General features: G+C 42.4%; 3 protein-coding genes across 14 annotated transcripts; all 3 read right to left on the bottom strand.

Moving 5' to 3' along the window:
• Positions 1-23991: 23991 nt before the first annotated feature.
• Positions 23992-52226, bottom strand: ZFAND4 (zinc finger AN1-type containing 4). 8 transcript variants are annotated; one of them, XM_066620507.1, is made up of 11 exons: positions 52194-52226; positions 50982-51121; positions 49692-50006; positions 41824-41899; positions 41663-41730; positions 36173-36359; positions 33488-33635; positions 31865-33016; positions 29977-30028; positions 28949-29062; positions 23992-25987 (listed from the first exon to the last, which is right to left on the bottom strand). In XM_066620507.1, the coding sequence occupies exons 3-11, from the start codon at positions 49873-49875 to the stop codon at positions 25734-25736; spliced, it is 2235 nt and encodes a 744-aa protein (XP_066476604.1). In that variant the 5' UTR covers positions 49876-50006; positions 50982-51121; positions 52194-52226; the 3' UTR covers positions 23992-25733. The 8 variants fall into 8 exon arrangements, with proteins under 8 accessions (XP_066476604.1, XP_066476603.1, XP_066476601.1 ...); XM_066620506.1 differs by having other exon boundaries at positions 52165-52210; XM_066620504.1 differs by having other exon boundaries at positions 51866-52205.
• A 1767-nt stretch (positions 52227-53993) lies between these two features.
• LOC136644534 (WASH complex subunit 2A-like) lies at positions 53994-97657 on the bottom strand. 5 transcript variants are annotated; one of them, XM_066620503.1, is made up of 28 exons: positions 97465-97657; positions 95459-95623; positions 93373-93438; positions 92215-92385; positions 90420-90513; positions 89271-89329; positions 89003-89050; positions 87253-87351; positions 86910-86997; positions 85750-85809; positions 83253-83365; positions 81684-81756; positions 78998-79054; positions 75462-75620; positions 74631-74752; positions 73548-73640; positions 70956-71063; positions 69288-69374; positions 68907-69064; positions 67664-67775; positions 66895-67011; positions 65187-65303; positions 63866-63991; positions 61483-61593; positions 59533-59757; positions 58083-58664; positions 56851-57022; positions 53994-54456 (listed from the first exon to the last, which is right to left on the bottom strand). In XM_066620503.1, the coding sequence occupies exons 1-28, from the start codon at positions 97603-97605 to the stop codon at positions 54317-54319; spliced, it is 3663 nt and encodes a 1220-aa protein (XP_066476600.1). In that variant the 5' UTR covers positions 97606-97657; the 3' UTR covers positions 53994-54316. The 5 variants fall into 5 exon arrangements, with proteins under 5 accessions (XP_066476600.1, XP_066476596.1, XP_066476599.1 ...); XM_066620499.1 differs by lacking the exons at positions 53994-54456; positions 56851-57022; positions 58083-58664 and adding an exon at positions 60499-60612 and having other exon boundaries at positions 59712-59757; positions 70956-71066; XM_066620502.1 differs by lacking the exons at positions 53994-54456; positions 56851-57022; positions 58083-58664 and adding an exon at positions 60499-60612 and having other exon boundaries at positions 59712-59757.
• A 6567-nt stretch (positions 97658-104224) lies between these two features.
• On the bottom strand, positions 104225-138050 carry CFAP99 (cilia and flagella associated protein 99). Its single transcript, XM_066621370.1, has 15 exons — positions 137934-138050; positions 136623-136767; positions 135910-136004; positions 132684-132796; positions 131703-131871; positions 128397-128477; positions 124932-125000; positions 122579-122638; positions 118590-118678; positions 115354-115558; positions 113086-113227; positions 111340-111491; positions 110043-110248; positions 106428-106590; positions 104225-104383 (listed from the first exon to the last, which is right to left on the bottom strand). The coding sequence occupies exons 1-15, from the start codon at positions 138048-138050 to the stop codon at positions 104225-104227; spliced, it is 1965 nt and encodes a 654-aa protein (XP_066477467.1).
• Between the last annotated feature and the right edge of the window lie 3888 nt (positions 138051-141938).

Genomic DNA, 141938 nt, shown 5'->3' with positions numbered 1-141938 from the left:
GTAAAAAGTCTGAGGGCCCCACGTGGAAGGGCTCTCAGAGTTATTTGCCAAATAAGTGATATTGATTTGTCCAGCTTATCAACATTTTCTCTGGTACTGTCGGAGGGAATTTACTTTTGGATTATTGCTGTAGTAAGTAAATATCCTTTTGTACACAGAAACTAATACAAAAGCATCAGGAGTAAAGAAGAAATTAAAACATTCTGCTTCATTTTTCTTCAGGTGCAGTGAAGTGTAAGAAACAGATTTAAGACGCTTGGTTGAGTTTCACTGTATCTAGGTGATTCCGCAGGGCTGAGGTGCAATGATTAGCTTTTTAGACATGAAAACAAATTAATTGTTGTTGTTGCTATGATTTAGCCAAAAGCTTTGCTAAGTATATTTGTGTGGATCTCAGTGATCTCTTATTAATGATGTGATGTGGGCCTTTAAACTAAATACATTATTCCAGTAGCCTAGTAATCTATTCAGGATGGTGTGATCACTGACCAGAGTGTCAGGCTTGTGTGTTCATGTCTTGGGTTCAGATCCTCCGTGGCCTTGGCCAAATGTACAACAACCCTGTCAGATCAAGCAAATAAAGTCACATATGCTTCCTTCCGAACAGGAATGGAGGAGCAATGCAACGACAAATAATGAACAGTATATTTCTATATTCCTCTCTTTTCTGTGCAAATATTATAATTGTGTGTGTTGCTGAGATCGGTTTCAGCTGGTATTATCCTGTAAAGTGTGAGAGGTGTTGGGAGCATAGCTGGACCTTTCTGGCTGGAGAGCAGAAACTCTTGAAATCAGGAATTAATGACTGTATGGATCAGACCTTTCTATGTTGAGCATAGAGTCCTTTGGCTCTACAAACCTTGCCTACATGAGAACATGTTAAGTCATAATAACGACTTTAAAATTCACTGTAAAACATGAGCCTAGCAACAAGACATTACCATCAGCACATGATCCATTTGGAGTCCTTTCAAATGATATTTTCTTCCTGCAAATGGCTGGAAATGATGCTAACCAAACATTTTCAGTTAGCACACTGATGTGATTATGGCTCTGGAAAGGTTATTGTTAAGGATGGCTATTATGCCTGCTTGTGACTATTTCTGTTTGTTATTTTTCAGATTTGATTCCTTTTGGGGGGGTTATTATTCAATTACCCCTGACAAAGAATAGGCATGTTTTTCTCAAAAGCTAAGGCTGTATTTGTAGCTTTGAGTAAGTCCTACAACTAGACAACTTTGGTTTCGTGTCTCAGCATCTGAAATTGCACATAAAACACACTTCAAGTATCAAAAGATACATTTTTTAAAAAACAGGAGGGAGCAATGGTTTAGAGCAGGGGTGCCCAAACCCCGGCCCTGGGGCCACTTGCGGCCCTTGGGGACTCCCAATCCGGCCCACAGGGAGACCCCAGTCTCCAATGAGCCTCTGGCCCTCCGGAGGCTTGCTGGAGTCTGTGCTGGCCCTACACAACTGCTCTCAGCATGAAGGCTACTGTTCAACCACTTGCATGAGCTGAGGGATGAGGGCTCCCTCCACAGCTTGCTGTTTCACATCTCTGATGTCGCAGTGGCAGCGATGGAAAGGCCAACCTTGCTTTGTGCAAGGCCTTGAACTATTGCAAGATCTTCATGCATTCATATAAGTTCCATAGCTAATATATTCATTTATGTAAATTTATTCAAATTTGAAATGTAAATTAACTCTTTTTTCCCTGGCCCACAACACAGTGTCAGAGAGATGATGTGGCCCTCCTTTCAAAAAGTTTGGACACCCCTGGTTTAGAGAAGTGGTTCTCAAACTTTCCTGCCCCGCAACCCACCTTAGCACAGAGCTTGGCAACTTGAATGTTTTGGCAGTGACATGATGACATGATGATGCCATGACATCATCACATCATGCCAAAACTTCCAGGTTGCCAAGCTTTTGCATTTTTTTAACACAAAAATCCTAATGCCGAAGCCTCTGTTTTCAGCTCATTCCAGGTCTTGTCATGTCATGTTCTCTATGACAACAGTGTTTTAAAAAGTGAAAGTTTGGCAACCTAGAAATTTTGGTGGAGTGGCAGGTGGTATTAACGCGATTCACCAAAAGGGAGGAAAGAGTAGCAGAGAATTGTGCAGCAGTGTTTGGACTTGAGGAAATAGATGGATGGGTCAACATCTAGCACAGTGCTTGAATTATGGGAAGGAAACTAGGAGGGCACTTAATTACCTTCCAAAGTCCCCTGACTCCCCCCTCCCATTTTAGCCAAATGATGCCCCCCATGACCTCCTAAAACAGTAGTTAAGTCAAAGGGAGCAGTCACAAAAGGGAAGAAGACCAGGCCCCTTCTAGCTCCTCTGTAGTTGATAGCCACATATTGTCTGAACACTTCACGTTTTCATATGCCAATATCTTTTACCAGGGACAGTCTCAGTTTTTGTAACTGCTTGACAAAACAAGCTCCCTGTCTTGACCTTACTTGTTTTTGAAGGAAGACTGGACGTATTCTTTAAATTGTGCTAGTGAGCACACATACATACTGCAGTTCTTCCAGCTTCCACTCCCACCCTCCAGGCCTCTCAAAATTCACTCTCTGAATGGACTCATGACTCTTGTACACGTATGTGTAAATGTACACATATGCACACTATACAAGCACCACCTGTGTACTGTTGCTGTTCCTCTCTTAGGCCGCAACCCTAAACACACTTTCCTGAGAGTAAGCCCCATTGAATATCATGGGACTTATTTCTGAATAGACAGGCGTAGGACTGGGCTGTTAGTTGCCTGTCCTGACCAGGATAAATGCTACTGAAGGAGTCTGCTGCAGTTCTGTAATACTGTGTATGCATACTATATACAATGCGAGTGCACATGTATAATAATAAATAAACAGGTATACCTTCAATAACAAGGCCTCATTTAGCACTGATTCATTATAGCACCCTTTTCCTGAAAGTTTGACAGCCATAATTGACAGTGAGCAGTGAATTAGTGGGTGTCCGCAGGTATCGTCCTCCCAACTGGCTTGCTCTTTAGCAGTGACCCTACCACCAGAGAGCAGGTCGGCCTGGCAACACAGTGACTGCTAGTGACAGAGACTGACTGTACAGGCACTTCCCTCTGCTCCCCAGCAGCCAATGAGGTACTAGCCCAGCATGAACCCTCACAGCAGGACTATCAGGACTACTGATCAGAGATCAGTAGACAGCAGGACTGTCAGTAGCCAGGCCATTGATCACTGCAAAGAACAGAGTTGAAGAAGCAACACAAAACATGAACACTTCCTCCTCCCTCCCTTCCCCAGCAGCCAATAGAATTGCTCCCAAGCGCCCTAGAGCAGTTTATCTCAGCCAGTGGTATTTGAAGTGGTATCCAGTAGTACTCGTAGAACCCCCAAACACCCACCGACTGGCAGCAAGACCAGCAATGCAACCCAACAAACAGCAATAGGAGGTTTGGCTCAACAGGCAGAGCTCCAGCGTGCACTTTTGGCAAGCTCAAAAAAGCCCTCCCATCTGCCCTAACAGCCCAATCCTGAGCTACTTGGGGGCGCAACAGCTGTGGTGACACAGAAAATGGCTACTGCCACATCCAGCACACCCAAGGTAACCACCGGGGGCATCTCAGACTTTTGTCCCCTTCCCCTGGGTAACGGGAGTAGCCCCGCAATAGAGCTACTCCATTCACCACCGACCAAAAGGTCCCGCCTCCCTCCCTCTCCACTCCCTCCCCCCGGCACAGCTCCCCCCTGCCCTCCCAATCCAGAAGTAATTGGTGATGACATCATCCACAGTTACTTCCAGTGGTTTTTCCAATAGGTGGACCATGGTACAGCATGCACCAACATTGAGAAATGCTGCCCTAGAGAGATCTTGGGAGAACCTCATTGGTTGCCATGTGACTTGCAAGAATTAAGGACTTGAGCTTGACGACTCTAGAATTTCAGACTCAGTTATTTGGCCGCTGCAGATCGCATGGCAGTCAATGTTGGGGCAGATCAGCATTGAGAGTGATCGCCAGGAGGCTGTGCGTTCTCCTGATGTGACGGTAAGTCTACCCTTTGACATCGCTCTGGCGCTAGCTGTAATTCTGCTTCATTGCCTTCAGCTCTGTGGAACAGCAAGGTACTACATGAGGACTGTGAGCCAGGAGAGAACACTTAAGAAAGACTGTGTGTACAGCTCAGTTCATCTTCACATTCCAGAGACTGACCAGGGATTGATAGAATCTTCAGACATGCTGTCAAGAAGGTCTCACAAAGCTGTCAGAAAACCCCTAGTTAAGCAGACTACTGCCCAGCCAGCCTTTTCAGTGCCTGTTGGATTTGTGCAAGGAGCTTAGTACATCCCAGCCATTCCCCCCTCCAAATCTTACTATGTCCACAGAATTATAAAAGAGATAGATAGATAGATAGATAGATAGATAGATAGATAGATAGATAGATAGATAGATAGATAGATAGATAGATAGACAGATAGACAGATAGACAGATAGATAGATAGGCCATTTTAAACCACTGTGCCGTGGCACACTGTTGTGCCGTGAGTGGTCTCCAGGTGTGCTGTGGGAGTTTGGGGGAGGGTCATTTAATAGTAGGGCCATTTGGGGATGTAAGCCCCTGCAAAGCAGTACAGTGTGCCTTGTCAATTGTCAAAAAACTGATGGTGTGCCTTGACAATTTTAGTACCTTGTCAGTGTGCTGCGAGATGAAAAGGGTTGAAAATCACTGAGATAGAAAGATAGCAGCATTCTAGGCTATCCATTACCAGATTGAAGAACAAGGGTTTGTATTAGAGTTAGACTATCTCTACTGATAGGAAGGCTTTGATATCAATCGTTCCCCACCAATAATAGTTGCTTGTTCTTAAATCCAGTAAGTTTCAGTAGGCTTTGGGAGATGAGTCCATTGTCCTGCATTGGACAATGTCCAATGTCCTTTCGCGGTTTTATTCTAGATAATGACACTTTTCCCTACTGATATCCAGCCTATTTTCAGGCTGAATTATTAATCAATTGTTACTTTTAATAATTAACTTGAACGAAGGAATTCAATTTTCACTTCAGTTGTGACAGGCCTATAGGCCATGTTGTGCTACAATTGCTCTTAATATCCATCTTCCCTCACCCATCAACCCCCGACTGTTACCTATCAGCACTATCTCTAGTAATAGCATTGGGGAAAGGACTTTCTGGCATCAGGAAAGAGAGAAGCTTTGACTTGTATCATCAGAGAAACTTATGACCATGTTGGTCATTTGGGGAGCAGTCAAAAGCTATTCTGTTGGAGGCTGTTGGGGAAATGGTGAAGTTGCAGCCCATGAGTCAGCTCAAATTTGCCTGGTTCTATTAAATTGTCATTCAACTTTTTCCCCCTCCATTTTTCTACCGGGGGCAGACAACTATGGTCCAAACTAGTTACAGAAATGGTTAAAGATACAAGTGGGTGAGCTGCTGCTGCTGCTGCTGCTGCTGCTGCTTCTACTATTCTACTATTCTTGTATTCTATTCTACTAGAATATTTTATTAGTAATAAGTGGGAAACCCTCATCAGGAATTCCATAGTCATGATTCAATATCCCAGGAAGATTTGGATAATTGGTCTGCCACTGCCTAGGTCCACCAACACATTCATCTCACACCGTCCCAGATATTGAGTGATGACCATTGTGACTCAGGAGGACTGAGTAGAGAGTGTTTGGAGAGTCATTTAGATTTGGTTCTCCTCATTATGAGACTGAGGCAGTTCAGGATATAATGCTGCCTTTATTAGATCTGTCTAGATCTAGTCTAGTCCAGTTAAATGACCTGCCAAAATTCCTCAGTCTGCTTTGCAGACTGTGAAACAAGGGCCATTTGGCTTGGGGGACATAAAAAAATTGAAAATGAGCAGGGTGTTACCATTAAAGTTGTGACAGCCATGCATTATTTTTCTTCCTTTATACGTTTGTTTGGTTTTTTTAAAAAACACCTCATTTAGCAGTGAATACTGCTGGATTCTGACCACTGTCATTCCCCCCCCCCCAATTCTGGTGGTAGCCAGGAGCTGGAAGGAACATTGAAGATCTAAATATAAAGGGTTATGTCAATGTTTAAAGAAAAAAAATTCTGCTGCAGCTACTGTAATGAAAAACCCTCCTCCCAAATTACTTAGGTGTTTTTACGCCCCACCCCCACACCAAATGACTCTCATTTCCGGAACCCACCAACTTGGAGCTAAATGAGAATTTAGCCCACTAGAGCCCACTAGAATTTAGCCCACTAGAGAATTCTTGGGCTAGCATGAAGTCAACCAGAAGTTGTAAATCTGAATCAAAGACAAGGTGAGGAAAGATTGTATTTTTAAGATCCGCACTGAAGAAGCCCATCGCAAGAAATACTGATAATACACAAGAAATGTTATCAGCTCCTTGACAATTGTCTGTTAACTTCCAAAGCGAGAAAGCTTTTCCTGGGGATTATGTGCACAAAGCACATAAGTGCTTGAGTATTAACACACAATATTTATTGCTAGCTTTCCTAACTGAATTTGAGGTTCTGGCAGTAAGATGGATAATGTGACACAGAAGCAGATGGATGGAGGAAATAGTGGAGAAGCAGACAGCCTTATTGAATAAACCATCCTTTTATCTACAAGGCTGCTCTAGTTAAATCAGATGCATATAATGAGGATGATTAACTTGCCCCAGGAGTTGGAAAACTAGGTAGAAGGAAAAAAAAATTTGCAACTATTGAAGGGAGACCAGGGTGTGGACGAGAAATTTTGTAGTGAGGACAGACAGCAAAGGCTGCAATTTTCTAAAAGAGAGAAGTGACATGATTTAGCAACAGACTGAATATCAGGGGCAAAGGAGAGAACAGTCAAAGAGAAAACCCAACCTGGTGTCCTTGGATTCCTCTCAGCCTTCCCTTTCCGATGGACTAAGGCACGTCCGCCTACTCACGAGTAAATGTGCGATATGGCTCAGTTTCACTTTCCATAGGGCTCCATGCATTTTTGGTTTTCCGGTTTTTTGGCCATAACTTTTCATGGAAAGGAGATATTTCACTCTAGATTTTTGCATTGCATTCTGCTGGAAATTCCACATCCAACGGTATATAGCATGATGGGGTTAGTCATAACCTCCACGATGTTGGGTCATTTGTGGTGTCACTCCCCCCAAGGCTGGTACCCAGGACAGACCACCCCCTTGCCCTCACTATCTACACCACTGAACCCAGGTTTCATGCCTGATCAGCAGAGTGCATGGTGGCATTATATATGGATAAGGGAAGTGTGCAAGGCCTGGGAAGAAAGATGAGGAATTTGGTAGGCTATTTTGTGTCTGAGATAGTGATGAAGAACTCATGTAAAAATATCAGAGAAGCACTTTCAGTTGTTGGGCTGGGTGGAGGGGAAATGTTCTGGGGTAGACAGGTAGAGCTGGGCGTCATCATTATATGTTGTACTGAAACACATGGGATTTGTGTGTTGGAAATAGCAAATAGGCAAGAACCCCAACAAAGGGACATCAACACTGAGATGGAAAGCAGAGACAGAGCCTTCCCCCCTTGGAAATATTGAAAGGATGATTAAACAGGTAAGAGGAGTACAAATTGATGACAAAACCATAGAGATGGAGGGCAAGAACAGATTCATGCAAAAGAAAGCAGAAGAGGGGTCAAGGTAGATGAGACCCCTTGGGAAGGGGTAAAGACCTTGGGAATTGGCAGGAGGAGCTCATTAGCAGTGGCGTCACTAGGGTTTGCGTCACCCAGTGCAGGATGCCAGTGCATCACCCCCATGTAGTGGGCGGGGCAACACCCCAGGTGGTGGGTGTGGTGATGTACCATCACTCCACCCCCACTGGTTTTTTGGGTGTACCTTTTGACAGAACGAAGATAGAACACATTCTGCATGAAATTACGCATTGTTTGATATATAACCTGTTGGTATTATTCCTCCAAACTGTGATTTTAGTTATTTAGGTCACTAGTGGTGTCACACACCCCTCCCAGAGTGTTAACTTACTAATACCTTATTGCAGCAGTTCTCAAACTTTTAGCACTGGGACCCACTTATTAGAATGACAATCTGTCCAAGACCCACCAGAAGTGATGTCATGGTGGAAGTGACATCATCAGCCTAATTAAATAAGTATAAATAATCAAAGTAAAACAAATAATTAAATAAGCAGAAGCCAGCCCTGGTCCACCAAATGAATTTCCTCTGTAGCCTGCCTACAATAACACCCCTCTACAAAATCAGTAAGGTTTTCAGCCCTACCCAGTGCCCAGTTCAAATTGAGAACTTCTGTTTAAACCAGATCACTGTCAGGATCCACCTGGCTTTGTAAGTCTCAAAAAGGTTCACCTTATCAGCTGAAGCCTCTGTTTTGATCCTTTTTAGTGGGGTTGGGGGGGGGCTGCCTTCTGGAGCATTTGTTGAGTCCAGTTCCATCAGATCAGGACCATTCCGGTGGCTTCACATTCCCCTTTGCCTGGCCTGACCACTAGCCAAGGCACATTTGCTTACTTGTGAGTAAACACGCCCGTGAGGCTTACTTTTGCTTTCCATAGGGCTCAAAGGATTCGTCTGCTTGGAGGGAGGGACTTCCTTCTCAGGTGTTTTTGGGGGCTGCATTCATTGGATCAGAACCATTCTGGTGTCATTGGATTCCGCTCAGCCTGCTCTTTCCGATGGACTAAGGCAAGGTTGCCTACTCACGAGTAAACACGCGCTACAGCTCACTTTCACTTTCCATAGGGCTTCATGCATTTTTTGTTCTCTGGTTTTTTGGCCATAACCTTTGATAGAAAGGAGATATTTCACTCTGGTTTTCTGCATTGCATTGTGCTGGAAATTCCACATCCAACGGTATATAACATGATGGTGTTACTCCTAACCACCACCATTTTAGAGTATCACCCCCGCAGTGTGCATCACTTGTGCGCGTCATCCTGTGCGACCCGCACCACCTGCACCCCCTAGCTACACCACTGTCATTAGTGATTTGGGGTGAGAAGAGTTTCAGTGGAGTGCTGCGTGAAAAAGTCAGATTTCAGGGAGATTGTTATGTAAGCAAGTTATGCAGGATCAAAATCTTGCATAACCAATTGGCCCAGTCTTATGGCTGGCCAATCAGCTGGTGGATTGAAATCCTACCATTCGATTGGCCCTCTAGTTTAAAGTTTCAATTGTGGGGAATCTGGACAGAGCTAAGGGGTATAAAGCCAGGGGGGTGTTTGCCTTGTGTTTTCATTGCCAGGTTCTGATGCGAAGATGAAATAAATGAGTTGAGCTGTTATCTCTATGCCTTCTTTTATTCACATGGACCAACTATTTAACAGAGACAAAACCAGCAATGGAGAGAAGGTTGTGCCAGCAAAACTTTCCAGGAGTCTGGAGATCAAAGACAAAAGAACACTGGACAGTAGCTGGAGAAGGAGGAAAGCTCAAATACATTTTTAAATAGGAAAAACAGTAGGCTATCTGACCTCAGGGCCACCCCAAGGCAACCTGACACATTAAACAGCAGGCCAAATGCTGCCCCTCCATCACCCCATGATGGGCCAGCTTCTGCTCTTCCCACCCTCCAGTGTTCTAGCGGATCACTCCAGTCTCCTCTGCATTTCTTCTTCCTCTCTGTTCCCCTGTTCTGTTTCCAATCCAGGGAGAGGAAAGAGCAGTAGAGGCAAGTCGGTAGACAGAGATGGATACCCGCCCCCCCCCCTCCAACAATCTGCTGCCTGAGGTGACAGATTCAGTTAGTTTCGTGGATTGGCTGGCACTGTCTGACTCCAAATGCAGTGGGAAAGGAGCAAGAGGGAACTGAGAGACAGGTCATTTTTATTTTTCAGCCTGATATAATGTCGTTATATCAAGCAAGCCGTTTCAGTAGCCATTTAAAGATCAATATGATTCTTGGAATCTCCAGGCTAGACCTAGAAGATTGGCAACTGTAAATGTTAGGGGAGATGGGAACCCCAGCTGAAGGGCATATGGAAGCCTTAAATGAAGATAATAGGCTACCAAAACAGCTAGGGGGCAAATAAGAAAGCATTGTGGGAGAGAGAAGAGGGCTGGAAGAGGGCAGGAAAGGCAGAAAAGAGAGTTAGTTAAGAGTAGGTTTCAATTTGATCCGTGAAGAAAGAGGCAAAGTTGAGCGGTGGGGAAGGAGAGGGGAAGGGTGAATGAGTGCATCAAAGGTAGCAAAAAGCAGGGATGGGGACTTAAGTCAGGTGACTCAAGTCGCAAAAACACGTGTTTTTTGCTGACTCGTGCAGACTTGAATCACCTGCACTGATGACTTGGGCATTGACTCTGAGGCCAGTGACTTGGCATTTTGTCCCCACGCATGCAGACCCGAGTCTATCTGTGTCTGGTATGCTTTCTTATTTTTTTTGCAATGTGAAAGACCTTGTGGGGCCATCATTCAGACCGAGCGAGCAGCAGGGAAGTTTCAGCCAGGAGGCAGGGAAGGGTTAATGTTTTATTTTTTCATCAAGCAGGAGGAGGCAGGAGCAGGCTCTCTGGTCCATCTCTGAAGAAACTGATGGTCACTGGATGAAGGATGAGCAGTCTGATTTGTTTCTTTAGATGAGATAGGGCAGAAGGAGGAGCCCAAGGGGGTTCTTACCTTAGAATTGGTTGGAGAAGCCCAGGGAGGAGGAGGCAGTTTGTAGCAATCACACTTTCCAACTATATGACTCCAGTGCACTCCATTGTTACTTGGGAGGAGGAAGCCTCATTGAACAACTGGCGGAAAGGATTGGGTTGTACTGGTAAGCTTCCCACCTGCTGTGCATGACTCTCCTACCTCTTGCCATTTCTGTCCCCCATCTCATGCAGCCCATCGCACCCCTTCCCACCTTGTTTACAGATGGGATGGGGACAGCTGGGGAGTAGTTAAAGAGAACTCTGACACACACAAACAAGGTAGCTGCTCTTTTTTTCTGCAGAACTGTGCCCGACACTTGTATCCAAAAGACTCCTGACTCGAGACTTTTTGAGTTGTGAAAACGCTCTGGGCGACTCAGAAAGTCTGCCCATTAGCACTCATTTTTGAGTCGAGTCGCAGGGAGGAGGAGACTTGTGACAACTCCAGTCAAGCTGTGCTGAACTCACTCATCACTGGCAAAAAGACAGTGAGTATTTGTAGAATGTAACAGTTAGTTGGGCCTTAACAAGCTGTATGGGAATAATTAGATTAGAAGGACAAGTAATGGAATTGTGAGATGACAATTATGGTTGTGTCTATCTAGCAATTGTGCTCCATCACCAGTATGCCTATATACAATGGTATATGGGTGTGAATACAATAAACAAACAAAAAGCCTATCCTTCACTAAGCTCTGTAAACTAATATTCAGCTTCTGGGAACTCTTCTACAATCTCCTAGCTTGCTTCCAAGTTCCATATTTATAAACCAGCATTTTACAATTTTCCCACAATCTGTATCCTGCCTGGATGATATTGGTAGTGCAGATTTAATTACAGCTATTAGCATCGAATGTTAGCCATTTATCACCATCTCTGGCTCTAATGAATAGAATGATTTCATTCTTGCCCAGTTAGTTTGCTGCCAAATTAAATCGTAAAAAAGACCATCTTGTATCATTAGTAGCAGTAGTAGTAGTTTATTTAACGGTCTCAGACCAGTATAAAAGTAGCAATACAGCTTTGCAAACATATCATATCATAACAGTCATAACCTATCTCAAGGGTAATTTAAAAAGAAAAAAGATTAGATATTTCATCAGAATAATACTTAAAAATGAGCTAAGACTTGCTATTGATTAGTAAAACCCTATAATGCTAAATTAATAAACTAAAACTATAAACATTATAAGACATTCATCCCACTTATCAAATCTGATAGGTAAAGAATTCTCACATGCCAATAACTCCTGGGCTAAATAAGGGAGGCCTTAACCATCATTCTACAGATATTTATTGCTGCCACAAGGAATTTCGCAACCATGTATGTAGTAGTTTGATTGGTATCTGATAGAAGCAATGAGGTATAGTATTGACTCGTGTGGCCTGGTAATCTGTTCAATAGTGGGGAGATAAGCTCAGCGCGGATGTCTTTATAAAAAGAGCATCTCAATAAGACATGTTCGATAGTCTCTATTTGTTCTGCACATGGACAGAATCGCTCAGAATATAGAATTTTCTTATAGCGGCCCTCCAATACGGCTGAGGGTAACCCCCAACAGCGAGCTAATGTAAAAGCTCGTTTGTATTTTGGTATTTCTAATGATGTAAGATAGGATACTGGAACAGCAAGGTACCTGAGGTTCTCAGAAATATCAAATCCTGTTACCCTAGTCAGGTCACTTTGGCGTTCATTATCTATAACCCTTTGACTAATAATTATTTTAGCCTGCACTATACCCAGGCTAAGTAAGGACATCTGAGAGAGTCCTAAGGAGGTCAGTTTTGACTCAATTAATTGAATCCATCTAGATTGAAAACTATCCTCGAGAATTAGTCAGGCAAGTCCATTGGATATCGAACGAAACCTTAACCAGTATGAAAAGATTGTTATCCATACTCTGGCCTCTATCTTAATTTGTCCTGTCTCAAGTCACAACATAGAGTTTGAGATATCCCCAATGTTGCCCAAAGAAACTTAGATTGAACACATTCTAGGCTTCTAATATTAGGTAGAGGCCCCAGTTGTGCACCATATAATAACTGGGGAAACACTTTAGCTTGAAAAAGCTTGAGGGCTGCAGGAAAATATTGTCCTCCTTTGGTATACATAAATTGTAGAATTGCTGAGGAACTTCTCTGTGCACTTAATGCTACCGGTTCCCCATGAGCTCTCCTCAAGCTATTCGATTGGAATATTACACCCAAATATTTGAAATGAGTTACTTGCTCTATTTTGTGTTTATTAATCCACCAAGAGTGGGTCTTTGGTCTTTTAGAAAAGGCCATAATTTTGTTTTATGGAAATTATCAGAGAGTTCTCTTTACAGTATAAAGCCAAGGCCCTCAGAGCTCGTCTGAGGCCAATTGGGGTTCTAGAAAGTAGTGTAGCATCATCGGCATATAGAAAGGAAGCTATATGCCTCCCTGCCATTTTAGGGGAATGAAAGTCGCTGTTATTTAGATAGCTCACCATAGAGTTGATGTAATAATTAAATAACAGTGGAGTCAAGATACACTCCTGTTTAACTCCCTTCTGAGTAAGTATACTCTTTGTAAGGTGATCCTGCAGACTGCATCTATCCTTTAGGGAAGTGCCTCTGTAAAGAGCCTGAATGAGAAATAGCAGGCACCAATCTATATTGAAATTTCCGAGCTTCTCCCACAATTTCTTTCGTGAAATGGCATCAAAGACAAGGAGCTTGTCTTATGTGTGGTGTATTTCTCGATAAGGTGTTGAAGGATTGAACATTGATCAATGGTAGAACTTCCTTCCCTAAAACCTGCTTGTTGTTCAGCTAATACATTACCTTCCTCAAGCCAATCTTTAAGTTTTCCACAGTGATGTCCTGCATACAGCTTACAGATGATGTTAAGAAGGCTAATGGGCCTATAATTAAAAGGGTCATCTCTTTTGCCTCTTTTAAAAATAGGGATAACAATTGTGCTCTTTTTGTGCTCCAAAAGTGCTCTTTTCTCTGTCGTGGAATAAATTGGTGGTGGATTATAATTACAACTATAACTTTGGTGTGATCCAGAATTATTCTTTGACATAACTGGATATAAATATAAATATAATTCTCATTAGATTTGAAAGAGCTTTGTTTTCTCTGCACCAGAGACGGTGAGACTGTTTTCTTTTGTTTTGTTTTTCTCTCCATTAACCACACTGGACTGTTATCTGCAAGAGGTATGTAAGGAATGCAAATGGCAGAGTAGTAATGACATGGTGGAAGTGAGGAGAATAATATGTTGTGGACATCAAGTGGAGAGAAATTGCAAAATGGACTCTGTTCCAGAAATGTGGATACAGAAAATCTTGATTAATACGGAGAGATTGCTTGTTATGGAGTGGCAACAGCTGAATTGGTCTTCGCAGATTCAAGCCAGTCTGGATACTCTTTGCCAACAGATAGATGTCCATAAGGAACAATTGGAAGATGTGAAGAAACAAGCAGAAGATAAACTAGAGAGTGAAAAATCGGACAAGGAGGAAAATCAACAGGATGATCAACAGGACGAAGAAGAGGTGCTGATGGAGATTAAGAAAGATTAGATGGACAGAGTAACAGGAGTGCACAAATCACAAAATTTGTTGGAACAAGAAAATATATCCCAGTTCACTGGAAGAATGAACACACCCTACATAAGAAAGTGTGGATTTATCATATTCTGTTATAGAGATAAATTATTAAAGATATTACAGGAGAAAAAATGGAAAGTAAGAAAGAAAAAGAACGCTGAGGGGTAATCTGAGGGCTAAAGAAAATTGGAGGATTTATTCAGCTAATAACAATGGTCCAAATTTATTTGAAGAAAAAAAAAAGAATACATATGAAATTGATAAATATGAATTAGAATGTATTAAAAAAATACAGCTGGAAATGTAAACGTGTTTTGTTTACAGAATATAAAACAATATAAATATACAAAATAAACAAAATATAAAACAATAAAGAATTGTTTTTATATGTGGTTATTATGTCAAAGAAAAGAGTATAAGATTGGCGAATTAGATTGGAGTTGAAATAGCTGAGATGATAATTTTGGTAATTAGATTATTTTGTTTTAATATTAATGAGCAATTGAAGTTAGTTTACGCTTGGTAGAAAGTGAGTATTTAGAAAATATAGTATAGGGCATTAGGGAAAATTTATTGTATATTATATAAATAAATGGATAAATCAATAAGAGGTAGAAATAGATGAGTAAGTAGATTAGGCGATATAGTATGATTAATTAGTAATGGTAAATGGTATTTAGCACTCCTAAATGTATGTTATATGTTTGTATGTTTGTGTGCGCTAATAAAAAAAATTTTTTTTTAATGTTGAGCAGGTCTTTTTTGGCACCAGCACGTTCCTGATCAAACCAATGCTTAGAGGAGAGGCATTGGGGGCGGGGATCTAGTAATGCTTCTAGTAAAAAGTTGCTTCAGCTTGCTAACTAAATCTTGGTAAAAGTCTAATCTTGAATCATTGGAATGGCTTAATTCCAGATGTATTACTCCTAAACTCCTAAATTATTTTTCGTATTTGTCACAGTGTAATAAATTAGAGCAACAGTGCCATCAAATTAATATCAAGAAAAAAGAAATCAGTCCACCATAACTTCCCCCATATGGTGATGCAGTAGTGTCAGTGGAGTACTCACTCCATCATACGGGGGAGCTTTGACCTCCAGGAGCTTCCTTGGGGCAAGGGAGGTTTAATCAAGTAGGTCTACACAGACCTGACGGAACTGTCAGAAGAAGCTGACGGAACATACCAAGATCCAGGTCTACAGAGCTTGCATCCTGAGTACACTTCTGTACTGCAGCGAGTCATGGACTCTTCGCTCACAACAGGAGAGGAAACTGAGCGCTTTCCACATGCGCTGCCTCCGACGCATCCTCGGCATCACCTGGCAGGACAAAGTTCCAAACAACACAGTCCTGGAACGTGCTGGAATCCCTAGCATGTATTCACTGCTGAAACAGAGACGCCTGCGTTGGCTTGGTCATGTCGTGAGAATGGATGATGGCCGGATCCCAAAGGATCTCCTCTATGGAGAACTCGTGCAAGGAAAGCGCCCTACAGGTAGACCACAGCTGCGATACAAGGACATCTGCAAGAGGGATCTGAAGGCCTTAGGGATGGACCTCAACAAGTGGGAAACCCTGGCCTCTGAGCGGCCCGCTTGGAGGCAGGCTGTGCAGCATGGCCTTTCCCAGTTTGAAGAGACACTTTGCCAACAGTCTGAGGCTAAGAGGCAAAGAAGGAAGGCCCATAGCCAGGGAGACAGACCAGGGACAGACTGCACTTGCTCCCGGTGTGGAAGGGATTGTCACTCCCGGATTGGCCTTTTCAGCCACACTAGACGCTGTGCAATACCATAGTCTTTCGAGACTGAAGGTTGCCAATACAACAATACAAATACACAGACCTGTGACAGTGATATCTCAGTCTTGATCCATGATCCTCCCTGACTCCATCACCCCCGATTCCATCTACCCCCTGCCTCACTCCCACCCCCTGTGCAATCCTATCTGGGACAGGGGGCATCTGGAGTGCTCTGCTGTGTGGAGTCAGCTGCTCACCACTTCCAACAGTGGCCAGCCTGCACACTCCAGTATGTCGTACTTTGCAACTGCCAAAAAGCACCTAGCACCACCAGAACACTCATTCTGACGGTGCTTGGTGCTCTTAGGATTGGGCCCAAAGCAACATATGAAATAGATATGGAGAGAAAGATTCCAAGAAGTCACCAAAGAGACATTACATAGGAAGTCTATCTTGTGAAAACTGAAGTTTGGCTTTGACAAAACAGTTGTGTGAACAGATTTCTTTGCAATAATTGGAGACTGGTTGGCAACCTTCAGTCTTGAAAGACTATGGTATAAGCCTACAGCACCCAGTATTCCCAAGTGGTCTCCCATCCAAGTACTAACCAGGCCTGACCCTGCTTAGCTTCCAAGATCAGACAACATCAGGCATGTGCAGGGTAACAGTTTGAGACTAGTTTTCAGTGAAAGAAACCGAACTCCTTCATTCCTGAGTTCTGATTTAATTATGTTTTTAAAAGATACTTCAATTAACCCAACTAAGTGAAAAATGGGGACTTTTTGTCTGTCTGAAATTCAGCAGGTCTGTTCCTCTGCAACTATGAAAATACCTGAAAATGTCTCGGTAATTTAATGAAAAACACAAATATGATAGGTGGTAAAAGGTTGAATCCTTCATTGAAATCAATTGGAAATAAAAATGAATGGGACTAATGTAAATGGAAGAAATGTGTTACCAAATGAAGATGATTTTAATGATTCAATAACTAACCAAATGAGATGAATAAGAAAAATGATGGGGGGGAAACAAAAGAAAACCCTGTACACTTAGAGGAGCATCATCTCCTGCATTTTCCCCCAATGCCACTATACAGGAAGAACATGTGGATGACCAGAATGGCTTTTGGAAGAAATGTGAACAAAAATAGTAATATCAAATTAAACATGTGCAAAGTGAAAACAGCCTTTTAAAACTTTTTTGTAGGTTGTTCTTGGGCAAGGATTATCTATTTTTCTCTACTCCCTGCATTGCGAGAGCACACCATACATGAGAATGCCTCTGCTGCTCTAGTTACTCTGCTGGTGAGATAAATCATGAGGTAGGTATATTATTCATCCCTATGGATTGGTGTTTGTCCTGTTCCCCTTAGCATGGCATCTGTTGAATTGGCATCTGTTGAATCAAGTTCTGGAGACTGAATGAAAGTTCTTACCCTTCTTGCTGGATGGTTCGATGAAGCATTGTGCATTGGACCAAGTCGTTGTGAGGACCAGGATCAAGACAAAAAGCACCAGGAGTTTCTGGAAAAAGGAAAAAAAGGAAAGAGAAAAAGGGAATATGTTTCTGGTTGTTATATCAAATTGTTAGCATGGTCATCTGAAAGCATGTGCTGTGCTCCTAAGCACAAGAAAACTCTGATCACATGGGGTGCTAGGTATGCTTAGTGCCTTAAGGAGAAGACTCACATAGAACTTTGGTCTTCCCCAGAAGTACATTGTATTGAAATCTATGTGAGTTAGAATAGATAAGATCAGCTGTTAGTCTCATGGGAATTAATGCATGTCCATGAAATAGCTAGAGAAACCCAACAGACACTCACCATCGCAGAATCCCCTCACACTTTCACAAGCCTCTCAGGTTCACAGACACTGACTGGTGAATTTATACTGTGAGTGCAAACAATAGTTTGCAAGTTCCATGAGAACAGATTCTGCCAATGGGCAGCTTCTCTAATTTGTCCTGGTCACTGCCTAGAAGGTGTGTTATTCAAGACAATTTCTGGAACCAAAGTTATATAACAACAGAACACATGCATTCCTTTGTAAACTGCCAAATACTATACTGCAGATAGCTGCAGGAGTCTTAGAGCCAGGGTATCTGTAGGCAGAATTTGGTTCAAGTGGCCTTTGGTCTGGCAGGTCATCAAAGAGCTAGCCAAATAAGCACTTACTTTAAACACCGGACGCAATGTGCTATTGTTCCTCTGACCTCCTCTAAATAAGCCCTTCGGTGTTTCTTGGAACAGGTCATGTGGAATGAGCACAAATGGCCCCTTAGTTGATGTATATGCAGGAAGCTGTGGGGAAAGCAGGATGCTTCCAGGAATTAATCGGGATTTGCACATCACTCATTCAAAAACACATGAGATTAACAGAAAGTTATTGCTTTTAAGTAAATTTATAAGTGCATTTTGATTACAGTGGCTCTATTTTCAGAAATACTTTAAATGTTTCATCATGATCATTATATATCCTCCGAGTTCACCCAGCTGCTGAGGAAAACAGCCAGGTGGGCAGGGAGAAGCTGAGCACAGCAACCTGTTGCCTGCCCCACTCCCTTACTTTGAACCCGAGTGCCACCTCGTTCCTCCACACTAGCTTGTTTGAAATAGGCAAGAGCCAGTGGAACATGCAGGGAACAAACAAGATTAAATAAACATATGGAGGAAGGAGTTAGATGCTAAAAGTGGCAGGCTCCAGATGGCCCTGCTCCATTGCGCTTTGCCTCACCTCACCCCCTTTGCCACTCGGGCAAAAAACTGGGCATTTGGATGTGTACAATCTATGAGCCCTATTGCACTGTATTGACAGTGACCACCCATTGTACTCCCATGGACTGCTACTCTGTCTCTGGTGGCATCTTCACTCAATTACAGGGAGCAGAGGAAGAAGGGCAGTATGAATAATGTGATAGATAAATAATGTGAGAATTTCATCGTACCATATTTGGAAGCAAGACACAAGTCTCATTTTTCTAACTACTTCTTTAGGGCTAGTTCTCTTAACATTCCTAAAACTTTGGATGCCCAGATTTTTTGTTTGATTGAAACTGCCCAGTCTTAACAATTGCGACCAGAAGCTGAATGAAGATTCAGAAGATCCCTCATACTTTGTAGGAGCTGAATTTTAAAATGACGGACTAGTTGGACTGCTCTTGTGCTACGTATGGAGCTTACCAATAACAATGTCTTCAACTTCTGGCGCAGTAGGTCATGTGTGAGTCACCCTCATGTGCTTAATTTAAACTCAATAAATATAAAGTGAATGGGACTTTTGCTAGCCTTTGTTTAAAGCACACAGAGTTGGAAATGAAATGGGACCCCACCCAGCTCTCACCTTTCCAAGAACAATGACCTCTGTTTGCTATGTGATGGTCTCTGTTTGATGTATTGCATTGCGTTTTTTGCTCACTTCCATGCGTGAGCATATGGTCATTGACTTTCCCACCTGCAAAATGGAATGTAACATAATGGCTTCTGGCTTACATTCTGCTGTGCCCCAGAACCATTTGACTTAGCCTTTGAAGGTTCCTTCTCCGTGGATACAATACAACTCATAAGAACATAAGAACAGCCCCACTGGATCAGGCCATAGGCCCATCTAGTCCAGCTTCCTGTATCTCACAGCGGCCCACCAAATGCCCCAGGGAGCACACCAGATAACAAGAGACCTCATCCTGGTGCCCTCCCTTGCATCTGGCCTTCTGACATAGCCCATTTCTAAAATCAGGAGGTTGCACATACACATCATGGCTTGTAACCCATAATGGATTTTTCCTCCAGAAACTTGTTCAATCCCCTTTTAAAGGCGTCCAGATGCCATCACCACATCCTGTGGCAAGGAGTTCCACAGACCAACCACATGCTGAGTAAAGAAATACTACTTTCTTTTGTCTGTTCTAACTCTCCCAACACTCAATTTTAGTGGATGTCCCCTGGTTCTGGTGTTATGTGAGAGTGTAAAGAGCATCTCTCTATCCATCCCCTGCATAATTTTGTATGTCTCAATCATACAAAACCCCCCTCACCCCCCTCAGGTGCCTCTTTTCTAGGCTGAAGAGGCCCAAACGCTGTAGCCTTTCCTCATAAGGAAGGTGCCCCAGCCCAGTAATCATCTTAGTCGCTTTCTTTTGCACCTTTTCCATTTCCACTATGTCTTTTTTGAGATGCGGCGACTAGAACTGGACACAATACTCCAGGTGTGGCCTTACCATCGATTTGTACAACGGCATTATAATATTAGCCGTTTTGTTCTCAATACCTTTTCTAATGATCCCAAGCATAGAATTGGCCTTCTTCACTGCCGCCGCACACTGGATCGACACTCATCTCATAGGATCACAGAATATAGAGCTGGAGGGAATCTTGTAAGCCATCTAATCTCTCCCTACTTAGAACAGGAAATTTAAAGTGAGCTTCCCCAACAGATGGCTGTCCAGCCTGCAATTGAAGACCTCTAGCAAGGAACAGCCCACTACCCCCCCCCCAAGTAATTAGTTCCATTGTTTAATTGCTCTTGACATTAAGTTGTTTCTCCTAATGTCCAACTGAAATCTACCCTCCTGTAACTGAAGCTCATTAGATCTAATCCTGCCATCTGGGGCACTAGAAAACAAGACTATACCCTCTTCTGTGCAACAACTCTGCAGATGTTTGAAAAGTGCTACCATACCCTTCCAAGTCTTCTCCAGGCTAAACATATCTGTGTCTTGCTTGCCAGAACCCAGATCATCTTCATTCCCTTCAACTGCAGTCCTGAGATCCTCTTCACATGCTTTACTGTTAAGGGATTGCCAACTTTTCTGTTCTTAATGGGTCTTGATACATCAGAAAGTGCATCACAGAAAGGAGTAAAAGGTCCAGCTTTTGAATGTCCATATTGAGTACTACTGCACTTGTCATGAAGTCTGAAAAGGAACAGGAGTCCTGGGTGGTAGACCCACAAAGAAACTGCTGGGTTTCCAAAAGATATACCTGTTGCATAGTCTGCAAGCTACTCAAAGAACATCCTTTGCCACTCTGTGTGGTGCAGGGACACCCGTTTGTCTGAGAAGAGTGAAGTAGCAACTTCAACGAATTGTGCTTGTAACGACCTTAGGGTCTGATATCAAGTTCTTGAGAAAAGTTACTGTCTCCCATGTTCCAGTCTTCACCCCCAGCCCCACTCCACCTATCCCATTTGGAGTCTCCTCTGACAGTACTTCATCTATTGGGACTAACAATGTAACCATTGCAACGTCAGGTAACAATAGTCACCCATCCATTTCATTCCCCTGAAATGCTGGCTGTGGTATTTGTTCATTCTGTTCCATGACCTTGGCAAAGAACAAGGCTTGCAAGGAACAAGAGGTCATACAGCAGAGGAAATGGGAGGAGCATCTTAGATGTTTGGCAGCAAAAAGAGCTGTGCTCCCCCGTTGCCCTAACTGGTGTATAATGAGAGTTCACCAAGCTTTCATAGCCAACAGGGCTCCAAATCAGCACAGTGCAGTTACACTGTGCCTCATAATGAGAGGATTATTATCAGTTTTACTATATATTTACTACAATGTTTATATACCACCTTTCTCAACATACTCAAGGTAATTTATATAGGTAGGCTGAACATAAATTCATTTTTCAAGGAGATTTTTACAAGTATTATTCCATGAGACAATCTCATAGATCCACCAATTCTCCAGATGTTTCCCTTCATAGTGCAGCCATCATCCTGGCTGCCAGCTCTTGCACTTTCCAAGCTCTTGCAGGCCGCTGAAAACCAAGCTTCAGACCAGCTTCTTGAGGATGTTATCTGTTTAGTTTGCTTTTTCCCAGCTGATCCTCCACAGGGACAGCACCCTCGGCCTCCCAACCAAGCAACGGATCCTCCTTAACTTTATCAGACAAGGTAACAATTCAACCTCCAGACCACACCTCCTACCTGTTAATCTTATTAAGAAGGGATTGTTATCAACACTGTACAGTAATTCTCAGTACAGGAATACAGTAATATCTCCAACAATGCAGGGAATTCATTCTTGGAAAGCCAAGCACTGTCTAAAATGGTGCTACAGGAGATAAAGCTGATGCTTGATTGACCAGAATACACTGCCCTCATTAGTCATAACAGCTGTCAATTAGCCAGGACAAAGAGCACTGAAGCAAAACAGGCTAAAGGAAGCAGCATAATTTGAGTAGAATGGTGAGCCTCATATCTTGATATACAAGCTCCTTATTCCCTTGGGTAATTATATATATTTCTGTTGTGCTCCTAGGTTAGGGAAACTCCTATTGTCCTTTTTTAGCTATTGGCAGTGCCAGTCTTTAGCTGCTGGGGGCCCTTGGGCAATGACCTGCAAAGGACCTTCTATGGTGCCACTTCCCCTCCCTGATGCTGTATTGGGTGCTATGACGATTAGTTCAGAAGTTGAGGAGGGCCCTCAAATGAGTGTGGACCCTTGGCCAGTGCTCAACAAGGCTGATCTCTGATATTACCCCAGGTCTTTGGGGGATGGGAGGAGAAGGCAATCACTGGAAATTTTCTATTAACATCAGGGGGAATCTTTACCTATGCCACCTCATTTAACACCTCATGTAACTGTTGCTGGATGCCAGCCATCTACAAGCAGAGGCTTCTAGTTAACTTTCATTCAACCCATACCATGTCCCCAGCTCCAACCAGTTTTCCCCTTGCACAAACGGAGTTCCATCATCTTACAGATAATGCTATTTTGGAGTAATTTTTTTTCTTTGTATGACACCAAAGCAAGGACATTTAAGAGCAACACTTTTCTGGCAAGTGGGAATGTCAGGGATAGGACTGTGTTGTCAAAAGCATGGGCAAATGTCTTTCAATTGGGAAATGCAAAAAAAAGGAATAATTAAAAGGTGAATTCCATAATGTGCCAAGAAAGATATATGGCAAGATAGCAAACAGCAATTTCCAAATCCCAAATGGAAGCTCATTTCCACATTTTAGAACAAGAACACACAGGATTCCTCCCCATTAAATCCCACTAAGTTCAAATGGCTAGAGACTTTCTTTTTAAGAATAGAGGATCAAATCAGATAAGAGGCCAGAGATCCATAACTGATAGTTTTCTCCCTTTAAATTTTAGGAAATAGTGAGGGGGGAGGCAGATCTGGATCTACATCATGGTACTGAAGCATCAATTTCTTCCCCCAGCACCATTTATTCAATTAACACCCCCCCCCCATTTCTCTTATAGAGGAAATTGCAGCTTGAGGTTGAGAGTGAAAAGGTTCAATCTACCCAGAGCACCACAGACCTAATTCAACTTTCCTCACAACCGGCAGCTATTTGCTAAAATTTAGACAGGTTCCATTCATGAATCTCTGAGAGATCATTCTCATTTCTTCTAGTCTAAGAATGCATTTTTTGATGGAAGTAATTGATTCATTGTTTAAATTCACATTTAAAATGTTTTTTTTTTTTTTCAACAGAAATGGAATCACCTTTAATGAAACTACAGTACACACTTCATGGAATTCTGGTAATCTCAGGGTCGGCTCCAAATCTGTGCACATATAGCTGCATGTGCTACTGACAATCCAGACACTTATTTTGAGTGGGGGGGATTAGGCCTGTTTTTAATGGGACTGCATTCACAGCTCCTCCATCGGTATGCATTGGTATGCTGATGGTATGCACTGATTTGCACCAGGCTTCCCCCTCCTGCACTACAGACATGAAAACTGGTGACAACCATCCAAACGTTCTCAGATGTGGAGCAAGCACATGAATGGGGACTCACCCGAAATTGGCTTGCGACCCACCTAGTGGGTCCTGACCCATAGTATGAGAAACACTGATCTAGACAGACTAGGTTGTCAAATGTGGTGTCAAGATGCAGTTGTTCAGCTTGGAGAGTAGAGGAATAGGCTGGGTCTCATGAATAAAAAATTCATTAGTATTACCTTTTGGTGACTGGCACACAGTGACTGCTGAATAAAGTGCAATTAAGCCATTAAACTGTTCGCGTGTACTAAATATTACTTAATGTGCTGCTAGAGATCAGTAACATAGTAAAAATTTATTTCTCTGAATGGGATCATATACTCTTCCAGTCTTTTTCTGATGAAGGGGTTGTATTGTCCTGTCTGCACCCCCCTCACCCAAGTCCTCAGTCTGCCACATAATAACAGATATTGGAACAATGTCTCATGTTAAGGACCAGGAGCCCATAGTGGCCCAATCACTGGATGAGCAATTCACAAGTACAGAGTTCTGAAGTGACAGTAGCAACACCAAGGTCCACCTTCACAAGAAGGCATTACAACTAATTACAGGGCAGGTTCTGCTATTTTTAGAGCCTGCCCTCGAGATAGTATGTTCAAGTAACTGGAAATCTGCACTTCCTTAATATTATTGTACTGATACATTTGCCTGCTCTAATATCATATCCTCCAAAACATTGTTGCTAACACGAGACTATAATTGTATCCCCACGATGAAATGCTTATGTGAATAACATGTGGAAAAGTGATAGTATGGATGTGTGCTTATTATTCCACTATATCCTATTTCATGGGCTTAAACATCATGACTAAGCCTTTGTTACATCAAATCGCAGTCATGTCTCAACTCTGCTAAAAATGGGAAAAAAGAGGAATTGAGTCCTCACCTTAAAGACTCTAAGTATTTTCAGAAAGAAATGCAGCAGCAGATTAGCAGAAGTTAGCAAACATAGAGCACCTATTAACTGTTGGATAATTCTGCAAGTGTTTGTTTTTTTCCAGGATGTTGCAGAGCCATGAGAAACTCAATATTAACATTCGATAACACTGTGCAGTAAGAGTGCACTGAAAGGGGAGTCTGGTCACATTTGCTATTCCCACCTCTGCCTCCTACTGCTGTTCAACAGAAAGTCTGGAAGACAACGAACTGTATAAGCTTTATGTGACTATTACCCGAAGAGAAAGACTTGAGAAGATTCTGAGAACTGCAGCCCATTTGGGATGTTCCCCCAAAGTACTGTCCACTTCAAAAACCTCACAACATCATGGAGGCCTGAGCATAGAACCAGTTGAGCATGGTCTGCAATTTCCCAGCCTTCACTGGTTTTAACTGGACAATAAATTGAAGAATTTCTTTGTGCTGTGACTATTTGGCCAGAGCCTGTAAAAATAGGAGCACTGTCAGTTGCTCTCTTTATAACTACATGAAAATGTAATATTTATTAGATTTTTTTTCTGGTAATAGCACTCAACATTTTTAACAAACCAAATTCTAAATTCTTAGAAAAGCTTGGGGTTACAAAAGGCAAAATAAGCTGTGTCTTCCATTTAATGACAAGAGCAATTCTCTCTTTTGTAAAAATATCTGCCACATAAGAAATAGTGTAACAAACATGATATGTTCTTTCCAGACTGGGTACACAGCATATGGCTCCCATAGAACACATTATAGCAGATATAATGCTCCCTACATTCTGAAAGGTAGGCTTGATGGAAAGGGAAAGTTGTCACTGAAATAACTTAAGATACCACACAGTGGACAAACACAAGGCAGAATACAGGAGACATGACATGACATCCTCGTTACAGAATCCCCTCAAGTTTCATTACAAAATATATATAAAAACTAAGTAAAGTGCATCTTTTAAAGAGTTGTCTAGTGAAGGGGCATTTTCAAATATAAAACACTTAACGCAAGACATAACACTTAAATCAGAATGTACATTTTCAAAAACTACTTTTAAAATTTTTGATTCACTAGAGAATAAAGGTGTTGGCCACAGTATTGCTCACATTATTCATCAATAATATGCAGCCTTGTATGATTTTGTTAGTTGGCAAATCTTTCGATTTGGAGTGCAGCAAAAGAAAAGCAGTCCAAACCACTGCTGCTTCTCTCAGTGTAATAGGATTCCTTGGGTAGACAGGTGTGTATCATACAACCATGCCTAGATTTTGGGAAGTTTTGGTGCACTGACAACAGGATTGGACTCCTGCAAGAATCTTCGCCCAGCATTCTTGTAGTCATAAGTACAGGTATGAGTCTCTGCATAGCGGTGAGTTGCACAAAAATTATTTCCGCATCTGAAGGCAGAATAGAGAAAGGTGTGTTAGAGATCTTCTTCTAAAATATCTGGTTCTGTGACAAAAGTTCTATACAAATGCAAAGGTATTGCCCTGGGAATAAGATCTATGAAAAGCACATGGCTGTACTCCAATCCTCACTATGAGCTCTCTTTTTCTATGCAAGTGGATCTTATTATCTCAGAAAACAGGAGCAAGCAAGAGACACCAATTCTGAGGCTCAATTGTCAACTAGTCAGAATCAAAACAAGCCATAAAGCTGCTTCACAATAACAGCCTTTCCCCGATACAGTACAAGGGGCTAACTATTATACTTGTGCCCAGAAATTCTCGATAACCTCAGATCTGTTGGCACTGCCTGTGAAGATTATGCTGCTCCAAAAGCCAAGAACTTGCATAGTCGGAAAGGGCCAAACTACATCTTAGGATGCATGAGGCACTAAGAGATGCACCTAAATCCAAAAAATGTTCTTGTTTAACAAAAATCAAATGACAGTGGCTGGTGGGAGGGCAATCTAGATTTGGACTGCAGCACACAAACAGGGGTTACTCTTCCCATCTCTGCCAGTTTCCTATTAAAACACACACACAGAGCGCACAAGTGTCCCCAGGATACATACCACTTCCGTTCTAGCTGTATGCCCAGAAATTTGGATATATGCAAATCAGATCGGCCTGTTGCAATATAAACCTATTTGTTGCAAATGATTGCTTAGAAGCAAACAGAAGCTTCACACACACTTTTCAGTAGGAAAACGGTGTAAGGGAAAGGGGTTAATTCCCTATCCTAATCTAGGCCCCCCCGCCACTTTTTGTTTAAAAAAAAGCTTCAATGTCTATTGTTCAGACAACAACACTGTCTCCACATACTCAAACCGACATTGCTGGTATTTACATATCGAACATTTTACAAACAGGATTATACAAGTTACTCAAATCAATGTCATTTATTCAAGAAAAAAACATATTTCAGAATCTACAGACTACTACAGTATTGGGATGGCTCACATTAATTTGGGTAATCAGCAATCATGTGAACAATGTATCTTTAAAAATGGGAATTTTGCATAGAAAAAAATATGGAATGTTTTCTGGAAAAGTTTATACAAAATATTTTCTCTCCCAAACTGCTACCTGGGGCTGAAAATACAAGGTGCCTTGCATAGGTTGGGGGGGGGGGGGGAGAGAGAAACCCACCAGAGAGAAGAACCCATAATACAAGCATGACTCATTCACAGTTCATCCCTGCATATCTGCCAAGCATTGTGTACTAGCTCCATAATATACCCTTCAATTCATCCTAGCTCAAAAGAGTGGCAGCACTGTTTGCCATACAGAGTAAATATCCCTATTGTTTATGAATCCTCCAAACAAAGTAAGCTCCCATTACACACTGGTGAGACAATATGGCTACAATAAACCACCTTCGCGGTTCCACTGGTTGCCCAAACATGGTTTCCCTTTTCTTTGCAGAATGAGAGCAGGCAATTTTAAGTAACTGGAGACTGAAATCCAGTGCAATTCCCTACACTGGATGGATTCATATTATCTTAATTACATTATCTGCCACAACAGGTGACTCTCCATTCATTTACATCAGCAGCAGCACCACGGAACATCTAGGCAAAGGCATTATCTGCTGATCCTAACTCAGTTCTGTCTCTGTGTCTCACTTGACTGCACAAGCAACCAAGCAGCCCTCCAGTAGATGGCAAGGGCGTTCTCTACCCAAAGTGTAATGCGCAAAAGTGAATCCTATAGCAGACCTGTAGCAGCAATAACTTGCCAAACTACTGCTTCTGTGAAGGTTGCTACCCATTTATCCTCCCAGGACCCCTGTGTCTCTCAAAAAGAGAATGACAGGATAAATGTTAACATTCAGTAGCTAAACCCGGCAGGGAGGTGCAGTAACGTGGATTACTATAACTGTTGCTACTTTGTTATGCAAATAATTGCAGCTTTGAAACCCACAGGGTTTTACACAGAACTGGCAGCCCATCTCTTTCTGAAGCAATCAGATTCCTGAACTATTTATGCTAGTTGATAAAACATGTCATTGTTCCAAGCGTGTAAATGTTGTCATTACAGTTAGTGAGCAATTGCCCTCCCAGGTATTGAACTCACTTGCTTGGAAGGAAGGCAGCTGGAGTCCTCCATCTTTCCTGAGCGGAGGGTATGCAACCTGGTTTGAGTCATACCACTAGAGTATGATCATGGTTGATAATGAGACCCAAGAGCTCACTGTCTGTTTGCTATTTCTTCCTTATTATTTGTGGGATAACGTGGGATTATTTGTGGGATAACGCGATTTGTTTCTCACATATTTACAGGTAGGCCCTCCTTATCAGCAGATTCAGGCCCTGTGGATTTGACTCAACATGGGCCTCACTTAACCTCCCAGACTCTTCTGAGAGGCACTTCCAGTTTTTTGTCAAACTGGAAGTGCCTTTCAGAAGGCCTTCTGAAACACAGGGAGTCTGCACACAGCCTTCCCATGCCTCAAACCTCTGGACATGACGGAAGTTCACTTCTAGTCCTCTGAGGGAGCCCCACAGATCTTAGTATCCATGGGTGGTCTGGAAACAGATCCCCATGGATGCTGAGGACCTACCTGTATGCATCACCCATTTCCCAAAGAGCTCAGGATAGTGTACATGACCCACCCCCCTCCTCTGATACCATATTAACCTTATGAGATGATAGTTACTAGGCCAAGGTCACCCAGCAAGCCTCCTGAATAAAAGAGTACCTGAACCAGGGTCTTCACGGTAGAAGTCTAACAGTCTAATCACTACACTACACTAGGTACTACTAGATTCTAACTATAAGGTCAGTATCTGTTGGAAGCATACCCACCTGAATATGATTCCTAACAGCTTCTAATAGTTCCTGAAGCCTTTCCCATTGCTTTGTTATACTTCTGTATAATGATAAACAGAAGATGCAAATTAACCTACCTACATTCATAGCTAGTTGCTAATCCAGTTTTCTTTCCACAGAAGAAGCAGTGCTTTACAATTTTCTTTTTGGTCTGAACTGAACCATGCACAGGTGGAAGATGAGTTGCATCCCCTGCTGTCAAAAAGTAAAATATTCTTAACTACATTTGCTATTAAACAAATAATGGAAAAGAAAAGTAGCACATAGAAAAAGACTTCCTTGAGGTATAAAGAACAGTGCGTAACAGTGACCACAGAAGATTACATAATGTAGATTTAGCACAGACATTTGTAAAAATTAAGTTTTTCATAGACATCATTACAAAATGTTAAACAAGTGTTACCATAAATCGATGATTAGCAATTTTACTGGCAAGATAAAAACTACAGAAAAAAGCAGAACAGTCATTTTTTGTTCTCCAGACATAAAAGGTACCTGCCGCTCTTCTGTAACAACATGGAGACAAGTATCTTCACAGGATATTTACCTATAGCATTCAAGAGCTGGTCCACAAATTAGGATAGGGTCACAAATTACCCATGTGTTACAGTGTACAAAATTCACTGATAAGAGAATATGGACCTGAGAGTCATAGTGCTCCAATGGTGGGAACTCCTACACCACAATATTTCATCTAGTAGTGGGATGGGGTGGAAGAAGAGAGGCCAGAATCCACCCAGCCTTAATCTGCATAAGAATGGCTCATACACAAATACTTCCATGAAAGAGGCACAAATCAACAGGGCACATAATACAGGCATTCCATCTTGTCTGTTTCCCTGAATCAAAACAACACTTTTCTTGTATTTGTCACAAACTTGCTTTGACTACTTTGTGCTCTCAAACTGCCTGGGAGCAGGTATAAATGTAGATTCCTTAATATTTAAAAAGAGTGGCCTTGAGAAAGCATGTATTCAACATTAAAATAAAATTAAGTACAACCCAATCCTATTCTATACAAACACAAATTACTGATTGCATTTGTGCTATCATCCTTGCTGTGACTTTGATTAAATAGAAAATTGAAGAATTCTGGTTTTATTACTCACCCATTCTTTTCCCTGTAGCTGCAATATTTCCATTCAATCCAAGCCCAGGAGACTAACAATTAAAACAAATGGCATTTGTTGTAAAACAAAATAATAGAAACAGAGAGTATTTTGATATCGGCTTGTTTAAGAGTTTAACCTTATATACAGATGCCCACCCGCTAGTCTCAGGTACCCTGGTAGAAAGACTTTACAGGGCCAGGAAAGCCATGACCAGGCCAGCCACCATCTTGGGGCAAAGAAACTCTTGGTGATTAATGCCCAAGTTGAGAGTGATGCAAGCAACACAGAAGGGGAGTATCCAGAACCCTCAACTTTGGAACATTTGTGAAGCTGACTGAATAAACAAAGTGTAAGCAGCACCTTCAATTCCATCTTTCATTGGCTAGGACTGCTTCAGGTAATAGGGTGGAACATCTTTCCCCAAGCTATACGACATAGAGAGGGGTGTCAAACATAAAGCCAGCAGGTTGAATGCTGTCCCTGGAAGCAATTTATCTAGCCCCCATTATAACTGGGCTCTCTCATACCTTGAAAATATGAACAAGATTTGAACATTTTCTCTTCTTGTCAATTGCAGCTAAAGAGTTTCCTTTGAAAACAAAGTGCTGATTTCTGGTTATCATTTGCTTAATGATGTCACTTCCAGCCCTCCACAGGCACCATGAATACTAATTTTAGCCCTCAGTATGAAACAAGCCTGACATCTCTAACAAAGAGCTTCTCCCATGGGATGAGAATGAGGGGGTAGTGGTCACCACACACCCTTGAACTGACGATTTGCTAAAAGCAACCATTTCATCAAATGTTTGATTCAGTAGCATAGCTGGGAGAGGCAAAATAGTAAGTACTGCAGATGGTGCAACTTGCCATGGAAGTAGCCACTCCCACTTGCCATTGGAGCCATAACTGTAGTTCCTGAGCTCCACTGAAAGCACTGCTTTCGTGAAATGGAAAGCACTGCTTTTGGGCTGTGATGCTTGCTGTTGTTGAATATTTAATTACATTACCGCAAAGGTGCCATCAGGTTTCTGAACTCAAACCATTTGGATTTTATTTTTACTGGAGAGGCAGCTCTGCTATACCAGTTCCCCACACACCATTTACAGTAGTAATACAGAAACCTTTTTATACTATAAAAAGAAGGTGGGGGGTAGTGTGCATCAAAACCATGACATGGAGATTGTACTGAAGCTCCTTAGCCACTCACCATGATTTTGCTCTTGTTTGTCACCCACCCAGTTACACATAACTCTTAAAGGGCCAGCATTTATCATAACACATAGCCTGGCCCTTAGAATAAAAGTTAGGGCATTGTTAGTGTTCCAGGATGGAACTGAACCTCTATGCATGCCAATGCATGTGCACGTACACACAGTCACCAGACTGTAAGGCTGGAGAACCACACCTGCACTCCATAACTAAAGAATAAATCATAATGCCTCTCCATGCCTGTTGACTAAACAGCCTGACCTTGTCTATGTATATTGTTCTTTTCTTTACAGTTCCAGGTAAGTTTCTACAAGTCCACTTTGGCTTAATTTTGACTTACTGCTGAGTAAACATGCATAGAATCACACTGTTAAGAATACATGCTTTAAGTCAGGGGTGTCAAACATTACGCCTGCAAAAAGCCCTTTATCCAGCTCACATGTTCATTGGTCTCTAACTGCACTACACTGTCAGCAGCACCACTTCTGCCAAGGCTCAGGGAGGGAGATAAGGAAGGAGGCCTCAGAAGGAACGCTATGGGGGGCAGACCAAAAGGGGTGAGAGATGTACGTCTCGCTTCCAGCTTTTGACTCTTCGCAGGAAAGGAAAAACACAGAACAAAGCCCTCCAGAAACGGCAGAGGAATTTTATCTACTTAGAAAGCATTAATACTTACTAGAAAGTATCCAGGCATATCATTGTGAGGAGAGGCTAGTCTAAAGCTTTCTTCTTGAAAATGTTCGAGGTTTGTACTTAACGCAATACCAGAAGTCCGGAATCTGCTGGCCCCACATGAATTCTGAAAACTATCTCTGCTAGTGCTTCGGGCTAGTGAAGTTAGAAATCCTAAATTATTTACAGAAACAACAGGTTCTTTGGATGCCTTGATAGCCACTTTCGTAATCTCCCTTGTCTCCATTTTAGAATGGATATCAGGTCTTTTCCCAGGTGAGTCCACCCTGATGCCATGAAATCGAGAAGTCCTTGAATAAGTGGAGTCTCCTAAATTGTGGACCTCCAGTGATCGGAGCACAGTTGGGGAGGCAGCAGACCTTAAGTTCCCAACCTCGAAGCACTTAGACTGAGCCTGGGGTTTCCGAGGGCTCAAACATGCCATCTGTGCTGAACAATTAAGTGCAGATAAGTGTGTGTTCTTCTGAAGACTGGATTCATGAGTATTAAGAATACTAGTATCTGCTGTTGCAGAGGCCATTTGTTTTATAATGCTCTTGCTAGGATTCTCTGCAGCAATATAGCTTGCATCCCCCTCAGGTAATCCAACCTCTGAATTTACTTTTCCTATTCCATTTAATTCAGTGCCTGGCTTGGAGACATTTGCTTTTGCTAACAAGGCAAAGGCATCTGTATTTGGTGAAAGCTTTTCTTCTGTTACTCGTAGATCTCCATTTGTGAGATTTGGATGCAAGACAGGACCTCTCTCATTTTCTGCTTCTTTTTCAGAATTTGCAAGTGGACCTGGGACTAGAGGAATGTTGTTGTTCGTGGACAGTTTTGCATCTTCTTTTTCCACATGAGACAACTTAGATGGCAGCCTAATGCCACTAATGGGCTGAGACTGTAACGCATTCTCCCATTTGTCATTTTCCTTCAGAAAGTCACTAGAAATGGATGGAATCCTTCTCCCACCGGCTGTCAAAACTGAAAATGCACAATTCTGAGACCATTCTGAAAGATATGAATTCCCAGGGGAGGACTGTCCAATGTGAGGGAGTGCTCGTAAAAACCTGTGACGAGCAGCTGCCACTGAGCCACTAGATGGACGAGGAGCCACTGGAGGATGGGGGTTCACCTTGATAGTTTTGTTGAGCTGTAAAAATGGGGGGAAAAAATCTCAATTTCTATATGTACTGTAGCATTTATAGAATTCCATGACCGTTAATTTTGGAAATGAAAATTAAATATCTACGAAGAAACACCAGCTGGTTGTATTTCAGAGAGTACAATTTGCCTAAGCAGTATAAAATATGAATGGAAAGAAATGCTAGTCATCCCATTTTCCAGATTGGGTAAAGAATGTGCACCAAATTAAATGTTAATCTCCAGTAGAATTCAATACCATAACCCATCACCTTTGATTTCTTTAACTTGCTTGTGAAGCAAGGCATCTATCATGAGGATGCTTTTTATAACAGTTTTACTGTAAACAAAGTTGGGAAATGGAGCAATAATGAACACTTACAGTCAAGCGAAGCTTAAGGCACTCTATCACCTCTTTAAATGAACTGGAATGTGAAGGTACAAACTGATCTGTATGGGGCAGAAAAATCAATGGCTTCACCTTCTTACTGAGATTCATGTTCTCCATCTTTGCCTTGAGCAGTTTCATTTTAGTCATCGTAACAGAGTTCTCAATAATCTGTTGACCAGAAGGGGATGCCTCTGTATCTTCGTCATCATCAGCATACAAATTATAAATTGAACCACCACTGGCAAGAAGAGAGTGCAATTGTGTTTTAATGTCTACTCAGAAGCAAAGAATAAGGTTATCAATGTAAACATATATATGAAATTGAAAGCCATGAATCAAAAAGTTGACAAAAAGTTGCAAATACGGTAATAAAAAATTTAACAAGGTCCTCCATTCATGAACTATTATTGCTGAAATTTATACCATTTGCAACAAAATTAAGTTTCATTATACTAGCATTCTACTTTTTCAGATCCAGGGCCAATCTTTAATTCAAACCTTCACCTGTGGACTGGTTCCTACTTTTCTCCTCCTCTCCCCAATTTCTGCTGCTTGCTTGTACACCAACCACTGATGGGAAGTGCTCAGCAAAAGCCATTTTAACTTTCTTCCAACACCCACCTCCCTGTGCATACCTTTTCTCCCCTGTGTATCTTCACTTCCCTAAAAAAGAGAACAGAAAAGAAAATGGTGGCAGCACCACTGAAGGCCAATGAGGGCCTTAGAGAGCTGGCTATGAGACTGAGCTGTGACCATGAATCCCTAATTCAAATCTTGCCTTTGACATAAATCCACTAGGCAGCCTCAACCTCATCATGCTTCTCAACCCCCTCATCTCCCATTTGAAACACAAGGATAGTAATACAGTGGACCCACATGATAAACCCTTTCAGATAACCTACCTCATAGTGAAAATATTGTAATGTGAGACCAAATAAAGTCTCTGGTAATTCATCCTACAACCTTGAGAATTGAAGCTTCCACCACAGAACTATTTTCCTCTATAAAAGACGATTTTAAAAGGTGTCTACTGCGCTCTTTGGGGAACATGGCTACCAGTTTACCCAATTTATAATTATAAAACACACATTTCAAGGCTGTAACCTTTCTCTTTATAAACACAGCCAAAATGTTAAAAATGCTACTATTGGCAGAAACTCACACTTGCTTTGGTATCACTGACTAGCTTATTACTACCCACTCAGTTCTGTTGGCAGGAATCATAAAACCATCATAAGGTGCATAACTTATCATATAGTGAATTTTATTTAATACTGAGAGTCCATCATGAAGTGATTTGATTATATGCTGAACTCATTGTAAAGCAGGGGTCCACTGTACTGACATACAATACAGGGCTAAGACTTCAGGATAATGTATATGTAGCACTTTGAACAATGGAAAGCTATAGATAAAAAATGAAGTATACAATTACTATGTATTTCTCAACAGCCATGAGTATTTAGCAATAGCCTATATAGTCAGCCAGCATCGTTCATGCAATAGACTCACACAAATTCAAGTATATGAGTTCAGCCGCGCCGCCCCGCCCCTCCCCCCGGTAGTTTTTCTTGTTATGATTTGTTGAGTTGGCAGGAGCAGAATGTCATTTTGTGATCTTTGCTCATTCCATATGGACAGCATTCAGTTAATTGTCTCAGGATGTTTTATCTCCTGCTTGCATTTTAATCTCTGCCAGCCTTTTGCCAACCAAGTCACCTTTCTGTCCTGTATTGATCCTTCAAGCCTGTTAAACTCCTTATATTTTTACAGAGCTACATGCAAGTTCATTGGTGATGAAGAACACTTACCAGATCACTTTAGTTCTACTACTGTTTCAATGAGAGCCCCTGAGATTTTAGCAGCCCTTTGCTACCCTGTGGACAAGGGCTTTCCCAAAGTGGCCTCTCTCTGTCTGAGCTTCCCAATTATAGATGATGACAGCAGGAAGATTATCAATTTCCCAGTAACCCAATAAAAACAGTGAAGCAGAGTGCAAGGGAGAAAGGTCCATTGCTAACCAGTAAACATTATGTTCATTTTGCCCTCTGTTTCTCCTCTTCTTTTTCTTTCATAAGTTCTAAATCGCATTTTAGAAAGAAAACTTCCTTTAGGTACAATTCTGTTATGTGCAGTGTTTCCTTTTCATAAAAGGATATATAACGGGCTCTTGGTATCTGTGAGGGATCTGTATCAGGACCCACTGCAGATACCAAATTCCAAAGATAATGAAATCTGTTGGGAGGGTCTGTGTGGTACCACAGCTGCTTACCTGTGGGCCACACCTGGCCCACCAGAGGTCAAACATGGCCTCCCAGCCTCTTCAAAAGCCTCCTGACTGTGACTGGAAGGCACACCCTGTTCGCACTGGCGAACCAGAAGTGCCAGTCTTGTCCATGAGGCCTTCTGAGGCTCTCCAGCCACAGGCTTGGCATCTGTGGATTTGAATATCCAAAAATACAGAGGGTTCACTCTATTCAACTGCTCTCCCAGAGGCAAATCTCTGAATCTCCTTTTATACCAAGAAATAAAGAATAAGTAAATCTAATTGAAATCTCTGCACATACCACTGGGGCATTTTAGCAACATTTTAGGAACCACAAGAAAGAGAAACTTGTACTAGCTTAAGACCACAGTCCTAAACATGCTTACCTGGGAGTAGGTTTCCGTGGAACTCACTTTTGAATAGAAATGCATAAGATTCTCCTGTAAAGATTATTTGATGAAAGCAATAATATTTTTAAATGCTTTGAAAAAAAATAAAACCCAATATACCTTAAAGATTCAGACAAGGGTGTTAGAGTTCCATCACCTCTGTCTACAACACGAAAGAAATTCAACTGGTCTCCTTCCCGGTATACCAAGAAGGTAACCTGTTTGCTGGGTGCACTCTTCTCCCAGGTGTCATCTCGACTGGGATCCATGTATTCTGCTATGTCTCTAATTGGGTCTTCCACAGGAACTATATAGAGAAGAAACAGCAAGAAATGCTTTAATATTTGAAAGTTTCAGTCAAAGAAAATGGGAAATGTACTTTTTGACCTAAATGTTGCATTTAAAGGCACATCTACAAAGAACATCCTAAAGTGTGTCTGATGGGCCAAGTTAAGTGAATATAAATAATTAAGTGGTAACCTGATAATAGCTAAAACAATTTAAAAACAGTTGACTAAAATGGTAACATTCCAGCAAACTTGAATGCTGGTTAGGAGAACCAGGGTCTAATCCATGCCTTCTAAAAGATGACTAGAGTCACTTTCCTTTCCTGGGCAAAATTATTCATAAAGGGGCCAGGTTACATTTGTACAAAGGGCTGAAGTGCTAAAGTGGGCCAATTATAAATTCAGCCCATGCTAGAGGTATTACCAAGGCAGTCAGACCTGTAGTACCCTATGGAGAAGTCATTAGTGTTATAATAACAACTTCCAATTATGAGAAGTCTTCACACACATTAGAACAGCCCTCCCCACTCCTGGCACCTACCACAAACAGCAGATTTCATCTCAGTAGATAGCTTTTCCATGTAAATTTTGCCTGCTGGTTTGAGACATCCATAAAATGTTTCTTTCACACAAACCTTAAAATTTGACCACTAACTTTATAACAATTGAAATTTCCAAGCACAACATATTAGCAAGTATAAAACAGTCTAGTTTCAAAAGTGCAGAAACCTTGCTAAATTCAAAGTCAATTTTTTAAAATGAAAAGCAGTAGCTATCCCTGGAAGGTCAACTGGAATTGTGAAGATCCAAGATGCCCAAGCACTGAGACCTTATTCTATTGAAATGTCATATTTTCAGAAAACAATGTTATTAAAAAGAAGCAAAATTGCAAATCAAATCAATTACAAGAAACCCAAATATCTACAAACTTCTATACTATAGAAATAATATAATTTAATGTGTGCCCCCCCATCTACATGCGTTTCTTGGTACATTCTAGCATTTCAGGGTTCTGGGCAAGTATACGATTTTTGTCAGGATCATTGTCTTTTGAACTGTTTCAAGGCTTCAGCAACTTGCCCTTTTAAAATGATTTATTCAAATTTTTTCTATTTAATACAGCATGATGATAAGAATCATAGCTCCACTAAAGCCCAAAACTCATGGGCATTTATTCTGTGGGAAAATGCAACCATGGGTTTTGGCTAACATGGGATTTGCAACCACACCACAATCACCTCAATCCAGGGCTTTCTCCATGGCACAAACCACACTAGTCCCTCCTCCCACACAGCCAATAATCCCTCAGCAGACTTCTTGACTCTACAGAAATCCTAGCAGCACTTGCCTGCTTAAAGGGACAGGAGTTTCCCTCTGAGGCTTTGCTCTTCTCAGGGCAGGATACTTTCTGGTTTAGTCATACACTGTACTGCGACTCCCCAACCCTACTGTCACAGTGGACATGTATTCCCACACTGCATTCCTGCTCTTCAACCAAGGCAACCGGGTTCTGCAAAAGGGAAATTCCCTTTGAAAAAAATGGGTTCTTTCCCATACTTTCAAGAAGGAAAATTCCCCCCAAATTAACAAAATATTTTTTGATGACTGACAGGGTGGTTTCCCAGGACAACCTTCCCATTCAAAACCAGCAAAAGAAGCTTTCAGGATCCATGCAATCAATCAATCAATCAATCAATCAATCAATCAATCAATCAATCAATCAATCAATCAATCAATGGGGCAATCAATGGTCTTCATACATATGTATATTCTTTTGAACTATATTCCAACTTTATGGAAAGTCTCAAAGATGTTAGAGATGTCACCCCTGCGCCCTGACAACTGCAAAAAGACTAATACTTAAAACCTGGAAGGAACATGCCCATCCACTATCACTAACATCCTGGCACTACCTATATTTGAATCTATGGAATACAGAAGACAATTCTGAACTGATAAATTTCTTGACATTTGGAAATCTCTCTTAGATATTTCTATATAGATTTTTTTTAACCTTGCTTTTCTCTCATTTGTACACTTTTCACTTTTTCACTTCTTTCTTTATAGATATTATGTATTAGAACAGCATCCCTTGTATCATGTCATTCACTAATTCAAAAAAAATCAGAATAAAAAAAGCAAGCAATCACCCAATCACAATTCATTTGCACCAATTCAAGCAGGTCAAAAGTGCCTCTACCTTACCCCCCCCCCCACTACAACATCTGGAGGCCACAAAAAAAAAAAAAAAAGAATGGAAGACTTCTCAATTGGGAACATGCCCCATGAAAAGTAGTGTCACAAAAACAGCACCTTCCATATGTACCATTTCAAAATATTTTCTTTGTGCATGAGAAATGGAGCCTTTGTGCATGAGACTTTTGGAGCCTCTTATTCATTTCTGCTCTTTACCAACAAAGCAGTAAGGGGATCCCCCTCTAAAAATTTCATGAAGCACTTTCTTTAGTGTTTGTAAAATCTGCATAGAAAATAAGATGACTGAAGATGTGCTTAACTGAAATATTGCTTCCCTAAACCAAAGGCGAAAATCAATGGCAAAGGTCAAAGTTCTCAGATCAGCAATCCAAACTAAGTCTGCTTTCACATCTCCTCCTCTTCCCAAGCAAGAAGGCAGAAATGGTTGCCTTTGAAAGCCACAAGCAGCAAGAGTAGGCGCTGTGACAAAGGTCTCAGGAGGGTGATCCAGGATGCCATCTCACCAAACACACAGATTTCAAAATCCACATAGGTTTTGCAACCACTTGTTCAGAAAACCACACAGAAAAATCAATCACAGATTAGGAAGGCAATGAAAGAGATCCTTAAATATTTTGTGGCATGAAACCCATGAGATAAGGGTTTCTACAGTCTATGTAAACAGTTCCAAAAGATGATGGTATACCTGTCCATTACAAAATGCATATTCTTCATGTTGGGGAATCTACTGCATTATACAGCACAAGCCCCAAAAACTCCCTGACTGAGCTAAATGAAGCGGTCTCAGAATCAGGTTTTACAATCTCCAATCTAATGAAAGGAAGAAATTTCAACATCTATGTAGATATTCTTAGAAATAAGGGCAAGCTGAGTTGGTTTCTGGTCAGCAGCATCCAGGCATGCATCTTTGGAGGAAAATAGGCTATCTTCTTAAGGAAGCAACAACATGAACTTTGCTCAAGAAGCAAACAGTTGTGCTCAAACAAACAGGCCAGGTACATCATGATATATACCATAACTTGCCTATAAGGCAAGAAATTTCTACCAATAAATCAAGCTTAGATAATCTTCTCGTCTTATCTGCAAGGTCACTGAACATCCAGGGTCAGCATTGTTCAGGCAAGTTGCAGCCAGGGAAGCAAGAGGACAGTGCAGAGATAATTAGAGAGTTATTAGCCTAAAGGGGAGGCTGCAGCCAAAGTTAACCTTCTATTCGCCTCCTAAGGAAAAAAGTAAGCCATGGCTCAAGGCTTCCATTTAAATCAAGTAAGCCTTGTTCTCTTTAGCAGAAACTTCTGCACCCTCCTTCCATTTTGCAAATGTTTGGCAGAGGTCTGGTTTTTTTAAACACCATGATGTAACTCTCAATTCCATTTGAAACAGTTCAAGGTTACAATTCGGTGCATCACAAATTAAGAATAACACCTTAAAGAAGAATTTGATTAATTATTCTACTGGTATATTGTTTACAGCGCACTTACTCTGATACTGTTTATCAAAAAGGTTGTGAAGACCAGAATTTAAAAGTTAATAAATAAAAATGTATCTTATGACCTTTTACTATATTTTTAATAAATTAGAGACTGTACAGTTCTTAGGTAACAATTACTGGTAGGTTATTTTTCAGGACCTGGCCTCCGGTAAAATCAGACAAAACTATAGTCAGATACTCCCCTAAGTTTAACCCCCAACTTATCCAAGGGTCATAGAAAATTCCATCATTTTTTCTCAAAACCTGCCCTCGACTTATCTGTGATATCAACTTATGCTCAGGTATCTGCGGTGCATTCCCTTTCGGTGGAAGCTGATTTAGATTTGGTGACAGAACTGGAACACCTTCTGAATAAGAAAGGAGATGTGGTTTGGAGGTTGAGCTGTTGCCCTGCCTGAAGATGTGAAGCAGGATCAGACTTGGGTCAGCCTTGGATAGGAGATCATAGTTACTGATGGAACTCACAGAGGAATGTATGGAATGTGGTGGAGTCAGTTGGCAAGAATCAAATAAAATCCTGGGAACTGGTCAAAGTGTGACTGTGAAAGCTTGGAAGATGTTGGAGTACAGCCAAGTTGATGACCACACATTGAAAGCGAAACATCTGGAAGACTGGAATTGTATATATAACAAGAACTGTAAAAACCCCATTTGAAAAAATGGGGTTTATGAGCAGTCTGCCAATTTGTAAACTGCCTTGTGTCTATAACTCTAAAGTTATAAATATCCATTAAATAAACACACACACCCCTACCTTCCCCCATTTTGTTTTACTGTGACTTCCTTTTCAGGTGAAGGATGGAAAAGAAGTTAGTAGGCTCTCACCATGGCAGCCCCTAGAATTTGGAATGCACTCACTGGTAATAGCAGTAAATGCTTGTCCATTTAACTTTTGAATCTACTAACCAATCACTGTGGACTGGAAATACACTACTTTACTTTATTACTGCTAGCTAAAAGAAAGAACGATTATGAAACTATAGTGGTATCTAATGCACTAGTGCTTGCAATCTATTCCTCACAGGTCTTCCATAGCAACAGTATTTTGCAATAACCTAACATTATAGTAAGGCTCTCTAATGCAGTTACTGAGGAACGTTGTTACTCATAGTGATTTTCTTCCATTTTATTATTTGTATTGCTTTTAATATAATGCATATAACAACCATGATTTGTATACACTCTGATGCAAGGCAGCACCACTCAAGCCAAACGGCTTTCTTATGCCAACCCAGCATTACATTCGGAACTAGTTGAATCAATGGACACAGTTTGTTTTGAAACATGAGGTCAAATGTTCAAGGCCCCAACGTCTGATCCTGCAAGTTTTATATCCTGGGAAGGAATGCGTGGCAGGTACCATTACAGTTATGTAGGACAATGCTGAAAAGCACACCAAATATGATAGCTATATTATTGAATAAGAGCACAATCAAGCCAAAGGTTAAATATTGGGACCCACTGATTTAATTTGAGCATATAATTTTTCAATTAAATTAATCATGTGTTCAGTTATCTCTCACAGAAATCAATGAAAAATAATAGTGTTTAATTTTTGGTTTGATTGCACTAACTTCGTAAAAATACTTCAGAGAAAATGTAATATGCACCTACCTCTTCTAGTATTAATAGGTCCACCTCGCATTGCCAGTATCAACTTCAAAGTGCAACCTTCTGAAATGCTGTAAATAATCAATCAAAAACGTTTTGTAGCCTTTTCCCTCAATGGAAGTAGTCAGAAATGTTGTATAATAGCATTTAAATACTGTACTCACTTGTAATCATTCAAGCAACAGTCATCCTCCAGCTCCACATTATTCCAGATTAAATGCTGTTGAGATACAGGGATACCTACAAATGATAGTAAAATTTAAACTGGTTTATTTGTTCAGCTTTTGCCCAGATCACTAAAAAAGGCACTATAAATAAAAATTTTAAAAAATCAAATTTCATACAAATATTTTGGTTTAGGACACACAAGTTTCTTATAAGGCAGGGTATATCTGACACCAGCTCCATAATCTTCTTTCAGAGGCATGACTAAGCCTTACAAAATGTGAAAAATAAAGAAAGAAGTGCACAACACCCTTCCATTACTATTAAGTAACCACAAAGTCTATTCCGACCTCTGAGATGAAGCTGTAAGAGCATAAGGATGCTAGAACAGCCCAAGACCAACCCAATTCAATAGTCTGCTTCCAACAGTAGGCAAACAAATGTCACTAAAAGCTTACAAGAAGGGTATAAAGGTAATAGCTACCTCACATTTATTCCCAGCACCCAGAGCTATACTGCCTCCATAAACAGTGCTTCTGTTTAACATTTATTACACTTAGATCCCGCCTTCCACTAAGGAGCCCTGGGTAGCATATGCTGTTCTTCTCCCCCTATGCCTTTTATCCTCACAACCACCATGAGAAGTAGGCTAGACTGAGTGACATTAACTGGGCCAAGGTCATGCAATGTGCTTCATAGCTAAGCAGGGATCTGAATTTGTGTCTCTCTGGTCCTAGTTCAACACTGACTACTGCACCATACTGGCTCTCAAGACCCTTTCAACAGCCAGCAGGGTTAATGGCTACTGACTCTTTTCCTTTTCAAAGCAAGAAACAACATGTAGCAATTGACAAAGCACGGTGTACTAATGCATTGTGTGCATTATTACAATAATGCAATAAGGCACTGTGCAAAGTACTTATTCTTTGTCTTTTATCAATTTACCAACTTCGTTGAATAACACTAAGTACTACAATTATGACTGAGAAAAGTTTCTTTCCCTGTCCCTGTATCTTCACATTATTAACGCAAGAACAACTTGTCCAGAGAAATCTATTTACTATAAGCTTGACAGTCGCTAACTGTTAATTTCTAGACCAGGGGTGCCCAAACCCCGGCCCGGGGGCCACTTGCGGCCCTCGGGGACTCCCAATGCGGCCCGCGGGGAGCCCCCAGTCTCCAATGAGACTCTGGCCCTCCAGAGACTTGCTGGAGCCCATGCTTGCCCAACGCGAGTGCTTACAGCATGAGGGTGACTGTTCAACCTCTCACATGAGCTGTGGGATGAGGGCTCCCTCCACTACTTGCTGTTTCACATTTGTGATGCAGCAGTGGCAACAAAAGAAAGACCAGCCTCGCTTTGTGCAAGGCCTTTTATAGGCCTTGAGCTATTGCAAGACCTTCATTCATTCATAGAAGTTCGATCTCTAATATATTAATTTATGTAAATTTATTCAAATTGGAAATGTAAATTAATTCTTTTTTCCCGGCCCCCAACACAGTGCTAGAGAGATGATATGGCCCTCTTGCCAAAAAGTTTGGACACCCCTGTTCTAGACAGTAAGATTTTCCAATATTAGGTGCAAAATATAGATACGTGGATAATTAAACAAACTTCCTTTCTCAAACATGGATAAGAAGCAGCAATAAAAGTTGACAGAATTCTAAGATATGTGATTTAACATTAAAAAGTAACAGAAATCTCAAGGCTTTTCTACCTGTCAACCCAAAAATCTGTGTTTCAGAAACTCTTTCAGAGCATAACAGTAAAATAAGCCCTTTCTTTCAACTGTCCCATGTGCATTTGATACTTCATATATTTAGGTTTTGACAAACGACTAACTTGGTCTTTGCAAATAAGGCCATAGGGATGTGATGATCATTTGAAAGCACTACGTAACCATGGCTGTGTTAAGAGAATGCATTTTTTTTCTTAAAGGAAAAAACCCAAACCAAGTTTTAAAATATGATGAAACTTAATTATGGTATTAGAAGGTATGAATGGGACATTTTATCAAAATTTCCAAAAAGGCAGAATCAGCAAAGCTCATCTCTACAAATAAAAGGTAAAAGTCTACCTGCTTCCAGCAAAGCCCCTCCCTGCCACCCAGTTGGAAGGAATATGGTAGATGACCAGTCTTGCCTCTCTCCACATGCTATTAAAAGTTTATTGTGCGGGGTTCATAGAACTAAGCTGCAACTTCTCATTCCCTGGTGGCTTGCCAGTAAAGAGTGTTTCTCAAACTCACATGAGCAAACATCCAGTTCTCAAGAATTATGCGGAGAGGCAGTTAATATTACACTCCCCAAATTTCAAAAATTGGACAGGATACCACTTTAAATAAATATAAATAGTTCACTATTCAAGAATTACAAGTACCTGCACCTTCAAGCAGTTATATAAAATAGTGTGCCAGCCAAATGACAAATACAATGGTTCCATGGGGGAATACCCACTGATGGATGATCTTTTGCAAGTAAGTTGTCCTTATGAGTATTGTATTGGCAACCTTCAGTCTCGAAAGACTATGGTATCGCGCTCTGAAAGGTGGTTCTGGCACAGCGTCTAGTGTGGCTGAAAAGGCCAATCCGGGAGTGACAATCCCTTCCACACCGGGAGCAAGTGCAGTCTGTCCCTGGTCTGTCTCCCTGGCTATGGGCCTTCCTTCTTTGCCTCTTAGCCTCAGACTGTTGGCAAAGTGTCTTCCCCTAAAATTCCTACAATGAATTAGGAGTTGCAGGTGGACCAGGTCACTATTAAAAAATTAAAAATCCATATTCTCTTTAAATATGGCATCTAGTTTTCAAGGACAAAGAACTGAATATTGTGCTATATTGTTTTATATAACTTTTGTATGAAGCAGAGCATGCATGGTTAACACATCATTTATGAATTTATATTTATGACTTTGTCCCAATGTAACTCAACAATTTTTCACAAGTTTTTTCCATGATAGTTGACCTTCAGGTGTATTTTTAAGGAGCATAAGCAAAGCAACCAGTTTTTATTTTTCATGTTTTACAGGACACAGTTTTCTAACAATGATGCATGAAAATATAAAGGAGATCACAAATGATTTAAGGACAGAGAACAGTGTTAATGAACAGAACTCATTTAAAACAATTCCCACTGAAACCGCTCTGGTTTAATCCTATTAAATTACCTCACCAGCAGTGGATAAGAAGAAACATGTGATATGTTCCTTTTAATACAAAGGAGAGTGTTGTAATGAAGCCAACGGATCAAGGTTACCCATTAGGACAGGCAGTCATGGTAGATCAGGTAAAAAATATATCCACAACAGGAAAAACGCTCAAATTTCAGTGAAAGCGATTGTATAGTGCTTGGTAAGGAATGCAGAGATGAACCTGAGGTTGAACCACTTGCAAATATATAATTCATTTAAATATATACTTGAATCAGGCAATTCAAAAATGTGCCAGAACACTTTATAAACTATTTTACAAGAACGTTTGTATATACTACATTAAATAATGTTGGAAATCAGATTTGAAATTACTTTTTGTTCAAGCCCTGAAATAAAAAAATGAAAGCTTTCAAAATTTCATAATTACAGTACAATACAAATACTAAGCATCTTAGAACTGGAGCTGCTGCTATCATGTATGATTGTGTGATTACCAGAACAAAAAGTATGTTTTCTACCTAAGTACTCTGAAATTATGGAATAAGAAAGGGTGACATAAACACTAAATATTACCTGTTGCTGACAGTTATATTATTAACTCAGGGCCCAACCCTATCCAATTTTCCAGTGCCGGTGCAACCATGCCAATGGGGCGTGCACTGCATCCTGTGGTGGGGAGGCTGTTTACAGAGGCCTCCTCAAGGCACGGGAATATTTGTTCCCTTATCTCAGAACTGCATTGCAGTTGCAGTGGTGCTGGAAAGTTGGATAGGATTGGGCCCTCAGTTGCTTCACCTAGCATCAGATCAGATCTCAGTTATGTAAAGAGAACTGACACTGCACTCATGAGAGCTGGCATGAAGAGTATAAAAACAGAAGGATTACAACATTTACACAATTTGCTAGAATTAAAACAATTGACTGTGCTGTATTAGTGCAAAAAAATGTCACATATGTTCAAAGGGATTAAGATGTCTGTTGATCTTTATCTGTCCAGCAAGACTGTACTTTATCCCACTGTAAAGATTCCGCATGAAGTGTAACTGAAGGAAGCACTGGTATTACAGTGGGTGAAATGAATTTGGTTCCCAATACTCTTGAAGCTATTAAAGAAACACTACCTAGTAATACCTAGTTGCCTTCCTTACTTGGTTGTAAAGTAGGAGAATAAAGTAAAGTAGGACCCCATGGGTCTGGCACAGATGACCAACTGTTAAGTTTAACCCCAAACAACATCCATGCAGCAACTAAAGCTCACATAATGACAGTAAGATGCAGAAATTCTGTATTTACATTACAGGTTGAGACTAATTATTCCAATGGGTTCTGTTCCAAAAAAAAAAACCAACTATAGCACTATAGTGCTATAGCAAATCACTATAAGCACTATAAGCACATAAAAGCACTATAGCAAATCAATTTAAAAAACAAAGTTTCTTTGCTCCAGTGATTGAAAAACAGCCTTGCGGACCTTTTGACTCTAAGATAAGAGTCATTAAGAAGACAATCCATCAGCACTTCACTCAGCCCCTCCCTTCACCAATGCAAAATGATCCCTTTCTTTGTGCTGGGGGAAGGGAGGGGTCCGAAGGAGAGAGAAGGATTAATGGATTGTTAGCCTGCTGCCCCCCCCCTCTCTCTCATTAAGGAGGCTGTTGTTAAAGGACTGACAACAGGAGAGGAAACTGAAAGCTTTCCACATGCGCTGCCTCCGATGCATCCTCGGCATCACCTGGCAGGACAAAGTTCCAAACAACACAGTCCTGGAACGAGCTGGAATCCCTAGCATGTATGCACTGCTGAAACAGAGACGCCTGCGTTGGCTCGGTCATGTTGTGAGAATGGATGAAGGCCGGATCCCAAAGGATCTCCTCTATGGTGAACTCGTGCAAGGAAAGCGCCCTACAGGTAGACCACAGCTGCGATACAAGGACATCTGCAAGAGGGATCTGAAGGCCTTAGGAGTGGACCTCAACAGGTGGGAAACCCTGGCCTCTGAGCGGCCCGCTTGGAGGCAGGCTGTGCAGCATGGCCTTTCCCAGTTTGAAGAGACACTTGGCCAACAGACTGAGTCAAAGAGGCAAAGAAGGAAGGCCCATAGCCAGGGAGACAGACCAGGGACAGACTGCACTTGCTCCCGGTGTGGAAGGGACTGTCACTCCCGAATCGGCCTTTTCAGCCACACTAGACGCTGTTCCAGAACCACCTTTCAGAGTGTGATACCATAGTCTTTCAAGACTGAAGGTAGCCAACATGATGTTAAAGGACTGTTCAGTTTTTAAAACTGATTTTAAAGGGATGCATTTTTCCCCTTCTCCAGGGATCAGCACATTCTCTCTCATTTGCAGGGGCCATTCGTGGTGAGTCAAATCCGTGCATAAAAAATCCGTGTATAAATGTAAACCACTTTGAATCTCTGAGAAAAGTGGGGTATGTACTTTCAAAATACTGATACTAATAAGTAACTGGAGAACGTATATATTGGACAAGGCACTGTCAAACACCCATATCTACATGACACTCTGGACAAGGCTAACTCATTAATTTCTTCATATGTACAGTGCATCTAAGCCTCTAAGTAATCACGCTTTAAAGCTCATGAAAGGTTCTGACATTGCTGTGAATGTTGTTACAGCAATATCTACCACCAAGCTCAGTTGTGGCTAACTATTAACAAACACCCATCTTGCTACATCAAATTACCATCAACTTTGGCGGAAAGAAATGTAGCTTTCGATGGCATAACAGGCTGCAGCACAAGTGATCTTTCAGGTCTAAAGTCAAAAGAATCTTTATGAAAGACTGGGAATAAGACCATCACACATGGCCTTCAAATTTTTGGACGTGGTATCAATAGTTCAAATCTGTTCTTACATCACTTCTAAATATCACATAAGGCATAGCTGTAGAAACACAAAAAAATGAACAAACACAACCCAATCTCATACAAGGAGGACAACAAAGTTAAAGGTATTGGTGGGTATTGGTGGAATGCTGTGAGATACAGGAAGCTGGACTAGATGGGCCTATGGCCTGATCCAGTGGGGTTGTTCTTATGTTCTTATTGTCATTCAGAATCACTGACAAATGCCTTCTGTCTACATCTAGTCTAGAAACATCTTACCAAATATTTCCACAATGACAGACATGCACAGTATCACCAGCTGTTTCACCATCTGCTAATTTTGATTGGGAGACTAGCAGTATATAGTTTGTGAACAGGAAAATTAAACCAGAGGAATACGGACAATTTTCTGAAAACACTTGTCACTATCACATGTACAGTTGGTTATGCTACAGCACAGACAGCAGTCACATCAGAGGACTAAATATGGGGATATATTTCTACTGTATAACTGCATTCTATAGTTATGTATGAAAGATAGAAATGAAGCATAAACCCGATAAACCATGTCTGCTCATTTCTTACAATCTGACAATCACAATAATGTTGATTAGTTTCATTGACCTTGAAAGCATGGGATTGAACACCGTGGTCACTCTCCTTGTGCCCTTATTTTCTGATACAGAACACTTAAAATGGTGTCATACAAGCCTCTACAACTCCAATTCACTGGGGGGGGGGGGAGAAGAGAGGGAGTAACTATTCAATAAGGAAAATTTTCTTACTAAAGACCATCCACTCTCACACCAAATTGTAATTCACTATACTTACCTTGAATGAATAGATGATTAATGCAAGGTAAAAATCATCATTCATTTCAATAATTGAGTTTGGAGACTGCTAAAAATACAAAAAGTTAACCAAAAGCTTGTATCACTGGCAGTATTCTAATCAAGTTCACAACTAACAAAATTATGCTCAAACAGATTTCTTAGGGACAATAGTTTTGGGATTGGGTATTGAGAACAAAACGGCTAGTATTATAATGCCGTTGTACAAATCTATGGTAAGGCCACACCTGGAGTATTGTGTCCAGTTCTGGTCGCCGCATCTCAAAAAAGACATAGTGGAAATGGAAAAGGTGCAAAAGAGAGCGACTAAGATGATTACGGGGCTGGGGCACCTTCCTTATGAGGAAAGGCTACGGCGTTTGGGCCTCTTCAGCCTAGAAAAGAGACGCCTGAGGGGACACATGATTGAGACATACAAAATTATGCAGGGAATGGACAGAGTGGATAGGGAGATGCTCTTTACACTCTCACATAATACCAGAACCAGGTGACATCCACTAAAATTGAGTGTTGGGCGGGTTAGGACAGACAAAAGAAAATATTTCTTTACTCAGCGTGTGGTCAGTCTGTGGAACTCCTTGCCATAGGATGTGGTTATGGCGTCTAGCCTAGACGCCTTTAAAAGGGGATTGGACAAGTTTCTGGAGGAAAAATCCATTATGGGGTACAAGCCATGATGTGTATGCGCAACCTCCTGATTTTAGAAATGGGTTATGTCAGAATGCCAGATGCAAGGGAGGGCACCAGGATGAGGTCTCTTGTTATCTGGTGCGCTCCCTGGGGCATTTGGTGGGCCGCTGTGAGATACAGGAAGCTGGACTAGATGGGCCTATGGCCTGATCCAGTGGGGCTGTTCTTATGTTCTTATGATTCTAACCAACCCAGGTATTTCACTTTGCTTATATGCAAATCTAGCTTCAATTAATCATAATTTTTCTAGGGATCACATATATCTGTAAAAGAAATGGCTATGCAGGAGTTAAAACCCACTCAAGATTTTATAATATGAAAAGGACATGTACCTTCCAATCTCTGGATTTTAGCTTTCACAGAAATAACTGTTTCAAAAGGAGACACCCATAACTCAAAGCACGTTCCTGTGAGAGTTTCAATGAAGAGCTCTATAGTCTCATAGAAAGGAAGTTTGTAATGAAATGGGCCCATGTTGTCCTCATTAAAAAAAGGTGGTTCTTTCTTGCTTGCCATTCTTGATACTTTAAAAACACCTTGTGGGAAAGTCAGATGGGAAGCACTGGGCACTACAGAGTTCCACTTCAAGCCAAGTCAGCTCCAAACCCAGAAAATCTGTGCTACCGTTCATGTTTCAAGATTTGCACCTAAGATAAACACAAGCATTAAGGACTTGCAAGATGACAGCTGTTTAAAAAAGCCAGAGAACAAAGTCTGCAGGGGTGCCCTGAACTTCACTTGTGACACAACAGATTTACTCAACAATAGGATGCACATCAGAAAAGATCCTATTCATATGAGGGACTTCTTTGGGGAGGACCCACACACACATATGTATGTATGTGTTTGGAGGCTCTCTTGCAAGCTTCACAATCTTTAAAGTTTGGTTGACAGTGATAAATAAGGGCTTTTCTGTAGCAGTCCCTAGGATGTGCAACTCCCTGCCCTCAGATGTGTACATGTATCTTCCTTGCCAGGGTTACATTGGCAATAGAAGATGTGGATCTTCTCACAAGTGTATCCTGAGTTTTTATAATCTGCTATACTCTCTGATGTTTCTTGCTTCTGCCCTTGGGATTAATTGCTGAATTTTTTTACTGGCTTGTTTGTATCATGTTGTAAGCCACACTGAATCCCTAGAGGGAGAAAGGCAAGACAGACTTAAAATAATATGCAATACACACATGAAGCAGTTAACCAAGTCAGATTGCTGTACAACTCAGCTCTAATAGCCCAATCCTATGGATTCAAAAGTACTCAGAAGTATGAGACATTGTGCTTAGATTGGGTTCAGTGACTATCTCAGTCAACAAAGATGGCCCTGTGAGAAAGTGGCAAGAGTGCACCCTGGAAAGAGCTATGCGCACTTATGAAAACACAGCCAAGGAAATGCTTTGCTGTAAGGACAATTCAACACACATAACAAATCTAGCAAAGCATCCCTTGGGAAATGAGGCTCTGACATGAAAATTGTACTTGTGCACAGTTGCTTTACTAGCAGTGCAATCTACAGCCTCACCATTACCAATCTGGTACTGTTGGGCAGCCCCTAAGAAAACAGGAGCTTGGACAACTGTAGTCTTAGGCTTTGAAGGCAGAGGAACAAAACTACTACTGCTCACCCTTGGTGCCTCAGAATTGCCTTGACGGGGAGCTTCGGGCTTCAAATTACCTTAGGCAACCTGTGGCAATTCATCAGTTAGTGCGATGTGCCAAAACAATACTGCCTGCTGCACCCTCAGATCAGGCAGCACCACCAAACCTGTGCAGCGCAATGAAAAATTTTCAGTATCAGTAGTTTATTAAGCTTGTTCGCTTTCTTCAGCAATCGTGAGAAACAAATACCAAAATTAGAACAAGAAAGGACAGAAATTTTTAAAGGGGGGGAGGGGACACAGCAGCCTGGGAAGCTACAAAACGACCAGAAAGAATTAAAAGCTTACAAGGCTGGCCTTTGACATGTTATGCCTTAGCCTCCACTCCCTGCTCTGCAAAAGGGAGTAATAGCATTCAGGTTGTTGCAAGGATTTGGCTACAATTGGATTTGGATGTATGAATGTTGCAAGGATTTGGGCTACAATCAGAGGGCCACTGATCCAGGGATGTGTGGTGGGTGGGGAGGCAGCAGAGCCTCCCCACTGGGGTCCTTCGAAAAGCGCCGCTGCCATGTGAGGTGCCCAAGCACCCACAACCCACGTGCACAGCTCACACGGCAGCGCAAGTGTTGTGGGTGCTTGGGCACCTCACACGGCGGCAGCGCTTTTTGAAGGACCCCAGTGGGGAGGCTCTGCCTCACCTGCCTCTCCACCCACCACACATTCCTGCACTCACCTGAGTGTAAACTTACTCCTACTTTACTACATGGAATTTACTCCACGGATACAAGCATAGTAGCCAGTAGTGAATAAAAGGCAGCCTAAGTCGTATGATTAGGTCCCAGCTGTCAAAAGCACACCCCTGCCACTGGCTGATTCAGGTCCCCAGTGGGGTCAGTGAGCAAACCCACCAAGAGTCCCACTGAGCGCAGGGCAGGCTATGAAGGCAGCAGCCACAACCAGCCCCTGGAGGAGGAGGAGGGCGGATGGAGAAGCCCACAGCCGCAGGCTCCCAGCCCACACCCCCTGAGCAGAGGACGGTGGGGTAGCCTAGTGGTGGGAGCCGCTTCCCTGGCCACAGCCCTGGGGGGGGCGAGCTCCACCTGTCCACCACCTCCCCCTCCCCTCACAGAGGCGCACGAGCCCCCATGCGGCGCGCGGCCATCACGAGACAGCCGAGGGACCAGAAGCGGGCGGGGCCGTTAACTACATAGCAAACCCAACCCAGAACCGCTCGACCTCCTTCTTCCTCCAGCGCGCATCTACGAACTCTTTGTGACGTTGGGGGGAGGGGGAGCGGGAGAGAGGCCCGGCCCAACCACTCAGAAGTTCCCTCCGAAGCGAGGTCCAATCATGGGCTCCCTTCAGGCGATGAAGGCGGGAGGAGCTTCTTCCAGCTCAAGCAGGAGTGGCTGAGCCCCGCGTTTGTTGTTGGTCGTTACTGGGGGAGGGGCGAGAAGGGATCCCGGATGTTGTTTCCGCGTCGTTGCTAATGGTAACGCTTAGTGCGCGCACGACGTGTGAGGCCGCAAGCGCTGCTGGAAAATGTAGTTCAGAGGGTGGCACAAGTGCTCTCTTAAGAACCAAGACCTTATATGTGCTGGACCAAGGAATACATACATGACACTCCTTAGTACAAAAATGTTGTGCTCCTGGTGCCTGCCAGCCAGCCAGCCAGCCAGCCAGCCACACGAACTTGCTCTCTAGCCTGCCACTTGTTAGCAGAGCTGAAGCATTAAACAGCCCATATACAGCAAAAATGTCTTTAGTTAAGAGCTTCACTTGCGCAAGGGAAGCAAACTGCAGCCACTGGCACTCAAGCAGAAGACCAAAAGACAGAGGAAGAAGCACTGAAAGAGAAGTCCAGCCATGTAGGCGAGAGCAACCCACAAGCCCTTAAAGATCAAGTCCCCCTACTGCTGGAGACCATCTTTAGCCACTTGCATGTGGCAGGTAGGCAGGCACTAGACTTTTCATGGGTGTGGGACCAAGCACATGCCTATATTAAGTGCCATCTGCAGTGCCACCCCTGCAACACATCTACACTTTGACACACCAATATAGGTTGGTAACCAATTCATCTAGTTTCATCAGAAAGAGTCATCTAATAAATGAAAGGGGCAATCCCAACCCCCGGGCTAGGCCAGTGTAAGCCACTTGTGCTGATCGGGGGGTGTCAAAATGTGCCATAAGGCATGTTTGTATTGACTTAAGAGTCGGGGAGGCCAGCGCAAGGTGCTGACCTTCCCATGCTGGATTCAGGCCCAGTATGGTAAGATTGTGTCAGCCTAGTTCAGCTGACAAAGAGATCTGGGGGGGGGGGGACATGGGGAGTGCAGGGAGGAGGCAGGAGGGGGCATTCGGGGGGTGGGTGAAGAGCAGAAGGCAGGGCCAGGACCTGGCAGTTATGCTGGATCCTAGCCCCGTTCCCTGGGCAGCGTGGAGCAGCTCCAGGCCGCTATGCTTGGATCTGTGCCACATTTAGATCCAGTAGACCCATTGGGGCCACTTTGGCTCTCCCTGGGGTACAAGGAAAAGTTTCCCCTTGCCTCAGGCTGCACCACAATCCGCTGGCCTACCTTCTCCAGCACAAATTAGGATTGGGCTACAAATGTCACAAGCTGTAGGGGGCAGGAGGAAAATGACTGCTAAGTGGTGATGTTTCTGTTGTCCTGAAAAAACACTGCAACACAGCTTTAAAAAGGTGTCCATTAGGCAGAGATAGGATACTAAAAAAGAGGCAGTATAGCTGGCTGAACCATACTACTGAACCTAACTACAGCTAAAACAGTAAAAGAAAATATTTTTACTTGGCATCACAACATAATGGGAACAGGTAATAAGGCAGACAACACCCCAACAGTGAAAGAGTTCTTTCTACATTCAGAACAAAACTACATTATTCCTATTAATAAAGCAAGGGATAACTTATAGCCAGAAATAGCTCATAGGTAACCCAATCACAAAATTTACTTCTAAAAGATGAATGCTTAGGTTTGCTTCCCCATATGCAATCTTGGAACACAACAGATGAAGAAGCTAAGAACAAGATAAAATTGGTTTCACAAATGCCATTTATTAATATCATAATTCTTTTTGTAGCTCTAAATAATAAAATCTAAATCCTGTACAATAGATTACATCAGCCAGGGACTGGACAAGCGAATTAACTGGAATGGATTGCTAAATGGTATTGAGATGGTAAAAACAATGTTATATCCAATTAGCTGTCATGCAGGAAAATATTTAGACATGTGAATGAGGGGACAGTCAAGGAACATTTCCAGCCCTGACATCAGTTTAATTAGGAAGCGAGAATATTAGTACTGGACAAGATAGAGAATTATGGAATCGCCACGTTTTCATTGGCCTTCAAATGCATTCAGTGGGTCTTCAAAAGAACTTGATCTTCTGAACTCAGGTTTAGTTCCTGAAGCTGGCTGGAAGGATTGAGACTTTTTGGTCGATATCTTGGACTGACTACTAGGTGAGAAGATATCATCTATAGAAAACAAAACAAAAACAAAAAAATTGAAAGTGAAAATGGCACACCCTCACCAAGGACAAAAAAAAAGACTACATTTTATTAAAAACACGGACTGCAAGTGTGACAAAACCAAATTCTACTAGCCACGGATTTGTAAGGTTTTGGCCAGCTTGACACTATTGATTTCCGTCTTAAAAAGGAGATAGTCATTCCTTGTCTTCCACCACCAGAACAAAAGCCCAGTTCTTCCTCCCCTTTCCACCCACTGCCCAGTCCTCCCCTTTAGTGCCCATAAATAGGGAAACATCCCAATTTCTGATCAGATTTGCCCAGAGAGCTGAAAAGTAGATGACCTGTAACTTGCATTTTTGTTCTACATGCCAATGTGTGCTTGAGGAAATCAAGGGGTAACACTGGCTCTGACATAATTGTGAAATTGGCCCCAGTATTCTTGTTTTTTGTTGGAGAAATAGCAACTGATGGGGGCATATTGATCAAGATTGGGACTGAGGTGAGATAAGCAGGACCCTTTGCTCCACTGAAGTTTCATCACACACATCCCTCCACAGCTGCTATTATCAAACACAGCTAATCACAAGATGATGCAACTAATATAGCATGTAGTTTGGCCTTTGGAAATGGATTTAACTTGTAGAACAATAAACTTACTATAAGTAAGCATACACTCTGCCCTTCAAAAGAGGCTTTTTTTTTTTTTAACAGCCCTCACTTTTTTCAGAGTGTCTGTTTTATGCTTTAAATCCTATGCTTTAAGCCTCAAACTCCAGAGAGAGAGGGAGGAGAGAGAGAGAGAGTATTCTGAGCCCCTTTAAAACAAGAAACCATCTTGAAAATTTCATCTGTTTTGTAAAATGCTTTGTGAACATCTTCAGTGAAAAAGTTGAAAATAAATATTTTTGGTATAATGGGACTTAAAAGCGATTAAGCACCCAATCCTAACTTGGTGGACCCTACACCAGCCGAAGGTGACGCAAACGTACCGTAAAGCACATTCACAACACCATGCAAGTTGTGAAGCAAGTTGTGAAGCTTCCCACCAAGCAACGCCAATGGGAAGGCCTCCACCACCTCAGCAGTGCTGCATTCAGACCCTGGGCCACTGGAGCAGACAGGTAAGACTTTGAGTGGTGAAAGGCCTGGGAGAGGGTGGCGGAAGGGTGTTCAGAAGCGGGGAGAGGCATTTTGGAGGCAGGGAGGGCAGAACAGGGAGGTGGGATTGGCAGAAGCCTTCTCCGCCATAGTCTAAATCCCCTCCTGGGCCAGCCTGTGTTAAACCAGGGTACTCAAATTTCCTCCAGCTATATAAATCTGAGTAGCCCCATAGGGCTGACTGGGGCATTACTTGGGATACAGGGAAAAATATTCCCTTACCCCAAGGAGACTTACAGCCCAATCCTATCCAATTTTCCAGTGCCGGTGCTGCTGTGCCTATGGGGTTTGCACTACTTCCTGTGTTGGGGGTACAGTCACAGAGGCCTCCTTAAGGTTTGGGAACATTTGTTCCCTTACCCCGGTGCTGCATTGCGGTTGCACCGGTGCTGGAAAGTTGGATAGGATTGGGCTGTTACACCTTCCACCTAACCTGCACTGAACCAGCACAGGTTAGGATTGGGCTGCCTCTCATTTTGGACTGGGACCCTGTAGTTCAAAAACAGACTGCCTGTGTTAATGTTATTTAAATTCATCTGCACATCTGTTTGGGGGGTGGAGGTCATTTTACAGTTACTGTGACTCCTACTGTTACAAATATTTTACTGAGTAAACCACTCTGTGAACTACTCTTGTTGAAAAGTAGAATATAAATATTTTTAATTACTATTATAAATGGAATAAATAAGTCACAACTAACGTAATACCCCATTAAGTTCAAATGAACCTTTGATCACTTTGGATCTTCATATTGCTTAAAATACAGCCCCCCCTCCCCCCCCCGAAACCAGAAATATTTCTTTTCTTTTCTTTTTTACTGTTGGGCTCAGTGGACCCTCTGGAGAGCTCCCCTCGCCTCCGAAGTGTGGGGGAGGGATGCTCCCTGGTATCCGTGGTTTCAATTAACTTTGGGGAGTTCCAGAATGGAATCCCCATGGATATCGGGGGACACCTGTACATCTCTTGCCTACATTTTAAATCACTAATGTATTCCTATGAAAAACCAGAAATATCAATAACCTTCCTGACAAACGTGAATCATTTCAGGGTCAGTTCTCTGGGAATAAGCAGTAGTATCTCCTTGAATACTTGGCACCATCTCCTTCACTCTCTCACAGTACAGCTCTTCTTCATTCTCTCTTATTCTCCATTTTATGTAAGAATCACCACTTGACTACATATATAGGAATATTACTTGTAACAGTACTACAGATCAAACTGCTTAAATTAACTTCTTACCAGTATCCTCATCAAAAATGGATTTAGCTTCCACCTTTTTCTTGGTACTCCTTTCTTTTGGTTTCACAGCAAGGTCAGCAAATATGTCAACATCATCATCATCAAACAGATTTGCCTCCAATTCTTTTGCTTTGACAGAAGGCTTAACAGCTTCTGATGCAAATATATCATCCTTGAGCAAAGAAAGAAAGCTTCAGTATAGGGCAGACCTATATCATCATATAACCTTTTCTTATTTGATGCTTTACAATAACCCAGATACTGGCTACTCACTTTGCCTTGCAAATAAGCCAGCTAAGCAAGTCAAATACCTCCATAGTTATATGGCATTAGACTATGAAGCCATAATCACATTCTGTCCAAGTTCCCCATATTAGATCAGCTTCACAGATTTCAAAAGGAGAGCGGGGAGCTGCTTCTGTGTGACAGGAACCTCCACATTCCACTCTTACTTCCTTAAAGGTAACATCTCTAAAGAAAAGCTGAGAGTCCAACCCCCCCTCCCCCCGCTGGTGCATCCACACCAAAAAGGAGCATGCTATATTCAGTGGGAGTCAGATCAGGAAGTTGGGGGGAGGAGTTTTAAATTCCCTTCCCATAAATCTCCTGCTCCACAATGCATCTCCTCGGACCCGCACCAGCCCTTTAGCTGGCGCAGGTCTGAGGAGAGAAAGGAGGCAGGAAGAATGCTGACAGAGGGGATAACACCTGATGTGTGCCATTGCACGTGGAGAGGGATCCACCCCCTCTTGCAGCCCCACCCCTCCTACTACCCATGAGTGAGATGCTAATCATGTATGGAGTTCATCAGATGGGAGATTCCTGGGAGCTTCATATAAAAGCAGGATATATATTTTAGCTATTAAGATGATTAAAAAACAGATATGAACTAGACTGATCCAACTGATCCATGCTTGTCCAAAGTATCATCTTATTTCCAAGGTTAGCATTCAGAGGCAGGCCACCAGATATGAACTAAACATGTCACCTGCAAGAAAGAAGTGAAACATGCCTATCTGTCCTACATCCTTCCACAATTAACTGCATCTTCAGGTCTTTGTGTAGCCATCTCATGCTATAATATGAGGACCTTTTATTCCATTCTCAACTAAAAAGTATACCTATGCAAGTCATTTCTCCACTGTTGCCCATGTCTACATAGCTGAGAAACAAAAGCAACTGTATACAAATCAAGCCTATCTAAATCTGAACGAACAAGTTTCTTACATTACCTCAAAAATATCATGCTTTGGAGGTTCTTGATCTGACCGAACAGTGGGTTTTGTATCTTTTCTCTTCACAGTATTTTTACTACTGAAAATATCATCTTGGTCCTCCAAGAAAGACACAGGACTGGATTTCTTTGAAGACTTTACAGGATGGAAGAGGTTCTCATAATTTGGTCCATCCAGTGCCAATGGAAGGGATGGCCTCTCACCACCTTCAGGAATCTGGCTTGCCAGAGTTTCTGTTTCCACTTTTGCTTTTGACTTCAAGGTCACTTTAGAGACTGCACGGTTACCAAAAAGATTGTTTGGCTCAAAGAGATCATCTAAATCAGATGCTACTGTTGATTTTGAGACAGGGCTGCCACTTATCTCGCACAGCTGATCAGTGCTGCTGGTCAACAGAGGCAATTTAGTGTTTTCATCTTTATACAGTTCTCTATCATGGGGATGCTGTATGGCTGGTGGCACAGAAGTTTCCTTTAACGGAGGTAAGGATGGGTTCTCTAATGTGTCATTTTCTTGAGCAGCTTGTCGTCTAGCAGCTCTGGTAGGTGGCCTTCGTTTCCCAGTCATCCTGATTCTACCCTGTAATTACAATGAAGTTAATGACATCAGGAGATAAGTTGACAGACAAGTCCACTTATATTTCAATTAGTACCTAGGCGCAGGACAGGCAATTACACATTTTTAAAAGAAAATGGAAAAACAGTACTTGTGCAGTAGGTTGTACATATTGCATTGTACTCAGTAGTGTTTCAGTTTTGTTATCCTTATGGTAACAAAGGCATCTTTGTTATCTTTCAAAAACTTATATTTAAAATAAGAGCTGATGGATACCCTTATTGGCACAAAAATTAAGGCAATTGTTTTGGACAGCTTCTGTAGGCATTTCAACCCCTGAAATACTTGGGCTAGAATATCATAGCCTATGGCACTTAGGCTGCAATCCTAACCACACTTTCCTGAGAGTAAGTCCCATTGAACAAAATAGGACTTACTTCTGAGTAGACATGGTTAGACTTGTGCTCTAATATAATCAGCAACTGCTGCTCTAATTGACAAGCTTTATGAACCCTGAATATCATCTTCCCCTTCCTAGCAAATGGTGATGTTATGTCACACCCTGAAAAGGCAGGGAAAAAAGGAAGTGTTCATGACTTGTCTTTGCTTATCCCTTGACAGACAAAGTTGATATGATAATACCTGAAGTTCTCCCTTTACCAAATACCACCCACAACAGATGGTGTCAGCTCAAAGATGAGGCCCATCAGGATCACCAAGACTGTATCCACAGTGTTAACCCTTTCCTGTTGCATTAAGGATAGAGACAAATTTTTGCATCATTGAAATTCCAGCAGGAGCCACAGACAATAAAAGTTGCCCTATCCGGCATATTTCATTGATTTCTCAATGAAATCTTACTGGATCGGTAATATGTGTGTTTTAAAGTTACCTTGTTGGCATTTTGCAAAGTGTCTGCTTGCATGGGATGATCAAAGCTGACTCCTGTCTCTTCATTGCTTCCTGCAGCAGCGGCTGTTCTGCTATGCTGCATGCTATGAGACTCATGGCCTGGGGTCTCTGAACATGGTGAAGGTGGTTTTATACTAGTGTGCTTGGAAGTTCCAGTACCAGTACCAGTGGGCAGTAAAGTTGCTGGGTTAATATCCAAATTTGCCTTAGAAAGTGATGTAGAGATTATTGTTAATGGCAATAGTAGGTTAACTTACACAAAGATAAACTCTGAGAAAAACAAGATCAGCAAGAGTCTTCCAACAAGGACAAAGATCAGGAAAAAACAGATGTAGCCAAGAATAGTGTGTGCGCACCGACCGACAGTCACATCCTTCTGTCCACCCCCACAACCACATCTCACATTCAGCTTGGCAATTTTAAGCATGTCCAGAAATCCTTTGTTCTCAGAAGAAAAAGAGAAAAAGAACACATCCTGGTAAACATTTTATGAGAATCAAAAGTAGCATAAGAAAGGGCCAAGGTGGAACTAAAAAGATTCATTGAAGAACTACAATTAAAAGTAGTAGGAAAAGTATGGTGAAAGTTAAAATGCCAGTAAAGTAAGTTACTTGTAATTTTCCAATCCGAGATGAGGGTTCTTTATGTTTACTTGCAGCAGGGCCAGTGGATTTCTGCATAAAGTTACATTAAACTGAAGTAAATCCAAGTGAATGAGATCAACACACACATTTGTAGGGGGGAAATCTCAGAAGCATCATGATAACCCCCAAAACCACAGGCCCATCCCCATGTCCCACTGACTAGGGCTGGAAGTGGCCAGCCTCTCCTGAAACTAGCAAGACTAACACGCACATTCATGTGCTGGCCTGAAACTTGTCCATGGTCAAGCTACAGAAAAATTTCTACATGTCTCAACCTATCTTCAGAGTCAAAAATTGCAAACCTCAGCAGTCCCTGTGCTTAGTTTTTCTTCTTGTTTGAGACGCTAATCACTCTTCAGAACTTTATGGTCCTCTACAGAAGAGATGCTGCTGTCCTTTATTTTATTTTCTGCCACTTTTCAAAAGCAAAATTAAAAGTAATAAGGAATCTGAGGAATTGAGAGGACCTTGGTTTTCTACTATGTCTAATCCCATTAGAGTGCTACTGAGGTAGATTCCTGCAGAATGTATAAAAGGTGCATTTGTGGTACATACTGGCCTATATCCAACTTTGTACAAGAAAGTAATGCTTTGTGTAGAAAAAAATGTATTTGAATCAAGTTTCAGTTACCAGAGCTATCACTATTTCAAGAGACAACCATCTATTTGCCTCACTAGCCAGAACTCCTTTAAACAGTACTAGACAAATTAGGTGGAAGGAAACTGGGACTAGCTGCATGATATCACTGGCATAACAGAGGTCAAGTTCTCAAACAGATGACATGGTAAAACTGGAATCTGTACCATTACAGACTGCAGATTGGTTGTATATGTGCATAAGACAGACAAACAACTACATGATTAGAAAAGAAAAAATTGCTGCATATACCAACTAGCATGTCAGGAGAAAGACAATGAAGACAATGAATCATAATTGCACCTTCGACTGTTTCAATTGTAAGCCACTTTCAGAGCCAATGCTGACTGGAATGCAAGATATAAATGTGATAAACCTTTCTTCTTGACATGGCAGTACATTATGTACAAGATTTGTGTGTGTGTGTGTGTGTGTGTGTGTGTGTGTGTACGTACTGAGGAGCATTTGACCTTGTGACACTTCCCAAAATCTGAAGCTGAAATGGTACAGTCACAAAATTACAGAATCTGTGATAAGGTGATAACAGAGTCTGTGATAATATTTGTGAAAACAATGCTTAGCAAATGTAAGGCATCCCCTTGCCCTTCACACCACTTCTACGTTTCTTTTTTAAGAAAACTGTAAGTACCTGGGACTTTGACTTAGCAGTACTGAAGAGATTATCCTCACCATCATCATCATCATCATCAACTCCAAATAGCCCTCCTCCTGAAGGTAGTTTTATCCTGGGCTTTGGAGCCTGAAATTAAAAATATATATATATCATGGAAAGACTATTGTGGAAAGAATCAAGGTCACTTATTTGCTGAACAATTTTTTCTTATTCATTAATTCCCAAAATATTTCCTAAAATCCATCAATTCTTTTATGGGGCAGTAGACACAGAATGGTAAATAACTAAAAAAACATGTTGGTAAGACTGACCTAGTTCTCTTCAATTGGACATGAGGGATTTTTCCAACACTGCCACTTCAACCTGCAGATGGGTCTCCCATAACAAAACATATCTATACTTAAAAAACTGGCAAGTCAAGGAGAAGAATAGGTTGCTAGAACCCTTCTCCCTGCCAATGAGGATTCCACATGTGAACAGAATTTGTTTGCAGAGAGGATCATTCAATGATGCTAGTCCTCACCTAAAGCCTGGAATCATACAGTCTAGAGTCCAGTGACTCCCAACCTGTAGTCTGGGGACCACAGATGGTCCATGAAACCCTGAAAAGTGGTCCCTGAGGTCTCAGGAGAAAAAGATGATCACTTTGATCACTTCCACTATCTCGACAAGTGAGTACTGTCTCACAGACCACTGAAGTGTCAGCTATAGCTGTAGGTAGTTTGTTCTCTGCCCTCTCTGGTGTTTCAAAGCTTACTGAAGTGCCAGCTGCAGGATGATCCACCCTTTCTTGTAGTCTGTGGAGGAGCACTCACTCAGCAAGGTGCTTCCCCATAAACCATCAGAGATGGCAGAGAATGGACCCCCCCCCCCATAGCTGGCATTTCCAGAGTCTCACTGAGTGCTCCCCCACGGGCTATCAAATTGTATTTTTTTTGTGTAGTGGGAATGGAGGGGATAGCATGTGGTCCACAACAATTCAAATCTTTGCCTCACTGTTCCGCGGGCTCCTAAAGATTGGGAACCACTGGTCTACTCTAGACAGAGGCTTACCGTGTCACCTGCTATTTGTGGAAAACTAGGCCTTAAGAGAAAATACTGTCTATTATTCATTCGCAAAACAGTTCAGTGAAGAGGTAACATTTATTCCCATTACACAAAAAGTGAACACAGCTGATATCCTGAACGTTCGCAAGCTGATAGCCTTATCTAATACTATGGCACCTGAGGGCACATTCTTATTTGAGAGTTTTATCACCACACATTCAATGGGCAAGAAAAACCAGCAAGGTGCCCAAGGTTTTGAAAGCATCCTAATCTTTCTTCAATGCATGCCTACGCATGCAGTCATATTAGTGACCCTATCAGACAAGTAACTAGCCATTATCCGAAGTAACCAATTTATGCTACTGCAGCTAATATTGCATCACATGCATTTGAGATTTAAGCGACTATCATATACTGCATATCCAAAGCCTGTTTCTTATAAAGCATGTAGTCTTACAACAAAAGAACACATCTGGTCAACTGGTTTCTCCAGTTCAGCTGTGACTGTGCTTTAGCACTGAGACAGAAACATAACCCTTGAGCGATGTTTTACTTTAAAGGTTCATAAACAAATACAGGCGGCCCCCTCCCCATATCAGCAGATCCGTTATCCATGGTTTTACTTTTTAGTCTTACCACTAGTGCCAAGCAGGCTTCTTGTTAACACTCTCTGGTCATCCCCTCTAGGATGTGGGCTTCCTGCCTGCTTGTCTGTCTATAAGCTTCTTGCTTAAAGCAACTATTATTATTATTATTATTATTAATAACAGTATTTATATACCACTTTTCAACGAGAAGTTCACAAAGCGGTTTACAGTAAGAGCAAGAAACGATGAACCCTGGCACTAGTAGCAAGACTAAGGCCTTAATCCCAACCAATTTTCCAGCACTGACATAAGGGCAATGCAATTCCGAGGTAAAACATTGCCTTACCTTGAGGAGGCCTCCATGACTGCCCCCCCCCCCAAATGCAGGATGCAGCACATGCCCTACTGGCACAGCTATGCCAGTGCTGGAAAGTTTATAAGGATTGCGCCCTAAAAGAAAGTTACTGGGCACTGAGGGGTGGTAGAGATAGCGTTCCTCCATACCCACAGGGGAGAGGCTGGAACACATTGCCCACAGATACAGGGGGAAGCCTGTATATTTTTTAAAAATACATTTAGAAACCATTATTAGCAGATTTTGACCAATGTATCCCAAGGTTTGTGTGCTACTGTGGTAACAAGCAGTTGTTATGGGGTATCAACCTTTTGTTTTTTTTCCTAAATTTTATTTTACAATTCCAAGAGGAGAACCTATTTCTACGCAAACACTGCCACAGATGGATCCTTTTTTTGAACAGACTGACCCCTTTTTTGTTGCTGGCAAAAAGATCAACATCAGGATCATTATCTTTCTGCAGCTTATGACTGAAGAGAAGTTCTTCATCCTGAAAGACTCCAGTGCTCTTGGGACAAACACTTTTCTCTGGGGACTGGAAAGAAAATAAAGACCGGATAGTTTATGATCCCAGTAATACAATGTGGAAAAAATTACATATGTTTAATAAATGTTAGCTTAACTAGCAAACTCCATATTTTGGAGACCAATTTTCCAGCTGCTTCTTTGCATGCATGACTGACTGTGTGTGAGACTGAAGATCTTTGTTATGAGTCACAGAGTGCAATCCTGTCCCACTCTCCAGCACTGACATAAGGGCAATGCAGCTCTGAGAAAAGGGAACAAACTCTTCCTTACTCTGAGGAGGCCTTTGTGAGTGCCACCCAACTGCAGGATGCAGCACATGTCCCACTGGTACTGCTATGCCAGTGCTGGAAAGTTGGTTAGGATTTGGGCCACAGTCTTTCACCCAGCAACAGAAACCAGAATTCTCCAGTGGGATCTCCATGTCCGTCTTAGTCCTTACAAGTGGGTAGCTCCTCCTTCTCAGTTAGGCAGGCCAGAGTCTTTTGGACTTCCTGAGGTGAGGGCAGAGCAGAGTGGAGTGGAAGCAGAGCAGCCTCTTTCCCAGAAGCCAATAGGGCTTAATTAGATTGTATGTTCCAGACAGAAGGAACTCCCATTTTCCATGTGGAATCACCACTCCAAGAAATTTTAGCTAATAAATCTAAAGACACTAAGACAAGAACAATTTAAAAAGAAAAACTATGCAGAACAGAACAGAGAGAGAACCTTAAGAGTCACTGAGGGCGCAAACCTAACTCACTTTCCAGCACCAACATAAGGACAATGCTGCTAAATGGAAAGAACAAACATTCCCTTATTTTGAAGTGGCCTCTGTGAGTGACACCCAACTGCAGGATGCAGCACATGTCCCATTGGCACAGCTACGCCGGTACTGGAAAGTTGGTGGGCCCGAGTCACCCTACCTGTGCACATAACCCTAACCATAAGAAACTAATGGTGGATCAGACTGCCCTGCTTCCACTAGGAAGAAGTGGAATTTGCTAGCAAATAACAAAATCCTCTTTGCTCTGTGCAAGAGCAAGTGCTGTGCATGCAGAAGGTCCCAGGTTCAATCTCTGGTGTCTCCACATATGACAAAGAAAACCAGGAAGACACACTGCCAGTCAGGATAATGTTGACTGAAATGGATCAATGGTCTGACACAAAAAGGCAGCTTTCTGTGTTCCCATCCCCCCAATGCCTCCTGCATATTACCTCCTCACCTTTTCCATTTCCTTCTGTGTGCTTCTGCTAACTTCAGTATCTTCACTTTTCTCATCTTCCTCAAACAAGCTGAAGACATTTTTAACCTTTCTCCTGGCATCTTTCTCCAAAAGAGGCTGAGGGGTATCAACCAAATTTAAGTAATCAATTGGATCTAACATAAGAACATAAGAACAGCCCCACTGGATCAGGCCATAGGACCATTTAGTCCAGCTTCCTGTATCTCACAGCAGCCCACCAAATGCCTCAGGGAGCACACCAGATAACAAGAGATCTCATCCTGGTGCCCTCCCTTGCATTGGCGTTCTGACATAGCCCATTTCTAAAATCAGGAGGTTGCACATACACATCATGGCTTGTAACCCGTAATGGATTTTTCCTCCAGAAACTTATCCAATCCCCTTTTAAAGGTGTCCAGGCCAGATGCCATCACCACATCCTGTGGCAAGGAGTTCCACAAACCAATCAAACGCTGAGTAAACAGATATTTTCTTTTGTCTGTTCTAACTCTCCCAACACTCAATTTTAGTGGATGTCCCCTGGTTCTGGTGTTAAGTGACAGTGTAAAGATAATCTCTCTATCCACTCTGTCCATCCCCTACATAATTTTGTATGTTTCAATCATGTCCACCCTCAGGCGCCTGTTTTCTAGGCTGAAGAGGCCCAAACGCCGTAGCCTTTCCTCATAAGGAAGGTGCCCCAGCCCAGTAATCATCTTAGTCGCTCTCTTTTGCACGCTCTCTAGGCAGACTGAGCAAAATGTTCAAGCTATACTTAACGCTATCTTGAACCACTCACAAATGGGAAGAACAGCTTATAAACTCCCTCTCAGGTAACACAAAGTTGCTTCCCAACTTACTTTACCTGCTTGCATTCTGAAAACATATTTTGGGTATACAGCATTCCTTTGCATTTCAAGGGTCAGGTTTTAAGTCTCCAACAGCATATTAACAACTATATGCAAACTGCTGGGAACCATCAATGCACTTAGTAGAATTCTACAGATAGTTTTTTAGGGTTTTTTTTTTTTTAAAACAGGGAGGAATATATGGTGTTCTTAATATGCTGATAACACCTTACTATTTTTCATTTATAACTAATTCAGCAGTGTCAGAGGTCTCCTCAGGGGATGAGGACATTCGCCCCCTTCCCCAGAAAAAGGGCACAGGCCCCACAATGGGCCTCATTGAGTCTGCGTTGGCTATTACGCTGGCAGCCTTGCAGCATCCTCCTCCCAGAACTGGGCACTGGGCTGACTGGCACTGGCCCAGTACTGGTGCTCCTTACTCCAAGGGTGCCGTAAATGTGCTTTATGACACATTTACAACACCTAGCACCAGTATGAGCCCCAGTGCTACTGGCTCGTAGAACTGGACCCTTAAAGACTTAGCTTTGTGAAAATGCTCTTGCTTAACAGGGTCACTCTAAGCCTAGAGGCTTATAGCATTGATTAGGCTACCTCCTGGCAGCCTGAATGCTTCAAAAGATGCAACTGAGGTTAACAGGAAGTGGAAGTTAACAGGACACAGAAAAGGCTGTTTGCAGTAGGAGAGAATCTGCCTTGTAGGGCAAGCAATACAATCCTAACTGGAATTTGAACCCAAGCATCCTAGATCAACAGCCTGTCAATTAGGAATGCTATTAATAGGGACTTGCTAAACACACACTGCAGAGTTTTTATTAAAAATAGTGTTTCTTCACTTTTACCTTTCTTTGTTGGTCTGCTACTTCTGCATCTTCAGAACCAGGAAATGCATTAGGTTCATCCAAAGGTCGTACCTTCTCTTCTACTAATTTCTTCTCAGGCGATTCCAGCAAATCTGCCTGATAACCAAGAAGTTTGATAAGAATCCTTTCACTTTCACTATTTTAACATTTCTAAATTATCTTTCATGCAAAGAAAAGCAAAGGTAAAAAAGCACATCCTGAAAGGCCAATTATATCTGCAAACATAGCAGGGGCTTTGGATTTTACCTACAGCTGCATGCCAGCTCTCCCGTATACCAGCCACTGACCACATTTAAACTACTTAATGGGAACAAATATGATCAGGGGAAGCCTCCGTTGAACATCTGTACCAATCCCTCCCAAATTCTGCTGTCTTCACCCTCACATCGCACTGCCCACTCCGCTACCTCTACACACGTACCATCATCCCCTCCACCATCAATGTGTACCTCACTGGCCTCCAGTGTAGGTATCAGAACCTGCCTTATCACAGGATTATGGTTAATCCAGGATTTCCCAAGTGGGGTTGCTATCTCCCACATTGGAGCATAACGTGTAAGGATAAATTACAAATCAGGGAGACTTTGTAGCTCCCTTCCAGAACTGTTGCTGAAAAAGTATTGATGGAACAAACAGAGGACTATGGCAAATCCTAGCTGATTAGGCAGGATGAATTGCCATCCCTTGCATGTCAGCAGGATGGGAGTGCTGAACCTCTGGAAATAGTGCATATTTGATCTGCAAGTACCCTTCTTGCCTGGACACTTGATTGAAGATGGGATGGTTGAAAGCCGAAGAGAGAGTCTCCATTTACAACATCATCTTCAAACAGGAGAGCAACTTTCTGAGGTTTTCTTTGACTGAAGAAAGCAAGGGAAGAAAAAAAATGAACTTCCATTATCCAGGGAAGTTGTCGAACATTAAACTTCTTAGTCCTGTATGCAAGTTAGCAACCTGCCTGAAACTTGTGGTGTAGGTAATTCTGAGGTTCTCACAAAATTTCCCTGGAAGCACATGACTAATTTTTGGCATTTATGCAATACAGATGTACAGAAGACTCCATTCTAAAGAAGATTCTTCAACAGATAAGCAGGTCTCATTCTGATAGGGAAGGAATAAGACTTTGAAAGGATAGAGCTCAAAGTGCAAGCTTCTTCCCTGCCACAGACCAGATAGTTCAATTTTTAGATGGCTGTGAGCTGGGCCCGACTTGAAAATGGGGTTGTCACCTTTCTCAACCATGTTCTTGCCAGGCCTCCTGCTGGACCCCCCCCCCCCTCCCAAGAAAAAGTGCCTTGGCTTGGGGAAGGAGAAGACTCTCTTCCACAGACAGAAGAGTAATTTCTTACTGAGAAGCATACCATGATTCCCAGCTGAAAATATGATGCTCTGCACGTCATTTGCAAAGGCCCCTACAGGGTATCGCCTGTCCTGCAAGGGAGGTTTCCACTGACTCTAGGACTCCCTCCTTCTAGGATTTTTTTTCTCTTTCTTTCTTGGGAATGGAACTGGGTGACTGGCTAAGAAGAGGGAGCACTAGGAAATTGGACTTATCAAATGTTCAGACCTGACTACTGGAAAATTCTCTGAGGTTTTTTGAGGATTTGACTTGGAATGCTTGAAAAGTCTAACTGATTTAGAGGGTGAGTTAGTGGGAGCCCATACATCCTATCCCTATATCAACAGCCTCAATCATCTGCACATAAATGTAAACAATAGGACACCTCTGAGAACATCTGCATTTTATGCCACCTTAATCTGGGTCTTTTTCCTATCCGAGGCCTCATTCTCACTCAACTCCTAGAGTCTAAGTAGAAGCAAGTAACAGGTATCCAAATTTCTGATAGCAAAGAGTGTTTCCCATAAAACCTTATCCCACTCTCTATAAGATAAAATGTTTAAAACTTTAGTAAAAGAATGCCATATCTAGTACCATAAAGAGTATACAGCTCCTCCAACAAAGAGACACATCCCCGGCGCCAAATTTTTACCTATCTTTAGTGATAGCAAACAAATCCTCCTCTCCTTCTTCTTCAAAGAGGCCACTCTTGTTAATAGTGTGACTGACAGCAGGGACAGAGTTCATAGTCTCCTTCTTTTGATTGTCCCGAGATGCAGGCTTGATTTCTTTGGTGATATTCCAATGGTCCTAAAAATACAGCAATTACTCATATCTCTGTTCTCCTGCAAGATGCTTAACATAATCCAACTTTGAAACAAAGCAGCTGAAATGAATATTATACACAACCAGTTTCAACATGAACAATAGAAAATTAAGCCCCAAAAAGTGAAAGCTCTGTAGTATGCAACCGGTTTCACCTATTCAAGAGTTATAAAGCCAGCCACCCTTTAACAACTTATATACATTATACCTCTTCATCACTGCTAAAGAGCAAACTTTTTGCTTTCTCTTTGGGTGGTTTTGACACTTGTGTCTTAGGCACAGATCCAAAGAGTTCCTAAAAGACATAAAAAATAAGGACAAGTTGATTTGTTAGCCAGTCTCTCCCTCTCTCTGACCCCTTAGTTTCCGCAACTGAACTATGCATTAATGAAGCCAGTAAAATAGGCTGATGTTCACCCAAAATTATGGAGCAGAATTTAACTAAACTCTTAGCATTTCAAGTCTGTGAGTTGGGATGCTAGAACTCTAAGGATGAATACATAAGATCAACTATGATAACTATGGTTAACTGTGTTTAAGGATACATTCCCAATCCTGATAAATGTCCTCCCTCCTTCCCCATTACCTCCTCAGTTCACACATCATCAACTTCCTGATTTCTTTAAACTGTAGCTTCACATCTTCTGCAAAAGCAGAAACTGTGGTTTCAGTCTGGATCACAAACTACTTAGAAGTTGATTTAACCACCTGGCTTATAAGCTGGACAACCCAGTTTCCAGCTCTGCATAAGCTACGGAATCATGATTTAAACAAATCAGGCTCCATGCTGGAGCCAAAGAGAACTGGGAATGTACAAGCTAAGGAGGCTTAAGGTGGCATCCACAATTCTAAGTAATTAGTTAGCTAATTGTTTAAGCCTACTCAAAAGTTTCAGATCGGAATAAACTGTACATGTATACTTCAACGTGCTCTTTATTGTACAATTAACTAATGGCAAGGAAAAGAAGAGAAAACTGCAGCTTTTGAAATTGTGTACAAACCTTTCTATACAGATTAGATAGCCACTAAAGTATTAGGAACCATAAAAGAAAATACTCAAGGATTGTGCCGTAAAGACACACAATACGTTAGGATTGTGCGTTAACGTATAGATCTAGGGGGCCAATGAAAGGTAATAGGCATGTTCAAGAAAGAATTCCCTGCCCTCTTTCCTGAATGTTTTACACCCATCTTCTTCCTAAGCAACCAAGGAGTAGAAACTTATTTTTTCTTTCTTAACACAACAAAAACAAACGGGCACTGGAAATTTCAAAATTTTGTCCATGCTTTTAAGAATATGGAATGTGAGGGTTTATGTAGAACGCCAGTGTGATATGTGATTAGAATGCTAAACAAGAACCAAGAAATAGAGTGGGACTCCAGAGATCTCAGAACTTCCATATATTAGCTCCATAGCACTGTGTTCTCTCTGCATCATATCTCAGTTACATATCCTTTTAAAAAACCTTTAGTGGTTCTTTAGCTCTGCTTCTAGCCCCTCCACCTCTACTGCTCATCGCTGATGACAACATCACACAAGGTTTTCTTATTTCTAGCAATTTGTGCCATTGAAACAGCCTCAAATACTGGTTGGCCAAATCGCATGGCTAGCTGGCTGAAAAATATGACATGAACCCTGAATCCAGGGAAAGGAAAGCAACATTCCCCATAGACTTCCTCACTGCTGAGAGGTCTGTGGGGCCTATAGTTATTCTCCCAAACAGATGGAAGTAGGCAACAAAAAACAGCTGAAAGTTTTCCAGGGGGCCACTAATAGCCATGAAGATCACAGTCCATAAGCATTAAGTTGTGCAGGCCTGTACCGAAGCATATTTTACTGTGAACAGAAATGTAGCAACTTTCAGGTACCACTGACCTCCTCATCCTCGTCCTCAAACAAAGACAGTGGCATTTTTGCTGTCACTTTGCTAGATGAAACAGATGAGCTCTTTGATTTTATGGTCTGATTAGAAGAAAACAAATCCTGCTGGATACAAAAGAAAGTTGATTTCAGCAACTTTTTAGAAGTGGAGATTTGAAGATTTCAGCAGCCATACACAGATATCAAAAGAGTCTCTACCAAGAGCAAGACAGTTTATACCAGGGGTGCCCAAAGTTTTTGGCAGGAGGGCCACATCATCTCTCTGACACTGTGTCTGGGGCCGGGGAAAAAAAGAATTAATTTATATTTAAAATTTGAATAAATTTACATAAGTTTACATAAATTAATATACTAGAGGTGGAACTTATATGAATGAATGAAGGTCTTGCAATAACTCAAGGCCTGTAAAAGGCATCGCACAAAGCAAGGCTGGTCTTTTCTTTGCTGCCACTACTGCATCACAGATGTAAAACAGCAAGCAGTGGAGGGAGCCCTCATCCCACAGCTAACGCGAGAGGTCAAGAAGTTGCCCTCACGCTGAGAGCAGTTGCCTTGGGCCAGTGCGGGCTCCAGCAAGTTTCTGGAGGGCCAGAGGCTCATTGGAGACTGGTGTGTCCCTGAGGGCCGCACTGGGAGTTGTCAAGGGCCACCTGAGCACCCCTGGTCTATACTAAAGAACCATATGCATAAAAACAGTAAGGGCTCAAAATCCCAGCAAAACCATTGTGGCAAGAAGGTTGTGTGTGCATGCATCCTTCAAGTTTATAAGAATCCTAGCTGTAGAGCAGGGATGTCCAAACTTTTTGGCAGGAGGGCACATCATCTCTCTGACACTGTGTTGGGGGCAAAAAGAATTAATTTACATTTCAAATTTGAATAAATTTACATAAATGAATATATTAGAGATGGAACTTATATGAATGAATGAAAGTCCTGCAACAGCTCAAGGCCTATAAAAGGCCTTGCACAAAGCAAGGCAAGCCTTTCCTTCACTGCCGCTGCTGCATCAGAGATGTGAAACAGCAAGCAGTGGAGGGAGCCCTCTTCCCACAGCTCACGGGAGAGGTCGAACAGTCACCCTCATGCTGAGAGCAGTTGTGTAGGGCCAGTGCAGGCTCCAGCAAGTCTCCAGAGGTTCACTGGAGACTGGGGGCTCCCTGAGGGCCAGATTGGGAGTCCTCGAGGGTCGTAAGTGGCCCCAGGGCCGGGGTTTGGGTACCCTGCTGTAGAGAGCAGAGCCCAGGAGTTAGTCTCAAATCTGCCAGTGAATGTTCTGCCAAATCACAATCTCAAGGCAAAACTGCATAGACGCACTCCACTTTTTCTCAAAGTAGCTTAACTGTTTGGTTCAGGAGCTGAGAGTCAAGGCAAGCAACAGAGATTTGGTTATGCTGGCAGGAGGGTTACCTGTGTTCTTTCCCTTAAGTTCAACTTATTTCATGTGATACACTTTAGAACCTACACCGTCTCCATAACTTGTGGTTGATAAGGAAAAAAAATTCTGACTTTTTTCAACTTCAACTTTCAACTTTTCAACTTTCAAAATAAAGAATTATTCAACTAATTAAAAGACACAACTTGAAAAACTTAAGTAACTGATTTCAGTGCAAGAGTTATGAATACATGTGGATCGCATTACCCGTGGATTAAGGACCTACAGATTTGATCAGCTGCAGGTTCTAAACCAGCCATTTTCAACCACTGTGCTATGGCACACTGGTGGGCCATTGGGGGATGTGACAACATAGTGTGCCTTGTCAATTGCCAAAAAGCTGATGGTATGCCTAGACCATTTTAGTGGCTTGACAGTATGCCATGAGATGAAAAAGATTGAAAATCACTGTTCTAAGCCCACAGAGTGGGTCCAAACAGCACCCTTCGGAGGTGACCGGAGCTGTGTTCCTATCGCCTCCTGAGGGTGTTCTGGGGACTGTGAAGGCTGCACATGGCATCCACAGGCGTCAGAAGGCCTTCTAGGGCTTCCAGAAGGCCATAAATCGCAATTTCTGCTTTTTGGCTGAGAATTGCCTTTTAGCTAGTTCATGTTTTTCTAAAGCAGTTACTGATAAATTTAGGGGTTGGCAATTTTGAGGGTTTCTCAGTTGCAAACCTCTTTCCTGTCCTATTATTTTACGAATTGTCTGCTTTTATTACTTCAGCCTTACTCATTTTGTCATAGGTTCACTTTCATGTCCTTCAATTGTTTTAAAATTTCTATATTTTTTGCAGAGAATGTATAATCCATTTTTGAAGCTGATGTAGGAAGTTTTAAATAGGTTTCTACATTTATAGTAAATGGTATCAATATGTAGGGTTGTAAAATGTATAAGTTGTTTTTTATTTGAATGGTATAAAAAAATGTTTCCCTCACTGTTGTTCAGAAAGTGCTTGAGATTCTAAGCTTTCAGGAACCAAAGTTTCCCAGGTGATTTGACACATAACCAACCACAGCTGCAGCCTCTGAACACTGACAATCCAATACAAGGTGGCACACACAACTTTTGGGATACTTAACAGCATGTTCACACAGAATCTTCCTGTACAGTTGATTTGACATAGAGCTGAATGGTCGGGTTAAGAACTTACTTCAGAATCCTCCTCATCAGAAAATAGACTTTTGTGGTCTTTTGGAAGTGTCTGAGTTACAGTCTTAATGTTTTCAGCAGAAGATGGTTGACTCTTTAAATAATAAAGACAAAAATGAATGAATGTCACTTTGTAAAGTTTTTGTGAATCATATAATACAGTCCACTTTAGTGCGACTGAGAACCCCTTGGAAAATGGACATTTTTGCAAGCAAACTGGAAGTGAAAAGTCAAGCTTAGAGACACCAAAACTCATACACTGCTCACATAAAAACACCAGGCAGCTTGTGTTGAAATAAAGAGGCAGAAAATTAGAACAGTAACTTCAGAGCAGCATGTCAAAAACAAAACATGATTTGGAGTCATCCTTGAGACTGCGGAAGCTTGGTTGTGGTTGCATGCCCATATCAATTCTCATACCATAACTGAAAAAAAAAAAATTCTGGTTATTTAGATTGTTAGGTGGTTAACATGTACTATGCAATGTTTATTCTCCTCTGCCGCTTGTTGATGCCAGACCGCCTACAAGGTAAAAGTTAATAAACACTGTGTGGTTTAAGTGTGATTGAGAAGCAGGCATAGTGGGCCCTCCTCATCTATGGGCTCACTCCAATATAACACAGGTTTGCTGGTTATCTTTTGACTGAAGTCTCTCCTATCTTGACTTAGATGCCAAAATTAAGCAAGGATTCTCTAGAGCAGGGGTCTCCAAATCCTGGCCCAGGGGCCAGATGCGGCCCGCAGAGCCTCTATTCGGCCCGCGGCCAGCCTCTTGTCCCCTGAAAGCCTCTGGCCCACTCAACTGAACATCACCAGAGCTGTGCTCTGATCACATCTGGAGGGTGTTCTGAGGGCCAGAGAGGCTGAGTGAATGAGCCCACTCATTCATTTATTCATTCATCTAAGTTCCATCTCTAATTTATTTATTTAAATTTTATATTTAAATTTTTTTTAAGGCCCTCAGCACTTTGCCAGATATTTCATGCGGCCTTCTGGCCAAAAAGTTTGGAGACCCCTGCTCTAGAGCAAGAACTCAAGACATTGTTTTGTTAAGCAATTGAAAAACAAACATCCATACAGTTACCTTGTTTCCTGATACCACTTCTTTGCTTTCTTTAGCTGCATGGTTCACCACACTGGCAACATCAGGTTTTCCCTTGAATAAGTCCTCATCAACATAATCAAAGAGATCATCTGCAGATCTAGCTGTTTGAAAGCAAAGCACAGACATTCACTTTCAGAACAAAGTCACCTGCTATGTAAGAAGTCATCAATCAGACTAAATAAAACAGTCACACTTTTAAGTAGGACAGGAGAAAAAAGAACACAGAAGCAGTTTCAAGATCCTTTTTGGTGGTCCTACCTCTGCGCTTCACACATTACATTTTTTAGATGTACAACTAGATTATAACATGTGAATGAAACAACCACCTAGAAATGTGTATGATAGAGGTATACACATTAGAAAGCTAGAACTGCCCCTGGTTCTGGTCATGTCACAAATCCAAGTTTACCACTACATAATTTCTGGCAAGTTCCTTTAAATAACAACTTGACATACAGAAATGTTAAGGTGAACCTTTTCCCACTGCTTTATCTCCATGGCAAGAAAAGCTTCTTCAGTTAAATTATGACATGTTGAACCAGACATGTTAACTGTCTTTCTTTAAAGACAAAGAAAGACAGTTAAAGCAGTTTAAAATATACAGGGAACTAAGGACCATAAAAGGAATTGAATGAATAATCACAGCTCTCCCATCTCTTGCTGCTCTAGTTAAGCCTTCCTTGACACCTCTGCTCCAAGAAAGACTCCTGAATGGGAAAAGCAAATTACTAGCAGAGACCTCAAGATTCAGATTATTTGCTTAACAGAAAGGGGACAAGGGGATAAAAGACTTCATTAAAAGAAGCTTACCTGAAACAGAGGATTTTTTGTTTGGCTTAAAGTCATCATCATCATCAAATAGACTGACACTAGTACCTAGTTGGGAGGCTTTATCTGAGACTGGTTCTGTCAGTTTCTTATCCTCTTTGTTCGTTAGAAATGGGGAGGGACTAAAGACATCATTGCTACCTATAAATAAGAGAGGACATGGTCAGCTGATATTTAAAGCTTGTATTATTACAGTCACTTGCATGTTTCAGTCATAGACTATTTGCCTTTTAGCTGCAGAACAGGACAAGTTAGAGTCAACAGAGTCAACTAGTTACGGTCAAATTATGGTATGACATTTGAACTCAGAATTAACAAAAAAAAATACCACTGGAAAGACAAATCCTTTCATCTAGATTTCCAAGAGAACTCTATGAATACAGAAACATATTGATAACCCCTTATGTCAGTGTTTTCCAGCACTGGCATAGCGGTGCCAATGGGACATGTGCTGCATCCTGCATTTGGGTCTCACTCACGGAGGCCTCCTCAAAGTAAGGGAATGTGTGTTCCCTTACACAGAGCTGCATTGCCCTTATGCCAGTGCTGGAAAGCACTGACATGAGGAGTTAGGATTGCACCCTTACTCATTGTTTAAGCAGCATATAAAAAAGGAAGGAAACTCTCAAATACTGGATTCCACAGTATGATGGTTATACCCAAACAAGGACAGCACTCAAATGAGCTTGGGTAGACCAAGATGCTGTCCAATCAAGATGTAACAGTTTTCACTTCTGGCTAGCCAGGAGATTTAACCCATTTCTGCCCAGCCCACATGTGTACACATTTCATCCCTGTTGCATATATGCAATTTAAATTTTATATTTAAATTTTTTTCCCAGCCGTCAATACTGTGCCATATATTTCAAGTGGCCTTCTGAAAGTAAAGTTTGGAGACCCCTGCTCTTTGTTCCACTGTACATCTGCATTAGATTTCAGACAGCATACACGAAGTACTCAACACCATGTGCTCCTATATACAACAAACTGCTAGCATTACTTTTTTTCTATACCTAAGGTACTTTGCTGTCATAGATTGCCCTTATTTAAAACAGTTGTTTTAATCTTCATTGCTTCTTAGTTTTAGTGTTTTCACCCTTAGTCTGTCCTTGAGCACTGCATTCTAAACCTAAGTACTACCCCTACTAAGATAAGAGATTTTTCAAAGATATGCTCCTCTTATATTTAGCAAGGAGAAAGTAACTGTTCCCATTAATCCCAGCATAGTGTGTTTTCCAGAGACTCTCTTTTGCATCTAGTGTTTGTTTTGTATCTTTTTAGAATGTGAGCCCTTTGGGGACAAGGAATCATTTACTGATTATGAGCCCAATCCAGAGCTTGGCGGCGCCTGCACACACTGTCACAAACATGCCGAAAGGCACGTCAGCGACAGTTACCACCGGCTACTGCCCATGCTAGCCCAGCAACAGCCAGCGCTGGGCTAGTGCAGGGTGGGCGCCCAGCCCCCACGCTCAGTGGTCTCATGGACCGCGGCAGCACGGTAAATGGGAGCATGGAGGGAGCGGGGAGGAGGCGTTCTGGGGAGGGGGGAGGCCGGCAGGGGGCAGGGAGAGGGCAGGCGGGAGGCGTTGCGGGGGAGGGAGCAGGGAGGCAGGAGGCAGGTCGGGTGGAGCTCGCTCCATCAGATCCTGTCCATTAGTGCAGGGCTCGGCGCCCTACGCAAATGGCTTTACCATTGCGGGGCTGCTTCCCTTACCTGGGAGAAGTGGACGAAAAGTCCCCTTTTCCTGAGGCGCCTCCCGCAGGGTGAGGCGCGCCCCGGACAGCTCAGGATTGGGCTGTAATAAAGCTATGTAAACCATTTTATGAATTTTTTTGGTTGAAAAGCAGTTTTGTTATATAATGTTCTTAATAAACATTACTAAATATAATCATTACTGTTGACACTCAAACTCTGAAAAACTAGATTCAACTCTTACATTTTATGAATAAAATGTAAAATACTGTCCTTCTCTAGCAACACATAAGAAAGCATAAGATGTGTTCTGGGTGCATTCTCAATTAATGAAAAGCAACAGTGAGATCCAACAGCCCCAGTTTATTCACATGAATTGACTGTGCAACCTAGAACATGCTCCTGAAAGTTCAACAATGCGCTGAGATTCCACACAAGACATGAAAGGATTACTTGGCAGACACATTTATACGGAAAATATTCCCTGCAGATAAAACATCTTAGTATCATGGTTTACACAAAACATCAATGATAGTTTCCTTCCTTGGGGAACAGACCAGACTAAACAATCTATAAGATCTTAAAAATAGTTTTTAGCAAATGCACTAGATGGACCTCTAGCTATTTCTTTTTTAAGCAAGGGGGGTGGCCAGGCATTGATACTGTCCCTCAAGCTCTACACAATATTAGCAGTTTGGCAAAATGCATATGACTTAATATATTTAATAATAACTGGCAGGTAAAAGAGCAGTAGTATTCGTTTTGATTTCCATTTTTTTTAATCAGTTCCTCCAATTTCTATCATGACTGGTGCAAGACTTTCACCAAACAGTTTACTTCCCAAGAAGGAAGTAGAGAAAGATAGGCCATTAACTATAAATCCCCCTCCCAGTGTTTGAGCCACATTTTGGGACAAATACAGGACAAGAAGGCACTAGCAAAAAAATTGCAAATAAGCTATAGATAAGATGCACTCTGCTGCTTTGATCAGCTTTTTCAGCCCTTTCCTAAAGCCTTTAGTCTAGGAGGGAACTCAGGTAGCAGTGACCAGGCTCACAACACAGAAGATCTAGGGAGTGTGGAGTAAGCAGTGCCCACCCCCAAACGCCTAAATGATTGTGTGGTAGGTAGCCCCATTCTTTTTGTCAGCAATTCTGTGTCCTCCTTGAGGGACCATGGCTTAACAGTTAACAGCAGCCACAGATACTACCCACCTTCATCTGCAATGAGGAAAATTATGAATGTATTTTAGATCAATAGTAAGGCTCAATAGGCATAGCGATGCCTTCTGAACTACGTCTATACTGCAGAGCATACACTGGAATCTTTTGCAATGGCAAAATAATGTGAAAGTCGGGGCAGATCCGGGGGGGGGGCATGGCTGCATGTGTATCCCCCAAATTGTTGTATCAGCAGGAAGGGCGCCTACTGGAATGGGGAGCAGCCCAAGTCCATCCAGGAACCCAGGTCTTCCCAGCTGGTAGATCTGGGCTCCAAGTCTAGGTGGGAGCCTAGGTCTACCAACCCAGCAAACCTCAGCCATGGTGGCTCGTAGATCTGGGCTCCGGGTCTGGGCAGCAGCCCAGGTCTACCCATCCAGCAAACCTCAGCCATGGAGGCCAAAGTTCAACCGGGAGCTTGGATCTAACAGCCTGGTTGACCTGGGCTCTGGAGTTAAGGTAGTACTCATGCTCCCCCCCCCCCAATACAAACACTGGATCCACCCCTGGTGAAAATACAACATCTTAATTATTTTAGGTCAAATTCAACATTTCAGAAAGAAGGTTCTTGCAATCAATAAGGCCCCCCAATTCCCCAATACCTGGAAAGAGAGAAACTGCTCCAGCGGGAACTTTTCTTACAGCTTTTGATGATGGCTCTAGAAAAAGTATAATACGGTTAAGTGACACAGCAAACATTTACTTCACGCACCTAATTCTGATCAACTATAAACTGGAACACTAGAAGGAGCATGTTTTCCAATAACTGATGGGGGGAAAAATTAATTTACTCGTACGTGTGTTTTAGTGAAACGACCTTTCTTGTCTGACTGCACAAACTATCAGTCCTCTGACTGGAGGAATGTTAAAGCACATGCAAGGGGAATAATCAGACATGTGGCTTTTTCTGTTTTCATATGTACCTTTCTGGCTGACATTAAAACATTCCCCACCTCAGTCAGAGGCTGTTTCAAGTCACATTTTAGAATATGTGTATATCTTAAATATTTGGGGGTACATTTCATGTTCCTCTCTTGAGGAAGAGAAGCACAAAGATCCAATTTTCAAACGTTTCAATTAACTGAAGAATGTTGGACTACATATACTGTACACCAAATTTAATCTCTCCTGCTAATAAGGCAATAGCTAAATTTCAGGATAATATTTTTTGTTCCTTCCCTTATTAAGGAGAGGCATACAAATATTTCCTCTTCAGATTTTTTTTAAAAATCCAAGTACCTTGAACTGAATGTGTACCAGTTTCATTTCTAGACTGAATGTGCACCAATTTCATTTCTATTGCTAATGTGTCAATACTCTAGCACAGAAACAGCCCAGAAACAGATGGGACAGATTCTGCCTCTTCACGTTTTGAATTGGGGGAGGTGGCACATACATGGATGTTTGTGTGGCTATCCCCTTTTTATGTCAATTCATTTGAATTTGTGCATCAGCGTTAAAAACACACAGAAAAATTTATCTATTTTGGGAGTTGGAATCTAACCTTTTGATGCAGAATAGCCTTTACAGCAATACTTCTTTTATTACTACTCTAGGGCAGTATCTGAGAATAACTTTGGCTTTAAGTAGGTCACTAGCTCACTATTTTTGTTTAAAACACCTGCAGTATATTGACATATTAAATGGATATTGCTGCTGTTTTCACATCTTTTAACTGCACCAGTATTGTTTTAATTGGTTTCATTTAATATTTTTATTAACTGTATTTTATATTTTATCTTTATTGTTGTACACTGCTTTGGGCACTGGAAAAGTGTTTCAAAAATCTTCTAATTAATTGTTGAAAGGTATTGGCAGGTTAGAAAACTTTAAAAGTTTTTGTTCTAATTGGATCAAATATCACAGATAAATATCAGACAGCATCTTGCTTAGCATCTACTCTCCTGCTTAGAATTAAACAGAAGTCAAAGCAATTTAAAATAGATGTTAAAAAATCAAAAAGAAAAAAAACTTACTGAACATTACTGTAGCACTCCTGTCTTTCTTTTAAAGATTACAAAACTCTTGTGAACGGGAATATTAAAATTTGGAAAAATGCTGTAAGCCACTCTGTGGCCATGGGAAAGAGCATGATAAAAACCAAACAAAACAATACATAAATTTCCTATGACATGTGATCCATGGCCATCCAGGACATTGTGAGTGACAACAGTGAGGCAGGGCTTCCAGGTATCTTGCCCAGCAATGACATCATCACTGGGCAAGCACAGTGTCATGAGAACAGGCTGGTAACACAGCCAGCCTGAGTCATGATGATTGAGGTAGGAGTGGTAGGACAGAAGCTACAAAGGGAGAGGAAGCCCAAACACAGGAGGTGGGCAAAGAAGAGAAGGCAAGGATGAGAACAGACCTGAATGGAAGGATGGAGAAGGGGTGAATCAGGCAAAAGAAGGAGAAGAATGGGGTGGGAACCAAGAGGATAAGGGACACAGTGAGGGGAAAGGAGGTGAAAACAGGAAGAAGGTGGTGACAGACAGGTGAGGAAGGAAGCGAGGACCGGAAGACAGAGGCATGGAGCAGAGAAGGGGGAGACGGCTGGAAAAGGAGAAAAGTGAAAGATGAAATGCCATGGAGATGAGGAAGAGAAGTGGGAACAGCCCAGGCAGGCTCTAGAACCACCCCAACTCCCATCACCTGTACTTGGTCCCACCTAGACCTCAGCAACCCAACCCTAGGCCAGATGTGGATTCTAAGAAGGTGCGACTATTGACCCTGGCTTCTTGGTCCCAGACAAAGGTCACTGTTAGGCAATATGAAGGATAAAGACACCACAAAAACCAGACTACCAGATCCCAAGAGCTTGTCCCTGTCCTACCCCATCCTGCCTTTGTAAAAGGAACCTGACGCTAAACACTTCCTAACAACATCTTCCAGCCTCCCCATCTTCTGTATGTCATTCATGCCCTCCTGGAATGTGGAACTCCCACCATGGGACAGAATGGAGAGAGAAGGGCCCCCCCCATGCCCACATTCCAAAAAAAGGATCTAAAGCCATAAATACATGGAATTATATACAATATAATAATCCATAAATAATATGGAACCTGAAAATGCAATTCAAAAGATATACTGCACATGCTGACTGATGTCAAACATCATCTAACCACAAGACTCAGAAAACGTTTTATCTGAACATTACAGTTCATCTTATTGGCTTCTGACATGCACATGCTCCAAGCTTTTTGATACTGATTGACACTTGTCCATCATATGAAGGAAACTTTCCCAGTAGTACAGAAATGTGTTCCATGCTTCCTAAATCCTCACCGTCATTTATTGGAACTCGTGCTTCTTTTTCCGTTGCATCTTCCCCTTTCGGCAATTCAGCAAAAAGGTCACTCTGGTTGAACACAAAAATTAACAGAAGTATTTGTGATAGTTATTGTATGAGCTACAGGAACCAAGTACTTAAGACTAAAAACACTGAATAAATGTGACTTTTCAGAAACATTCTTCATAAGGGATTGTATCAAGAATTATTTTTCTAATTAATCTAATTTCTAATTATGCTACATTCACGTTCAGCAGCAGTGCACCTTTGAGAACCCAGCCGCTGAGCAGCAATGGCAGGATATAACTATTTGCTTATATGTTCTGTTTCTGATCTTCAAAATTGTTATCTGGTTAGCCACTGTGGGAAACAGGATGTTGGGCCAGACGGATTTTTGTTGTGATCCATCAGGGTCTGTCTGGCATTGAACTTACTGGGGGCAACTCCACCTGCGCTGGCATCGGGTTGCCTCCCTTCCCTGGATCCATGGGGGTCCACTGAGAAGGCCTGGCGCAGCATAGGCACCCACACAGCAACTAGGAAGCACCTCCTTCTCCCCCGATGCAGCTGCACACGCCACCAAGACAACACCTCCACCCACTGAGGTGAAAGAACAATATCCCAGGTCTGGGGATGGACAGGGAAGGCAGAGAGGGAGACAGGGAGAAGAGGACCTAGCTCCACCCACGCTATGAGGCAGGTAGTGGAAAGCTAGAGCAGCTGACAAAGGCAGAGGAGTTTTGAAGACACAAAAATGAGTGTGGAGAGTGGGTTCTGGGAAGGGGAAGACGTGGCAGAAGACATATAGCCAACTGGGAGACAGCAATGAGGCGGCTAAAGTCTGGGCTTCAGAGGGTAACGGCCTGCAGCCTGGCAGATTTGTATTCCAGATGTCTACCTCTGGCTTCAGGGACAGATCCCACAGAGAGAACTGGAAGAGGATGATGGGTATAGTAACCCCCTCCTCAGAAGCCCTTCAGAAGCCTTGCCAAGCTCCACCCTGCCCAAGGCTCAGCCTCCTGCCTTCAATGCCAACTGGTTGTAAGGAAGGGCCCGTTCTAGCCAGCAAGACCCCTTCAAGTAAGAGCCCCAGGCCACAGGTGGAACATTCCTACAGGTTCCTTCATATGGCACTCAAAGTTATGAAGCTGTAGCACTATTACAGTGTCTTTTTCATTGAGCCATGTTTGAAGAATCAAGGAAACAGGATGAGCTATACCTACAATGGCTTTTAACTAATTACTCTGACTATCACTGGGAGTTTCCTCAGGGCCTAAGCATAATTCTCTTTATAAAAGAGCTGCATTGGAACTGGTTAGATGTATTCTCAAGATTGACTGAAAACAGTGATGAAGCTTGAGAAATTTGGGGACTTGTCAATGGGTTTTGGCTGAGAAGTCACACGCACAACAAGCTGAATACTGAAATAATTGTTAATTGTGTCTGATGATGTTCTCTTTGCACCAGCAGGTAAAACACAGTGGAGCAGAACTAGAGCAGAAGACTAATGTTTCTGAGCTCTTTATGCCTGAATATGTTTAGGAAACTGATCATCTGTTACCAACCTCATCATCATCATCAAAGAGTCCTGTTCCACCACTGAAAAGACCTCCTTTAGAGGAAAATGGTGAGAAGTCTTCATCAGTCAACTTGGGAGGCTTAAATATATCCTCATCATCTAATGAGAAATAATATATGCATTAGTGTAAATGCTCACATATGTATCTTGCCCATTCCTAAAGGAGATCAGGGCAACTAACAAAGGCTTTCTTCATCCTGCCTCCATTACATCTTCTCAACGATCTGTGAGGCAGATGGAAGGTGGCAAAGATTTATTGTCTGTTGCCCCAGAGAATAGATCCAATGTGCTTAAGCTGCAGGAGGGGAGATCTCCACTAGATATCAGGAAGAGATTCTTAACGGTAAGAGCAGTTTGGCAATGGAACCAATTACCAAGGGAAGTGGTAGGAATCTCCATCACTGGGGATATTAAAGCAGAGGTTTGACAAGCATCTTTTGGAGATGCTCTAGAGAGGATTTCCCTGATTCAAGAAGCAGATGCTCTAGAGCAGTGATTTTCAATCAGTGTGCCAAGGCACACAGGTGTGCCTTGAGTTGTCTACAGGTGTGCCACAGGAATATGGGGGAGGATCATTTATTATTTGGGCCATTGGGGGATGTTAGCCCACCACCAGCAGCATGGTGTGCCTTGCCACTCATCAAAAAACTGGTGGTGTGCCTTGACAATTTTAGCACCTTGTCAGTGTGCCCTGAGGTGAAAAAGATTGAAAATCGCTACTCTAGAGAGATTTTCCTGCTTCAAGAAGAAGATAGCACTGATAGTCTCTTCCAACTTTATGATTCTATGTGGCTCAGAGACAGACAGAGTTACCCAATTAGCTTCATGGCTGAGTAGGGATCTGAATTTAGGTCTCCACAGTCCTAATCCAATGCTAAAGATTACACTATGCTGATTCTCACCGGATTCTCAAAGGAACACAAGAAGCAGGCCTATATCAAGTCAGACCATTTGGCCAGTTATTGCCTACTTCAGTGGTACTCAAACTGGTGGGTCACGACCCACCAACTCATGGAAAGGTCCCCCGGTCCTCCCGAAAGGTCCTCCTGAAAGGGGAGAGGCAGTGAAACAATCCCCAGGATCATGTAGCTAACTGGGGAGTAAGGGGGGAGCTTATATTCATGGAGAGCTGCTGCAAGCTGCAGGAGGTTCAGGGAGCCCTACACAGCCCTCTGCAGGGCTCCTTAAGGTTTAGAATGTTCAACCAGAGTGAATACAAAGCACTTCCTATTTGTGAATGCAACAAGGAAGTGCTTTAAGATCACTCCATTTGAACATTTAAAGCCTGGGGGAGCCCTGTGGAATATAATCGCCCTCCTTATACCCCATTAGCAACGCAATCCTGGGGATTGCTTTGCTGCCCTCACCCCTTCCCCCGCAAAGTCTTACCTCAGGAGTAAAATTCCTGAGAAGTTTGCAAACCACTGATCTACTTTGACTGGCAGCAGTACTCCAGATCTCAGGGAAAGATCTTTCCTATCACTTGCTGCCTGATTATTTTAGCTGCCAAGAATTCAATCTGGGACCTTCTGCAAGCAACACATGTGCTTTACCACTGAGCTATGGCTTTTCCTAGATGGAAGCCAAAAATTATTCCACAGACAAAACTGTCCTAACTGAGGGCCCTAAATTCCCTACACTTAAATAATGCACAAGGAAATAGAATAATGCACAGTTGTAGTTCTAGCAGTACAGTGTAACGGAGAGAATAGACTAACAAAGTCTTGACCCTTTGACTCAAAGTTCAAATTCAATTTAAACTGACACAGGACCCAATTCTGTATAACTTTCCAGCAGCTGTGGCAATGGGACATGTGCTGCATTCTGGGGAGGGAGAGGCAGTCACGAAGGCCACCTCAAGCAAATGTTCCCTTACCATGAGGCTGTATTGCAGCTGTATCAGCACTGGAAAGTGGGATAGAATTGGGCCCTCATTGGGCAGCTCTAGACAAGTCAAGCTCTTTTACAGTTTCTCAGTTTCCTACATGTACAGCGGAAGAAACAAGAACCTACAAATACAACAAAGAGGTCACATTTATACTGCTCCCTAGAGAAAAGCCTTTAGGAGTAACAGCAGCCAATCCAAACGCTAGTTACTGTAAGATGTGCAAGTATGGCTAAAACTTCTCCATGTGTCATCTCCTCCTCTACCAATAATAAGAAGGCATCTAGCATTTTCCTAAGACAGAGGACATTAAGGCCACAATCCTAACTCAACTTTCCAGCACTGACATAAGGGCAATGCAGCTCCTAGGTAAGGGAACAAACATTGCCTTACCTTGAGGAGGCCTCCATGACTGCCCCCCAACTGCAAGACGCAGCACATACCCACTGGCACAGCTATGTCAGTGCTGAAAAGTTGGTTAGGATTGCGCCCTAAGAAATTTAGACTAGGATTGACTCAGTCATGTACACGCCATCTTCCTGTGCATCAGTTTCAGTCTCCCTAAAGGAATTTAGCAAATGGGGGAGAAAAAACCTACCATCGGATGGAATGCCAATTTCTTCCTTGTCTTTCACTGCCATCTTCGTTTTCGTATCTGCTGATTGTTCAAGCAGGCAAGCTTAATATACAACCAGTCTACATTCTTAGCAAAAGCATTATTTATTTCATATATAACATCAAATAAAAAACCACATTTTATAACTTTTCTTTTTAAAAATCTTATAGAGAGACAATTTTCTCCATTCTGGATTATGGTTCACCACTCTGCAGTTGTCCCATCAGCAGTAGCCTCCTTGCCCAACCATAGCAGCATTCATTCAAACTGTTTCAAATTATACAATACACGAAGGCACAGGAGAATGCACTTGCTTCACGGAGTGTCCTAGGGGCCTTCACACCTCCAGCTACAGGTCTCTGGAACCTAAGCATTTCAGCAAGAGAACTTACTATAATTCCCATTTAGGTGCAAGCTGGATACTTAGCTAGGTATTCCCTGCGGGGCCAACTAATCAAAAAGTAAGTGATACCATAATCCAGGGGTGTCAAACTCGTTTCATAAGGAGGGTCAAACGGCATTCATGATGCCTGCTGAGGGCAGGAAGTGATGCTGTTAGGCAGGAAGTGATGTCATTAAACAACTCATAACCAAAAATAAGCACTTTTTCTCACTTAGGAAATCATTAACTACAAATGACAGAAAAGAAAACACAAATCTTTTATCATATTTCAAGATGCGGGAGAGCCCAATTTTCATGGGGGATGCCTTTTTAGCAGTAACACCTCAGCACTGCTCAGCAGCTGAGAGCCTGAGGGCTGAATAAAAAGCTTCCATGGGCCGCATCCGGCCCCCAGGCCTTATGTTTGACACCCCTGCCATAACCAATCCCACAAACGCTTTCAGGGTGAAGGCGGTTTAGTTTGAGCTCTTATACCCAGGCCTTAAAAGAACAATTTATACGGTGAAAAGATTGTATCTGAATAGAATATTTCTCAATTTCTTGGTCTTTGGCTTGAAATTTACAGCACCGCTCGTAACTCTGATAGTAGCTACAGACCGCTTTGAATATTAGTAAAAAGATTAGGTATAAAGGGAATTTCAGGACAAAGCAAGAATACCCATCCCAATGAGAATGTCTCACTCTTACACTCACTGGCCTCACAGGCCACAGGACAAAAAAGTAGTAAGAAGTCACTTACACAGTTGCTCTTCAGTTTGTTTATAAGGCACATCTCCTTTGATACGAGCTGTAAGCTCATCTGTAAACGAAGTGGGCCTTTTCTTTCTCTAAAACAGCAGGAGGGAGAATGGAGAAAAAAAAGACACACATATATTTAAGTAGCTAGCTAACTTCAAAAATGCTAGAGAAGAACTTAATTTCTTAGAAAGTTCTAAGAAATGATGATCAAGTTCTTGTTTTTTGATTAACATTGAACATACTATTACACTGACCCTAACTGGGATTAAAACCAGAACAAAGATTTGCTTTGGAACAGTTTTCCTGCATGAAGGTAGCAGCCATGCCAAGCAACAATTCCTTACCAGCCTTGCATTTTCTTCTAAGTCTTCTTCTTCTTCTTCCCCTTTTTCAGAGTCACCAAAAAGATCATCATCATCTTCATCACTCATCAGTGTAATTCTCTGAAAAATGATAAATACTATATCTCATTCTGCATTCCATCTCAGATAGAAGGTTGCTTTTTAATGAGATAGATTTAGCCAGTTTTAAAGTCATTGTCAGGAAGTACCTCCTTCGCTGACAACAGATGCATCCAACCAGAATGTTCCAAGTTATATGACATGTGATTTCCTATCTTCTCTTCCCTCATGTTCTGTTCTCCCTAAAGCCTCTCCCAGTGCCTGAAGTCAAGCTACTGTATTATTTGGGTTCAAGTGTCTTCCTGCTAAGCCCAATTCATCCAAATCCAAGTATCATCATCATAGTCAGGGAGGTTGGAAGAGAAGCAAAGGGAGAGGGGAAAAAAGTCTTGTATCTGCCCCACTCCTCTCCTTATTGCCATATCCCAGAAGTAATGCAAGAAGACCATGTGCCATAATGTTAAAATGGAGGATAGTTTTTTTTTTAAATAAGTATTTAAAACGCACAGTACCTCTGAACAAACAGACAAAATCAAAACACAAGAAATTGGGAAAATCACCTATGCATTAATAGATACTAGCAGCTAGAGTGCTAGACTGCTGGGGAAAAAACTGGGGAGAGGGGGATTTAAATTCCTCTCTCACCACTTATTACTTCACCACCTAATCTACCCCACAAGGCTCCTTCATAATGAAGAAAGGGGAGGGGAAAGCATGGACTCCTTAATAAAATGATAGGGTAATGAACACAAGCATTTGGTTTTTTATTTATATTTTTATCCCACCCTTCTTCCAAGGAGCTGAAGGTGATGGACATGGCTCTTCCCTGCCCCCACTTTATGTTCATAACAATCTTGTGAGGTAGATCAGGCAGAAAGGTAGCAAGCGCTAAGGGAAAATTTAAACACAAGTTTCTTTATTTCTGGTCTGATACTCACTATACTAGGCTATTTGCTCAGAGGCTCTACAAAAAATTCAGTTTTGTTGCCATTAGTAGAAAGACCCACTAAATGTGCCTTTAAGTTCTTTATTACAACTCCCATTGTGGGTAGTGACTGAGATCTGTTTCTCAATCTTTTCAAGGCATGCCTACTGGAAACTGGAATGGGTTGGGGTGGGGTTGTGTTTGAAGAACAGCAGCACTGTAATTAAAACTCACCCAAGCATGAAATTCTGCTCCAAAAGTAAAAAAATATCATCTATCATTTATGTGGAGGGATTTGGAGCTATTGCTCCCAATTTTTTTTCTTTAATTTTTGAGGAGTCACAAAAAGTTTTTACTAGGATGGATTTCCCACAAAAGTTAATGGGAGGTGAAGTCTATTTCATCCTGAAGGCCCCCTACTGGAGAAACTTCCATTTTTGTGCACAAGCAAGGGCTGTAATTAACATACGGGAACAGTATGTTAGCCATTATTATCACTTCCCATTCTTATATAGATAGGCCCTTTTCCCCATTACCAGATCTTCGATTTACCCTTTCCTCTCCTAGCCGCAGTGACACGCCTTACTGCATTGTGCAGGAGACTGGGGCTGCCATGCAGTAGGATTGGGCTTTAAATCCCAGATGTGCTGAAAGAGGCCCGTTTGTATTGTCATTCTAGTGTCAGAGCTTTATGGCCTACTCTTTACCTGCTTAGCACAGGCTTTTGATAAGCTAAATGCAGAGCAGAGAACAGAGTTGCATCCTTACCGGTTTCTGGTCTTCCTCACTTATGTTCCCAAATTCTTCTTCCAATTCCTAAAAGGTAAACACAACTTCAAAACTGAATCTGAACTAAAGAGTATTTAAGCAGTGTTAAGTGTGTTCAAGAATTTCATCTGGATCACCACCTTACCAGAGCCCATAACACAAACAGGGTTTGGGGTCCAACAACGGAACAATTTGAGATACTTTATAGTTGGAATTCTTTGTAGCTAACAAAAAATCTAGGAAAAAATTAATCCTCTTGTCTTCTTACCTCTTCATCTTTCCCTTCACTGTCAATCATACTCCCACGATCACTGTCTACAGAACCTTCTGTTTCATAGAAAAAGATGAGAAAGCAAAATTAATTCAAAACAAGATTTATATTGACATCCTCTTATTCACAATACAAAGCATACACCATGGAGCAGTTTTTCAGCCCAATCCTAACTAAAGGAAGTGTCTTCCTGCATGTGGGGGCAGATCAAAGGCACATTTCAGTTGATACAGACCCACAGTTCCCAAGTCACTTATGAAACCGATCAGTTTCAAGTTGAGGGCCTCAGCATAAACACTAAAATACCTCTAAATCCCTCAAAGAAACAATTCTGGTTCCTTCAGCATAGTTCCATCCCTAATGAAATAAGATTGTTTCTTGAAAGTCTGTTTTTGGTAAACAAAGCCAAAATAAGTAGGAGAATAAATATTAAAATGGAGTTTCTTTTTGCAAATAACTCAGAGCCAATTTTCCAGTGCCGATGCTGCTGTGCCAATGGGGCGTGTGCTGCATTCTGTGGTGGGGAGACAATCACAGAGGCCTTCTCAAGGTAAGGGAACATTTGTTTCCTTACCTTGGGACTGCATTGAGGTTACACTGGTGCTGGAAAGTTGGATAGGATTGGGCCCTCAGATGCAAGATATGAAATCTCTCCCTAAAGGCATCGGCATCTGAAGAAATTGTTCAGAGAATAAGCCACTATCTGAAGAATTTAGTCAGAGAAGAAATTGGGGGATAGACAGGAATACAGTCACATAAAGTCACAGGTGAAACAAAAAATTTCTGCGGTTGTTTTAGTGGTGACCTCCCATTTAAGACATGATAAGAATACCTCTTAGAGCATTCAGAATACAACTAGCCTAAACAAGAACCAAGTATAACAGCTTCAGTGTCTGTTATACTTGAGAACCAAGTATAACAGCTTCAGTTTCTGTTATACTTGGTCATGTACAAGAACAACAGCCACATATTTTTGAAAGTACCAAAAGGGAGTTATGAACTAATGTTATAGTTCAGTGATGTGGGATTTTCAAATCCCACTTCTACCACTAAATCTTCTAATGCATGTAGAGATGAAGTATTTGGTTCTCCGTAAGTCATAAAAAGGAACAGGATCTAGTATCCATTATGGATTTCATCACAAACCTTCACTGGAAAGGTCACCAAGCCCAACATCATCTTGTTCCATGAAGAGCTGGGAGCCAATTAAATACGGCAAAGGCCTATCAATATAAAGATCCTGTAAAAAAGCAAATATCATTTAGATCTTAAATGTTAAGCCATTTTGAAAATGAACATTTAGAAAATATAATTCAGGGCATGCAGATGAATTTATTATATATATGATACTGTATATTATATAAGAGATGATATGAATGATAAATGATAACAGGTAAGAGAAGAGAAACTGCACTAGGAGATAGGGAATGACTTATTAGTAAAAATGATATATGATATCCTGCACTCCTAAATATGTGTATACGTATGTGTGTGTTTTTATGTTGATGTAAATTCCCAATCCCAGGCTTGCAATTAGTTGCTCACATGATTACCAGTGATGACAATTGCCTCCAGGTGGTCAGGTGAATCTCACTAGTTATCACAATGTGGTTTTCTCATCACTTCTAAGCTTAGGGTGCAACTGGTTTTGAAGGTTAGAAGACTAACTGTTTAATTGTAAATGTGGAGTTTAGACTATATCTTAACAGCTGGGCAGCCCAATCCTGAGCTGCGTGACTGTGGCAGCACCGGAAATGGCTGCCACTGCATCCTGCACATTTCGGGCAGCCACTGGCAGCTCCTCAGGAGAAGGGGACTTTTGTCCCCTTCCCCCGGGTAAAGAGAGTAGCTCCGCAATGGGGCTACTCAATTCACCACCAATGAAAAGGTTGGCAGTGAATCAAGAACCTCTGTGTAGGGCGGCGGGCCTCCCTCTGTGTAGGGAGGGGGGTCCCGCCTCCCTCCCTCCCCACTTCCTCTTCCCGGCACACCTCCTCCCCACCCTCTCCCCGCCTCCCCAGAGCGCCTCCTCCCCACCTCCCCCTATACCCTGCTTTCCTCTCCACTGCTCATGACCACCGAACAGCAGAGGTTAGGTGCCTACTGGCAATAGTCCGGCACCAGCCAGCACTGGGCTACCACTGGCACTCGCCTGGTGGTAGGGCCCGCAAACACGCCTTACAGCACGTTTGCAACAGTACACACTGGCAGTGAGCCAGCGCACCAAGCCCAGGATTGGGCTCTTATTCAAAGAACCAGAAGAGTATTAATATTTTAAATAACTAAAATAAATAAAAAGGCTAGCACACACCATCTCAATAGTGCAGCCCTGTACAGAAGGTTCCCTTATTCTCCCTTCCAGACTTGGTGGCTTAGTGACTCTCTTCAGCATCAGGGATTGTTCCCAGCCCATGAGCAGGCTCCCCTTCTTTGCAATCCCAGAACTACTGACACAACTCTTACAGTCTCTACATAGACCGACTGCGTATCTGCTTCGATAGCTTATCAAGTGGCCATCTGTGCAGACACATGTAATGGAGTTCTATGCACGTGCAGAGCAATCCTGAGAAGCGTCCAAGTTTTATTAAGAATGCTGCTAATGCAGCCAATCCGTTGTTCTACCTTGCCTTACTTTTACACCAAACTTCTTCTTGAAATAGGTGCTGAAATGTACATTCAGTGAGGTTTTAGGGATAAACTGCAGTTCAGTAGCAAGGTTTTTCTTATCCATTTGAAAGGTTAGTCTGCTTGCCACACAGCAAAGCAGGAAACAAGAAAACACACACCATTTATTTTAACAACCAACACTAATAAAGTGAATAAATGTAAAGAGAATAAAAGTAAAAACTTTGGCAAACCATAAAAGCGCTCCTCCTACTACACAGTCTCTTTAGTGTGTATTCAGGGGGTAAAATCTCCTCTGCAAAACAAAATGCATTACCTTTGGCTCCAGTATTAGTTCTATCCTTTCATTAGTTTCTTCTTCAGAATCTGAGTTCCCTGCTTTGATGTCCAACTGTTCAAAGGCACTATCCAGCACCTGCAGCCCATAATTTACAGCTTCCTGGATTTTTGGAATCAAATCAGCTTCCTTCTGCTCACGAGTTTTCTCCTTTAGAATCAGAAGCACCGCATTCCAGTTAACTTTCCACATTCCATAGTTAACTCCACACCACATTCCAAAGTTAACTCCATAACACTCAACTTGCTTAAATGCAATTGCAAATATCTGGATTTTGATCAGCCTTTTGTAATTACAACAGAGCTAAATTACTAAATGTGGAGATAAAATATTCCAATTTAGCAAAATGCCTAGATAAAGTTGAATCATCTTTATTATATTAAACAACTTGTTAAATTCTTCCCCCTCAAAATGATGGGGGCAGGAGCCCTCACATATTGAATACCCACATAACTGTGTGTGTGTGTGTGTTTTGAACAGAGCATCTCTCTCATACGGTATATGAATTTTTATGAAGGAGACGAGATGTGTTGCTCCTGAAACTAGTCACTCTCTTTCACAATATATCATAGTTCTATATTACACTCTGGAAAATAATAAAATATGGCAACACGGTTAGACATGCAAAAGAGAATTACAATCTGAGAAACTAAATAGCAAAAAACTGGATCTTCAGAATTCAGGGGTACCATTCATTCAGACAGGTAGCTTTCTGAAATCTGAAAGCTCAAAATCAGAATGATTTCTCTGTACCCAATACAAATGAAATCTTGGTCATGCACAGTAGGTATTATGCTACAAATGGGGAAAAGTGAAGGACAGGGAAAAATCAGCTGTACTTTTTTTTTCAAACCATGTGGCCTCCTACTACCCCATTTGTTCACTTTCACCTTTCCATCCTCCTCTTGCTCAAACCACCACCACCAGCTGCTCACCAGCTGGACTAATGGAAAGAAGCAGCAGGAAATCTAACTAGGATCCTCCAACACCCAGCCTATTTCCCCCCCATATTTCTCCTCCCCCAATAAAGGAGGCAAGAGGGTGGGCAAAAAGGTGGTGTGTGTGTGCATGTAGGTGTATTACATTCAGACACAGAACGTTACTAATGGATAATTGTTCTTCAACTAATTCCATCACCTGTTCTGATTTGTCTCCCACTTCAGTTCTGGGGGTAGGTTCCTCCACTTCTTCATCATATACTCTCTATAAAGTTAAACAAGTATTTTCAAGTAAGTCAAAGCATCAAATACACACTGTTCACAAGTAAAGCCAAATCATCACTCTGCTTGTGTCAGCAACAACTTTCAAGAAAAAACTATTAACTGCCAAACAAGCGGTGGCTGGGGCAGCTCTATATATTTAAACCTAGAACTTCTACAATCACACAGAAGTGGAATGGGAAAACATTTAAGGATAGAAATTTTAAAAAAACACAACAGGTACACAAAGAGGTGAGGAAAACTGAACATTTCAGTATCTCTATCCCCCAGCACTTCTTTCTCAGCCGGATTCACTTCTGGTATTTGAGCTCCAGATACGATAATGTCACAGATAAGAGAAGAGGGAAATTCAACTCCCTCAACCACAGACGCCATTTGAATGCCCCCAAGCCCCACCCACATGATTTTTGCAGCTCCTAGTACAAATAAACACATCTGCCACTGTTTTATCTAGTGAAGCTCAGAAAGTGTCTTCAGAAATAAGGCATGCTTTTCTAAGCAATACTATTCATTCTCATATTTGTTTTATGTTGTTATTTTAATGTTATTAACTGTTCATTTCATTTAATTTTTTTAAGCATTTTCAGTCGATGAAAAACTTAAGAAATGAAAACAATAGGTATGTTCACATATTTATTACTGTAATTTTAATGTGGTTAAAATATTTAAAAAAATTATATTTTTTTGAATTATTCAGTTTAGGTTCTAAAAGTAATTATATTTTCCAGATACTTGTAACAATATCATTACAGTGAAAACAATAGGTAAAGTACAAACAGCTCCATTTTATTCTTGCAAACAATATCAATTTTCTACAAATATATTATGAAGTTCTACACTATCCTTTAATTGGTTTGTTAAATTCAGTAAATCAATTTTTTCCTGAATTCTTAAAAGCTAGTCCGTTCTGTACATACCAGCTTTGTTCACTGACATGCAACACTCATTTCAGCTGCTGAAATCAAGCTAAATACAAATTCTAAAGGTTATTTTTGAATTAAGCCTCAAAAATTTCTCCCAATACCACTATTCCTCAGTTTATGAGCATATGGTAACTGTACATTTCTCAGACAGCATTCAAGACCTTTTCCAGTACACCACAACTTTTGGATAGCACCATTAGATATAAATGACAAATAGCCCAATCCTAAGCTGCCTGGAGCACAGGGCTGCCATGGCACCAAAAATGGCTGCCACGGCATCCTAAGTGCATCCAAGCAGCCACTGGTGGCTCCTCAGCGGAAGCGGACTTTCATCCCCTTCCCCCAGGTAAGGTAAGCAGCCCCGCATTGGGGCTACTCAATTCTGAAGCAGCCCTTGGGCTGGTGCAAAATCAAGAGCACCAGCCCAACACAGAGGCTCTGGATACAGAGGAGCAGACCTCCTCCTGTCCCGCTTCCCTCCCGTCCTGCTCCATCCTCCAGCACACCCCTCCCCACCTCGGCTCTCCCCACCTGAAAGCCACCTCCTCGCCTCCCCCCATGCCCCCACCTATCTCTCTGCCACCCGGCGGTCCGCATGACCACTGAGTAGTGGAGCACTGGTGATCCACCAGCTCTAGCCCAGCCCTGGCTGGCACTGAACTAGCAACAGTGCTGGACTAGCACAAAGGGCCACAAATGTGCTTTATGGCATGTTTGTGACACTCACTGCAGGTGTAGCGCTGGCGGTGGAAGCTCAGAATTGGGTTCAAAAGACAGCACCATAAATGAAATGACAGCAAAATCTGCCAAAGATCAGAGCTTTAAAGTGCACAGATTTTAGAAACTTTCCCATAACAACTGCTACCAAGGCAGAGGCCCGTGTTTCCATCTTTAACCAGTAGCCCTGAAGAAGCTGTAGACTTGTCTCACCTTCAGGATGGCCCTTGCCTCTACTCTTTCTGAGTACAAGAAAGGAATACAAGAGTGAGGCACCTTTTTTTGGTAGGGCACCAGTTTAATAAGCATACTTTCCAACAGTCACTCAATCCAACACTGAGTGTTTGATTTCAGCATACTCACATTTTCAATGAACTGTGTATTCGACAGCATGAGAAAGCCATTGAAGACATTGTGCAGGCGGCAATCTGTACTTTTTGTTTCATGGATCAGTCTGTCCAGCTGCGTCTTGATTTCATGTGTCTTGGAGATTGTTTGTTGAGAGAACTCTTGTAGAAAATGCAAAAGCTAAAAAAAAAGGAACAATGTATATAGTTGCTCAAAAAACAAACAAACATAGCAAACCTGTAGCACCTTTTCCCTCAAGTATGGGGTATTCAAATGATAGACATTCCTGCCAGAAAGGGCAAATCAGAACTGTTTAATTGTGCTTTACATTGGCCTTTAACATACACGGTTAGAGCATAAATGGAAAACACTGATGCACAGAGAAAAAGGACAATATTCTCTATTCAAAGCAATGAAGTTTGCTATCAAGCTATTAGCATCTTAAAAATTCAATACAGTTAATAGTAAAAGGTTAGAAATAACACTGCTCAATCCTATCCAACTTTCCAGAGCTAATGCAGCCACAATGCAGCTCCGATGTAAGAGAACATTCTCTTACCTTGAGGAGGCCTCCATGGCTGCCTCCCCCCCCAAAGTATGCAACAAATGCAGCATGGACACAGCTGCATTGGTGCTGGAAAGTTGGATAGGATTGGGCCTTCAATGTGCAAGGAAGCTTTCTGTATGAGGACTGCATGCCTAACAGCTGTAAGGAAAAAAAAGACTAAAATAAGGGGAAGAAAATAGAGGATTTAATGAAAAGATTAGAAGCTTCGTCTTTGTTCTGAGTCACATAAAACAATAAAATCTCAGCACATATAACAAGATATGAAAAACTAGCAGTTTTCCTGTGGCAAAAGAGGACCCTGCAGACTCAATAACAGGCTTTAAGCACACGACATGCAAGGCGCCACCTTGAGATGGAATAGAGGAGGCAAAAACCCTCTAGCTGCAAATTTCTGCACATCAAACCCAAACTGACATTTGTCTTCCTATCAGGAGACAAAAAGGCTTATGATGAGACAGATTACCCTTGTTTTCCTTGCAATCCACGGCAAAAATGTGTCTATGGTCAGGCATGCAGAACTACTCCACGGTTTTTTTTTATTGTGGTAGGGCAGTAGTTCCAAAACTGTGAGTCATGACCTGATTTTTGGTGGGTCCTGTAGCAGCCAAACAGATCCTCCCATTAAAACACATGTGATGGAAGGATCAGATAACTAATTGCCACAAGTCCGGTGGCTTCCCAAAAATCAGATAGCTGCTAACTATTCTGCAAACAGCTCCTGCAGTTTTTCCCCGGTTATGGTTACATGTAAATAAATAAAAATAGTTTCTTTCTAGATTTCTTTTTTAAAGTCTCATAAACCGAGATGCCTCCCAATGGAATGTGGTTTTAAAAAGTGGGTCCCGTTGCTAAAAAATTTGGGAACCACTGTGGTAGGGAGGAGTGACAGTGACTGTACACTTTAAAAGCTTATGTTTTCAGAATGCTGTCAGCAGAGTTGCACAGCTAGACTGTGTCTAAGAAGAGGGTGCTTGAGTGCATGGGACCTATGCTATGCAGGGATGTGCAGGGAGTGGGGAGGCAGAGCCTCCCCACTGGGGTCCTTCAAAAAGCGCCGTCGCCGCGTGAGGCACCCAAGCACCCACAATCCATGCGCGGAGACTCCCCTGCCTCCCCACTCCCTGCACATCTAAGCTGTAGGAAGCACAGCTCTCCTCATAACTGAGGACACAGGCAGAGACTGCCCAGTGGTGAAGCAATTGCACTCTGTACATGCTCAGAGGCACCGTTCCTCCTTTAAGGCAGCAGCAGCAGCTGCATGCCCCAAACTCGGAAGGGGGTGTTGCTAAGTGGACGTGGCCAAAGGGCGAGGGGCGTGGCCACAAAAGCCCGATCGGAGAGCGCGCCCCTGAGGCAGCCGTTGCACCATGTCGCGAGGCTAAGCGCGGCTGCTGGCGTGACGAGCAGCAGCAGGTCCCAGACCGCCAGAGCCAGCCTCCAGCGCCGCCCTCACCCCGGCGTCAGCGGCCAAGGACCAGCCCTGGCTCCCCCCGCGGATCTCCTCCAGCGACCAGGCGCGCTCCCACGGCAGCCCCGCCGCCGGCTCAGCGCCAGGCGGAGCTGCCGCTTCGGACGACGACGAAGCCGAAGACATCGAAGAAGGCAGAGTGCCCGGCACCGGCCGCTTCCCTCAGGCCGAGCCTCTCGGGCCAGCGGTCAGCTGACTCCTTCCCGTCGGAGCGCGTGACTCGGTTCTGTGGAAGAGGCCTCCGTAGAGTTAGAGCGGCTGCTAGAGTCACCCACGCAGTCTCACTTCCGGGCTGCTTGTAGTGAGCCCCTGCTTTGGTTCACTGCCCGGTTGGGGAGGCTTTCTATGGATGAAAGTGGCAGCGCTGTGAGGCTGCAATCCTATCCACTCGTACCTGGGAGTAAGCCCCATTGGGTATAATGGGGCATACTTCTGAGTAGACATGCCTAGGATTGGGCTCTGAGGCTGCACACTTTCTTGGGAGTACATAAGAACATAAGAATAGCCCCACTGGATCAGGCCATAGGCCCATCTAGTCCAGCTTCCTGTATCTCACAGCGGCCCGCCAAATGCCCCAGGGAGCACACCAGATAACAAGAGACCTCATCCTGGTGCCCTCCCCTGCATCTGGCATTCTGACATAGCACCATTGAACACAATGGGATTTGTTTCTGAGTAGACCAGCATGGGAGTGGGCTCTAAATGCACCGACCCCTGACATGCATCTTGTATATAGGGGATTTTCTTTATGTGTGCTGGAAATCAAAGCAGCCACTGACTGAAAGTGAGGATGCCAGGAATATAATTCCCTCCCCCCACCCTTTTATTCACTACCTAACAACCCTGGGTGTTCAATACCATCACTATGGCATTTCCCAGTGCAGTACTAGACTACATTGCGAGGTTGTCATAAGTCATTCTCCATTGTGCACACACAGCCGCGAGATCGGGATATCAATACAGGACTATGTTATGGAGTCAGAGGTGTAACTAGAAGCCCTGGCACTGGAGCAGGGATGTCATGATGTTACTTCCAAGTCCTCCCTGATGAGGAGGCAATAGCAGCTTTGCACCCTCAATTCCTTCTCCTGTGGAGGCTCCCCAAAGGGAGCACCTTCTCCAGGGAGTATCCAGAGTTCCTTCTCACATAACACCAGAACCAGGGGACATCCACTAAAATAGAGTGTTGGGAGACTCTAGTGGTTGACATCCACTAAAATAGAGTGTTCTGTAAGGGTAAGTCTTGCCTCACGAACCTTATAGAATTCTTTGAAAAGGTCAACAGGCATGTGGATGTGGGAGAACCCATGGACATTATATACCTGGACTTTCAGAAGGCGTTCGACACGGTCCCTCACCAAAGGCTACTGAAAAAACTCCACAGTCAGGGAATTAGAGGACAGGTCCTCTCATGGATTGAGAACTGGTTGGAGGCCAGGAAACAGAGAGTGGGTGTCAATGGGCAATTTTCACAATGGAGAGAGGTGAAAAGCAGTGTGCCCCAAGGATCTGTCCTGGGACCGGTGCTTTTCAACCTCTTCATAAATGACCTGGAGACAGGGGTGAGCAGTGAGGTTGCAAAGTTTGCAGACGACACCAAACTTCCGAGTGTGAAGACCAGAAGTGATTGTGAGGAGCTCCAGAAGGATCTCTCCAGACTGGCAGAATGGGCAGCAAAATGGCAGATGCTCTTCAATGTCAGTAAGTGTAAGGTCGTGCGCATTGGGGCAAAAAATCAAAACCTTAGATATAGCCTGATGGGTTCTGAGCTGTCTGTGACAGATCAGATCTTGGGGTGGTGGTGGACAGGTCGATGAAAGTGTCGACCCAATGTGTGGCGGCAGTGAAGAAGGCCAATTCTATGCTTGGGATCATTAGGAAAGGTATTGAGAACAAAACGGCTAATATTATAATGCCATTGTACAAATCGATGGTAAGGTCACACCTGGAGTATTGTGTCCAGTTCTGGTCGCCGCATCTCAAAAAAGACATAGTGGAAATGGAAAAGGTGCAAAAGAGAGAGATTAAGATGATTACGGGGCTGGGGCACCTTCCTTACAAGGAAAGGCTACGACATTTGGGCCTCTTCAGCCTAGAAAAGAGACATGATTGAGACATACAAAATTATGCAGGGGATGGACAGAGTGGATAGGGAGATGCTCTTTACACTCTCACATAACACCAGAACCAGGGGACATCCACTAAAATTGAGTGTTGGGAGAGTTAGAACAGACAAGAGAAAATATTTCTTTACTCAGCGTGTGGTTGGTCTGTGGAACTCCTTGCCACAGGATGTGGTGACGGCATCTGGCCTGGACGCCTTTAAAGGGGGATTGGACAAGTTTCTGGAGGAAAAATCCATTACAGGGTACAAGCCATGAGGTGTATGCACAACCTCCTGATTTTAGAAATGGGCTATGTCAGAAGGCCAGATGCAAGGGAGGGCACCAGGATGAGGTCTCTTGTTATCTGGTGTGCTCCCTGGGGCATTTGGTGGGCCGCTGTGAGATACAGGAAGCTGGACTAGATGGGCCTGTAGGCCATCCAGTGGGGCTGTTCTTATGTTCTTATGAGAGTTTGGACAGACAAAAGAAAACATATTTCTTTACCCAGCATGTAATTAGTCTGTAGAACTCCTTGCCATGGGAAGTGGTGATAGCATTTTGCCTAGAGGCCTTTAAGAGGGAATTGGACAAATTTCTGGAGGAAAAGTACGTAACAGGTTACAAGTCATGATAAATATGTGCAACCTCCTGATTTTAGAAGTAGACTACCTCAGCATGCCAGATACAGGGGAGGGCACCAGGACACAGGTTGTGTCTTGTTGTCTTGTGTGCTCCCTGAAGCATTTGATGGGCCACTGTGAGATACAGGAAGCTGGACTAGATGGGCCTTTGGCCTGATCCAGCAGGGCTCTTCTTATGTTCTTAAGTGACTGCCTTACACATTGCACCCCCCAGCATACCGCCTGGGGCAGATGCCCCTCAAGCTCCACCCTAGTTACACCTCTGTATAGAGTAGTCATAAATGTCTCTCTCTGCTTCAGCTGCCATTCCACACACCACAATATGGAATAATAAATACAGGTAACTACATTCCAGAGTCGTAGATCAGTCTGTCAGCACCATCTCCTATATTTCTGTTCTAACAATAAACCATGGTCATCATACACCATTATTTCCATACCCTGCTTCAGAATGTGGAGGCAATAGTGGGTAATGTTACAGGGTTAAGCTACTTTTGGTCCTAGGCTACAATATATGGAAATAAACACTGAACTAACCCTCCATTTCAGCCATGTTCTCACTAAACTCCAATAGGAGAATAACTATGAACTGTATTTGCTTTTGCAACACAATTTTAAAATGTTTTAAAACTCAAGAAATGTCTATCTTTGTATTTGCAACAAGCAAATTTACAACAAATACAAGTACATACATGATCCCCACCACAAACTAGGCACACAAATCCACTGGTTAAGGCTATTTTATTGAATCTGTATCTTTGCAAGTACTTGTTCCTTTATGAATCACTTGTAACTTGGAAGATACTTCCTTGTCTATATCTTCATTCTTGTTGATGCTGGTCCTTGCTCCTAGCCCAAAAGATCCCTTGTTTCACTGGCTGCTTCGTCAAGGAACATGAATGTTGGAGAGGACTTAGCTTTCACAATCTTCCTTATGCAAAACCTGCAAACTTTAATTCTGCAAATTAAATATCTGAGCACCAGTGGTAACAAGAGGCAGGGATAAAGATCTTTAGCCCAACTGGATGGCAATGTGAAAAAACTGTCTAAGGCTCTTTCAAGTTATTTTCATACCTTAGACAAAAATAAAGACCAAACAATGGCTGTGTTTGTTTTTCAACTAGAAAATAGCAAGAAGTGAATTCACTAACATGCCTCTAGCACTGTGGTTCCCAAACCGTGCGTCAGGACCCACTGGTGGGTTGTTACCTAATTTTTGATGGGTCCTGTAGCAGCCAAGCAGAGCCTCCAATGAAAAGATCAGATGACTAATTGCTTCCAGCCCTGAGGCTATTCAAAAATCAGACAGGTGCTAATTACCTTGCAAAGAGCTCAGCTCCTGCAGTTTGCAAGCATGTGCAAATAAGGAGTAAATGTTTGAGCAGCTTCCTCTGTTTTCCTGGTTATTATTACTTGCAAATAAATAAAAATATTTCTACAGTAATCGCCTTTATAAAAAAAGTCTCATAAACATAGGTGGGTCCCAACAGAATGTCATTTTAATAAGGGGGTCCCAGTGCTAAAAAGTTTGGGAACCACTGCTTTAGCACGCATCTAGCTCAATTCAAAAAACACAGAAATTCAGAAGTATGTAGGATTTTTACCAAAGAGATGTAGTGGCTAGAGCAGTACCATCCTGTTCTTCATATAGAATCATTATAATGGAGGCAACCATGTTTTCTAGCATCTTGCTAGCAGGAACTATTGCTAGCATGACAAGGAACTATTGCTAGCATGACTATTGCTAGAATATGAAAAACGATTATGACCTGAGCACACTAGAAGGTGATTAAAAAAAAAAATTCTCTAGCACTAGAAGCTGAAAAACAAAAGCAGCCAACATTTAGTCTATACATGATGTTCCTGCAGAGAAGTTTCTGACAAGAACACTTAACCTCTACCTTTTGAACACTGAATTCCATGAAACGACTCTGAAATTAAAACTTAAAAACACAGGATCCAAAAGACTTTAAGGTTTTAAAAAACATGTAGTACATTATAAAAAACACAGTGTGGTGATCTTGGTTCCACTTTGCTGACCTCAAGAGCACCCCAAAATACGCCCTTCCCTTTTAAGCAGATCCGAAACTTCTTTTAAAAACTAGACATTCTCATTAGGACATCCCCCCCCCATCTCAAGAACTAGGAAGCATTCTCAAATACTTGAAAATTCTCATCAAACTAAGACAGCTCTCAAAACATTAGTACATGAAACCAGTACAAACCTTTGGGTGGGTGGGATGAATCGTGAAAGCAATGTTCAACAGTACATTATAGTAAAAAAGATTTATTAAAATAAAAATTAAAGTGTATAGGCAAATTAAATATAGGAATGGAAATTTTTTTTAAAAACTAAGTTTGTTTTTGAAAGTATTCAAAAAGCATTGAAAGAATTGCAATAATCTTAGAACGTGGTTAAGGTGTGGATCGAGCCATGTAAATGATATCAATAGTCACACCATCTTTAAAGCAAGCATCGCAGCTGGCCATCCTTTTTGCTCAGAGGATCCAGAAAAATCTCCTATCAGTCTTTTAGGCATAATATTTATTTATTTAATTTATACCCCACCTTTTCCCCAAAGGGACCCAAGGCAGCATAAGTGTATTCAATGAGTTTTCTTCAGGGCTGGTCCCATAATGAGGTGACAACCTAATATGCAGAAAAATTTTCACTAATTTCAGTGAGGCTTACTCCTGAGTAAGGATTGCATAGGATTGCACACAGTGCTTTATATCACAGCAGTTGGGGACACTGGCAATCCTGGCCCCAGCAATGCCCAAGGCCAAGACCACAGGCTGCTACCCCCCACCGGCAGAGCTGCCACCCTCCACTGACAGGCTGCTACCCCTTGCCTCCCTTCCAGAGGCCCAGGGAGTCAGCACACATCCCCCCTAACCCTCCAAAGGCCTTTTAAAGGCCTTCGAGGGGGGAAAAACACTTCAGGTTTATCAGAGGAAACAAAGTGACATTTTAATGCCCTTAGAAGGCATTCTGAGGGCCAAGGAAACCTCCCCAGCCCTCAGAATGTCTTCTAAGGGCTTAAAAACATTTCCAGTTTCCAAGGCCTTTTTTTGGTCCTCCACGGCCTTTACAAAGCCTTCAGAGGGTCGGGAGGCAGTGCTCTGCTTCCCCATAGCACTGCCTCCCCGACCTTTTAAAAGCCCTCTGAATGCCTCTGGGCTTTTGCTGAGTGGCGCAAGGGGTGCGCTGCAAGGGGTGGATGGCGACGTGTTGCCACCATCCCCAGACTGGCACCCGGGACATTTGTCCTTCTGCCCTCCCCCCCCTTGCAGGTATGCAACTGGTTGGTGGAATTGTTTCCCAGGTGAGAGACATCTATGTGAGCAAATATACACAGGGAAGATCTGATCAGGGTTGTTTGAAATTAGACTTGGTTGCATAGACATACAAATAAGGGTTAGATTCTCTATATATAATGCCTATAAGCAAAGGTTGTGCCTCGTTATTCACTGATTTGGCATCCACTGATTTGACTCACCACTGATAGCGAGGTTCACTTTAAATGCCTTGTAAACAAGGGGAAAAACACCAAAATCCCATTTCCTATGTTCATGCTGTTAAACCACACCAGTTGCAAGCTTCTTGGGGTTAAATATAGCTAAATGTGGTATAGCATCTATACCAATGCATTCTGGGGTGCGAATGGAGGAGCAAGAAACCGGAAAGTGGGTCTTATAGTTTTAAAGTTTATAGTTTTCAACTGATTTGATATCCACTGATTTTTTTAAATCCACTGTGGTTTCTGAAATGGAACCCCATTGGATAACGAGGCATGACCTATTGAAATGAAATTTTGGGTGTTTTAGCTTGTTTAAAGTTACAAGTTAAAATCAGTCGTTAAAATTATACTTTACTATCATGCAGAATTTGATTTTAAAATCTACATTATAAAATTTATAAAGGCAATGCCAGAAATGAAGTTGCACTGGTAGGTATTATGCTATATCTAATTAACAAAAATATGTTTTTTGTCCAACTTAAGATCGCAATATACAAGCATTTGTTCCAATCCTCCCAGCTTCATTTGCAGTCATTTTTTTAGCAAATTCTCTTGACATAAAGTCATGCTGAAACATCTTAAACTGTCGTTGCCGACTTTCTTCCAAATCTTTCCAGTGGTCCACTAATGAAGATTTCTGTGGATGAAAAATACACAATATATTAATACTAATATAAATATGTTTGATAGGATTATGCATTCTGATTCTTTTATCTGCCACAAAAGGGTACTTATGTGGGGGGGGGGGGCTTAGAGACGACATCTCTTATCAGAAGTGTAAAACTGAAATAGTTTTCCTGTAATAAGCAAGGAAACAAAGAACCTGACTCTGGGCACCAGCCTAACCAGGTCTACTCAGACGTAAGTTCTATTTTGTTCAATGGGGCTTACTCTCAGAAAAGTGTGGTTAGGATTGCAGCCTTAGTTTATTTTTGAATAGGTCAAGTAGTTTACGACCTCAAACACCCTAGTTGCCTCAAGGGCACACTGAGATCAGAAGAATTTTTTCTCCACTATCTCCCTTTCTCTTGAATTTTCTTCCAGACGAAGCTTCTGGAGCAGCTACTGCCTCTTCAGGTTGCCCACATCACAATTTTTATCCCTCTTGTGCTCTTGCTTTCTCTCTGTTATGATATGTGCCCCAGGCCTATAGTAAATTTACAGGCTGGATAGGGCAAGGCTAGGCCCTGATGTCTTGGCCTGCATACATGCAGTGTATCACTGATGCATCATGGGATTGGCTGATGCAACAGGGCATAGCAGGGATGATGCAACACCCTGCAATACCATGTCCATACACAAGACCATGACTCATACTGTCACCAGATCATACCCTGCTTCCCATTGGCCAGTGCCTGTATATATTCCAGCTTGTGCAAGCTGCTATGTGGGAGTTGTTATGTGGAGTATCTGCGGGAAGCTATATTGGTGGAGTTGGTGATTGGAGTTGAGAAAAGTACTATATTTGCTGTTTGCTTGTTGTGCTGCCTTTGCACTGTAAATATTGTACATACTTCAATAAAAGGACATCTGGTGGTGGAGCACTGCCATGCCTGTGCCTCCTTATTTACTGGGAGTATCTGCCTGACCTTGGGTCTCTGAAGCTGCGGTGCCGGCTGCATACTCAACACTCTCAGATTCTATCTGATCACATGCAGAATGAGCAAGGAACTGAGATGACAGAAAGCCATGGCTCCTTACTTCTCAATGCTTGCCCAGGATGACCAGTTACAGGTGCAGCTTTTAAAACCCTTCCATGATGAGCTGCATCTGCCAAAATTCTGTACAATGGTTCAAGGTTTATCTACTCCATTGTAGATTGTCCACCATTGTATCTGGTCACCCTGTGTTTGCATTCCCTCCTCGAAAAAACAGGGTTTTTTGGTCGTCCTTGCAAAAGCAGCTGATTCTGCTCTTTTGATCACCTACACTCCCCCCCTGTGGGCAACATCATGATGGACCTCCTCCTGTACCAAACCATACAGAATGACCATATGCACAGCCGAAATGCAATGGCATCACTAGGGTTGGTGTAACTCCCATTAACTTTATTTTAATATATAACAATTCAGGTCATCCAACGAATCAGTAATCGACAAAAAAACTAGCGGCCAACTTGATGACACTCACACAACTGAATAAGAGTTCTAGTATTAGTTCTGATACATGGAAATGAGAGCTGACTCATACCAACACCTTAGTGGTTCCCTGCTGTATCATAACACTTCATAGGCTCATTGGTTAGTCATGAGTTAAGAAAATCTACTTTTTGTTACATAAGGCAGTTGTGTTTTCTTTTTCTGGTTAACTGATAGAATAGAGGTAACACTTGATAGAATAGAGAAGGTTTGTTTCATTACATTCTACATGAAATTACCTTTCCAATGACATGTAACATAATAGTATTATTCCAAAATATAAATTTTCCAAAAGGTTTCCAAAATTTTGTCCACTAATGATGTCACCCACCGAAGGAGTCACCAGATGCAGTTCACACAGCCTACACTCCCTAGTGACACCACTGAATACACACGTAAACAAAGTGATTGAACTATAGCAAAATGACACATTTTCCACATAAAATCCAAGGCCCCAATTAAACACAGAGCAAAACACACACAACCTTATTCTGTGTTAGACTGGAGTCTAAACAATAGCAAGCTTTATCTTTGTTTTCTTACTTTCTGTGACTTCCACGATCTCATTGTCTTTTCATTTTTTAAATGCTCAGTTTGTATTTTACGTTCCATAGATTTTTCCTCAACTTTCTTCTGTAGATCTAAAACTCTTTCATCTTTCAAAAGGCATTCTTTAAACCGAGGCTTAATTTTCTTTTCTTCCTGCCTGCAAAGAAAGAAAAAAGGTTAAGTAGGTGGGCAAGATATAAAAATATTATTTAAATTTTTAGTTAAAGAACATAAGCCAGCTACAGATAAGCACCCATTCATTTCAGTGGCAAAGAATTAAGGGCCTAACCTACCTTTGTGCATTGGCTCACCGCCAGCACACACTGTTGTAAATGTGCCATAAGGCACATTTGCAGGCCCTAGCACCAGTGCTAGTCCAGTGCTGGTCGGTGCTGGGCTAGTGACAATGGAGCACCACTCGGCGGTTGCATGGACCGCCAGGCAGTGGAGAGATAGGTGGGAGGTGAAGGGAGGCAGGGAGGAGGCGTTCCGGGGCAGGGGAGGTAGAGGGAGGGCAAGGAGGGAGCGTGCTAGGAGGGAGGCAGGATCGTTAGAGCTTTGCTCCACCGGATCCTGTGTTGGACTGGCCGTCCGACATGGAGGCTCTTCTATGCTGACCCTTGGGTCACCGTAGAAGTAAGTAGCTCCATTGTGGGGATACTCAGTTTACCTGGGGGAAGAGGACAAAAGTCTCTCCCACGAAGGCGGCTGTGGCTGCCTGGTAAGTTCAGGGTGCAGCAGCAGCCATTTTTGGTGCTGTGCACCAGGCAGCTCAGGATTGAGCTGCCCATCTGAGCATATGATTCTACCTAAAGAAATAAAGTGCTAGGGTTTAATAGTTCAAGATCTGAACTCTGGTTGGACCATGTCCTTTAAATTTAGAAGTTTTTTTTTTAAACTGAATATCAAATTGGGAAATTATGTTGATAATGAATGTATTCAAAATTCTAAGTGGAACATAATATGCTAAAAGAACACTGCTCTAGAGAGAGAGAGAAATTCAGGACGCTATTCAAACAACCCTGCTAAATTTAATGTACTGTTTTCCACATACTGCATGACTCCCTCAACAGGTGGAGCACTTATCTTAGTTTGCAATGTAGAAATACAATCTTTCCTGAACATGCAGTTCACAGATCTGTGCACATGACAAAGCCCTCTAGCTAGATGCATGAAGAAACACCATAGAGGACATCACTTGCTTAGGGAGATCCATATGCATCTCTCATATGTAGATTAATTAACAATGCATCTCTCCCAGGGCTGTGTGCACAAAAGCTGTGCCCTAGGAAGGAACAGGTCAGTTAGATCTACATATGGGAAGTGCTTATTATGAGTCTCTTATAGACAGTAATAGCCAGTGCATTGTAGAGTGTGTGGGCCTAGCAACTAGGGAATGGGCTCCACTAAACTGAATGGAGGCCCTCTCCTTAGCACAAAGTTCTTAGGGATAAACATGCAAGAAAAATTGGATTGTGTCTATTAGCTAGCATTATCTGCTCCTAGAAATTGGCATAAATCTGGGTATGTTCAGGGATTCAGAATATTCTCCGTTGCAAAACTGAACATACAGGAAGCACAACAGTAGTTTAACGTGACTGCCATCTTATTACATTTATTTTGGAAGCCAGTGTGGTTTAGTAAATCAAATGCTGAGTTTAAATCAGGAAAACCTAAATAGCAATTAAGCTTTCGGCCCATATGATTATTGTGGGAAATAAACCCAAGTACATTGTCCTGAGTCCCATGTAGGAAGGGTGAGCAGAAACACCTGAAAGGTCAATGAACACTGGGCCTCAACCCATCTAGTGCTCTGGGCCTCAACAGTGCTTAACCCATCTAGTCATGAATTTTACTCCTTTGGGTTATTATCTATCACTATCAATGTTCACAGTGCTTTTTAAATGAACAACACAGAACAAATTTATTTCTATTATGGTTCATGGTCCAAGCACCTGAAAGCATATACAGGTATAACCTATTTAACCACGGATTTTTCACCCGCAATTTTATCCCAATGCAATGAAAAGGGCCCTTTCAAACAAAGGAAAAAAGTTGTTTAACAATAGCCCCATTAATGTGGAAGAGGGCAGCCAGTAGACAATCCAGCAATCATTCTCTTTCCAGGTGCTTAGAACAGCTTCACTCTGAGGCAAGTGACCCCTCCCTTCCCCGAGCACGTGAAAGAATGCTAAGTGAAAGTGATTATCACCTCCTCCATTCTTTCACTGCCTGCAGCTCCAGGTGAAGGGAGGATTCACTGCTCAGAGTGAAGCCTTTCTAAGCTCCTAGACAGAGACCGATTGTGTGCCTGATACATTACAAAGGTCAGCAAAGCTGTTTTTAAATCTCTGAGCAAAGGGACATTGTTTTTCATATGGATTTGATTTAATGCAGTTTTTGCCATTCATGTGAGTTCTGAGAATGGGAACCCTTGTGGATACCGAGACTCACAATCTGATCCTGAGCTGCCCATTGTGCCAGGACTGTCACAGTGCTGAAACAGCTGCCATGGTATTCTACACGCAATAGGGCAGCTGCTGGCGGTTCCTCAGGGGAAGGGGACTTTTTTCCCCTTCCCCTGGGAAAGGCAAGTAGCCCCACAATGGGGCTACTCAATTCTGCTGCAACCCTTGGGTTGCTGTAAAATCAAGAGCTTCTGTGTCTGGTCGGTGGCCCAACACAGAGGCTCTGGATACGGAAGAGCAGAGTTCCTCTGGTCCTGCCTCACTCCCACCCTGCTCTTTCCCCCCCAGCATGCCCCCACCTCCCCCCACACCCCTTCCTACCTCTCCGCCATCCAGCAGTTTGGGCAGCTGCAGAGCAGCGGCAGTCTGCTGGTACTAGCCCAGAGCCAGCTGGCGCTGGGCTAGCACTCATGCCAAGATCTGCAGACGTGCCTTACAGCACATTCGCAACACTCAGTACTGATGGAGGACCAGCACTAAGAGCTCAGGATTGGGCTCTCAACCTGTAATCCACATGTATTTGCCTGTGCACTAAGTAAGATCTTTATTCAAGGTCCTTTTTGAGTGCCCTCTCCTTCAATATATAGATGGGTGGCAATCATGGAGAGCGCCTTTTTGGCTGAGGAGCTTCAAAAGTAAAAGATTCTAGGTAGGGAGATTCAACTGGTGCTTACTGTTATGTCTTTTCAGCACCAGGTCTTATTTTAACATGTCTTTTAAACCATCAGAAGTTGTTTTAACCGGTTTCTTGCTGTTCTATATTGATCACTGTTTTTATGGCTCTGTTTTCCACTCTAGTATTTATTTTACTGTTATTTTGTTTTTAATCTACTGTTAACATCTGCCCTGGCAGTATCATATTTTCATATTAAAGGCACACGCCTGCCTCTATAGGTTTATATTCAATGGGGCTTACTCTCAGGTAAGTGTAAATAGGATTCCAGCAATAAACAAATAAACAAAAGTCTAGTCCGGAGACTAATATTCCCCAAATTTCTGCCAAATTTTCAAAGTTATAATTTATATCATTAAATATAACTATTTCCTGCATAGTAATTTGGATAGAACTTGGTCGTATCACATCCACAAATAAATAACCCTCAAAGACATGTATAATGACGCTGTACTTCTTCAGACTAACTTCAATGCAGCTGCTCTTCCAAATGCTTCTCTAAACTTGGAGATTTGTTCCAATTTGTCCAAAAGAAGTTGTTCCTTAGCTTGTTTTTCATGGATTATCAGATCCCTCTTCTCCTCCTCTGTCTTCTTCTGAGCTTCTTTCAACAAGGCTAAGCGTTCACGCAGTTCAACTATTGACATCTCACCAAAAACACCATGGTCAGCAGTCTATAGAGAACAGAAGACAGATTGACTGAATGAAAAAACTATATTTTTGGTATGCATTAAGAGCACAACCCTATCTTGCGCTGGAACAGGCAAGCCAGGAGGCTTGCGCTGTATCCAGCACGAGATAGGGCTCCACAATGGCTCAGCCAAAGGTAAAGGGAAACTCTTCCCCTTACCCCCGGGTAAGCCACTGCAGTCCCAATGGGACTCCTCAGACTTGCGCCACCTCCCGAGGTGGTGCAAGTCCAAGGAGAGTGGAGCGGCCTGAAGCCGCTCCGAGTTGCTCAGGAACAGGGGTTGGGATCTGTCATAACAGCTGAATCCCAGTCCTGCCTCCCACTCCCTGCCCACCCGCCCCACTGCCCTCTGGGGAGGGCCATCTACCCGCCCTCCCCCTGCCCCAGAGACTGCTCCAAGTCTCCTTGGAGTACAGGGGCATTTGTCGGTTTAGCCTTAGCTTACACAATGGGTCAACATGGACCCACACCAGCTATATAGCCAGTGCAAGTTTGCGTTGATCCAAGTCAGTGAATTGGGCCTGGGAAGGAGGATAGGATGCGGCATGCACCGGCGCCAGAGATCCCGTTCCCTCCCAGGCCCAATATGCCCACCCCCATCGCCACCCTCCCCCTGCCCTATTACACCTCCTGCCCACTCCTGCACTGTACAGCACAGAACTTACCCGCTCTGGCCTTCCTGCCAATGCTGCAAACGCACATGCCATTGCAAAGTACTTTACAGCATTTTTGCGCCAGCTAGCAGCTGCCGAGCATATGTTCTGCTGTCACAAGTTAATGATAGGATTGGGCCAAATTCTGACACCATTAGACTTCATAACTTAGAAGTTACAGTCATAACTAGGACAAGAGTCAGAATTATGTAGTAGTTAGCATGCTGGGTTTGGATGTGGGATGTCCAACTGCCCCTCAGCTCTGAAGTTCACTTGATGCCTCCAAGGCTTTCACTATCTCCCATTGTAACCTACCTCATAGAGTTGAAATGAAGTTAAACATTGCACTGAAATTGTCAAAGGATGGCTGGGTACACATACTCACACTACTTTCTGTAGTCTTCTTTCATTGTGAGCTCACCTGGGTTAAGTCAATAAATTTGTTCTTAAAGAATGGCACTTGCTCTATAGCTCTTATTTGTTGAATCAATTCACATCTTCTTTTGAATATCTCTTCTTCTTCTTCCAAAGCCTGACGAAGGAGTTCCCGACTTTCTTCATTCACTTCCTGAACTGCAAAAAGAAAGAAGGAAGTACATTTCTACACAGAAGTGCAAGAGATAAGCATGATGAACTAAGTAACACAGGTTAGGATGCTGGTGAATTCTGCAATCTGTAATTTGGTTAGATATGTGTTCCTGGCTAAGCAGAACATAGTGAATTTTATTTATTTAAACAGGCAGACCCTCAGATACCATAGTCATAAGCTGAATAGGGAATTATGCTAAGCACCAGCACCTTGAAATCGGCCCAGAAATGAATGGGCAGCCAGTGTAGTTGCTGGAGCAGCAGCTCAACTGAGTCAAACCAATGAGCCCCCACAACAACATGAGCTGTCACCTTCTGTAACTAACTGCAACTTTCAAACTGTCTTCAAGGGCAGCCCCATGTAGAGTGCATTACAGTAGTCTACGAGATAGGATGTCACAGAGGCATGGACCACCATAGCCAGGTCCAACTAACTCAGGTATGGTTACAGCCAGTGCCAAGCTGAAGCTGGGCAAAGGTTTTTCTGGCCACAGCTGTCACCTGGGCACCCAAGAAGAGCTGTGGGTCCAGAAGGATGAAGTATCAGAATGAAGTACAAAATCTACTGTACTTACCTGGTATCTAAAGGTGTTTGGGAATTGGCACTTACTGCCATCACCAGTGTGAACACAATCATAGAAGCCCACAATGAAAGGCAGGTTACAATAGGAAAAATAATAAATGTATAATTCCCATAGCACCTGAAGACTCATCCACATGAAGTCATATGATCCTAAATGCTCCTGGAACATTTAGAATCCTAAAGTGCAATCCTAAAGCGCCCTTGGACCGGTGCAAGTCCCATAAAGCACATTTGCGCCTTCTCAGGAGCAAACCGCACCAGTGCACGAAGGTGTGCTGGAGCACAGAGGCTGCATCCAGCCTTCGTGCCAGCTTGCCCCAGGTAGGTTGTGTTGGCAGAGCTCGGCTGAAGCAGGGATCTGGGGAGGGCGGGGAGGAGGCGAGAGGGAGGCATTCTGGGGCAGGAAGAGGGCAGGCAGAGGGTGGTCCCAGGAGCAGACGGGCAGGGTGTGGGAGGTGGGGCTGGGACCCGGCTGTTTTGCCGGATTCCAACCCTGTTCCCTGAGCAGCGCGGAGCAGCTACAAGCCACTCCACTCTCCATAGACTTACGCCACGTCTGGAGGTGGTGCAAGTCTGAGGACACCCACTGGGGCATTTCCCCTTGCCTCCGGCTTAGTCACTCTGGGCTCCTATCTTGTGCTAGACACAGCACAGGTCTCCTGGCCTCCCTCTTCCAGTGCAAGATAGGATTGTGCTGTAGTTTTCTTATCCCAATTTAGTGTCTTTTCACCAAGTTTCAGACAAAGTACAGAAGGGCATTTAATGGAAAGTTGGTCCCCAAATCTGTGGAATATTTGTACCAGTGGAAATTCTCAGATTTCACCCATCCATTTGACATTAACCTTTGGATACCCTCATTTATAACTTCTTCACACAGGACACACCTTACTGAAACAATTATCCCCCCTCATTCCTCCTGTCTTAACAATGCCCTGATGAACAAAACCAAAGAAACTTGCTTTTTCAGAGCACTAGTAAATGTGACATTACTAATACCTATTTGGTGTTTGCTCTTCTGGAGCTTCAAACGTGCATGCTTCACATTTTTGCGCTCTTCTGTCACCTGCTGCACCAGTTTTTTTTGTTCCTTCCTTTTTTGAAGGTCTCTTTCTACATATTGTTGTCTCATTTCTGCTGTCTAAACTCCAAGCAAAATTACAAGTCAATAATAATAAAGTGCATACGATACACGTTACAGCGTGAAAATCAGTTCTACTGCATTGAACAAAACTTTTTAATTTTTTACAATGTCTCTGATCAGTCTTAATGAAACCAGAGAATTTAGCAGTGACAAGTGATTCTTACTTCACAATTTTAAATTTAAGCATTTCTGATAATAAACATCTAAGCACTCTTTCATTTTTCAAGTTTTCAAACCCAGGATTTATCAGAGTAACAGGAAACAAATTGTTTAGTAAGTGGAATGGTAGGTGGAACTGTCTGCACTATTTAAACTGCTGGGGTTTTTGTTTTGGTTTGCCAACTGTGTGAAGCTGAATTCATGCAAGTCAACTGCAACTAAGATGAGAGGTAACTATATAATGATTATATATCATTCCCCTTCCCCTGCTAACTGGGTAAGAGGCACTTTTTCAAGTGGGTGCTCCTCTTTTTAGCAGGGGGAGAGTAACTGGCCCACCTCACCCCAGCAGTGTCTTTTCTAGTGGCTGTCTGCTGGTGTTCTTTTGCATCTTTTTAGATTGTGAGCCCTTTTGGGACAGGGAGCCATTAGATAATTGATTTTTCTCTGTAAACCGCTTTGTGAACTTTTAGTTGAGAAGCAGTATATAAATACTGTTAATGATAATAATAATATATGTAATATAACAAGGATTCAGAACAAGACTGAAGCTCAATGGTAGAGCACGTGTTTGCATGCAGAAAGTCCTGAGTTCATTCCCTGGCATCTCTGTGTAGATGTGGGAAAGGGCCCTACCTAAAACCAGAAGAGCTGCTGTCAGTCAGGGTAAGTGGTATTGAGCTAGACAAACGAATGGTCTGGCTCAACAGAAGGCACCACATAGTTTCTCTTAATACAGTTTTTTGTTGTTGTTGCTTATATCCTACTCACCAGTTTTGTGGGCCCACCTCTTTTTCCCTCCCTTTATCCTTGCTCTCAATTTCCCACACATTTCCTTGTCTCAGCTAAAGAGATCTGTGCAGTAGCAGTCTTCCCTGCACATGCCACTTAGTTGATGAGGAACTACAGGTGTAAATAAGGTGTGTATCCAAATGCAATCCAAGTTCAGATGCTGTATATCTCATGGCCCAATCCTACTGCAGCTTTACGCCACCAGAACTAGCATTCTGGAGCACACCAGAGCACACAGGCTGGCTGCTGCTGAAAGCGGTAAGTAGGCAGTTCCATACAGCTAAGGACACTGGATGCCCATTGCCTCAGGCAGGATCACACGGGTGGGAGGGAGGCAGAATGGGGAGGCAGGTGGATTGCGCCTGGGAAGGGGATGGACTTGGCAGCAGTGGCATCCACCAAAACCCAACCTGTTCCCAGGCCTGATCCACTGATATCACTGGCATAGGTCTGAGTAGACCCACTGATATCACTGGCATAAGTCTGAGTAGACACACCAGGTCAGCAGCAGCCTACCCTGGAGCAAATGTTAAACTCTCCCACAGGAGGCCAAAACTCCTTCACAAGATGCAGCAGACCCCACTTTGGCGCTGCTATATTGCCGTATGGGGAGTTAGGACTGGGCTGTGAATTACCTTGTTTTCAGTGAAGTGGCACTTGAAGGGACACCCTCATGAGTAACCACATTGGGATGCACGTGTGTGCACACTTCACTGAAAGAAATGCAATGCTGTTAGACAGGTGTGCTATACCCAGATGTTCCTAGACAGAGAACCACCTTGCTTGAGCACAGGAGCTGTAGCAGTATTCCTGTGTGTGTGAGAAATTATTCTGAGTCCAATTCTCCCCATTGTAGACCTTAAACTGTGATTGAGCATTCTGGCAAACCAACCTATGCTGTGCCATAGAGCTGGTGCTGCCACCTATTTACTACTGTGATTGAACATAGGAACAACCCTCCTTACTAAACTGCGGTGTTGTTTTGGAGGAGAGCAAGGGGATCTTTAAAATAATATTTCTCCTACATACAAGGAGTTCAGGAGTCTTCCTGATATCTACTTTTACCATCTCCCCATTTTCCCACCAAATGTGTCAACAGGTGACATATATTGTTTTGCAAAAAGAGGGAGTCAGGCCAGATGAAATTGTAAAGCATTCTTCTGATACAATACCTCTTCCCTCTTCTCTTCAGCCCTTTTCTGATTTTCCTGTATATAATTCTGACGTGCTAGAATAGCGTCCTCATAGCTTAGCTTTCCTTGCAGCCTCTTACACTCTGCTTCTGCCAGTTGTTGGTCCAAATCTCTCTCACGCATTTGCTTTTGCCATTTTAGAAATTCAGATATATCCCGAGCTCCTCGTAGAAGATGTTCAATTCTGTAACGAAAGGAAAACAGGATACTTTGAGGAACTGAACATAGTACAACTGCGATGTCACTGTAAAAAGTCAGGTATAACGTGAGCATGTAAAAAGTGGAGCAAAAAGTCCTTATCACAGGTACACTCAAGTGGTCTGAATTGGCCATGACTACCCTGGAAAGATTCGAAGATTATGAGTGGTAAAGAACTCACTGAAAACATTGCCTGAAAACCGAAAATATTCAGAAGGAATAGAAAAAGGTGAACACAATATATGAATTATTAGGAAAGAGATTGAAAACAGAATAACAAGTACCATAAAGCCTTCATATAAATTTCTGGTGCACCTATGAAGCCATCTGTGGGGAAAATTCAATGACAAAACAGGCCTATCATCCTCCTGACTTGGCTAGTGTTATCTGGCTTTTGTCACGGACAGTCTGCTGTGGCTGGTCTGGAGGTGGTCAGACACCCCCCCAACACCACCTAGGGATTTTATCGAAAGGGCCGAGTCACTGTCTTGATTCTCAAGGAAAATGCTGACATTATAAAAGTATTATTGTTGGCTACAGAAAAGCATAAAATTGGTTACATTAGTTTGATACAATTGTCCCCATATTATTTTGCTAATTTCATTCCTATCCAATCACACATCCATAAGCATTCAAACCAGAGTGGCCAGTCCTGATATAGCTCAGTCTTTGACACAGGAGTTCCGACAGGCATGTGCTACCTTAATCTTTTGGTCAGCCACGTCCAATGGACTGCTATCTTGGGCCCTCCTTTAACCTTTGCGAAGGCTCTTGTTTTTTTACTCCTTGCATCACTGTCCTCCTCTTGGATGCCATCAATCTGACACCCTGGAATCATCCTCTTTCCCTGGATAGTTCAATGATCCTCCCACTTGACTGGTCATCTCATCACCTTATCCTCTCTTGTCTCTGGTTGGTCATGGTGCCATGATGCTATGATATGATCCTGCATAAGAAATCTTTTCTTGAGAAGAATCCTTTATTCCCTTAAAATACAGCTCTGGGTATACAAAGGCTAACCTAGGAGGAAGCCTGACACATCCTCTGTTCTAACAAGAGCTCTAGGTCACATATATCCCATAGCCTTCCTCTTTCAAATATAAATTGGAATCCCTTGACTCACTGATATCACCAGAAGACAATAGCCATGACTGAAACCTAGTTCGTGCCTACCTGGTCACTGATCCAGTTCACTCACCTGACTTGGGAGCCAGCTGGGTGGAGAGAGCAAGATGTGCAGGATACAAAATGCAAGCTGGGTTTTGCAAGAAGCCAGCCAAACCAAGATGCAAGCCATGCTGCTATTCGGATAGGAAAGAGTTACCTCTCCTATAAAGATAGTTCCTTCTTGTGCCAGCAGGATGCTGAATTGTAAGTGGATGCTTAAGTGGATGGTTTAAGTCTTAGAGTGGAATCCTAAATTGTGCTTAAGATAGCACAAGTCCTTTGCGCAGGCTTCTGGGTGCCACAAATGTGCCATAAAGTATGTTCACCACCACAGGAGTCAGGGATGCCTGTGTAAGGCATCCCCATGCCAGGGCAAGCCCTGGGAAAGGTGAGTTTGTGCTGCCGACATAGGTGTTTGGAGAAGGTGGGTGAGGCCATTTGGTACAACTGGACCAGTGGGTGGGCTGGACCTGGGAAGTCGGTGAGACTGGCTTCTGGCATGTAAGTCAGATCCTAACCCCCCTCCAGAGCAGCCTGTCCTAACTCTGGACTGCTTGGATCTGAGCCAGCGATTTAGCTGGCGAAGATCCAAGTAGCCCCATTGCAGTGGCTGGGGCAGTGCTCAGCGTAAGGGGAAAAATATGTTGCACCACAGCCACCTCCAACCCTGTGCTGGATACAGTGAAGGTGTTGAGGATGCAGCAGGCATTGCAGCTCCAGAGACCCAAGGTCAGGCAGATACTCCCAGTAAATAACCAGACACGGCAGTGCTCCACCACCAGATGTCCTTTTACTGAAGTTATATACAATATTTACAGTGCAAAGGCAGCACAGCAAAGCAAAACAGCAAAGACAGCACTTTCCACAATCACCAACTCCACCAATGTAGCTTCCCGCAGACACTCCACATAACATCTCCCACACAGCAGCTTACACAAGCTGCAATATATATTGGCACTGGCCCATGGGAAGCAGGGTATGATCTGCTGACAGTAAGACTCATGGTCTTGTGACAGGGTATTGCATCTTCCCTGCTGTGCCCTGCTGCATCGGCCAATCCCATGATGCAACAGGGCTATACTGTGTGTATGCAGGCCAAGACATCAGGGCCTAGCCTTGCCCTATCCAGCCTGCAAATTCATATAGGCCTGGGGCATATATCATAACAGAAGGCCAGCCGGCCCACCTATTCCAGCACAGGTTAGGATTGGGCTGTTAGTTAAATTTTATTTTTTTTATTTTGATTTTTACCTCTTGATCTCAGCTATAGAATTTAACAGTATGTTTTTCCTTGTTCCCTTTTAATACCCAATAAAACCAACCTGTCTAGTGCCATAACCTACAGAGCATTTGGTTTCCCATCTCTGACACCTTTTTCAGTCTTGCATGCTACCCAAAGAAGGCTTGAGGTGCATGTGACTTTGAGGGGATGTGTGGATGAGAGAGGGAGAGAAGCAAAGCCAAGCCAGTCAAGACCTTCTTCATCCTTCTGCCTCCTTAGGTAACTCGGTATGAGAGCTGTTAGTTGGCAGAGACACCCCCCAGTTGGGTGGAAATGTGACCTTGATGATGGGCAGGATCAGTAGCAGTGTCACACACCATGTCCTATCCTCTTTTCCAGGTCTGATCTACTAACAACTGCTGGGGCTTACCTGGGGCAAAGTAACAAATGTCCCCTAACCTTGCAAAGACCTCCACATGCAAAATTCATTTGCAGGATGCAGTGTAGCCTGCATCAGAACTGCTGCATTGTTGCATAGGGATTTGCACTGGATTGAGTTGTAATTCTCTTTAATGTAACATTGACATAATCTGGTTAATTAAAAAAAAAAAAGATTAGAAGTAAATACCTGCTAACTTCCTGTTCTGTTTTTCTTTGGTAGAGAACACCTTCTCTTAAGATTGCTGTTGCATTTAGTTTCACAGGTAGGTTGTCAGTCTGTCAACCAATGGAATGCAGAAGAAGTTATGAAAGTACAAATTGAGAAAGTAACGAAGAGTCTTTGAATAATTTAAATACAGTGAACTCCTACTTTACAATGGTAATCTATTCTGGAGAAGATATTATTAAGTATACATGTGTGCATAGTGAAAACACTGTAATATGACCCTAATAATGTGCGTGCGTGCGTGCGTGCGTGCGTGCGTGCGTGCGTGCGTAATTTGTTCCAAGACCTTGGATGGTAAAGTTTTTATCACTGAACTAAGCTATTTCCCTCTCTTAAAATACATCTAGAAAGTGTCTACTGCACTCTTTAGAGGCCATCATTATCAGTCAACACAATGTTGTAATTATAAAGCACAAATTACAAGGATGTATCCTTCTCTCAGTACACACAGCCACATAGTTAAAAACGCTGCTATTGCTGACAAATGCTTGCATTCACATCCCTGATTGGCTTATCACTCACAAGGTCCTGTTGAGGACAATTGTGTGTCCCTTGTTGAGTGAACAACATATTGTATAGTGAACCTTGTTTTACTACAGAGAGTCCATTGTAAAGTGATCTGATTGTGAAGCAAACCTATTGTAAAGAGGGTCCACTGTATAATGAAAACATTTTAGAAGTTTCAAGAATATATTTTGGACTCAAAGTTTTAATGCTTATACCAGTGGTTCTCACACATTTAGCACCAGGACCCACTTTTTAGAATGAGAATCTTGTCAGGACCCACCGGAAGTGATGTCATGCCGGAAGTGGCATCCTCAAACTGGAAAATTTTTAACAATCCTAGGCTGCAATCCTACCCACACTTACCCAGGAGTAAATCCCATTTACTATCATTGTTAAAAGAATATACATAGTAGCTTGTTCAAAGTACAGGTCTGTAACATTTCCCCAAATGCAGTCACAGACCAGGGTAGCATCAAGTCTAATACATTAAAAATAAAATATTGAAATGAATGGGGACCCACCTGAAATCAGCTCGCAACCCACCTAGTGGGTCCCGACCCACAGTTTGAGAAACACAGGTTTATACTGATCATGAACCACTAAACTACTTAAGAATTCTATTTGGTGGGCCACTGTGAGATACAGGGACAAGATGGCCCTATGGCCTGATCCAGCGGGGCTGTTCTTATGCTCACAGTGCCAGAAAAGATTACTTGGATGATGAGATATTATCTACATTGCACTACATTTCTATGCATTCTGAACATTCTAGCACTCTTCATTTATTTTTTAGCAGGTATGGGCAAATCCAGCACAGCTTGACTCAAGTCAAGTCGCAAGTCTCCTGCGACTCAATTCGAAAATGAGACATAATGGGGGCACTTTCCAAGTAGCCTTTTTGGGGTTCTAAAAGATTCAAGTTGACTCACCCCCTTTAAAAAGCCCTCCGTGACTCTGCAGAGGAAAATGGCACTGCTGCCAGGGGGGGTGTGCGCGCGCAGTAGCGTCACTAGAATTTGCGTCACCCACTGCGGGAGGCCTGCGTGTCACCCCATGCAGTGGGAGGAGCAACACCACAGGTGGTGGGCGTGGTGATGTACCATTGCCCCACCCCCACTGATTTTTTTTGGCTGTACCTTTTGTTAGAACACAGATATTTCAATGTGGTTTGTTTAATTGCATTCTGCATGAAATTACGCATTGATTGATGTATAACATGATGGTATTATTCCTTCAAACTCTGATTTTAGTGATGTTTGAAAACTTGTAGAGTCACACACACACCCCCGTGTCAACTTACTAACACCTTATTGCAGCAGTTCTCAAACTTTTAGCATCGGGACCCACTTTTTAAAATGACAATCTGTCCAGTTCTTCTATTTCAGGCATATCAAGATAAAGACCCTCCTGGCTTTACAAGTGCAAAATAGAAAACATTCCCCTTACCAGTTCAAGCCTTTTTTTTTTTGGCACTTTTTAGTGGGGGGAGGGGAGAAGAGGCTGTCTTCTGGAGCATTTGTTGAGCTCCAGTTCCATCGGATTGGGACCATTCTGGTGTCCTCACATTCCCCTTTGCCTGACCTGATCACAAGCCAAGGCACATCTGCCTACTCATGAGTAAAAGCAGCCGCGTGGCTTAGTTTCACTTTCCATAGGGCTCAATACAATTGCAGCTGGGAGGGAGGGACTTCCTTCTTGGGTGTTTTTGGGGGGCTGCATTCATTGAATAGGGACCATTCTGGTGTCATTGGATTCCTCTCAGCCTGCTCTTTCCGACGGACTAAGGCAAGTTTGCCTACTTGCGAATAAACGCACGATACGGCTCAGTTTCACTTTCCATAGGGCTCCATGCATTTTTTTGTTTCCAGTTTTTTGGCCATAACTTTTGAAGGAAAGGAGTTGTTTCACTCTAGGTTTTTTGCATTGCATTCTGCTGGAAATTCCGCATCCAATGGTGTACGGCATGATGGGTTGCTCCTAAAACCGCGATTTTAGTGCATCATCCCCCAGTGCGCGTCACCCCCCTTGCGTGTTCACCCAGTGCGCCCCACAAGACGCCACTGTGTGTAAGTCCTCTTTATTCACTTCCCAACTATCCCCATCCCATCTGTAATAGGGTGGGAGGGAGTGGGGCAGACTTCATGAGAGTGGGGATACAAGTGGCAAGTGGAAGGAGGGTCACGCGCAACAGCTGTGAGGCTTACCAGGACAACCCAATTTTTTGCAGCTCTACTCAGAAGTAGTCCCACTGCAGTAGTCCCACCCCATTTAATAGAGCTTGCTCCCCCCAAGTAACAGAGCTCACAGCAGCCATGTGGTTGGCAAATGTGATCGCTGTGAACCACCTCCCTTCCCCTCCCTGGGATTCTCCAGCCAATCATAAGGCAAGAACCCCCTTGGACTCCTCCTTCTACCCTACCTCAGCCAAAGAAAATATCAGAACTCCCACCCTTTGTCCAATGATCATCTGTTCTTTCCTTCCTATCAGAGATGGGCAAGAGCGCCTGCTCCCACCCACCCACCCTCAGAGGCAAAAGCAAACAATCCTTCCCTCCTCCTAGTTGGAACTTCCCTGCTACACGTTTGCCGGCAGTGCGTGCCAGCACTATGCCAGCTTGCCAAACTCGGGATTGGGCTTAGTCTCCTGTTTTGAGAAAGCTACCATCAGTGGTGAAGAAAAAGGTTGTTTTACAGCAGGAAGCAACACTGCTGCAGTGGGAGTGAGGGTTGACACTCAGAGTGCTGACTTAAGGTGAATATTCCAGTTTTTTGTCATTTCTTTCTAGAAAATTTTTTAAAGCATAGTGGCTAAAAAATTGAGCTACAAATCAGGGAGTGACTGTTTCACATCTGGCCTTTGCCATGAAACTCACCAGGTGATCTCAGACAAGCCCACTTCCTCTCAGTCTCAGCCCCCCCCCCCAATCTACAATATGGGGATAATAATACTCTATTATAGGGTTGTTGTAAGGATTAGAATATATGTGAGGCATTTTGAACACTTGAAAGTTCTATGCAAATGTCAAGTATTACTATTCTTGCCTAAATTAACTGCTACTTCACCAGCACTGTGCACATTATAAATGCATTTGTCTTTTTAATAGCTTGCCTCTGTTTTTTATTGTTTAGCTCTGCCTATTTTGTTGTGATGTGCCCAGCTGTTTCCAGCAACTGGGAAGAAGGAGCTATTATTCCAGTGGCTATGGGCAGGGGAAGATAAGGCAATGAGAATTGGATTGGCCAAATGCATCAGTCTCACTGCCAGTCTTCCTTCTGGACTATACTGATTTAAGGTGCTTTGCTAACTTTCCCGCAGAGTAAACAATGCATCCCCTTCAGATACAACACCATTCATTTGTACTTTTATACCAAATTTGAATCTGAACTTCTTGCTTTCTGCAAGTTGGAAAAGTAAGACTAACATATTCTAACACACTGCTCACCTTTCCTTTGATCTTCTGAGCATGAAATCTCTCTGCTTGGTCTGAAATTGCATTTCTAACCTAAAAATCATACAAGAATTATTGCAGTCTTATTCTTACAAATTATTTCATCCAAAAAAGGATAATGTATCAAAACCAGAGTAGGAATATTGAGTAAATACAGTAATTAAGTTCTTACAGAATTACGAACTAGAGATACAAAGACAATGCAGTATTATTACAACTAGAGATGCAAGCATCAAGAGATGTTTGCTTGATATTTAACTGGCATGTGCATAATTAAAACCTTAACTGAGGGCCAAATTACACATTAGGTTAAATACTTAGTTGGCCCTGCATTATTATTACTTTTTTTACTCAAATAGGAGTTGCGGGGAAGGGGAATCAGGACTGCAGAGCATAAGTATCTAATCCTTTATTCTCCTGAACTCAAAAAATTACACCTCAAAGCTGCTATTTGGCAGGAGGTGTGGCTCTGTTGGTAGAGCTGCCGCCTTGTATGCCTGAAGATCTGAGGCTGCCAGTTCGAAACAACCGAAAGTACCCGAGAACTGACAACAGGCTGATATACTGATGAGCTGACCCTCGGTGGCAGAGAGGAGTTGCCGTCAAGTGGAGCGTGAGAGGCGAAGGGCCAGAGAAAGACCAGACTGGGAAGGAATCCAGCTGGAACGAGGAGTTCTATGAAAGACTAGAACTATTCAATTGTAAAAATCCCTACGGGGGTTTAGAACAACCTGCCTAGGTAAACCGCCTTGGATTAAAGTCTGAGGAGAAACCAAAGAAAGGCGGTATATAAATACCTGTATAAATAAATAAATATAAATATTAGTTCTGAGAGGGAAGCTGTCAGCATCTAACTGACACTGCAGTTGCGAAATTAATATATAGCAGATGGATTAAGCAGAGCTACATACTTTAAAAAACAGATGTGCATGTACAAGGTCAAAGAGCTTTGCTCTTTACTGCCAAAAGGAGTGTTAAATGTCCTAAAGTTACAGGGCCTTGAAAAGCTCCAGCGCAACCAGGCGGAGCAACCAGATCTGACAGGGTCCCAGCTTTAACTGAGGCATTTTATCTCTTAGCCCCGACTACCCCTTCCAGCAGGCCCCACTGAGCTCAACACATCCCCAGTTTTACATCACTGCTGTTATGGGACTTTCAACTTCTGGAAATCTTTAAGAGATCAAGTGCTAAATACTAATGACTTTAGGAGGATAAAGGGGATGAATCAGCACACACAAAAGAGACTCATAATGTTCAAACACACTGTTAATCCAACAGCTTCTACAGATCTTCTGTCATTTTTTTACAGTATACTGGGGGGAATGCATTGCTTTGCACTTCTATGATTATTTAGAATAAATCAATGCATTTCAATGGCAATTTTCTGTCCTTCATTTTACTTCTACCACATCACCTTCTACCACATCACCACAAATCATTCATATATACACATTAAGAGGTAAGAGTACATTATTCACAGTGCTGGGTATAATATGTTAAAATGATGTTACTAAATTAACGTAAATCTCTAAACCTGATACCCAGTAGCAGTGGCCAATAAGCATACACTAGTGTGTATGGCTTTCCTCTTCTGCCCTGCCAGGTCAATTAGCAGGAGAGGAAGTACAGAGTGGTACAGAAACAGAGTGCGCTCTGAAAAGAGGAGGAAGAGGTGGTACAAGCCTCTGGAAGTGCTGTAGAAGCAATTAGCAGGCACAGCAATTAGTAGGCAGAGCCGAGACTAAGGGCGCAATCCTATCCAACTTTCTAGCACGGGTGCAGCCTTAATGCAGCCCTGAGGTAAGGGAACAAATGTTCCCATATCTTGAGAAGGCCTCTGTGACTATTTCCCCACCATAGGATGCAGAGCATGCTCCATTGGCACAGCAACACTGGCATTGGAAAAAACGGTGGGATTGGGTCCTAAGAGGCTCAGAATTTGCCATGCCTGAAGATACCCCAAATCTACCTCCTGAAACAGGGTGTTTCTGTTTGCTTCATGGTAGTACAAGCCCTGGCTGTGTTATTATAACAGCCAGTACAAAGAAGAGGTCCATCTACGGAGGAAAGATCCATCACATGTTAAAAGCTGTGATGACTATATACAGGATACACATTTCTTGTCTGTGTGCCCCCAGTGGCATCTGGTGGGCCACTGTGAGATATAGGAATATGGACTAGATGGGCCTTTGGCCTGATTCAGTAAGGCTCTTTGTATGTTCCTCTGAGGTATTTTAGATTACCATCCCAACAAGGAAATTTTGATAGCACCAGAAGCAATCTTATTCTTCATTTACACAAACATGTACAATTTCTTAATGTTGAAACACTTGCTTATTTTACTTACAGGGTGTTCATGTTCAAGCTTTGGAGCCGCACAATGGAACTGGTTAACATTTGCGTCGAGCAGCAGTTCCTATCATTAACATAGCAATTTTAGTAACATAATATATTTACATACCAAAATGTATATGCTTTTTTCCTTGGATGCAGAAGACAGAGGTAACTATTCAAAGACAAATACTACATACTATATAAACAGTACAAAATTCAATCAAAGGGTTAGGGGAAAATTGTATGTCTGAATATCTCTTTTGTCTGATCACCCTCTTTAGTTTTGGGGAGCCCGATCGTGCAGTTCCGTATAGTTCGGTATTATTCCACTACTAGTTTTTTCCCTCCAGTTTTTAAGAGTTTAACTTTTCTCAGTTTTATAGAGCAAAAGAAGAGCCTGTTCCTCTCCTAAACACAAAAATGGGACCTCACTTCCTGGCCCTGAATGAGAGGCTTATCCCAAAGATAGGTGCCCTCTTTTCTTTAAAAAGACCAAGAGCCCAATCCTATCCAACTTTCCAGCACCGGTGCAACCTCAATGCAGTCCCAAGGTAAGGGAACAAATGTTCCCATACCTTGAAGAGACCTCTGTGACTGCCTCCTCATCACAGGAAGCGGTACATACCCCATTGGCACAGCAGCACAGGAAAATTGGATAGGATTGGGCCCCAAATTGGCTGAGACATTTATTAATGTGAGTAACAAACAAAGAAAGAAGCAATCGGAAGAAAACGTGGCACCAAAACTGATGCAAATAAGAGAAACAGTTACAGCAAATAACTGAAAAGGTGAATTTCACAATTAAAGAGTTTATCCAGAAATATTTCTACCCTTCCACTCAATCAATATATCAGTCTAAATATTGGAGAAGCAGCATATTCAAGGAAGCTCTAATGAGACTTGTTTTAATGTCAATTTGCTATCATGTCCCAAGATCTTTGTTTTTTCACTGCTTCAGGATATTGAATCTATAATCCTATACACACTCACCTGAGACTAATGGCACAGTCCTATGGTCTGGTTGTGCCACACGACTGCACACTCCACCAGCACTAGCAGACGCAAGAATGCTGTAGTGTAATAAAACATTCTGCAATGGTACACCTAGAGGCTGTGCCAGCAGAGAATCCAGATCCTTTTCGCCAGTGGATAGACCAATGCCTGCCAGAGCAGGTGGGACTGGCATAAGAATGGGGGAAGGGCAGGGGAAGGGAGAGTTAAGGGGTGGGGGGAGGTGAAAAGGCAGGGATCAGGCAGATTGAGCCTAGGAGGAGACAGGATGGGCAGCACCAATGTGCACCAAATCCTATTCCCCTTCCTAGACCTGAGCCGCTGAATGGGTCGATGTGGATTTCTGCCAGCGAATGTGGGTGGGTCAATGTGGATTTGGTCCCATACTGAGCCAGACCCAACTCCATCCGAGCCCTCAAAGGAGATCTGAGATGTTCTCCAGTGCCCTCCAGAGGGCTTTCTGAAGCCCAGAGAGGCAGCACATGTCTGCCCACTGCCTCTGCAGGCTTCAGAATGACCTGAAGAGATTAAAAAATGCCACTTCTGGTTTCCCCTTGAGAAACATTTTTATGCCTTTTAAGGCATTCTAAGGACCGAGAGAAACCAGAAGTGGCGTTTTTTCGCCTCTGCGGGTCATTCTGAAGCCTGCAGAGGCAGCAAGCAGACGCGTGCTGCCTCCTTGGGCTTTCAGAAAGTTCTCCGGAGTGGACTGGAGCAGAGCTCCAGTCTCCTTCTGAGGGCTGAGGTGGAGCAGAGGCTGGCTCAGTGCAGGTCTAGGGGACCCGCGTTGAGCCAAATCTGCAGATGTAAAATCCACGGATTCCACCTTGCAGTTCCTTGAAGTCTGAGGACCTTCACTCTCTCAACTTCAGCATTATCATGGGGGGGGGCGGTTTAAGAGAAAAGTGTAGCTGGCTGGCTCCTTCGGAATCACTTTTATTTATTGGTAACTTTCTGCGAGTTTGAGAAACAGGAAAGGTTCTTAAAAAGTAAAAGGGCAAGAAGAATTTGCCAAGGACAGTTCTAAAGTTAAGCCAGTTTTACTCATCAAATGTATTTTTCAATAAATATATAAGTGTTGTTTAAAAATATTACTGTTGGGTCACATAATAGAAATAAATCAATACTATAACAATATTTTTCTCTTCTTTCAAAATATTTGAAGTACAGTTTACAGAAATAATTCATAACCGTATAATTTTTATATTATTTCTGGCAACCATGGCAGGGAGTGTTAGGTTCCAGTGGAGTGGCACCTTCCACATTCTCTACATAAAAAGTGGCATGTGGCATACTGTGGGTTGGCCACCCCATCTTAGACTATTGCCATATGTCAGTGTATGGTCTGGTTGAGCCAGCAATTTGTAAGCAATTTGCACATATTAACTTCATTTTCTTACTGGAATTTGACCATCCATAGAATTTCTTATCTATGAAGGGTTCTGCAAATGAATTCCAAATATGTAGGGTCCACTGTAATTTGTTTTATGAAATCTAATATTTACAGGACCATCTCATGATCTTTATCTTTGTGTTTGCTGACAGACAGAACTTTCTAGTCATGCCCTGGTCAAACTACCAGCCCCTAAATCAAGTTGAATTTGAACAATTTTGCCAGCAAGTGAGATGACAAATTAATTTCAGCAACAAAGATAACTGCCCAGATGGAACAAGTTAATAGATCTGCTTCACAAATACTGTGTCAGTGGATAAGAAAGACATGTCGATGGCAACATCCTATAAAGACATATCTGTATTTCACCTGTTTGGCTTCTGCTTGAGTTGAGCAGCAGCCATGGTCCACTCATCTGCTTTTTGCTTTATTCACCTGAAACCCCCTGTAAACCAATTATATCAGTTGCATGATTGGAGCCTTGGCTTCTTCATGACAAAAAAAGTGTACAGAAGCAAGTACAGGCATGTATCACTTAACAACCTTCCACTTGATGACAGACTGCATATATAATGTTGGTCAAAGCACAACAAAGAGATGCAATTAGGACTCCCATAGCCTGCAGCAGAGTATCTGTTTACAGAACAAAGAGGTTCTAAATGCAGAGAAGAGGCATGCTGTCTCCAGTAGCCTATGCAGCCAGGGAGTGAATGGCAGGGTGTGTCTCTATACACAACAAAGGCATTAGACTGGACTGAATGTTCACTTAACAACCTAACTGCATAACAACAGGGATAAGAGAAAGTATTCCCATCGTTAAGTGGTGCATACCTGTACAGGGGAAGATCAACCATTTAGATGTGGCTGTCAGTTCAGTTCTGAGTTTACTGTTTTGGAAGACTAAGGCAAAACCTTGAAAGATCATACTTTAACTATAAATAGACAAGTACAGAAGGCATATGAATATCCTATTAATACATTAGCTGGAAACTACTCCTATATATAGAATCCATCAAATATGGATAGACATACTTCAGCAAATACATTGAGATAACTGGACAATATTGAACTTGCCTCAGCTTTCCGGCGATTCTTCAGTTTGATTCCTTCTAGCTGCTGCTTCAGTTTAGGAGGCTTGTAAGTGGTCTCAGGAACCTAAACATGCACAATATAATTTAAATTTAAAAAAATACTAGATTAACAAAGAGTTAAAAGGCACTGTATACATCAGTAGGTAGCATCCCAAGTTGTTGTTCCATGAATGGAAGGCAATTCTTCTTCCATTGACAAATTGTCCATTTCCCCTTTTGTTAACAGAACATATTCAGTCCACAGAACAACTCAGCATACAACCCACTATATTTCAACAGTTTACCCACAGCAGGAACCTACCCATTCACTGAGAGTTATTAAAATGTGGTGCCTCAGAAGGTCTCAGTAAATCAACAACAGGCACATATCATCATTCTAATCCCTGTATTATAAAATGAGATGAAGCTCAATGGTATCAGCTGTTCTATAGCCATTCTTGGTTGATGAGACTAGCTGAGATGAGGTGTTCTTCAGCCTTGGGGTTGCAACCTCATTGGGGTCACAAAGCTTCATTAGTGGGGTCATGGCAAGTTCAGGGGAACCAAAATGGCCACCAGCTTCCATGGCCATGCTTAAAACTCCTTCATCTGGTGGTGCTGCCAGACCATTCTCGAGCTCCTTAAGCAGCCTTGTTGTTGCAGCAGGCTGTGTGTGCTCCCTCCTCTAGTATCCAGCTGAAGTGCGCAAATGAACCAGCCCATCTCTCTCTCTCTCTCTCTCTCTCTCTCTCTCTCTCTCTCTCACACACACACACACACACACACACACACACACACACACCAAGAGAGCGGTGGGGGGGGGGGATAGCCAGCCAAGTCATCTCTAATGCCGTGTAGACCTAAGGATCTGAAAAGAAGTGCCTATAAGTGTCCTTTTTTCAGACCTGCTGGTTAATGTGTAAAGATTAGGGGTAGGTTCAGGAAGGCACAGCCCTAGTGGGGATGGTGGCAAAGGGGCACTCCTGCTCACTCTGCTGCATGCCATCCTATGTGGAGTCATGGAGATGGAAGCAATGTTGGAAGAAGTTGGATTTGGTAAAAAAACTCCAACCTCGATATGAAATCTTACAAAAATACTATTTTAACACTTTAATACTATTGGTGTTAATACTATTTTAACACTTTCACTACCATGTAAGTTCCCGACGGCATTACAGATTCATTGATGCATTGAACCACATGGTGTGGGAATAATGCTTTGTAACTTTGGCTCTGATACCTTAAGAACATGAACTATCTACAAATTACGTGAGGATGCCAGTGTGTCACACAATGTTGCCTCTAATTTTTTTTCCTCACTGTGTGGAACAGTTAACAAGCCAAACAGTCTATAACCACTGTAATCTTAAAATGAGTAAAGGCTAGTCTGACCACTGTGAAGTAAGTGAGGTACTGCTGAAAAATCACAACTAAGATGAGCAGGTGACATGTTTACATGTTATCAGGCATGATAAAGAACTATGGAATCAGTACACTGGTGTTTTGTTTTTTTTAATGAAACATACAGGCCCTCCTTATCTGCGGCTTCAGGACCCATGGATTTGACCCAACACTAAAAACCATAAGTGCCTTTTGGAGACCTCCAGCAGTCCTTTTGTGGCCCAGAGAGGCCTTGTGCGGTCTCCCTAGGCCTCAGAAGACCTCCTGGAATCTTCCAGATGCAACTAAGAGGCACAAGAAAGGCCAAACTGCAGATTTCATTAACAGCGGTTATTGGTATCCATGGGGGGGTCTGGAAATGGATCCTCCACAGACACTGAGGTCCTACCTGTACAGTCATCCCTTGGTACCCATGGATATTCCATTCCCGAAACCCTTACACACACTAAAACCCGCAGATATTCAAATTTATTTTAAAAACGTGGCCCGTTTAAATAATTTTAAAAGCATGTATTTTTTTTTAAATGGTATTTTCTTACCATTGCAGGGCTGCAAGCAGTCTCAGGAAATTATAATACTTATTTCAGGATCATGCTGAGATTGTGATCTCCTCTCCCTTGGCACTGGTGCTTATAGAATACCATGTAGAAGTGATTAAATGCTTCTACATTGCATTCTGGGGCGACCAAGGGCCAAAGGAAGGGTCATGACCTCAGTACAACCCAGAAATATATGTTCTAATAGCTGGAGACTGCCTACCTGTCTGCCTGAAGCTACACATTGGTAAGAAACACACTTTTAAAAACAAGTTAAAGGGATTGTTTTTTTCATTTAGGTACAGTGAGGCCCTCCAATGAAAGTTCTTTTTTTAAAGGTACAGTGAGGCCCTCCACCATGAGTTGTTTAATGACATCAGTTCCTGCCTAACAACATCACTTCCGGCCCTCAGCAAGCATCATGAATGCCATTCGGCCCTCGGTATGAAACGAATTTGACACTCCTGGTCTAAACAGTAGCCTGATGATTCATGTAGTGGCGATGAAATTTCCTGTAGTACCATTTACTATTTTATTAGGTTTACCATTATCAATATATAGTGAGCTTTTATGACGAAATCTGGGCTGGAGATTTAAAAACTGAGATGAGAATTGGATATTTTGTATACCAACTCCACAGTCCTGACTGCAGTGAGAAGTGGAGGATTCTGAGTAGGAATGGCAATAGGTAATGGTCAGCAAAAGCAGGAGAAGCAGTAGATACCAAAAGCATTGGCAAAACTGCAAGGAAGCTGGAGTGCGTACACCATTTAAATTCCTCCATGGTTTAATTCTCTGTAAGTAACAGACTCTAACACTAACAGACTCTAGAGTAACAGTCTCTAACGGGGGAGGGGGACTGGTGGTAGAGTTCAGCTTCCAGTAGGAATTGAAGGTGTGGAGCTTCTAGGAGTCATAGCTAGCCTTGAAAATAAGCAGGGGGACCATCTTTGAGGGATGTTTCCAGTTTCTAACATGGGCATTGTTTAGCTTGTTAGCATTTACATTATTTGTGAGCAATTTGGTTTATTGGTGTTTGCACTCAGTTTGGGGAAGGTTTATGTATAAGGTTTTATGTTAGGACACAGGCACTAAGTGGACATAAGCTGACTGACATAGAGTTTTTGGCAAGTACCCCAGAAAGTACTGATTAGTGGCCATATCATCACCTTCTGCACATACAGGGCTGCTTCCAACTCCAGACCTACAATGCAACTCAGTATCAGCAAGAGTGATCCTAAATAGCTCCTCCCCCTTGCACCTGCTACTTTCCTACTCAAGTTCCTCTGTTGGATTCCTTAAATTCTTCTGGATTCAATTATTGTCAAAAATCAGGTTATTATACTATTTTTTTTAGTAAAAAAAATACTCACAGGTTTTGTTTTCTCTTGTTGCGGAATTAGCTCTGGGATCAATATTGCTCGTGGATTAGGGACAGTCAAATTGAACTCCTTTGGTTCGGTTACCTTTGAAGTTGCAATGGTATTTTTTGCTAATTTATCAGCAAGTTGTTCAATATGCTGGCGGACTTTTGGTTGCCATCTTCAGACAAAAAGATATAGATCTCACTTTCCTTCCCTTGTATGATTTTAGAAACAAAACACTAAATTTGCTGGTTCAGACTTTTTATAGGGTTCCTCTAATAAAGGAACTTCCTCTAATAAATTCAGATTTCATTTTAAAGGAAGTTAATACAAACATGTTAAAAGTCTAATTTATAAATAATTTATGAAAATTTTCCAATAAGCATTCTCAGATGACAAAGACTGGAAAACTCATCCAAGCAAAAGTGAGCAGACATATTGAATACATCCAATACAAGAGCAGTTGACTAGATAAAATAAAAGTCTATTGAAAATGTCTAATAGTACAGTCCTATGCATGTTCACTCAGAAGTCCCATTGTGTTCAGATGGGGTTACTCCAGGGAAAAAGTATATAGGATTGCAGCCCAAGACCTGTAGCATCACTGAGGCAAATTTTAACAGTCCTATGGAGTATTCTTGTTCACTAAAGTAGCAGGTTATATCCTATGAAAATGTATGTTTTATTAAAATGAGTCCCCTACAGGTTAATCTGGATACTCCCACACTGGATTTTGTCTGGCATAATTCATATGACGGACTATATTGCCAGCATCAGTGGACATGCTAAACAATCAGGCTACAATCCTATCCATGCTTTCCTGGGAGTAAGCCCCATTGACGATAATGGGGCTTACTTCTAAGTAGACAGGCATAGGATTGGGTCCTGAGTAGATCATGTTAAACGACCAGTGGTGAACTGGGATTTTTGGATGCAAGTCATACTTTAGATAGTCAAATTGCCACGTACTTAATGCAACCAATGACTTACTTTAACAATGGTTGGATCCACTTATTGTTTACATAAGTAGAATCGTATATCTGGCTCCATTCATATTTTATCCATGTGCTCAGATTCATGACAGAGAAAAAGAACCTAAGGAACTAAAAATAGTTGACCCATAAACCAAAGGAATTGAATATTTGAATAATAAAAATCTCAGAGAAAATCCAGTAATTGTCTTAAATCATAGATCACGATTTTGTATTTGCAATCGCATGAATACACAAGTGTTTTTTATCAGTTTGACTTTTGTTGAGATTATTGTAGAAGTGTTTGAAAACAGTGTTATTTATTTTACTCAGAAGTAAGCCCACTGTGTTCAGTAAAACTTAGGCCGTAATCCTATCTTACAAGAAATAAACACCTCTAATTATTGGATATTTTGGGAAAGGCCCTCTTTTCCTCCCCCCCCACCTTCTTGTATTGTACAGATAGTTATAAGTTGTGTTTTAAATTGTGAAAGAAAAACACTTTTGAATGTTGTAAATTTGAATATTGTAAATGTTAAAAAGTCAACTGGGGGGAAAAATAACTAGAAGTATTAGTGGGGGGGGGAAGAAAATCTCTGCTAAAAACAATTTATAGGGAAATAGAAACTTAATATGAGCCCCCATACTAGCCCAAAGTTGGCAGTACGAGGGAAGTTTCCTCCCTCTCTGGTGCCCCTCATGAAAATTGCAGAAACCACCCTCAACTTTGTAGCCCTCCCAAGATGGAATATATCAGATTTCAGATAGCTCTATGAAAAACAAGTTCCTTCAGGAGAGGCATCAGTGTCTCCTTCATTTTGTTTTAAGAAGAAATGCAAACCTTTGATGGGGTCCATACACACCCTGACAGGTTTGGTCTTACTAACTGGTTCTACCCATTGTATCCACAAGTGAGGCTAAAGCTGGTCACAGACATTAGTGTCACTCTCAGAAGGAACAGGATTGATGTTGGGAAGAGGTAGAGCCTCCCATCTAACAACTAGCATCCACAAAACAGTAAAGGGAGTAGAGCAACTGCAGTGCCAGTGGTAGCTGCCTCCTCTGTGGCCCCATTGCTGAAGCCATTGCTGAAGTAGAGAAGGAAGATCACTTTGCAGTAACCTTTCCAATGAATCCTGGAAACCCCAACCCCCTCATCAATTGAGATGAGGCACAATGAGTGGGAGGATACAATGATGTACAGTCATACTTTCAGCCTACTCTGATAGAGGGCTGAGATGATGCAGGAGGAAAGGAAATAGTAGCCATCCCAGAAGAAAGGCACCCCAAGAACTCTGTGAGGAAATTCGCACAACCCCAAGGGCTGTTGATTATGGGGAATTGTTTCCTCAGCCCTCCCTTTTGTGCCAACATTTACCAAATGTAACTGTTGTACATTCAAACTGTTATTTCTTCGCTGATCTCTTGAGGAAAAAGGTACCAATTTTTCTTACATTAAATCTGTATTACCTTGACTGGAACTTATTTTCCTCTTAATCTCCATTTTTTTTGAGGGAGTGGGGTTCCATGCATTACCTTAATTTGCACCTAGTCCAAGATGCCTTTTATCAAACAGAGCTGTGTACTTCAATTCAGCTATATTCTCTTCTAAAAGCTGCAGTAAGGGGTATAGTCCTTGCATCTTACACAGCCCTGAATCTTTTGAAGGGAAACGTTTATTAATAATTCAAGCTGCTTTTGTCCTCTATACATGGGTCAAAGGACCTTGTGTGTAGCATTTACTATTAGGAAAGGATGAAGAATGTACACGCCAGGTTCTTTAATTTTGAGGAGGCGCAGTATAAGTGAGTAAGGGTGATGTATTAGCTTGATTTAAGGGGGCTGTTTTACTTATTTATTATTAGTAGAATTTATATCCCGCCTTTCCACTCCAGAAAGGAGCACTCAAGGCGGTTTTAGGTATGGTTTAAGTGTATTGTTCTATGTTTTTATGTTTATTTTATACCAATAAAAGGTTCCTGAATCTGAATCTATTAATAATTCCCCTTGCCAGCTCTTTTGGTAACAATGATGCTATAGATCCGTGTTTCTCAAACTGTTGGTTGGGATCCACTAGGTGGGTTGCAAGCCAATTTCAGGTGGGTCCCCATTCATGTCAATATTTTATTTTTAATATATTAAACTTGATATTACCATGGTATGTGGCTGCATTTGGGGAAATTGAGATCTGTACTTTTAACAGGCTACTATGTACATGGCTTTTAATAATGATAGTAAATGGAACTTATACCTCGGTAAGTGTGGGCAGGATTGCAGCGTAGAACTGTTAAAATTCTCCTGCTTGATGATGTCACTTCCAGCCATGACATCACTTCTGGTGAGTCCTGACAGATTCTCATTCTAAAAAGTGGGTCCCGCCACTAAAAGTTTGAGAACCACTGCATAGAGCAATTAAATTTTTTATTCTGCTTTGGTTGTTTCGTTTTTTGCTGTTTTACTGTATGTAATTTTATGTTTCACTTTTATTAACCTGTTTTATTGTAAGAGATTTCAAACACAAAAATAAAATTATAGAGAGTAGAGATAAAGATATACTTAAGTTGGAAGTTGAGTTTCATTTTCAGACTGTATATCTGTTCAAAACTGAGGTGTCTAAGGAAGTCGTACTTTTGGGTACTAAGAGATCCCTGTCAATACACACTCTTTCAAGTATTTCATACATCTTTCCTTTCTCCTATGGCCCTGTAGGGCTCTTGAGATAATTCAAAGCAACTGCAGGTGGGGCCTCTTTTTCTATGGGTTCAGCACACATGGTTTTGACTCAGCGTGGGTGCCGAACCTGTGCTGGAGAGCCCCGCCTGACCACCTGGACATGGCCAGAAGGCACTTCTGGTCATTTTTGTAGGTCCTCTGACGGCCCACCCATGGATTCCATTATCTGCAGGTTTAAGAATCCATGGAGGGGGGGGTTTCCGGGAATGGCTCCCCCATGGTTACCAAGGGACAACCTGTATAATGTACCTAATAAAGGGCCTTGTGGCACCTTAAAAGACGAGCTGTGTTTCCTTGCTTAAAGAGTCACAGAACTATGTCATATGCATCTTATTTCTTCTAACAATGTCTGCTTTATGGGTGGTTCAGTTCTTGGCCCTCTAGTGATACTAAATAAATGTTAGTAACAAACTTTTAACAGGCATACCCAATTAATATATGTGCACAATGGATTACAACCATATTGGATTATTTTTGTTTAAAATTTGGTAGAGCACAACTACTTTAATTACCTTATATATTTTAGGAAAATCCATTGTCTTGATGATTCTGCTGAATTGCTGAAGACCAAGCTCCTCCAATTGAAAAGTTGCCAGATAGCAAACAACTATCAAAAGACATAAAATTATACTGGCAAAGAAATTTATACCATCAAAGTAATCTAAGTGTACAACAGTTACATTTTGGTTTTCTACTCTAAACTTTAGAAAAATAAGAAATCATCATATTGTGTGACAATACAATTGTATACTATACCTATACTTCAGAAATGAAGTCTGAGCACTTTAGGATACGATGTTTGCCTTCAGATGGTGTAGCAGCTCCCGTTCCACCAGCAGAAATGCCCTGAATGCAATGCTATGACAGCATAAGCCCCAAAACAAGGTGATGTAGGAGGACAAAGGCAAGATGGAAAGATGCTGGAGATCACCATATCCTGAACACACACACTTAGACCAAAGACACACTTCAAATAGCAGCAGACACGACCCCAATGTGTTACCTAACCATCCCTCCTTTTTGCAACAGCTAATCACAGTGAGTGCCTGTTCTTCCTTAGTGAATACCCAAACATTGCCACTGTATTTAACTATGTAAATCGCTTTGTGAACTATTTTGTGTTGAAAAGCAGTATAGTACATAAATAATAATTTTCAGGAAATAATTTATATAGAAACATTATCAATATATAATTATATTATAAATACTATTGTAGAATACCTACCAACATAGAGATTACGCTCAGACAACAGGCAGTGTTTTCCATCTCGGACGTAAAATGCATTGACCACCACATCCAATAAAGGTTTATATTCTATACAGCCAGACAAAGTTTCCATCAAGAAGGTTTCATCCCTTACATTAGAAGTCTGAAGAGGAAAAAAAATAATTTCCGTATAAGAAGTAAAAAACAACTGATATGCACAAAGCAACTACCACCGTTCTATGATTAATGTTTGCATGGTTAACATGACCATCAGAGTGCCTGAGAAGAATCTATAACTCAAAAAGTACATCATCATTTATAGTACATGAATATCAGAATGCAACAGCAGACTCCTGGGAAGGTTATTTCTATAACAAATGTATGTAGAAATAATGTGACATGCAATGCAGATTACTAATTGTGAGTAATGTTCATATACTATTTTTAGGAAAATGCATGAAATCCTGTAAGGTATTATTATTATTATTATTATTAACAGTATTTATATACCGCTTTTCAACTAAAAGTTCACAAAGCGGTTTACAGAGAAAAATCAAATAACTAAATGGCTCTGTACTGTTATGAATATAACATGATTTTCTATGATTTTACAAATGGGTTATGTCAGAATGCCAGATGCAAGGGAGGGCACCAGGATGCAGGTTTCTTGTTATCTGGTGTGCTCCCTGGGGCATTTGGTAGGCCACTGTGAAATACAGGAAGCTGGACTAGATGGGCCTGTGGCCTTATCCAGTGGGGCTGTTCTTATGTTCTTAAGATTTCTTTCCTGGAAGATTTCTTGATCAGTCTGTGATCTGATTTGGCATGTTTGGTTATGCGCTAATAATGATTAAAAAAAGTATCCCATGATGATGTTCTTGTTACTATACAAATATCATTTAAAAAAACGCAACTTCTGGTTTCACAGAGAAACTGAGTGGCATTTTTAATGCCTGAGAAGGCATTAGGAGGCCCAGGGAAGCCCTCCAAGGTATTACCCAGGGGTTTTTTATTTAATTTTTGCCTCTAAGACTCAGTCCCAGTCCAGCAGAGGCTGTGGATGAACGTCCGTGGCCTATGCTGGGCTCAGAGGACCCTCCACCTCTGGGAGCACACACTCCCCTCACCTCCGGGGAGGCGCACATGGGGAGGGGGCACGGACCCAATCTGCAGATAAGTTAATCCACAGATACGGTGGGGGGGGGCCTGTACAAGAATACTCATAAGCATATAACAAAATACGTATGCACGCCTTCAAATAAGAGAAAAACCTTTTTAGATGCCAACTTAGAGTGTACCCTGTACAGGGTAAAGTAGCATTTCACATACCTGTAAAACCTTAGCAAATTCTTCTAAGAAATGCCCATCACTCTCTTTTTCAGGACTGAATTGGTTAAGCTGATGGATAACTATTTCAAAGTCTTTTCCTTTCAGCTGGCTAGCCATCTTCATACTGTAGAATCCTATAAATCACCGAACATTTGTCTTCACATCTAGTTCAATCCAAATCTATAAATTAGACATAAATGCAATTTTGTTTCCACTGACTTTACTTCAACACTTTTCTGGATATAAATACAGCAGCAAATATGGCAATGATAACAAGCCTTTAGGACTCCACGAATAAAAAAAAATGTGGAAAAGGCCGAACTTGACTCTGCTGGCGTGTCAAACCCCCCCTCTCAACAAAAGAGAAACAATTGTTTGTATATTCATTTATTTTTTTAAAAATACAGTTCAATCATGTGTGGTGCTAATTATAAAAATGAACTATAAGTAAAACAAAATCAGTTGTTGAGTGTTGGGGAACACTGGTGTGTCACCCAAAATGTTGTGGTGTGTCACCTTTGACACACGTGACAGAGGTTTGCCATCACTGAACTAGGGCCACTAAGTACCACCTTGGGTTGGCTCACTGAGCTTTGACTTATCAGTGTTCCTTTAACATCCTCTGAAATTATACCAGATTCTTACCCAAATGCTGATACTAAATGTTATATAAAAATACTGGTATCCTGTAAGCAAAGCTGTTTCACTGGGAGAATGGCACTAAGGCTGCACTTTTGTGCATATAATTAGTTCTCCTTATCTATTAAGATTAGGTTCCTGCAAAACCTAGTGGATACCAAATTAGCAGATACTGAATCATTGAGTCTATGGGGAAAATGGGGTCAGGTTCTAGGGGAGCCTCTAAATGCCATTATTAGGCATTTTTGAACTCAGATTCCTTAGCTGTTCCTTTTTGTTGGTGGTGTTCTCACAAGATGCTCAGGAAGTGACTGACAGGCTTGTGATCCTGTGGAGTTCTCTGGGTGGTTGTCTTCCCCTTTGTCTTACAACTGAACTAGTTTAGGATTTGTCAGATGTGACTTGGACTTTATTTGATCATAGTTGGGAGCATTTGCACCACTTGCACATAGAATTGTGCAAAGGTGCACACCAACTTCAAATACAATTTTTTTTAAAAAATATGCAATAAATGACATGATTCTATGAACTTGCTGTGCCTGTCCAAGCCTACTCTAACAGCACCCTCCAAGGTATGTAGCAAGCAGGAGGGACAATATACTACATAATATTGGAAAACTGTATTTATTCATTCAACAAAGACACACCAAAAAAAAAAATGCTGCTGGCATGGTTTCTGTTAGCATGCAGTTTTGGCATTTACATATTTATTATTAATACCTTCACTCAGTGGCCTAGCTAATGAAAGTGTAGTCTGGTGTCAAGTACAAAATGATGCCCTGGAAGTGATGTCACACCTAGACTTTTAAAAAAGTCAAAAATGGGGCAGTGGCATAGCTCAGGCATTTGCTACCTGTGGGGTCAAATCAGATTTTGTTGCCCCACACTCCATGACATCAAATTTAATGTATTAGGTAGGTAGGTAAATAAATAAATAAATAAATAAAACATTTTCTGGTTACTTGGCCATAACTTTTGATAGAATACAGATATTCCAAAGTGGTTCCTTTCATCGCATTTGGCGTCAAATTCCCTTTCCCGTGATATATAACATGATGGTATTATTAGTACATACCAAGGTTTTCATGATGAAAATATTTTCTGGTTACTTGGTCATAACTTTTGATAGCATAAAGGTATTCCAACGGGGTTTGTTGCATTGCATTCTGCATCAAATTCCCTTTCCAATGATATATGACATGATAGTACCTACCAAGGTTTTCACCATTTTGGCCCCCAGTGTCCAGCTCAGTTTGTTGCCCCCCTAGAGCTTGTTGGCCGGTGCAGTTGGCACCCTCTGAGCTACGCCACTGCCTTCACCAATAGCTGTGAGCCTGTGGTTCAGCAGGGGAAGCCCTGCAAAAGGCTCTGAGGAGGAGACGTCTGGAGAGGGGGGGGGAAGCTTACCTTCTGCTGGAGACAGTTTTCCTCCTGTTTACAGTGGGAGGCAGCGGGCTTCCCGAGGGGGCTCTAATGCCAGCAGCACCTGGAGATGCAGCAGAGGGCTGCGAGGGGGGAGTGGGAGACCTGAAGACAAACAAAATGGCGGCGCCTGCTGCCTCTCCGTTGCCTAGCAACCGCTTGTGGGCATCCTCAAGACATCATCCACACCACGGAGTGGGACCGTTGCCAGGCCGTTCCAGTGGTTGGGAGGAAGCTGAGCTCTCTGGATGTGCCACAGCACAGCACAGCACAACCCCTAACAAGCATCGCGTGCCACCGACGCAGCCTCCTCAGAAGTAGTCGGCTTACTGGGGGGGGGGTGCTGGTAGCTGGGCTCGGTCTTCCCTACTGGAGTCGCTTAAAAGGTCTTCTTGAGGGTGCGGGAGCACAATGAGTGCAGTACTAGAGCCCCATCTGAGAGTCTACTCAGAAGCAAGTCCCGTTTTAGTCAATGGGGCTTCCTCCCAGGAAAGTGTGGATAGGGCTGTAGACTCAGAGCCCAAGCCTGTGCCTGTCTACTCAGAAGCAAGTTCCATTATCGTCAATGGGGCTTCCTCCCAGGAAAGTGTGGATAGGGCTGTAGACTCAGAGCCCAAGCCTGTGCCTGTCTACTCAGAAGTAAGTTCCGTTTTAGTCAATGGGGCTTCCTCCAGGGAAGTGTGGATAGGGCTGTCGCCTCAGAGCCCAAGCCTGTGCCTGTCTACTCAGGAGTCAGTCCCATTACAGTCAATGGGGCTTACTCCCAAGAAAGTGTGGATAGGGCCGTAGCCTCAGAGCCCAAGTCTATGCCTGTCTACTCAGGGGTCAATGGGGCTTATTCCCAAGTAAGTATGGATAGGGCTGTAGCCCTAGTCGTCTCGAAGTGTGTGAGAACCAGAGCATCCTCCACCCCAGTTCTAAATTCAGCCGATAGTGTGCTTTAAAATGAAACTGCCAATGCAGAGTAGGAAGAGGCATTCTGCACATGCTCAGGGGGACTCCTACGCGGGGGTCGCATCGCGTCTAAGAGCCCAATCCTATGCTTGTCTACTCAAAAGTAAGTCAGTGTCTACTCAAAAGATACTCCCATGAAACTGAGGATAAGGTTGCAGCCTAAGAGACTGAACTGCGAAACCAAAAATACACATTTTCTAAAGCAAGTCCCTCTTTTTGACTAAGGGTCCAATTCTATCCAAATTTACTTGGGAGTAAGCCCCATCGCCTATAATAGGACTTACATCTAATAGACATGCATAGGATTGGGGCTGCAATCCTATCCAAGCTTGCCTGGGAGTAAGTCCTATTGCTTATAATGGGACTTACTTCAGAGTTGATGACAAACATGATGCCTGGGGATAGGATTGGGATCTCAGCCCCTGGTGTCCTACAGTGCGAGCAGATCTACTGGCCAAATGTGTAAGGGTATTGTAAGGCTCACAGCAATGTTTAAATCGATTGCATAGCAAAGCACTGTAGTACAGTATTAAATAGACTGGGTGGAATAGCAAACTTTCTATTGCAAGAAAGAAAAGTTATGGACATTAATGCATTTTTAATGCTGGGACTCTGGTTTGTGCAAGACCCGTGGCATATATGCGCTGACAATCCTGATCTTGAGAGTGGAAGCGGACACCAGTAGGTAGGTTGTGGTCAAACGGGGGTAGATGTGGTTGGAGGAGGAGTGAGAGGGGCTTCAATACCACGACTAAGGCTGCACTCTTATCCACACCTACCTAGGAGTAAGCCCCGTTGACTATAATGGAACTTACTTCTGAGTAGACATGCCTAGGATTGGGCTCTTTATAAACTTGACCGATGCTGCAATCCTATTCACACTTACCTAGGAGTAAGCCCCATGGACTATAATGGAATTTACTTCTTAGTAGACGGGCTGGCTCTAACAGCGCTAATCATTAATTGGGCTCAGTCATTACGGGGGAAACG

The sequence above is a fragment of the Tiliqua scincoides genome, chromosome 3, assembly GCF_035046505.1.
Source record: "Tiliqua scincoides isolate rTilSci1 chromosome 3, rTilSci1.hap2, whole genome shotgun sequence".
NCBI classification, from domain to species: domain Eukaryota; kingdom Metazoa; phylum Chordata; class Lepidosauria; order Squamata; family Scincidae; genus Tiliqua; species Tiliqua scincoides.
This window is presented reverse-complemented; position numbering and strand designations above follow the sequence as displayed.

What these genes read in the sequence shown, in the direction of transcription:
- LOC136644534 (XM_066620503.1), bottom strand. Translation starts at nt 97,605, where the DNA reads ATGTCTTCGGCTTCGTCGTCGTCCGAAGCGGCAGCTCCGCCTGGCGCT. An exon ending in AATTGGCATTCCATCCGATG is followed by an intron (nt 83,366 to 85,749) that starts GTAGGTTTTTTC and finishes ATTTCTCATTAG; the next exon opens with ATGATGAGGATATATTTAAG. An exon ending in CATTTTTGATGAGGATACTG is followed by an intron (nt 54,457 to 56,850) that starts GTAAGAAGTTAA and finishes TGTTTTCTATAG; the next exon opens with ATGATATCTTCTCACCTAGT.
- ZFAND4 (XM_066620507.1), bottom strand. Translation starts at nt 49,875, where the DNA reads ATGGCAAGCAAGAAAGAACCACCTTTTTTTAATGAGGACAACATGGGC. An exon ending in TAAAATCCAGAGATTGGAAG is followed by an intron (nt 41,900 to 49,691) that starts GTACATGTCCTT and finishes TATCATTTGTAG; the next exon opens with GTATCCCTGTATCTCAACAG. An exon ending in ATATGCCTGGATACTTTCTA is followed by an intron (nt 30,029 to 31,864) that starts GTAAGTATTAAT and finishes TTTAATTGTTAG; the next exon opens with TCTCCTGGGCTTGGATTGAA.
- CFAP99 (XM_066621370.1), bottom strand. Translation starts at nt 138,050, where the DNA reads ATGGCTAGCCAGCTGAAAGGAAAAGACTTTGAAATAGTTATCCATCAG. An exon ending in CTCAGAAGATCAAAGGAAAG is followed by an intron (nt 118,679 to 122,578) that starts GTGAGCAGTGTG and finishes ATTGGTTGACAG; the next exon opens with ACTGACAACCTACCTGTGAA. An exon ending in ACAGAACAGGAAGTTAGCAG is followed by an intron (nt 115,559 to 118,589) that starts GTATTTACTTCT and finishes CTTTCGTTACAG; the next exon opens with AATTGAACATCTTCTACGAG.